A 144,179-nucleotide genomic window follows, 5' to 3' on the forward strand; every position below is an offset into this window, starting at 1 on the left:
GTTTTAAACATATACTTGGCTGATATGTGAAGTCTCCAAATCTGTATAATGCTTTATGTATGTATACATAAATATAGCGTTATCATAAAAAATTATCAGAGAAACACATTTCCTAAGTCCATGGTTCAATCCATTTGAATAAGACAGTTGGCTTAAGACAAAAAATTCACCAATAACAGATTTCTATGTTCCTAACAATGCATTATTTTCTGGGAGTACTTTAAATTTCAATTGGTAGAGCATTATCATTAATCCATTCAATCAGACAGCCATTATTATTTACCAAAAACAGCAAAAAATTGAATCTACAGAAATAAAATTGGTGGAAAATTTTAGTTACTTATAGTTATTAAGTGAAATGGATATTGCAAGCAGAACAACTATAACATGAAAGTGTTCTCCTGCAGAAAAATACCTAGTAATAGCTAATACAAATAAATCAACATATAAATACAGGAAATAAGTGAACATTTCATGAAAAATATTTCTCTTGAGCATATAACACCATGGAAATGAGGTATGAATAATAATACAAGCATGATAGATTTGAAGCGATGGGATTTGGCATTAAATACGTGCGATAAACTGAAAGTTAATGGCAAATATCACAAACAAAAGAAACCCTAAAAAATGTCTAATATGTTTATCTATACTCAGAAGATGCAATATTTGGTATTCCCTGGCCTATGCATTTCTACTGAGTGAATCAATGATCATAATTTCCTCCAATGCAACATAATTTCACTTTACTGAGTGGAACAATGCCTTGAGGGTATAAAATTATAATTTGGCTTCAAATGATATATTTTATCACATAACCTACATCACTGAGTGGATTTTCAGCTTAATTTTTTCAGCCTCCTTGATATTTATCATAAACACACATCTAAGCCATGATATGAGATATACTTTGCTCATAATGTTTTCCAAATATGGATCTAATACTTAAGTGCCTATTCATCAAAAAAGAAATGAAATTAGTTCTTCAAGGTGTATTACACATAGATTTTATATGACCTTTTGGTAATAAGGCACTACAACATGGCACCCTCACTGTGTCAGATACTAGACTCAAGCACACACTGGTGCAAGAAATACTCCTTGGGAACTCTTAATCTGTTGATGGGGTGTCGATTCACCCTTGAAACATGCTAAAATCTAGTACCTCAGGGTCTACATTTACAGTGGCATACAGTAGTCAAATACCTTTCACAGTGGCTACATATTCAATCATAAAAGACTTTATTTTGTACAGGGGCTGAAATAATTGATATTGTCACTTGAGTGAGAAGATAATCATGACACAAAGGAAAGCTGCAACATGGTGCACAAACATCACAAAATATTACCGATTAATAATAGAGAAATGAAGATTTTATCAAGAATAAAATGCTTATCAACTAGCAGAATTGTTTCTACTTGACCACTCAATGATGCAGGGACAATATACAGAAGTAGTAATGGATGCAAATTCTCTATTTACTGACAGCAGATAGTAACCAATAATTAGGATTCCATTGCCAATTGGGCAGACCCATAAATCAAAACAGAAGACAGAAATCAAAACTTGCAATGCCTTACGACACATTTATGTGAGGATCAACTGCATAATTTTCCAAGGCCAACATAAGCTACTGGGAAACTTCAATGGCTCAGAGTTATATATTGCCTACCCTTCACAGAAATGCAAATTTCACCCAATATATGCCTTAAGTTGAGGTGAAATCTACCCTAAATTATCAAATCCACTTTTTTTTATGGACATTTTGATTATATTTACTGGTCAATTTTTTCTTTTTAAGTAAATTATATATTTTTTAATGATTTATCAAAGTGAAAAATTGAGTAAAAAAGAATGGTTCAAATATCTGAAGCCCTAATTTTGCATAGCCATTTTCAGTGTCTACATAATTCTGCACATCAATTTTTTTCTGGAGTCGTCTTATAATTTTAGGCATGGAAAACGAATAATGGAAGAAAGGATACACTATGTATCTTCATTTTGATGGCAATAGCTCTCTCATGGTAGATTAAAAAGAAATATGGACTAGAAGAATTATGGAGAAAAACTCTGGATACATAAGATTAAAGGAGTTTGATAAGTAAAAGGTATTGGATGAGAGATTTAATTGTTTATTCTTAATGATTCTAGGGTTACCAACTGGGAAAAAATGAATGATAATTTGTTGTTCATATTTTTATTGCAATTTAAATTGATTTAATATTGAAGTATATTAATATGTACACTTGAAGTACAAAAGTAAGTCGTTTCACACCTCAAATTATAAATGTTCATTTTACTTCAAAATCACTGGCTAAAAATATCCAGTCTTGACAAATAAAAATGTGTTGTGGGTAATATAAATAATAAAATTACCACAGATTTTGGAAATTTTGAACATAATCAATATTCAAGTCCGCCAAACTCACGTTACTAGATGACATCCAAACAATACCAACTGGGATTAATTCCATTTGACTGAGGGCACTTTCTTACACTTACAATATTGAAGAACCAATTGGGCCATAATGGCTTACACATAGGTGATGTGAACTCATTAGACAATTCTGAATATTCAATCCAAATGAGTCACTCACCATAGGTTTGGTGCCAGATATGCAATGTTCAAAGCATTGCTTAATGCAAATTTCATTGCATACGCATATTGGAACTTTCACAAATTTATTGGTGAATTCATTCACCTAATTCAGCCCTAGCTTTTCCCATTTGTTTAGGCATCTTCTTATTTGTCGAGTCTTCAAGCTCCCTTGGTTTATAATAATGGGGAGCAACTTCCAACAGCCATTTGCTTTCTATTTCTGTAACCTGTAAGAAAATTATTAAATACATCTTAATACTTTCTTCTCTAAGAAATAAAATAACTTTCTCCTTTCCAATATTAAGTTCAAGTTTCTTTGCACCAGTCCTACAAAACATTACAGCTAGAATGTAAATTACTCAAACATTATTTAAAATTAAATTTACACCATAAGCGATTATGAGAACTTAAAGAGGGAAAAATTTAACTATCACAGAAAATTTCATATTCATGTTCAGCAAATTTTTTAATATGCAATAACCTTTGGTTTTAAAATGGATAAAATACTACCTCGAACTATAACATACTAATTACACCAATTTATTTTCACAAGATATCCTTTGGTTGAAAAAATAAACCAACAGTTGTAGTTGAAATTTGTGTTTCCTGAATATGTTATTATTCTTTAACTAACTGAAGGTAATTGCATAGCATTACCAATGAACAAACATACAAAATTACTATTAACGATGGTCTATGCAATTCTGATCTGAATGCCTATTTTAACACCCACCACTTTTCAGGGATCACAACTGTTAAAACCAATCAAAATTAAAAAGGGCATAAATTGTTGAACCCTTGTTAATAATCTTTACCCACCCTGAACAATGACTATGCATAAAAGAAAAATATCCCCCTATTTGAACCAAGAAGAGATTAGTAGCTAGGACTTGCACACACTGAATTTACATTGTCTGGCTAATAAATACACTAACTGGTGCAATCTGGTGGCAATGATGTGGACTGTAGCACCGCCCACCAGCGGTGCTAATTGTCTGAGACTCAATGAGCTGTCTGTGCCTGGTGGATCATCAAGCTGTGCGTATGATGCCAGTTATGTTAGTTTCCATTATCCGTGTTTTTACTGCTTGTCGAAAATGGAAATTGACGATATACCGTAGCAACAAATCAGCGTCAAGTTTTTTGGTGAAGTGCAGTAAAAGTTATCAAGAAATTACTGAAATGTTGGCAGCTGATTGGCAGCAGATTGGAAACAGATGTTTTCTTCAGGAATATTATCAGCTGACGCTGATAATATTCTGAAGAAAACATCTGTTTCCAATTGGATTAAGCATTTTAAAGATGACCGGCAAGACGCGGATGATGCAAGGCCGGGATGATCTTCAACCACCTGTGCTGACGACAACATTGATTGTGTGCGGTCCCATGTCGTTATCGATCATCGAAAAGCTGTCCGAATGATAGCTGATGAACTGAATTTAGGAAAATCAACAGTGAACACTATTTTAACCGAATATTTGGGATTAAAAAAGTGTGCAAAAATCGTGCCCAAGCTGAATTGATTGTTCGCCAGTTTATGGCTAAAAATTCAATCACCATTCTTGATCATCCTCCTTATTTGCCAGATCTCGCCCCCTGTGACTTTTTCCCATTCCCAAAATACAAATATGTGATGAGGGGACAGGACTGGGAAGATGTGGACACAATATAGCAAGTAACGACAAGACAACTAAAAAGCCTAACTGCCGAGGTCTTCCAAGGATGCTTTAAACAGTGGAAAAGAAGATGTAATAAGTGCATAGCAACGAATGGAGAGTACTTAGAAGAAGGGGACAAAATCGATGAAGACTAAATGCTGCCAAATGAAGTGTACATGGCCTCAGTTCGCGTATTTATTGGACAAACCTCATAGATGAAAATGTTAACTTGATATATGAACACTATTAGGAAAAATAGTTTCCTGGAAAGTGTCTTAAACTAATAATGTCCCACCCTCGTAGCCATGGACATATGCTATTATGTGCTACCTCAGGGCTGCAGATGGTGGGCTTCACTCTAAAAGGAGAGTCTACATGGGAAATAACTAAGCAGGAAGACGTAGGGGTTCAGTGTAGGTTCATATGACATAAAAATACCATGACATCCTATGAAGTATTGATGTGTTGGCTAGTGAAAGTAGGCAACCAATGGCTGAAAACCAAGAGAAGAAGGTTGAAGCCCTTCTCCATTTGATTGAAGGTCGTTATCACAATAGTTAGTGCAAAAAATTATTTTACTGTGAGCTTAATACATAGTGGTCTATTGGTCAAGGTAATTTTTTGATGATCTCAAGGACTAAACTTCCAAGCCCAGCATACCCTGACACTAAATGACCAAAAACCACAAAAAATAAACCATTTTTAACTAAATATATTTTTTATCTGTCTTCATAGCAGCTCACACGCATTATCTTTTTTCAATTACCTTGCTTACTTTCCTCCCTCAACTAGTCATGAAAATCTCCTTGCCACTCAATTTGCCTAACACCTACATGTACTGTCTTCAAATTCCTCCCAAAAGCTTCCTCTCTTCCCTTACCATGCCTAGCACTTTGTCTTCCTATCTACCCATTTCACTTTTTACATTTTTTCCATTTCCACATTCCAGAAGTATATAATCCATGTTTATTCTCTTGAATGGAGAAGTGATAAAAATTACATAAACTTGTAGCACTACAAAGTGGAAGGAAATTGGAAATCAACACAATATCATCCTTAGGAGCACAAACTCAAAAACTTTACTATTTAATTTATGAACAAGAGATTTTCTGTCACTCTAATATGAAAAACAATATAATGTAAATGAGTGGAGACCATAGGAGAGAGTAGACAAGTCACTTATTTTAAAACAATATTGCATTACACTGTGCAATAATAGATCATTTCAAATCAGTAAGATACTAAGAAAGCTGAATGTGAAAATGCAAAGAATGGTTTGCATGTAAGATGGACATAGCAGATCCCTATATTCTTATCACGTGATGAGCCACCACTTTTGATCTCACTTCACCTACTGATATCACCACAGACATTACCTACAGATTTATATTTACCTAATATTTCACATGTTTATAACATTAGTTGCCATTTAAAATGTATCCATTTTGCATAAAAGCATGTATAGATAGTTAACGATAACAATTTTCAGATAAAATACAAAGAATAATCACAGCAAACTTTTCACATGCTTCCCTTACCATTCCTATCCAGTTGAAGTTTTTTCCCAAAAAATGACAACTGAAAACCCAAACGGTCATACACTGGCACATTCTTAAATTGGGAAAATATAAGTAGCAAGATTTCAGAGGGTTCACTGTTAGTGTCAGAGTAATCTATTGATACAAGAAAATGTGTAGTATCCTCCATAGAGAGGAAGTGCCAACAAGAATGTTAACCACTTGAGTAAATTATCCCTAATCACAACAGAATATGTATTACCTGTCTCATAAATTCTTTTGTGGTGAACACGAGTTCATGATACAGAACCCATCGAGGAAGATCTTCAAAAAGTGAACTGTTTGGATGAATGGACACAGTTTGGCTGTGCTTGACTGTCTTGTACTGACCACCTTTTGATAGCCGTGCCACATGGTAAAAGTACCCTGCTGTAATAGCCTGAAAAAACGGTAAGTACATGAGATGAAATGAAAATCAATCATCAGCATTTCATACATACATTATTCACATGTATATATAACATGTGAATAGTTCGCACCTTGCGAATATTTGCTGTATCTTCAGGATTAGATACAAGATCAATTTCCACACGTTGCATTAGACCAGCTAGCTGCTCTCTAACATCACGAGCCCGCTTCATGGATCTAGTAAGGAAACATGAAAATGTGCTTTGAATAATGAAGAAAATTATAGCTAATACAGGATAGCCACAATACTTGAATAAAAAAACAATCTGACACCGATTTCACATCTAAAAGTGACATTCTATGTTATGAATGCACAAAAAATCTCACCTGTGCTGAATGAAGTTTTCATAGCACCATTGAGTTGAATAATCTGTATCAGCCCACTCTTTGTAGACTTTAAGAAGTGTTAGATGATCTCCACCAGGAACAAAAAAGTTTTTCCGAGCAGTGTCAGCATGTATTATCTTATCCTTAGGTCGGTAAAATATTGCTCCATTTACTGAAAGCATAGCAGCAATGCTGAGTATTTCTTCTGAGCATTTGTACCTATGAGAGTACAGTTTATTCCCATCAACTATCAACAATATTGTTTCCTTTTTTACTGTCCAAAAACAACATTCAAAATGTTTACTACCTTTGTAATAGCAAAAGAGCACATTGATTAATTGTGTTGACTTCACATCAATGCTTTATTGCTTAATTTAAATATTTAACAAAGATTTTGGAAAGTAATTCCTTCAATGATTTCACATGCTTCATCATATTTAAAACAGTAAACTGGATCTGATAAATAAATATCTTTATGATAAACCAATTCAACTGATTAGTTAAGATAAGTTTAGTCATAAGAGTAAGCAATTATAGCAACTAAAATACACACTTCATATCTATCCCAAAATTTAAACAATTCTGAAGCAATCCGATGATACTTACTTTTCGGAGGCTAAGATCATTTTTGCCATCATGGGGTCCACAGGGAATTCAGCCATACGCCGTCCAAGTTTAGTTAGTTCACCATGATGATTAAGAGCACCTAATGCATAAAGCTGCTCAAGAGCTAATACCTACAAAGTTGAATGAAATCATCATATTAAGTTGAAATAAAGATTTTAAGAATTTAAATTTGATTTCAGACATTTACACTAATGAACTTAAACATTTATTACATTTCACAATTAATACTGAAACATGAAATTAATGCACTTCCTTGTGCGCTCACATATTTACTTTTAAACAATATCGCCTATCCACTGAAATATAAGTTGGAAAGTGAGAGAAGATTTATTATCTAAAAGAGTCGAATTCTACATCCACTAGAGAATAAATATATTAAAGTAAAATCTCTGATTATCAATACGAACAATGCTGCACGTTTGTTCAAGGATTCCACCATGCTCCTACCAAAACTTGCAACGACAGCTTACTACTTACGACTACATAGGACCAGATTATCAACCCAAAGAAAGGTTTTGAGTAGCAAGGGTGGACCTTATCTCAAATTAAGCCCTATGATGTCTCAGGTGATGGTGTTCATTCCCACTCTTGAGCCATCCACAGATTACCATGAAGTTTAGAAGGTGGGTTTCAGACATGGCTGACCAAGTATATTTCCTGGGATATGGACCAAGAACCCTCCAATATGAAGCCAAGTTTATAGAGCATCTGACTTCTTTCTCATCAAGATATGGTCATTAATATTTCTTTAAAGTCTGGTCTTGTACGTCCAAAATCAACCATTATACAGGATTATCATAAATTATTCAGAATGAACATCAATTAATATTCGCTCCTTTTGGTTAACAAACCCTACTTATTCAATAAGTGTGAAAATATTGAATTTCAATAATAAATGATTGAAAAAATATGATTGAATACAAGTTGTAGCAAAGTATATTCTATTGTTTCAGGCTTCACTTCGTGGAAGTATTTAATATCCATTACTAAAAAGAAAGAAAGACTCGTACTTTTCCACAGATTTTATTATACGGTACAACGCGTTTCACCAACTTGCGGCATCATCAGGTACAAATTTGCAAAACAGACAGAGCAAGCATATATACCATCAGGACAGAGTGGGGGCGGGTAGGGTTGGAAGGATTTGAGAGGGGTGGGGGCTCGCAGGTGCGTTGATGGATTGTTTTGACCATTTCCAGGCTAGTTTTTCTGAGAGGAGTGGGGAGGGGTATGGGAATAATTGCTCATTACAAAGTGTCGTGTTGGGGTTTACCAAGTGCCTTCTAATCTCTAATTGCTCGAGAGCATCCATTTTTAATCCTTTTGGGAGTGTGTGTAATATCTCTGGGACAAAGTCACTGCTGTGGTTGAATTCCAGTAAATGCTTGGCGAAGAGAGAGTTGTTATTCTGATTTTTGTGACACCTAGCGTGTTCCTTGACTCGTAACTTGATATTCCTGCCGGTCTGACCGACATAAACGCTGTTGCAATCCTCGCATTTCAGTTTATAAATGCCTGATTTGAGAAGGCTATCCTGGGTGTCTTTTCCATTGGCTAGAAGTTTGGAGAGAGTTATGGGTGGGTAGAAGGCTGCTTTGAGTGAGGTGGGTAGGCAGTTGGAAATCCTGTATGAAAGATCTCCCAGAAACGGGATCGAGCACCACTTAAAATCTTTAGATACTGCGGGCTGTGATACGAAAATGCTTTTTATGGCCATTGCTTTTTGTTTTTTCCGTAGTAATGTGTCAACTAGTTTGGGGTTGAAACCATTGTTGGTAGCTATATTAGTGATATTCACGAGTTCAATTTTGAAGTTTTTGGGGGAAAGGGGGATGTGTAGGAGGCGGTGGATCATGGAGTGGAGGGCTGCGTGTTTGTGAGAAAAGTGGGATGGAAATCCTAGCTATGAAAAATATTATTTTTTATGCAGATCAACGCATGATATGTCTGTATCTTGGGAATGCATGTACATGTGATATTAAAGCCAGAAAATGAACATAGAAGTTTCATCATACGATATTTTTTTGGGCACAAAGAAGTGATGTTATTATGTATTTTCAAAAAGGTGCCACAGTTTCAACTTTTATTTGTCATAAATCATCTAGAAAATGATCATTTCATCTAATGATAAGTTCTCAAATTAAGAATTAAAGACTGCAACAAGCCCTGTTCAGTGAAGATATTTGGCAGTGAGTTTAGCTTCAGACACACGAATTTTCCGGATGAAGCAAACGAAGGAGATGCATTTATGGAAGCTCTTCAGGAAGACAGATGGAACTCTATGTTAAGAAGAATGAAACAGAAATATCTCTACAAAATGAATTGCTGAATTTTAGTTCCCAAGAATGACACTTATAATGGGATCAAGTCATAGTTGCATTAGAATTTATCTTTGTTGAAATCATACATAGTCCTAACACTGTACTAATCAACTATTTAGTAAAATCAAAGCTAAGCAAAACAATTTTTCTCACCAATGTCTCATGAGGCGGAGGATCGAGAAAATCAAAATGAACAAGGTCATTGATTCCAAGGGCTTTCAATGTCAAAACAGCATTCCCGAGATTGATTCTCTGGATTTCCGGCACTGTGTTATCTTCCAACTCATGTTTGTATGCCCATGCCGTGTAAAGGCGGAAACATTTGCCAGCTGCAACTCGCCCAGCTCGACCAGCTCTTTGATTTGCAGATGCCTGGAAAAAAATATTTTACAATTAACTTCATGAGACACAAAAGAGAACAAATTTAAATTAAGAAAATATTCAGTGATAGTTTGTCCGAGATGATGCACTATTAGGAGTCACCCACAAATAAAGGATTTGAGATCACGCTTTCACCTCTTCTGAGTCATCTCATAAAAAACCATTTGTTCCTGCACCCCTCCTATTAAAACTATGCTAAGAAGACTGCTCGATAAAAAGCTGCCCATAAATTTTACTTGCATAATTTACCATGAAATTATTTCTTTTGTTATAGTAATATCTTCTTGTGCAATGTCTATGCAGTAAAGGTTTCATGGCACTGACTCTCAGTTTGGCATTAGCAGCAGTTGTTGAAAGTTGAAAAATGTCCAGTTCACCTATAGCAACAATGAAGGTAACACACACAGTGAGCTTTTGCCTGAATAAATCATCAGACAAAGCCTATCCCATGCTTCAGGAAGCTCATTAAGAGTCTGTTCTTCACTACAGCACAGCTAGAAGATGGTTTAAAATTTTTAAAAAGGGAAAAAAATCAATCGCCAAAGAAAGGTGGACCCCTAAGCTCCAGTCACCTCTCTAATGGAAGTAAACATTCACACTGCTGTTGCCAATGTGAGGGAAGATTGTTGAATATCATAATGTGGACTGATAGAAATTTTGTAAACTTTCACTGGAGGACACCCTTACAATTTCAGCAGAAAAATTGCACTTGCTGAGACTTGCTCGAGCCCTGTGGGTTCTGAGACTACTCATACCAGAATAACAGAATGTTTGCATGCAGCTTTGTATACAGTAGATTTTACAGGAAGACTCATTTTGATCCGGAGAGAAAACAGTTGAGCTGTTTGTGTGGACATCTCCAGTAACACCAAATCCAAGAAAAGTCAAAAGCAAGGCTTCTGTTGGGAAAGTCATTGTCATATAACTTTTGGTATTCGGCAACTGATGCATCAGCAAGTCAGACCAGGGCAAACAACCGACATTAAATGGAGCATACTGAGGGATGTACTGAAAATTCTCCAAGGCATTATCAATCACCAATGACCACATTTCCATGCTGCACCACATCAATGCATGGCTACACACCACAAACGTTTTTGCTAAATACCTAACAAAAATCAATGATAAGTATTCTCTTCATCCTCCCCAAGTCCAGACTACGTGACTTTTTTCTCTTCCCCAGAGTATAGAAACAATCCCAAGAAGCTATGGGAGATGCCACAGCAGTAACTTTTAAAAATGTCATCCGCTATATGTGCATTACGGTGCAACAATTTCAGAATTGTTTCAGAAAGTTTAAAATCATTTGGCTTGGCCAGGATTCGAACCTGGATCCCTCAATGTCTGGTCCAGTGCTTTAGCCAGTTAAGCTATCGAGGCATCCTCTAGTATCTTAACTGGCTTAAGTGGTCGGCTGGATATTTGAGGGATCCAGGTTCGAATCCCAGTCAAGCCAAATGATTTTACACTCTGAAATTGCTGCATTGTGAAGAAACCCCTTCAGTAAAAGTATTTTTGATCACTAGAAACAGTGAGGAAGACCACTGAGGTGATTCTGAAGAACCTATCAAGAAATTTCTTCAGAGATTGGATAAAAGGTAGGATATTACATTCAATGGGTACTACTTTGAGAAGGGATAACAAAATTTGGAGGATAACTACAGGCATTTTTGTTAAGAAATTATGATTATTCTTTATCCTTAAAACTCTCGTGTATGAGAAAAAATTTGATAATTATGGAACGAGAGAGAAGGTAACAATATGTAAATAATAATATTTTTAAAAAATATATATATATATATAAATAAAAAAAATAATAACAAAGGGCTGAAAAAAAGGATAAAAAAATAACCAAGCAAAAGAGAAAAAAAATATATATATAGTTTAGACCAGAGTTAAAAAGTTAATTTTAAGGTTTTAGGATTAGTAAATGTTATTCCATCCTGTTGACGAGTTTTTGGGCAAAATGTTCCCGCCCTTAAAGTTAAGGTAATTTTAGTTCTTGCTTAAAGTTAAGGCCATTTGCTAACCCACTAGTGGTCTTTCTTTCAATTCCTCCTTCACTAACACCGGAAAGGTACACGTTCGTCATTTACACTTTCGTTCGCCATTGTTTTCCATGTGCTGATTGCACAAACACTGTCGCTGAAGGGGTGGACATTGTCGCACCGAAGCAGCAATTATAATGAAGGGCAAACGCCCAGACAATAGGGATTCTGATCTGGTTATAAGCAAGGGGTATATTAAGAAAGTCATTGGTAAATGAATTCAAAGAAACTCTGAAGTGCAAGAGCATGTTAAACATATAAGAGGCATAACAGATGTGAAAAAAGCTGGCAAGAATAGGGTTTATCAGAGAAAATAGCAGGATAGAGTTAATCCCTTAAAATATAATGTAAAATTATGTTTTCCCTGTAGGAACCTTGAAAACACACAACAAGAAGGGTTGTGCATGTTATGAATTCATGATTTCCTTGATTTGAGATATCAAATTTATATAAATGAGAATTAAAATATTATTCAAAAGATTACTAACTACCTTGGAAATGGGAACAACTATCAGTGATTCCATTCCAGTTCTGGAGTTGAAATTGTTTTGCTTGCAAAACCCTGGGTCAATCACATAAATGATGTTGTCAATGGTAAGTGATGTCTCAGCAATGTTAGTAGCAAGAACAACCTGAAATTTAAAATAAAAGTAACACATTACAGTGATAAGTAGTTCTGGTCACGTTCACAAGTAAAAATCTGAGGAATCACTCCAATGCATTAAGCCATCACTGGCATCAAAAAATGTATCTAAGCCATACATACCTTTCTAGCACCAGGTGGAGTGGGCTCAAATATTCTGGCTTGCATATCAGATGGAAGATTTGCATAAACAGGAAGAATTACCAGTTCTCTTAACTTTCCAGAAGTTCCTAATCGTCTTAACCTATGGATGATTGTATATATAAAATCAATGAGCCATAAATAAACAGAGCAGTCAGTGGATCAGTTTTAGAGACACACAGTTACTATTTAAGTATTTACTACCTTGAACAAAAAGTTCCCGGAATAACCACCGTGTGGCGCTCCCATCGTTCCGATTTGAGTTCTGTTTTTTTTGTTAAATTGGTACATCTGTTGTTGATATTCCCTTTAAATCTTAGTGTCATAACTTGACATTTGCAAAAGTTACGGTCGGTTTTCGGTATGTCCATCAGTGCTTCCTGCGATTTTTCCATTACTTCCTCTCGGCTGCTAAAACGCATTCCCCGTAATGGTTTTTTAACTCGATTGAACAGAAAGAAGTCACATGGAGCCAAATCAGGTGAATTCGGTGGCTGTTGGATGGTATTTGTTGCATTTTTCGTCAAAAAATTACGAATAATGATAGCACTGTGCGACGGTGCGTTATCATGGTGCAAAATCCACGAGTTTTCTGCCCACATTTCTGGTCTCTTTCGGCGAATTGCTTCACGCAAACGTCTCATAACGCCCAAATAATACTCTTTGTTTACTGTCTGGCCTCCTGGCAAAAATTCATGATGCACTACACCGTTGTAATCCATGAAAACCGTCAGCATTGCCTTCTTTTTTGACTGAAAACGACGTGGTTTTTTTGGTCTCGGCTCATTTGGTGAACGCCATTCACTTGCCTGATGTCTGGATTGCGTGTCGTACTCATAAACCCACGTCTCGTTTCCAGTAATGATCCTTTTGATGAATGTGGGATCGGATTCAGCCTCGCAAATCATGTCTTTTGCGACGTCAACACGGTCTCTTTTTTGCATGAAATTGAGGTCTTTTGGCACCAACTTTGCTGCTACACGACGGAAACCCAAATCATTAACCACAATGTCTTGGGCGGATCCATAGGCAATGTTCAAGTCCTCCGCTATTTCTCTGATGGTTAATTTGCGGTTATTGACCAACATTTCTTTTACTTTATCAATTTTTTCACCGACTTTCGATGTCGATGGTCTGCCACTGCGTTCATCATCTTCGATTGACTCACGACCACTTCTGAACCGCTCGTGCCACTGGTAAACGACCGTTTTTTTTAGAGAATCGTTGCCGAAACACTTTTCCAACATTTCCAACGTCCGTGCGCCACTAAATCCGTTTTTTACGCAAAATTTAATACAAGTTCGTTGTTGCAAATTTAAATCCATTTCTGCAATTGTAAAAAATCGCCAACACACACAGAGATAGATGTACTCTTGGCTACGTAACTTTTGCAAATGTCAAGTTATGACACTAAGATTTAAAGGGAATATCAACAACAGATGTACCAATTTAACAAAAAAAGAACTCAAATCGGAACGATGGGAGCGCCACACGGTGGTTATTCCGGGAACTTTTTGTTCAAGGTAGTATATATGTAAATATTATGAATCAACAACCTTGGTAAAGAATTTGTGTCCATATACTTTTTTGGATGCAGTTATCCAAATTACCTTTCAGTGAGCAATTCTTGGCATGCTTCAATCTCCTCCTGGCCAGTCAAGAAAACAAGAATGTCCCCAGGTGGTTGCGTGGCATGTATCTGCAGAATTGAAACAGTTGCTGCATCAACATAGTCTGCTTCAGGTGCTTTTGTGTAGTATATGTCCACTGGGAACCTGCGTCCTGAAATCATACCACATTATGTATGCATCACTGACTAATGCAAAGCAACAGAAAGTTAAAGTAACCAAGAGGCATGCCAAGTGTAAAAAAATAATCTGAAAAAGGTTTAAATATATTAAATTCTCGAAAAGCCAAAGGAGGGATAATGTTCTAGATCAGGGGTCTTCTTTCATTTGAAACCATTCTAGTTTATAACATTCTTCAAGAAACCCTGAATTTAGTTAACAATTAAATACATTTTCAAACTTTGGTCATTAAATCAATTACCACCAAAACATTCTTGTACTCATTACGAAAAACCAAGGTGGTACACCAATGCATGCAAAATTAGCCAAACAACATTCTTTGTCAAACACTGGTTAAGAAAGCAAAAAATATCTGAAATAAAACTTTACTTTATGTGAAACATAAATGGAATAAATTATTGAACACACACCCAAGGAAAAATTAACACAAATAGAAATTAATACAAAAAAATCATTAATGACTCTGCTGGGCATGTTATTTATTGCAAAGTATAATTTTATTATTCATATATAATAAAATATATATATATATATATATATATATATATATATATATATATATATATATATATATATAAAATATCTTCGAAATGGAACGCTCATCGGCGACACACAAATATATAAAAACACAGATGTAGATTTTTAGAATATAGAGACACAAAGAAAGGACACTCACAATTTGTTATTTTATGTTTCGACAGCACGGCTGTCGTCTGATATATATATATATATATATATATATATATATATATATATATATATATATATATATATATATATATATATATATATATATATATATATATATAAAATATACACAGCCCCTTCCCTCACATATATCCTCTTCACCCTTCCCTTGAGAATGGAAGGAACTGTTAAATTAATTAAAATATACAAAAAATATCAGCAAGATATGTTATTTCAAACGATAACTGCTTCATTTGGTCAGTAAGTAAATCCTGATGCATGTTCTTTTGAGAAGTTAATTCATCTTTCCATTCACAAAATCTTGAAATCTTGTCAACACTTTTCCATGAGATAATATCCAACGTCCATGCAAAGCATTAGCATCTTGCATTAACTACCCATATTTTCACATAATAAGGTGAAAATTCTTGAATCCAATGACTTAGATTTGATAAAATTGACAATTTTCATACCATTAATAAGAAGAGCTTTTAGTTTTTCTTGCCTTTTCTTTCCAGCAAGAGCCTGTCAATGAAGACAGCAATGGGTGTTCCTATTATGAGGATTTTTAGCCTATGCTTGAAGGTACAACCAATCGAATTACCAAGAATTGCCTTGGCTCCATCAGTGCAACATACTTGATGACATAAATCCCAAGATTTATCATACTTTCAAAGTATAAATCAATCAATTAAAAAATGTCTACACCTGTTGTTTTGTAGGCCAAGAGCTTTGCAAATAAGCAATCTTCTTTTTCAGCAATTCCATGAATCCATTGTACAATAACAAGTAAAATTACTAATCCAGCAACATCTAAAGATTAGTCCCGTTGAAGGGTAAATCCATGCTCTGAATTTTTCAAGTGTTTAATGAGATACAGTGCACAGTAAGTTAAAATTTCCTCATTACACCCCTGAGAAGGTCTTATCCAAAAAAGGGATACAATCAACCAATTGAACATGTTCCTCTGTAACCATGCACATAAAAATACCTTTAGCATATAGCTTCAGTAATTTTTCAGCAATGTTGTAAGCTTCACCCCATTGAGCAACACAATAACTTCCAAAGCATTTTGATAATCATCACGTATAACTTTCATAAAGCTTTGTTTTTTGCTTCAACGCCTTACAATTCCTCTTAAAATGCCCACAACTTTTGCCCATAAAAGAGGAATGACTTTTTCCAAACGTCTTTTTAATTTTGCAGGCTTTAAACAACTATTATGCATCTCTTTTTCATGCTCAACATACATGCCACAAGTCTCTCATGACCTTGCTAGGCTTCAGGCTGTTTGGCATGGCAAGGTCCACCATGGAATGCAGTATTCTATCAGCTTGACAGTGACAGCATTCAATGCAATTACGTTAAATAATTATACCAATATTACTAATTAACTTTTGCACCACAGCTGGGCATTGCTAGGAACATGGCTCTGTAATTGCAACAATTGCCAGCACCACTGCAGCACCACACTCCCAGCAGTCATGACTGCAAGTTTTGTTATTGCTGCTATGAATATTTGTTTAATTAATTAAATTGCTAAATTGAATCTCAGTAGTCTGTCCCTCAGTGGAACCCTTCAAAACTTATGTGGAACCCAGGATGAAGGACTGTCTTCTAGAGCATGAACATGAAAGTCACTTGAGTTGGCAAGGCCATCATGACAATTTAAACATTAATGAAACATGGTTAGTATGATTTAAATTTATGCTTATTTCAGCTTGTTCATTTGGCAGCCCATTAACCAATAGTTCAGCCAACCTAAAATAACATGAGAATGTGCTCTCAAATGATTTTTCCACTGCAGTGCTCTGCCTTCCATGCCGTATTTTTCTGCCCCCGTCAGAAAGAAGGAAAGAAAGAAGAGGAAAACATCCCCATGAAACCATTTATACCACCCAAAGGACAAAACACTGAACTCTTATCTTTCTATCAATGAAGTATTTTTTCCATGTATTGTGTTGTAACATTTCACTTTCACGTCCAGACGGTCATCCAAGATAACAACACCGGTCAGCTCATACAACTTTAATTCAACAATGAACAGTTATAAAACGTAAGAGCTCAAGGGCTGCATTTTATCCAAAAGTATTCAAAACACCTTATGCTCAAAAAGAAAATTTCATTATGAGTAAATATATGTTAGGACAGAATGGTTTGAGGCATCACTTTGTGGAAGCGATTGATTTCAGAAAAAATAAATACTTGGTTATTCCACGTATAATATATGTGGAATAAAAATATACGTGGAATAACCAAGTATTTATTTTTTCTATATGTTAGGACATAAGCATGCTACAAAATATTCAAAAACTCACCCGGAATCCTGAAAATAGGGGCATCATCAAAAAATTCAGAGAACTTTTGAGCATCTAGAGTAGCTGAAGATATGAGGAGTTTCAAGTCTGATCGAAAACGGACAATATCTTTTACAAGCCCAAAAAGTATATCAGTGTGCAGGGTGCGCTCATGAGCTTCGTCAATGATCATCACACTAGAAATAAAAACTTATTATCATATGAAATTCAATTTAAAAAGATTGAGGCAATACACAAAACAGTTAGGCCCAACATCCACCTCCAACGCATGTCATAAGAAAATATGCAACAAAATGTATGATGATGGCAAAATGGATAATAGATTATTCCTTCCACTTCATATAGTTTCTTTTAGAACTAGAAATGTCTTTTGTTCCATCTGGTGACCTAATACAGCAGAAAAAATTGAGCTGTATTTTATCAAAATAAGACATATATTTTCCTTAGTTTTATCCCATCATTTAGGACACAAGAATTTAAGGAAAGTGAAATAAAAGATTTAAATTATTTTATTTGGTAAAAAGAGTAGCCAAAGTTATTGCTGATGTACTGAAAAATTTACAAATCAGACCCATGTTCATAACAAATCATGGAACTGTAACTGTAAAATTGAAATTCTCACATGCATTTATTAATATAAAGTTTGTGATGCATTTTGAATCAGCCAAAGTGAGTTTCTTTGACAGCTATTTAGAGGAAATGGATGCTAGAAATTGCAAGATGGTAACTGTGCTTCAGTATATTAGCATTAAGTTAAAATGTATTTCAAATGAGAGTGAAATAGAGCACACCTGTGCATGGTACCTGTATGTTTTGAGGTCTGGTTCCGACAAGAATTCTCGGTGAAGGGTTCCATCAGTCATGTATTTAATCACAGTCCTATCCGATGTACAGTCCTCAAATCGAATGCTGTATCCCACCTGATTAAAATCATAGACATTCATTTCATTTGCAATTTACGAGACCACCAGAAATATATGAAAAACTGTTTTTAATAAATCAATGAATTGGATAAAGAAACGATTGTTAAAATCATTTTATGACTTAAAAATTTCCTCATTTTTTTATTACTCATAAATTTCAGTAAATTTTGTCATTTACCTCTGGCTGTATCATTTATATATAGTCCTCCACCATTTAAGTCATAAACTTATGATTTCATTTGCAAGAATCTAGTCTATAAAGGCCTTGTTCACAAAAATAAGCCTCTAAAAGTTCAGTGCCTGATTCATTCATTCATTATTATAAGTCGACCGATAAATTTTTGGCAAAATCCATTGGTCATAAAAACCATTCATCGTGATTGGGATACATACAATGGGAGATTTGTGAATGACTAAAGTAATACTTAAAACCTGTAATCACACAAATATAGTCACAATTATATTTTGCAAATGATACACATGGTTAAATTTTTGTTCAACTAACCCCAATTAAGAGATGAAGAGACTTGCTTTGTTTAAGTCTAGTGGCCACTCTGTATTTTCATGCATGTACAACAAAACTGAAAGAGTATTACTTTACATACTGCAGATAATTTGGTTCAGATATGCAAGTATAACCCAATTTAGGACAAAATAAATGAAATAGCAAGCCTCTCACAAATGTTTCAAACCTTAACTTTCAGGGTAAAAAAGCTTTGACTAAAAACCTTTAATGACGATCAAGTAGCAAAGTTTATTTTTACTCCTAAGGGCCACAGAGATAACCTTTATGAAAATGAAATGCTCAAGCAAGTAGAAGAATGCAATTTCCATGATCATCGGCAGTTCCATTAATCATAACAAAAACCAAATCCTCAGCAGAAGCAGAATATGGTCCTAGTATCATGGCATCTGAAGCCACCCAACTCCAGTGGCTTTTTTTTCATTAAGATCTCTTCAACCCTTCTGCTGCTGCAGCGAACGTACCTAGTATGTCCATACAGAGGGCTGCTGTGAATGTACCTTCTAATCCTCCCTGCGAAGCACTACCATACTTAGATATTTCATAAAAATTATGTTCGTCAAAATAAATTAATAATATTTTTCCATTAAACTGACATTGAATCTAGATTATTTTATTTATTTTATGTTTTTATTATTTTGGGAGTAATAAAGGTTACAGAGATACTATACCCTCCAATTTCACCACATTCGAGAAGTAGGATTCCGTGGGGTGAACCTCAGTGAAAGAGTTAAGTGTGATACTAACCTCACTGCCTAGTTTGACTCCCATCTCCTGGGAAACTCGAGCGGCCACACTCATGGCAGCCACCCTCCGAGGTTGTGTGCATCCAATGATGCGTTTGGCTCTCTTCCTCTTCGTGCCAAACACCAACTCTGCACCATCTTCTTCCTCTTCGTCCTCTGCATACTCACAAAAACCAGCCTCCAACAGATACTGAGGGATTTGTGTTGTCTTCCCTGAGCCAGTTTCACCTTCAACAATGAGAACCTTACGTTCAAAAATGAAATAGAAAATCAAAAGAAATTAAAAAATGAACATGGAAGCAATTAAGAAACATTTTCACTCTTCGCCATATAATTTATTAAGTGCATACAGGTAATTTATAAAATGTATACATTGATTTAATTAGAATTTTTATTCATTCATTTATTATTAAATTAATTCATTGAATGCATAGAAGTAGGCCGAAGCATTAGCATTTATAATAAAACAACTTGAATTACAATGCAACAATTTTAGAATGTAAAACTCATATCGCCTTGACTAGGATTTCCAAAATTAATTAAATTAAAGACCAAAATTTCAGAGTTGAAGAGGATGCCTCGATAGCTTAACTGGCTAAAGCACTCAGTCGGACACTATGGGATCCGGGTTGTTTATCCCGGTCAAGGTAAGTGACGTATACACTTTGAAATTGTTGCATTGAAATGCATATTAGCGGATGACTCCGTTAAAAATCACTGTTACGGCATCTTCCGCAGTTTATTGGAATTGGAATTACAATATTTTAAATCAATTTGATTTTAAATACCTCAACACTCTGATTAAACAATTTTTTATGAAAAAGAATACATTGGGTGTCATTTCTGACTAAATGGAATTTCAAAATGCGATTTTATTTTATAAGTAATAATATTCTTATTTTTATTCTTTCTAAGTCCATTTTATGCAATTAAAACATTACCAGGAATGAATATGTATACAAACATCCAACCATTATCTTCTGAAGAAAAACAGACATGTGCACCGTAATTTTTAAAATTTTTGGAATAAATATACATATTCTGTTTACTTGGAAATTAAGCTGATCAGATTTGGATGCCTGTCTCTTATTCGGCCAGATTAACTCTGTGGACTATTTAATTGCTAAAATAGTAAATAATTAATAATCAAATAATTTTAAACACAATGTCCAGCAGATTAAAAATCTCCAATAGTTTTTGTTAGTTTTTCCTAAAGTTTTGAAGCAAATATGTCCTATTATAGTATAACATCATGATCATTACCACAATTGAGTTTACAAAGAGAGTGAATTCACAAAGAACATTTATTGTGTTTACCTTTACATGAAAAATAATTGTCTAGCATGCATTGTCACATTAGGTTTCTGGCTCTACCTCCAAAATATTTTATATGAAGCACCTGATTGCAAATATTAGCAAATGGTTCCTTAAAATAAAAACAAACTGATGCCAAGATAATAAAGCCAACTGGTATTAAAAAGGCAAACATGCCCTTTACATACCTGATGATCTCTAATAGCTTGAAGGAGGTCTTCCCGGAAAGGAAATATCGGCAAGCTTACTCTGGTCTCCTCAATGCTCAGCTTCTTTTTCTCCACTTCGGATAATGTTGGCTCATCCTATAAAAATATGGGCTCGTTCAAATATGCATTGTCTTTCTACAAGAAAACCCTCAAGTATTTATATTTTAAGCAAAAAAATATACATGTGCATACGAGATCAGCCACGCTCCCACTTTGTGTCCGATTTTCAATGATTTCACTTTTTCATTTCTACTGTTATTTTTTATTTTTATTCTCTTTTGGTTTTCTTCTTAAGCTTTTTTCTTCATGGTCAATTTTAAAACTATGAACAAAATGTTATTGAACTTTTCACAAAAAATCACTAGTAATATTGAACACAAGTTTGGAAAAATGTGTGATCACTAGCGATGTTAAGATGCTGGTGGAACGAATGCCAGAGACAAACTGCAGCAGCAAGCATGCCATGGATCTGGGAATTCCCCTCTCCTTGTCACTTATGCGAAAAGTCGCTCGTTAAACTCGTTTTCAGGAACAATATTTTAGCTGGCTATGGAAATTACTTGCTGTGCAAGATACTTTAAGCTAGGTTCCAGTCTATAGTTCAAATCATCTATTACAAAATAAATTATTCTATCCTGGGTATCCACAGTTGATTTACCTTGACTGAAACCAAACTAATATCCATCAATAATAACATTAATTTGTTTAATGCATCATCATAATATTATTTGATTCCAAAAATAAGCATTATCGATTTGTCACAACAGATGCAATGATTAGTGCAAAAAATGAAAAAATGCATTTTTTTTGCAATTTCTATTGCTATTTCTATTGCCATTTTTATATATGGGAACAATTTAGTTAAGTCTAAGTTTAATAGGGAATGTACCCTGTTTGAGACATTATTTAATGCTCAAAACTATATACTCTGGAATGTAAATGATGATATATTTAATTAGGCTATTTGATACTTCGCACATGTCCATAATTGCAAATCATTTTATGTATCTGACTACTACAGAAATATCTCATGGCGTAATTTTCACCCATTTTGTAGGTAGCTTCACTTTTTATTGTAACTCAGCTGTAACATTTGATTATACGATGCTGCGAGCTACTTCTCCAACAAAGTTCCTGCAAAATTGGCTAATATCACAGGCTGTAAAAATTATGTTCATTGGTTACTAATCGATATGTCTGAGATACGTGCGGAACACATCACATTGATTGCAAATATTGCAGACAAACACAATTCATTAAATGATATTCCAAATACCATTTCACCTATCCATAAACATTTCTTGAAAATTTTCTTTAATAGATCACAAAAAACAGTGCTTCTAAATGTACAAGAATAAAGAGAGGAATTCATGAAAACTATCTTTTTTTGCTTAGGTGGATTAGGCAGTCTGACTAGGTAAAATGCCAAACAAATGAATACTCATTTAATTTCTCACCAGAAAAGGGCCTCAGTCTAATCCAACTCATTTTATCATCATCACAGATCATAGTCCAGGGTGAAAAACACCCTATATTGAACTGCGGCAATATTTTTGCAATATTATCCAGAAGTGCAGCCGAAGTCCGATGTGGGTTTAAAATTAATACAGGCATGCCCAAATTATTTCAATAAGTTCACTATATCATTCAATAGTTATTAACAATCATGGTAATATTAATCAATTCCAGCAGAAAATAATCTTATGCTTTAGGTTTTTGCAATAAGTATTTTGTCAAGTTCAATTAAGAACCAGTTAATGTCCCCATTGGGTGAAGAGTATAGCAATACCCATTCATGCTCACTCCCATTACCTCATGCTCAATCAGTTGTGCTCAAAATATATTGAAATGAAACATATACTATGATATAGCATGTATTTATTTCATGTATTTTATTCATTTAAGTAAACAATAAATCTTACCTCTTGAGTATTTTTCTTGGATCCAGGTAGGCACAATGCTTGAACAAATTCTATCTGATCATCCACAAGAAGTTCATAGTCATCCTGGCCTCCATCCTTTCCATCCTTCCCACCTCTTCGCCGTGCTCCAAAATGGAACTGTGCGGAAGACATCTGTTCCTCCTCCCATTTTCTTTGCTCTGACCCTGGACCCTTCTCTCGATCATCCACTTCCACATATTCACCATGACGCCCCTAAACATCAAACATTTAGAGAGAGGGAGATAAAATTTTAGATAAGTGTAAATGACATTCATGCATAATAATGAAATATTTCAAAACAAATGACAGGTTCAAAATAATTACTCTTCGAGCATCCTCTGGCATATGATATCGCTGCACTTTCTCTAATTCACGGGCTTGTTCATGCTCCTTGGCAAGCTGTAATAGCCTCCTTTTATGCTCCCTCTCCTTTTTTTCCCGGGAAGTAAGTCTTGAAGAAAAGACAAATATGGAACATACGGAGTAGCTTAGGTGTGGCAACAAATTGCATAATTATATTAATTATAGAATGAAATATATTTTAATCAACAAAATTAAATACATACATATTTAATGAAAGTTTTAAATGATTAAAGATTATAAATATTAAAACTAAAACAATTGGCAACTACACATGCATTCTGGAAATGATTGGTAGTATTCACTATATCTTTTAATGACACAGAAGATACTTGTCTCACTCAAGACATTACCAAGCTTCAGAGGCATTGTTGCACACAAAATAATTTTCATTTTGTAGTGCAGCAATAAAATAGAGTTATGCTGAAAAGGCCATAATTTAACCTACTTACATTTCATCCTCAAACAAGTACTCATCGTCGATTATATCTGCTTCCAACTCCGCAACTTTATCTTCTTTTCTTTTCTCCAAATACTTCCTTCTAGATTCCTCTCTTAATCGTGGAATGATTTTATCGCGGTCTTTGGATTCGCTCTCCAGGCGCCTGGCAGCTTCTTCGTGTATTCCTTTGGGTCTTTTAAAAGACAATTGTCTTTCTGCATCCTTTTTTTTCAAACGGTCAGCAAACTCGTCTCGTTCTTTGATATCTCTGATCCTTTCCTTCTCGCGTTCATCTTCTGAAGATCTATCTCCATCCGAATACTTAGATTCCTTGTAATCTTTCTTCCTTCTGTAACAGAGGTATATTAGCAATGAGTGCTGCCTTCTCAAATGACATATTGGCATCACAGGGCATACCTACGAACATAATTGCAATACGTCGCGAACAGTTAGGAAAAAAATTCCGTTGAAACTGAGAGGAGAGAGTAATTTGCTGTACAACAGCAAGCTAGACCAAATTTCGGAACGAATGCCAAATTTGGAGTACTGGGTTTCCTTAAGGATTGATCTTCTCCAAAGGGTTTCGTTTTGAGTTTACTTTAAATTAATCAAAATCCGGAAAAGAGGCATCTTCGCCAAATTAAAATGCCAAGTAACCGCTTGAAATATCTCAATAGGAATAATATAAGCCATGATATGAATTCGCTAAAAATGACTTACCTTTTGTGACGCTCTTTTTCCTCTCTTTTGCCGTGCTTCGAGTGACTAGACCGGCTAGATTCTCTTTCTGAATACTTATCTTTGTGTTTTCCCATTCCTGTAAATGAGTTAGTTACCTTACTAATGTCACAACTTAATACAAACGGGCCTCTCAACCTTTTTCGTTTACTTGTTTCGCCAACCACCGCCTGCTTTGTTTATCTGAACTGCTTTATTATTTCCAATTCTCCAGTGTGATAATAGGTGGCAGGAGCTTCAAAAGTAGTTCACTTTGCGCCAATTACAAGCACTTTGTATGGGACTTCGAGTCAAGACAATTTTATGATTTCAATGCAATGGGTTTGCGGAGAAGAAAACGTAAAAAAATTGAAACATAAAATAAGATTATCTGTAGTCATGATTTGAACAGAATAAGTGACTGTTTGAAAATATATGCTTGAATGGTTAATATGTCAAATTATTCTTGAATGGTTAATATGTCACTATTACGTTCAGAATGATGAAATAATTATGCAGACGGCACTAATTTAGTATTAAGTGACAAGAGCAACTCATTGCGGGAGAATAATGCTGATAATTCCCTACCACTCTTAGGAAACTGGTTTACAAAAGATGAGCTTACAATAAGTTTTGAAAAAACACTAGACAATTTAAGAAAAAAGGGAAACCCCTGAAATGGATCTTTAAACCAAAGATAATGTTCTGAATAAAGTTAGCGGAGCCAACTTTTTAAGTTTAATGGTTGATGAAAGCTTAAACTGGAATGAGCATATTAGGCATTGATGCAGTAAACTTCCCGGAATTTCCTATACCCAAAGAAACAGCGAAGTTTGCAGATCTGGTAGATTTATAAACAAACTACTTACTTCGGTGATTTCCAATCTCGAGTGTGTTATGGAATTATCTTTTGAGGCTCTGCTACGAGGAACGACGTATGCATCATGCAAAAAAGGATTATTAGGCACATGGCCAAAATTCCAAACAGAGAATCATGTAGACATCATTTTATAAATCTTGAAATCTTACCTGTAACATGTTTAAACATATATCATTTATATGCGCTTGCTCGAGAGAAATGTCTATTTTAAAAACGAGAGTATACATTGTTATGCTATAAGGCAAAGAAAGAAGATACACTTAATACAGAATTCTACTTCTTTGTTTCAAAAATTGACCCCTTTATGCAAGAATTAAATTTTATAATAATTTACCAGCAGGCATAAAAAATACCAACTTCTATCAGATGTTAATGTTCTTCATCCCCACCTTCGCCCCCCCCCCCTTCACTCCATCTAGGTAGCAAATAATGACATATATACAGGTCAACATCTTAATTAGAAAATGTCTTTCGAATACCTCCACTTCGACTGTTAAGAAGTGGCCCATCAGTACTTCATAATTCCAACTACCTACACACTTCTTTAACTCTTCAAGGAAAGTGTTGCCTGTCAATATATACCATAAATTCTAGAATAGTGATTACAGTTGGAGCCAGGATAATATATGCAGTTTCCATTGCCGAAGCATGGGGATTGCATATTATATTTCAGTACTTTAAAATGAAAGTGATACTGCACTTAACACATAGACTGCCTACTTTTTATGTTCATCCATAGTTCATTTTTATGTGATTCCCTAGAAATTGTGACAATGGAAGTTTTCATTTTTTTAAGCATCACTGCGATGTAAAATGCCATAATTGTGTACAAGTACAAGTCTTTCTTTCTATTTCGATAATGGATGCCATAATTGTATCTGTTGAATGATAGTTGCATAGCAGAATGGCACTCATTAAAAATAAGAATGCTAAATAGGGATGTGGCATTTATGCATTTACAGTTTACTCCAGTAGTAGTAGTTTTTAGGGGAGGCGACCAACAGCTAAGGTCATTTGCGCCATATTGTAATACCTAGGGAAATTTCCAGATTGAGCCTGCATATTCAGCATTTGCAGATCTGATTCAGCCTGAATTGAGGTATATTAATTTACCATTAGCCCTAGCGCAATGAGAGTGTATAATTGATCTTGAGGTGAATAATGTTCATCTCAACATACACCAAATTCATCAAATTAGGGAAAATATATAAACTATTTGCGGAAAATTGATGGAGCAAAAAACGATATGCAGTGTTGTCTAGATGATGAGCCAGTCATAATACAAATTGCCTTTTTTCAATCTATAGCACTTCAAACACATGTCCCTGTAATGAATGGCCATAGGTAAGTAGACTGTGAAAGAGACCAAAATATGCATATTTGCATTTCTCAAATATTCACCTTGAATCAACACATCAAGTTTCCTTAATGGGTGCACACATTGGTTAGATTCCAGCTAACTTCTGATACCTATATCATTACACATAACTGAAAATCAGAAATGGCCAAACCCAAGAGATCCTATGTTTCACAAATATGATGTTTGACTGCTCACCTATGACAATCAATCTCTGTCTGGTAGATATGACTTCATATACATACCTCAGTTCCAGCTCCTGAACCCCAAGGTGTTTCAGCTTTTTTTAAATAGGATGGGACTGAGATTTACAGTCACAAGCTCTTGTGCGAAAGGGTAAGAGATAAGCAGCCCCTATTCGAAAATTCATCAACTATTTTCTCGCAATTGATCCTATGGCCTGAGTGGTAGATTTCCCATTTTTATTTGCAAATTGAGATGGGGTTAGGTGCTTGTTGTCTTCCATTGGAATAATCGAAATGGTAACACCTTGATCCCCTATTTTAAAGTCAGGGATTACTTTAGATTATTGAAGCTCATGAGAGTACATATCACTTTGAAGACAGGTTTAATGACTATTCATGGCCATGATAGAAAAGAACTAAAATGTTTAATGTAAAAACCAAAGCATGTCTCTACTCTTTGGGTTAATGAACTTTTTCATAGCTAACATAAAATCTACTTTTGTAATCTAAATCTATTCTGACAACACTACTTTTGTAGAAAATGTCAACATTTAAAGATGAAAAGGCACAATCTAGTGATGCTCAAAGACAGGCTCAACTTTCTCATTTCAAATGGGTATCGTTTAGCACTTTACCATGCCTTCTTTCAATGTAATTTGAATTATGGGGTCATTCCCCACATGTTAAACAAATTGTGCTACTGCAAAAGAGGGCTATTTGATCTCTTGCTAATATACTACCACATGATTCGTGCAAACATATCCAATAAAATGATGAAATAAATCTGCAAGGTAAATGAAGAGCTCATAATATATCATGTCAACATTACCTTTGGCAGGGTACACATCTGGTTATACTTTTATGAGAAATAAAAATTTCAGGCTGCAATATATTTATTTTACGAATAGTTATGTACATAATGAATTCACAGAAATGCACGCCATATCACATGTGCATTGACTTAGAGTATTACTATCACATTTCATTTTATCAGCAGTGGAATGTCGGAGTGGGACGTATTTCTTCATTTTGAATGCAAGCAAACATCCACATTCTTGCAATATCAATTATAATGAATACTACAACTAATACAGTTGAAAAACAATGATAGATTTATTACCTTCTGTTTATTAAATAGGTAAAAAATAGTTTTACATATTTCTTTCATACACACTGAAAATTCATCTTAAATATACCCATTCATTGACATTGCTCATGCATTACCAGCACTTCTCTGTTCATTCCACACATCCAATAACTCTTGAGGGTTACTATATCCATGTGATGCCACTACATAACGATAACCAGAAACACTATAGTCTTTTGGATAAAAGTGAAAATCATCACAATGAAATGGCTCCACGCCAACTTTGGACGCAGCAAGACCAAGAAATATGTCATCATATTTGAAATGTTTCGTGTACAAAGAGGCGAAATAAAGAAGTCGAAAGGCATTTTGAGACAAAATATAAGAACCTGCAGTTACATATGGGGGCCATCGGTCATAGGGGTAGTCCGAGAGAGAAACATACCATTTGCTTGATTTGTGTCGATGTGGAGAAGAATAAAATACGTAGCCAGCCCATAATAGAGCATCATCGGGTAGATCAAAGTCAATTACTTGAAGGGTTTTTCTCTTTGTTGTATTAGCCGATGAATTAATTAGTCCTGGATAAGACTTATTTGCCATTACATCGCTGGAAAATAATCCATCTTGAATCCGCGGCTCTGTAATACTGACGATGTCCTTAACTTGTGATTCATTTTTATTTATTTCATTTGCAATGTTACCGTGAGTGGTTGTGAAGTTGACATTATCGTCATTGACACTGCGCTTTCTTCGGTTTTGGTCCAAGCTAATAATAGGGCTTTCCAAATAATGTGGATAATGAGTGGGGTTACGAATGAATCGAAGTACATTTTTTGTGGAAATATACATGTCATCGTCAGAAAAAAAGTACACTTTCGAATTGGGACAAAATTGCATCGCCCATTTAAAACCCATCATCGTTTTTATCGTATTATTGTAATAGTTATCCAAAAAGTTGGCTTGCACAATATCTCTGAACTTCAGATGCTCTTTGAGTATCCGTTTTTGAATGTCAGGATCATTTTTTGAAATTCCTAAAAGAAACACTCTTCGGATAGTGACATCCGAAAACCGGCCTTCAAAGCCCCACGTATTCCGAATGGCTCTTCTTCGGGCGAAATTATCTAATGCAGATTTCACCAAATAAACAAGTCGAGGGGCACTCGCCTCCGTCTTACACTTGTGATCACTATCCAATATAAATGTGTAATTGTAAATATTAATTGGGGCAACGTCCGGCTTTTCTCCTCGTTCCAACTGGTCTACATAACGATTTATGTCTCCCTCGTAAGGATACCGAAAAGATGAAGTGAATTCCTTTTCAAGAATATGTTTGAATGCGCCGAAGTAGTCCATCACAAAAATTATAAATATTGTTAATAGCACAGTCTTCCATGTTAAACGCTTAAATAATCGGAGGTACATTTTGCAGCATACAATGTCCTGCAATAAAAAGTCAACTCGTAAGTAAGAGGGCGCAAGTCATTTCGAAGAGGTATTACAATGGCAAAGTATCGGATGAAGAAACGCACCATTAATTTAAAATACACATTTCAATACATTTTTAGTAATAGTTCTAAGTTTTCGTTAGCCATAAACACGGCGGAGCCTTTCCACAGGGCGCGGCCATTTTCAAACTAAAGTCGAGCGAACAACCGCATTATTAAATATGGAAGTTAAAGATAAAACATTAATAATGTATCTATAAAAATGAAAAAACTGGACATAAATTGGTAAACATATTGGGTCTATGTGCTTCCTTTTCATCAATCAGAGTTCAACGACCTGGAAGTAGTTCACCGAGATCCGGCCATGTTTGGTGCACTTCAGCAACGGGGCCAATATTAGGGAATTTGTAAATCTTAACAGTTTTTTTTCAAGATCGGTTTCACATAATATGGATATTAAAAGTGCGGTGGATGGTCGGGAAAGAGGTAAGTTCCGCCGAAGTTACCTTTTGGCGTTTGTATTCTTTGGAAACAACTCGGGATCATTTTTATTCTTTGGTTCACTGACCGCTATATTAATATTTGTACTATTTTCGTGAATTGGAAAGATACTGTCAACAGTTTTCTGCATTATTAGCTCAGCAAAGCATTTTAATTCCTCAGTAATATGTTACCATTAACCAAAAACGGAGATAATTTATCTTGTTCACTTGTTGATATTTCACTTCTGGCCGCTCATGGAAACATTTGCTTATTTTATTACTCTGCGTAAATTCACGTGTATGGAAAAAGGAAAATGAAGGATTAGAGAGGTGTTCTGCGGCTCACTATTATGCTCTTAACTTAGCAGTTGAGAATGTTTATGATTTTCAATCGCTGAATAACTGAATCAAATGATCAACCCAAGGCTTGTTTTGAAGTGCCCAATTATTGATAACCTGTGGATAAAGGGTGAGTGTATTTCGTTGTAATTGAACGGCGGATATCATAGTTTTTTTTACACATGACCGCTTAGATATTACACCTGTTTGAACTGCCTGCGATAGTATTGCTCAATGTATGTGCCGAACATTCACAAAAGTATTAGGTATACCCCCAAGGTTTACCAGAAATTTGAATGATTGAGTTAGAATAGAGGGTTGTGGAACACGAAGAATTGAATATTTATATAGACTTACAGATGTACTTTTTATAAGTGCCAATTTAATGAGTTAACGTAACTTTACTATGAATGTATATATTTACCCAAAAAAGTCATGAAATGCTTAAATGTCAGTTTATAATATCTAATAACAGACATTCGTCATCTGGATTTTGTTAGAAGTCGCGTGTGCACTGGTGAATGGGATTTTTAATTGTTCATCTCTCAGTATTGTCATTTTTATGAAGCATAATTATTCTTTAGTTTTTGAATGCCAAAAAGTTAATAAGCAATGTACAGAACATGCACCCCCGGAGTGCATATGAAGGATTTTGAATAATGATAGCAGATGACATCTTGTTACTTTTGTGCCAAATTATTAGTGGATAATGATGCCGATCAGTCTATAGTGTTAGGTATTTGGAATAGGGTTAATTTAAATCCTCAAAAATAAAACTCAATTGCTTCTAATCTCAAAAATAGATCTTAGTGCATTAAGGAATGTGGGAACCGCCACCTGCATTTAATAGTGACTACCATAGTGAATCTACTTTAATTTTTCAAATATTTTGGCATAATATGATGACGAAACTTAATATAATTGGTAATCGAAGGAGTTTAGTTAGAGTGTTATTAAATACACTCCCCCACATAATAAACAATTATACAGCGAATACCCTTACATATTCACCACTGATATGGTGAATTTTGAAAGTTTGACTAGGTTCCTCTGTGCACTTACCCCATTATGTAGTCGTCACCGCTACCCTTTCATATTAAATATGCAATGGCGGAACATGGTACTCGATGGATCAGAGACATGGGACATTGTAAAAGTGGACCAGCTAATAGCAGAAGCCTTTGCAAAATAGTGCTGGAGGAAAATGCTGGAGATTACATGGTCAGACAAAGTGAGGAACAAGGTAGTACATATATGGAAGAGCAGAAGAGGAGATTACTTTATGGAGAACTTGATGGCAAAGAAGAATCAGATGGATTGGGCACACCTTGAGACACAATGGAATAGTGAGACATGTAATAGAAGAGAAAATCACGTGAAGATTCTGCTGGGAAGACCAAAAGACCAGTATATTGAACAAATTAAGAAGGTTCTAAAACAGGAAAGCTATCCAGGAGTGAGGGAATGAACACTAAACAAAGAAGAATGGAGGGCTGCAGTAAAACCAATCTAAGAGATGAAATACTAGTGATGATGATGTAAAGGTGTAGATAGACAATCAGTGCAATTAGCTGGGTGTATTTATCAGCTGTAATTGTTAAGATGGGATGTTATACGAGTCTAATTAAAAACATAAAAAGAGACCTCTACATTAATCAGGTTTAAGTTATGGCAAAAAAACTATTATGAACAATAGGCTTTGGGTAGGGTTTTGATATACCCTGAAGGTACCAACTAATTTTCTTGTAAACCTTAACTAGTATGGCAAAATATTCATACCCCCATACTACATTCATATTGCAATCCTTATTCTTTAGCTCACCATTTTTTCTGCTTCCTGAATTCAATGTAAATGTGTATTATTTTTCTCCCTAACCTCAATATCCCGGAATATCACATGTATTAATGCTTACACCATCCCACTGCCTCTCAGTATCCCCTTTGTTCACTTTTCCTGCCTTCTTCAAAAGTCTTCCAACAGCTGTCTCCACTTTGCTACCATGCCTGTAACTTCATCTTTTGTTTTCTTTTTTATCTAGATTTGCCAAAAGCCTCCAATTTACTTTCATCCTTTTGCCTCAGTTTCCGAATTTCAAAGCTATGCAAAACAACCCTCCATATTAGTCTTCACACTTGTCTTTTCTTTGCTTCTTTATTTAAGGTGCCTGCCATCAACTCCTTCCTCTTTATTAATTAAAAATTGGCGATTTTCCACAAAAAAAATTAAAAACGACCAGTTTCAATGTAACTACACCATCATCATGATGATATAGTTACATTGAAACAGGTTGTATTACATTTTATTTGGTGGAAAATTGCCAATTTTTAATCAATCGTGATATTCCACAACATCACGCCTGGAACGTCTCTTTTTATCCTTCAACTTTGTAAATTCTTTTAGCTAATGCGATTTTTCTTTTGGGGATGGGGATGGAACGGTGGCTAATGTACTGGCTTCCCACCAAGAGGGCCTGAGTTTGAATCCAGGAGACGACAGATATTTTTCAGTGGTTTCCCAATCCCTACTTGAGGTGCTTTGTGGAGAGCACTTTGAGTGAGTACGATGTCCGTGGGATTAGACATGAAATTGTGGACCCCTTGGTGCCTTCCGATAAGAGTAGACTAATGTTGACACCAGGTTTCCCTCCACCCTCCCTTTCCCCTTCATCCCAAATGGTGCAAAGACCTAAGCTGTCAGTCACCTCCCCCGAAAAAGTAAATAACCAATTCTTCTTGTTAGGACCATATAACACTGCCCACCCTTCTCCAAACACTTCCTAAACAAGTGAACTGTTCTACCTGTTCTTGCTAAAGAAAAATAATGTAGGAAATATTTCTAATTCTATACCGTTTAACAATTTCACTAAAATTCACAGAATATCATTATCAAACCATGATATTACTATTCAATACTTTGTTAAAAGTTATTGCAGTCTCCAAGTGGTTCTACCCAATGAATTTCTCTTGTTGTGAATGTGAACTTCTAAAAATTTAATGTAAGCTTTATTGATTTTCACAGCTATGCATATTCTATGAAAACGTAAGCAGGGCAATATAGAATAGATGAGTATTCATAATTTATATGTTTGCTCTGGGTATTTCAACAAGAATCTCGTGTAAACTTGATGCCACTTGTAAACTATGTAGTGCCTTCATCATATAAGTATTATATTCAGTTAAAATGACATTTAAAAGTTTTGCTGAAATTTAAGTGCAAGAGGTGGTTCATGTTAGTTAGTCCCATGATACTTATCTTTTGGGGTTCATTTTTTAATAGTTTTGTTTCATGCATAGAATAATTTTTATTGAAGTATGATTAAACCACTGCAGTAATCAACCCTAAGGTTCTTTTGATAGGTGAGGATAGAGCCACTTAGCCAAGGGGTGTATGAAATGCAGACACCAGAGTAGGGCGGGCATTTCTTTTCCATTTGCCGCCTACATTTTTCCTGGAAGATTTGAAATCAAAAAAGTCACTGTTTGGGTGAAGTTGAGGGTGCGCAGGGGCATCACCCAGAATTAAACACAGGCCCTCCAGTCATCGCTGCACCCACTTGACTACCATACTCTCCATGAAACCCCCACCTACCCTGGCGGAAGAGTTCACACATATCATACTCTTGAATGCAACAAATCCTTAGAAGCTCATTTACATCACAGGGTAAATATTGTCCTGAATCCACGGGATCAAAGGGATTTTGTTCGTTTGACATAGATAAGTAGGTACATCATATTAGTTCTTGTAATTGAATATGATAAATAGTAAAACTATAGTCATTAGTGGAGAGTCTATTACACAATGACACAAGATTTCATATGTATGATTTATATAAATATAGTAAGTTGAAAAATTCTTTCTATTTTGTTACCTGCATTAAAATGACTTAAGGTAATCATAAGCATATTTCACAGAAGCTCATTTTTTAAGCAGGTTGTTAAGACCTTTGGTTAGCCAAGTGGGAATAGCGTATGGTTTCTGACTGCAGTCTTGGGCTCAAATTTGATTGTTATATATTTGGGGTCTGGTATTAAATCAAAGAGGTTTTCTTCATAACATTGCTTCATAGAAAACTGCAGATGATGTAAGGAAAGGAATTGGTCATCTTTCCCTGAAATGGTTAATTTTACAAGCTGTTTTGCCTTAGTGCAAGGAGCACTCAAAACATTTTATGAGTCGTAACCTATTCATCACAGCTATTCATCAATCATGTAAAACTTGGTATGTGTGCCAACAATTATTGTATTCTTTGAAGGAACATGAGAATATTCGGTGCCTGTTAGATTTCCAGAAAAAATTTCTCCATTTATAGACTGTTATCTAAGTTACCCTGGAGTAAAACGTAAGAATTAGAATATATTTCGACAAATCAAGGAAACGACTAACTTTCAGGCTTAAAAGCACATTTGACACATTTGTAAGTACCATATTTTCCCATCAATAACCTGCACTTTATGTATAACGAGTACCCAAACTTTGTAGTTACCAAGAATTTGTATAGATACCGCGCACCTAGGACTTCATAGTTTCAGCAAATCAAATATAAAAAAATAAGAGAATTAATGAAATTGAATTTTCTTGTTTTGTTTGCTTTACTTCGCTTTGTTAGTATTGGCACTCAGCTGTTCTATACACCCCCAAGTTCTATGAAAGTGCCGCCTGCATAGTGATTGTTCAAACCTGAATTGAGTTAAGCTATTGTAATTTAGAATTTTCTCAAGAAAATCACCCATGGAGAAGAAAATCGTATACAGTGATGTTTAAGCTAGAAGTCATCAATTTTGCAAAAGAAAAAGGAAATCGTGAGGCTATCAGGATTTATCCATTGATAAATCTTTTAAATCAAAGTTGCGTCCTAGTTGGGAAAAGTGAATGATGCCTCTGGTATGAAAGACAACACAGAACCAGGAAGGATTAAAAGAGTGTCTTCTGAGGAAATACTTTCTAGTCTTTCCAGGATCCACTCAGAAGAGTGGATCCTGGAAAGTTGGCAGGGTGTCAAAGTGACTTGTAAAAAATGGATTTGAAAAAGCTTTGGGCAATATTTCAACGCCAGTGCTAGAAGATGAGGAAAAGTTAACTTCAGAGAGTGAACTCAGTGATGTGCCTGAAGAGATAACAAATGCACTTAATTCATTTAATTGGGATTCAGGTGACGAATTTCTTGGATTCGAGTGATCTACCTATCCAAACGTGTATTTATTTATACGTACATGTTCATAATATGACATACTCTACGTATAAGTGAATTACTGTGTATTAGAATAAATGAAGTATAGAAATTATGTTTCTTCTTTTTCCTATGGATTTATGAAATGAAATAACTTTAACAGTAGCAGATCTGTATAAGATAGAATGCAATTAGAAAGGCATGCTTTAAAAAAATTCCTCTACAAATTATTATGTACATAGGTCTGTAAATTTTTGGATTATTTCAATTTTCATTACATAACGTGCATCGTCATTTGTTCGATCATCTGAGCATTTTTGCATATATAATGCACCGGTTATCGATGGGAAAATATGGTATTTTTGATCTTGTCATTATGTAGTAAAGCATCTTATTAATCATCAAAATCGCAAGCACATGAATTTCTTCCCATTTCCTTTGCACAATTTAAAAAAGTATTGTTCTGTTACTTGAAAAAATGTAGTGGTTTTGGATGAAATGAAATTAATGTGTAGAGTTGAATAAAGAAATAGTGTTGAAGGAATCTATTTTCAATCCACTGAGCAATGCACTCTAAAAGAGTCTTGATAAGGTTAGGTAGACTTTTCAGTGACTGTGTTGAGGTATTATAGTTTTTTGTCTTCAGGAATTAATCTTGAAGATTAACACTACTAGGCAAATGTGAAAACTCATGCATTTAACTCTAAGACTTCATTGCAGCTTGTGTGTTCTTACTAGCTTGTAAAATTAATTGCTTGAAATATGAAATCATATTGCTCGTAAATGCCGGGAATTCGAGAAAAAGGAAAAGCTATCTTTAAAGCGTTTACTATTTGTGAAATATTTAATAACCATTACATATAAACATTCAGCAAACAGCATTAGTGCCAATATAAAGAAAACTGCGGATGATGTCGTGGCAGTAAATTTTAACGGGGTCACCTGCTAATTATGCATTACAATACAACAATGTTGGAGTGTGAAAATCATTCACCGTTAATGGAATTCAAACCTCGTGATGTTTGGCCGAGTGATTTAGCCAGTTTAAGCTACCTAGGCTTTTTCTTAAACTGCGAGATATAGGGGGCTTTTAAGGAACAAGATGTGGTGACGAAATACTGAACATACCCTGTCACAGGCATTTATAGTCGTACACAATGCGTCACAGTCCCTTAGGTTAAATCCAAGTATAAACTTTTGAAATGAACTTAACACACCACAGTCACTTATGGCTGACTGATTTCTTTGCTGTGAAGCCCTGATATTTATCTAGTTCCTCTAACTCACATAAGACGGAGCAACAACACTTGACTACAGTTTCATGGATAGGTGAGCATATTTTCACTCATCTTCGCATATCTCAAAAAGAAATCTTTCTTAAAAAAACTGGCTTTACTGCACTACTGTTAAAGGTCATGAATGGATCTGCATTTGAGTTTTTGTAGTTTTTCCACATGGATATTGATTAGGAATATTTCCAAATAAGATGTGCAATGACATCCAAATGATTTCTAACACTTATGAAAATTTGGGACTCAGAAATCATTGGTTCCTCCCCGGACTACAACCTTGACGTGGTGGAAGGGCTTGTGCGTTCCAATAACCCCTAGAGCTGTGCTGGTGGGAGTAATAATAATTGCTCCTGGTGGGGCCACCCATGCCAGATAGGTCGAAGGTTAGGAGCCAGACGAAAGGTAGTCCACGCAGCATCTGTTCCTCAGTGAGGCGGCTGCAATGGCATCTGACCCCAGTGGGGCGGCCAGTAAGTGATGGTGTGACGTTAAAAACACTATTGAGGAAGGCAACGGGAAACCACCTCAATTACCATTCCCAAGATTTAAATGATGGGCAATGTAGAGATTTTGACCTGATGTAGATGTTTTGCTAGGACCACAAAATATTTATTTAGGAGCTTTGTCCATCCAAAAACCTACCTTAACAGGTAGATTACCTAATAATAATATAATACATCATTGGTGCGGCATGTAGAGAGCTTATATAATCAAGATGGTGCCACTGTGAAATTCGCATATTGATTTGTGGACAGTTGATAAAACCCTGGTTTCAAAATAAATTCATTTCTTGTTCTTTCATTTCTATTACTGTGGAAAAAATTCATCATTCTGCTTTGTAGACTAAAACTGGGCACAAGCATGAAGTGGTTATGGATTTTAAATTTTGTAACTGGGTCATCACTAATGCATTACTTCACATGCTTCATAGTGTAACTTAATATTCAAGGCATTCCTTCTTAATTCAACAAGTGGTTATTGCCTTATTTGTTGCTGTGGTGGTTCTTCAACAGGAGTCCCCTTCAATTAGACCCCCTGACCAATTGTTCCAACCCACATTAGATGTGCCCGCCACATGCAGGTGAGACAAGAGCACCATGGTAGAGGTATGAAGATCACCCGTCCAACCTCCATCTCTGCAGAATGCCTCTTGGCCCTTGCCCAGTCACTGTCTAAATATATTTTATTTTAATAAAATTTAGAATGTGAATAGTGCCCACATTTCTTAGTCAAAAATTTTATTGTTAATTTGATGAAATATTTCTCTGAATGCATAAGAAATTATGCACCAAGCAGATGTTAACAAATCAACATTCCATTACATATATGCTGTAGCATCACTTAATGAATATAAAACATACTTAATATCTGAATTCAAACAAGAAATGCATCCTGAGATCCTGGTCAAAGCAAATGATTTTTTACACTCTGAAATTGTTGCATTGTAATGCACATTTAGTGGATGACTCCGTTAAAAGTTACTGTCGCGACATCTCCCTCAGTTTCTTGGAATCTGTCAAACCAGACAGTTTAATTAGGAGTATTGAGCAACTTTTAGGAATTTAGGATGACTCCCTTTTTTCTACAAAGTTCCCATTACAATGTAATCATTAGTCTAGCTCACCGTTTGTGATTTGCTAAAGAAAACATCAAAGAACATACAAATGTGGAAAATTTTGAAGCCAGCCTCGAAAAATCTTCATCCTCATTGACCCTCCCCCTCCCCCTACAGTCTCTGTTTCCTTCCTCCTTTGTCCTCACAACATTCATTCCCCCATCTTGGTGTTTGTAATACAACTGGGAGGGTGACCTCTTTTTTAATAAGTTGGCAGTATTCCAAGGAATTTTTCTACCATTTTCCATCATATGCCTTATTTTTCAATGAAATTATGCATTGGTTTATTAGCAAAATTCTAGCCTTGTATTTTGTTAAAATGAAAAGTATTTTAACGGCTAGTCCTTATTTTTCTTCATGTATTACGTAAGCATAGGCATTAAAGAAACAATAATTTGAATTCCTTCAGCGAGTCCTTGTGCTGTATTTTATGCTACTGTTAGACTCTTCCTGACAATGACAGATAGCAATTCTTCCATGCAAATTTGGAGAGTAGAAAAAGATTTAATTAAAATCCATATGAGGGTAAATAGATCACAAGTTCGTTATTTATTTGAGCTCTTGGGTGTTATCTTCCTGGCCACCATATGGTGCAAAACTATTCTGCTAGGGCCTGTAGAGGATCTAAAGTGATGGATTTTCAATGTCTGCTTATTTCATAATTGCCCAGCCCTTGGGGCAGTTGTTTTTTCCTTCGAAATATGGGCAAAGAAAACTTTATTGGGCTAACAAAGGTAGGCGTAAACCAACAGGGTAGTATTCATTAAACCAAATTTCATTAGAGTCAAAGATGGTTGGAAATTTAGTTTTTCTGCCTAAATGTAGGTATTTAGCATGGCATTCACGTATACCTATGATAACTCAATTGCTAAAGAGCTCATTGAAAGACACTGCAAGATAAAATTGTTAAAACCACATTTACCACTTGGATATGATGTCATTGCTTGCGCATTAAGGACCCATTGGTGTGGAGGTGAATGAGGGAAAATGATCCTCAGTAGTCTAAAGCTGTCAGTCTGCTCACTACTGAGGTGCAACACCTTGTTCATAGTGTGTTTGTGCAGAATATCTTTGTTGGCACCCTGAAAATAAAATGTTGGTTATTTTAATAATATAATTACAAGTGGAGATGCAAGAGTTAACTAATGATGATATTTGGCAGTTATGTACTATCAAAACATTAATAGTTCAATATTTGATGGCAAACCAAATAAGTTTGCTCAAGAAGAATTTCCAGATATGTACAATAAGCATTAATGTAATAAAAATATAAAGTCGAGTTAAAAGTTAGCCTCCATTGTTTAGAGACAGACATTTCCATTAATTCTCAATCCACAGCGGTTGCCCATGAATCCCTTTTTGAAGATAAATATGAGTATAAAAAATTAAAAGTTCCCATTGGTCACTTAGTCTGTTGATGCATAGCGTGCATACATTATTGAGTGGATTACAATCTATTTTCTCCATTAGCATATCCTCTGCAAATTGTTTATCTTGAAGGAACATATTTGTTGTAAGCACAAAGGAGGTGCTCCAGGAAGGAAGGCAGCCTGCTCATGCGTGCCAATTATTAAACCTGGATGGATGCCATCTGTTGTTTCTGGTCTAGTGCCTCAAAAAATTCTGAGAAATAAATAGCATACAGTAATATGATACTTGAACATACTTCACCATTTGGTGTTGGAATACATTGTGCATAATTATGGTTTTTGGTAATTTAGTAGAATCCATTACTTCTTTAAAGGTTACTCTTATTTGTCAAGTAAAATAAAATAACTTGGATAATGTGACAATGCGTGACAGCACTTGATAGATAGGATTAGTTTTACAACTGCCCTGTAGATACAATAAATTATAAATATATGATATGCAAAGGAGATAACTTTCTCCCTAAGATTTTAATTTTCATGACCTAAGATTTGACGGGAAAAATGCAATATGTAATATATTGCTTTCTCAGATCAATTATAAGCTTTTTTAAGTGGTTCTGCAAGTTGAAGTGAGTTATTAGTCTCACTATCATCTCCTCTTTCAGTTTTCCACCGTGACCATGGTCCAAAGAAATGTAAAGATGGTTTATACATTTTTGGAAGATATGACCGATGAAATTAGAAGAATCTGCCTTCATTAGTTACATGGTACATGCTCAATGCTAATAATTCAATTCTTTCATTTTTTATGAGAAAAATTAAGTGATGCTCATTTTGATTTTTTTTTAAATAATTTTTAAATTAAATGATTTCTTTAGCCATTATCACTTACAGTTTAAAATAAAAGGCCCAAGTTTTGACTTCCAGTCGGTTAATTGTGATCAAAATTTAATCAGTTCATGTACTCTTAATGGAGTACATGAACTGATTAAATGTCCAAAACCTGTCCACAGCTTTGATTAAACAAAAACTGATTAAATGCTCAAAACCCTATCCACAGCTTTCAATAAATGGAAACTAAAAATAATTGTGAAGGAAACAAAAGCTATGATAGTTTCAAGAAAGCGAACGGAACCCCTTGTAAATTTAATGATAGGGGAATCAATGATAAGGCAAAGAGAAGAGTTCTGCGACCATAGGAGAGTAATTACCGGAGATAACCGATGCACATGTGCATTGAAAAGAAGGATAGTCTTGGCAAAAAAGGAATATGGAAATAAAAAGAATCTTTTAAGAATCAAACATATGAAATGGGAAAGTAGAAAATCCTTTGCAAAAATGTTTATTCTGAGTGCATTATTATATGGATGCAAAACTTGGATATTGAGAAAGAGGGAGAAGGCTCAGTTGGTAGCAATGGAAATGTAGATTTGGAGAAGAATAACCAGAACAAGATGGACGAACAGGAAAAGATTGAGAGAATTTAAAGAGGGAAGGAATTTAATAAAAGAGATTGAGAAGAGGAATATTAAATTTGTTGGACATGTTCTTAGACATAACTTCCTGGAAAATATAATGGAGGGGAAAATAATTAGTAAATTAGGAAGAAGGAGGCCGAGAAAGAAATGTATAGATGATATAACAAGTACTATGAGAGTAACAACATGCAAGGAACTGAGAAGAACGGCATTGGAGGGAGGCAAATGACTGCAACGACAAGGCTCCTCCTTTAGAAGATGATAATGATGACTCTTAATAGAAAAAATGAAATAGTTTTAGGCATCGTTTTCTTTTAGTGATTTACATTCATTGTGATAAATTAAAATCACACAGTGGATTTTGACACTTTTATTTAAAACCATGGCCATGATAAATAAGTGGAAATTTACTAAGTGATTTTAATTTATCATAATGGACCTGATGGAAGTATCAAATAAAAAGGGGATCGAGATGGTGCAGGGGCTAACGTACTGGCTTCCCACACTGAGGGCGCGGGTTCAAATCCCGGCGGTGGTGAATATTTTTCAGAGGTATCTCGATCCCTACTTGAGGTGCTTTGTGGAGGGCACTTTGAGGGAGTACGCCGTCCGTCGGATGGGGCGTTAAACTGCGGACCCCTTGGTGCCTTTCGTCAAGAGTAGGCTAATGCCGACGCCGGGTTTCTCTCCACCCTTCATCCTTTCCTGTCCATCCCCTATGGCGCAAATGACCTTAGCTGTCAGTCGCCTCCCCTCAAAACTACTACTACTACTCAAATAAAAAATTATCTTATAAGTGTAAGCTGTAGGTTTTGAGTTAGTTTGCCCACAAAGAAACCATTACAGATAGTAGACACACACAGAAAGATGTCATTTCAAAAATGGTCAAAACATGTTCAAGTGACTTCAAAATATGTATTGCTTTTGAAATCCCAAAGTAGACTATTTAAATGGAAACAATTCTACACAAAGAGTTAAGTGTTAAAGGTTGGAGCCTCATCTTTCTTTTTTATTTTACTTAAAAAGCTTTTTCTAATCTCGCCTCAATTACTCTTCCTAATGTGTATTGGCGTTAGCTGTGTCTGCAATGAAAGGGTTGATGTAGGTTCGACTTGAGGAAGGTGCTGCTGTCAAAGTAGCAGTTGTAGTGAAGGATGTTCAATCACTGTTAAGAAAGACTCGAGGCTGAAGAGAGCCTGTGGAAAATTGTGACATCATAAGGTTGAGATGATTTTAGATTTTGATCACACATTTTGTTGTGCTCAATTAAATTTTCTATTGTTTCATTAATTTTGAATTTGGCTGCAGGTGAAATATGAATAGTTAATTTTATATCCATGAAGGAATCATCTTTTTTACTACTCGTGTATTAGTTTTTGGAAACCAATAATTCCTTCTGTAATTAATGTACATTCACAGTGTAGAACTATTTGTTCTGTATAAGATAATTTTGTAAAATTACTCTAAGGCTTCTTTTGGAAGTTAACATTTTGTCGCATTATTGCAAACTATAATTCATAATTTAACAGGAGAAAGTTATGATTTATAGATGGGCTTTCGATGGCCAATAATGTTGAAGTGGAGAGAGTCAAAGATAATGTTAGAATATGCATGAAACTAGGTAGGCAATCTGACCCAGGAAAACCAAATATTCCTCCCTAAACATTCCTTGTAAATTTTCATTTTTATATCCTAAAGTTTATCTTGTATTAATTCCATCATTAATCTTAGATTATGACACTATGAGATTCACCTATCACTACCTTTTGAGTGCAGGGTGCTTGCAAGAAGAGGGCAACTGATAATCAGATTACTAAATGGGGTGGTAATAAAGGGGTTAACGAAATATTGTCAATTGTGGGAGTCCATCATTGTGGCTTAGAAACATGGAATTTGTGTGTTCATCCCCATGTGCATGTACTGTTGCACAAAATAAAAATGCCAATTTTTTTCAAAGTACTGCAGTGATAGACATTGCAATGAGGGACGGTTGCTTCTCTTTGTATTTCTTGTGAAAAAATATATTGGCTTTATATTGGGCCTGTCTCTGAAGGTTTTTTATTACATGTACCTCTTAAAAAACACTAGGCATGTAAGATCTACCAAATGCTGGTCTCTGTTAATGTCACATATAGTATAGAGAATAGAATTTACCTAGACATAAGATAAATTGGAGACTAGGAACTTTCATTTATTAGCAAGGTAGAATATTAGCTATGTTTAAGTTGGCCAGTTAGTTAGCTTTATGCTCGATATGAAAAACAAAGTGCCTCAATCTTCTTAAAAGTTCTGAAGCAGTATACCATATGCTTTTTGACCATCAGAGTGTTTATATAATGCAATGAAATGCTACTAATGTGACCACATTTAAGCTCCATATTAAGAATTAGTGAAAATGTTCTGTCTCAATTTTTGCAATTTTTAAGTCACGTCTTGGTACAGTAGTGGTGCTACCTATGGGTATTTAATGCATAATGTTTATCAAAATAGTGAATTGTGATAACATATGCGAAAAAACATTTTGCTCTACATTAACCATATTTTGTCCATGCTGTGGGTTTAAGAAAGGTAGAATAGTGTAGGGACTGTCACTATCCCAAGTTTGCTCAAGCGAAATGAATAAATAAAAAATGCAATTCTAAGGTATTAAGGTGTGGTAAGAGATAGTTTGAATAAATTTAAAGAAAAGAAGAGGTGGGTTGTGGACTATTTTGGACATGATCGAAAGTATAATGTTAACAAGAGAGGATGGAAATAAAAATGTGGACTACCGCTGGCGATAGAAAATTTCCAGATTTGAATTCAGCACTGTAGGCATGTAATAATTCCTTGTTTGTATCGTTTTAAAAGTTCTATAAACATTGCAAAGACAGTCGACGATGTATATGGTAGAATACATTAAATGACTCCGTCTTCATTGCCCACTCCAACTACAATTTATTCGTCCTTCGTTCTCTGATTATAGCGGCCTTTCATTTCCGTCGTGTTTAATTCCTAATTTGTTTAGTTAACTGCTCGCTAATTTTATTCACCTTATCTGGGATATGGTAATTACTTTCAATTTTTCTCCCCGCAGAAACTACAGTTGGATTATCGACGAAAGGTCCTGCCAGTTTCAGCGATCAAGCCTGGAGGGAGGTTATGGATCCTTATCCATGTTTTGACATCATCGCTTTAACTTCTCGTAACGTGATTTTCCGAGGTAGATTACGATCACGGATCTTGTTGACCAGAATTTATTATATGTGGAAGCGCCAAGGATCTTGTTATTTTGGGTTTAAAACGTAACATTTGCAGGGTTATACCGCTTTCGCTATCCACCGTGATAGCAACAATAACGTGGATCTCCATAACCTATACTAGTTATGACGAATCGTGAGGGTGCTTCTGAACCCGAAGGGGAGAAAACTAGTCAACCCTAGCACTGCGAAAATTCCCCGTATAAGAGGCTGAATTCTCACAACCTAGTCTTAACTTCAGTTACGCTGTGATGCAGTCTCTTCTAAACATTTCAATTCAAGGTCAGAGAAGGGCGTTATCGAAAATAACATTAGTTTCGTTACTGGGGTCGGAACTTCCGTACCATGAAAGGAAATTCGTTAACTCGTTCGTAATTAATAAAATTTTGGCTTGTAGATCTTAGGCTGACCTAGGTTTCGTTTAGCAGGGCGAAGTGTAATTTATGGTTGAAATGTAATCTTATTGATATTTTTGACCATTCTCATTTAATCGGAGAGTCAGTAAGTTTGGTAATAACTTGTGTTGTAAATGGGGTTAGATTGTGGCTGAATATATATAAAGGAAGATGAAATTTCCGAAAAGGAAATTGAAATAGCCTAGCTTTAATGTAGCCTATTGGCCATATGTATCCAGAAAACTTTTTTCTCTATGTTTAATTTTCGGAATAATTCTTATCGCTAATGAATGAAAGTATTGTAATGCAAGATTCATTGAGTGACTGTGTATCCATTCAAAACTATCGATATGAGGGAGAGAATTTAAACGTTGAATACTAGGGTTGGCGTGAGAATCCACTTTTAACAATCCTTGAACCTGCCCTTGACCTGCAAATTCTGAAAGCGGGAAATCATAGCGGCGCTTCCGACTAATGGATTGGAAGTACGGCCCGCGCAACTGCACTCATTCCGATAGGCACGCTCACTCCTTTGGTCCTCTGCTCCTCTGTCGCAGAAATCTCATTCCGTCGTCGTAACCTTGACCTTCATGGGCGTCTAATTCTAGACCAAGACCATTCGAATCATTCTTTAGCGTGTACTCATACAGCCGTGGACTTTCCTTGGATGAGAAACTGCCGGTACAGCGGTTGAACTTTGTCATCGGAAAGCATTTCATTCCAAGACTTAAAAAAGCTCAAGCGTTTGATCAGAAGCCATCGTCAACCCTTCGTTTATCACCTACCTACCCCAATACCGAGGCAAAAATATGTTAGGAATGATTTTCTTGAAAAGGCAAATTTAAATTGTTTTATAGTCCTGTTGGTTTTTTTCATTTCCCACGTATTTATTTGGTCTTTGTTCTATGCATATTAACATGGCATATCACGTGTTCATAGTACGTGTACATCTTATTTAGCCTCTTTTCACTGTATATGAAATATTTAGACATGCGTAGAATTTCCGTAACGTGAGAAATGTGGTGTAACAATGAACCACGAATGCTTAAATGGTTCAACATAATTTAATGCTTTAATCGGTGTGTAATCTGCTGTAATAAGAGGCTTATTAGATTGCCGTGGGGTAGATTGATTATATTTCTCGTGGACCGTAATGTTTGCTGTGCTCGCCCGGAAAACATCTGTTATGTTACAATCCGTAATCATTTGCAGTGGTTATACAGTCAAGTTGGAATGCATCCACGTCACATCTGACTTAATTATCTTTCATTTAGTTCCCTTAGTTTTTTTTTACTAATGAGCGTTTTCTTAGTTTCCAAGGCGTGGGCGAAGTGTTTTTTCACTCGTTCGGCGCTAACAGTGAGTCAGAGGTGACTTTTAAACAATTTGGCGTGGGCCCCTATGGGCAGCGCGGGGGCCAGGGCAGTCTCGCTCCGAAGGCTACCTAACGGCGTCAATCACTTCATTCAACTTAAAGCGACGCTCACTTTCTACCTGGGCATTCACGTGTCTTCTTCCCCGGGCATTCTGAGGGCCCCTCTAGCTGTGTCCCGACGCCAAATTTTCGTTTTCGCAGAGCCTAAATTCCTTCTCTTAACACATCACCTCTGCCACATGGATTTTAATTGACGAAACCGGCAGTCCTAATCTGCGTTTTCAATCAAGGTTAATTTGATTGCTTTCAAGGTCGTTTCAGTTGCGCAAGAAGCTTGTCCGCCGAGAGCTTACCTTAGAGGTTTAAGCCGAGGGAATGGAAACAATCGATGATCACGGCAATGCTATGCGTAACTAGGGGTCTTCCTTTCTTTTTTTCTTATACATTTGAGTCGGTTTTGCCGTGACGTCACCAAAGAATTTCCCTGGTCGGAGATCTTTAATTACATTGATCTGGGTAAGTTTTTCCACGTAGGTGGCGCTCTGCCAACAACCTTACTTCCAGGTTGAATATCGTACTCGTCGGCAGTAAAGGAGAACATCTCAAGGAGGTCAAGTCCAAGTGTATTATTTTCCTCATTAGAGACCGCGAAGACGTATTTTTAGACGCCACGAGGGGATTAGGCCCCCTCACGGTAAAACTAGCGGTTCGTCATATGCTGCAAATTCAACCTGTGTCGTGATTTAACATGGGCGTTCTGTTTCGCTAGAAAATTGCCTGGCGTCGCGTTGTGCAAACACTTGGATTCATCATCGTTGTCACGCAAAAATAAATAGACATAAGCCAAGGGTGCGAAAAAATTTACAGATTGAGGATATTTGTGTCTCAAAAACTTATCACTGTAAATGGATGTAATATTGCTTTTAAAATAGACTGTAGTCGAGAGGATATTTTTACCTTTTACGAAGTGAATTTGCGTCAGTTGAGACCCTATGGAGATGCGAAATGGCGAAAAGCACGCTATGCAAAATGAATGACTATTGTCCCTTGAAAAGGAAATTCATGACAATGCCTGCAGTAAATAAAACGCTGTTGTTTCAGGTTCCATTTTATGTGTGACTTCTTTTCCTTCCGGCCGGAACGTTGTTAGAAGTTGGCTGAACACAAATTTAACAAAAGCATTTCCTGCGTCCCAATTGCTGACAATAAGCTGCCTTGTCTTAGAGTTTTATAATGCAATCATTCGAAGAAATTTTTTTCGGAAAATCACTTCGAATTACACTCATAGATTTGAATGTCCTAAGGCCACTTCGAGCGTTTTATTAATATGTATTATTGACCGAGCTCTACCAGTTTTCAGCCGATTGGGAGTTCATTTTCATTTGCCCTTCCTACGGCCACGGCAATCCATTAAGAGTCATAATGGCGGAAATCACGTGAAGTAAAACGTATGTTGACCAGTGTTTAATTTAAATAAATAGGTGAATGTATTGCGCTTCGAATTTTTCACTTTTCTTTCCCGGGAAAGCTCTTCTATCATTGATAATCTGGCCATTTCTCATCTCTCTGCGATCTACCCCTACGCAGCGCATTAATTATTTTCGTGATTTTCACAAGAATGTGTATAGTTCAACTTTTTAAGCACTCAAAAAACATGCAATCAATTTTTTTGAAGAAAATTAGTTTAATGGCGCGGAAACTCATTTACATCGTAAAATAACCTCTGTTCGCGTATGAAATGAATGTTTCATGATGGCATTCACGAACTGCGAATTAGTTTACCTTTATTAACTGAATGGACGCAAAGCTTAGTGCATTCGAAGGTGCCGAAAACAGGCCACAGTGTGTGGTTATCAGAATAGCTATTTTTGGAGGACAAAAGCATTTGATGGAAGTTTATTTACCGTGTTACATATTTTTTCCATTTCTTCTATTTATTTTTGCTTGTTAAGCATTTGTTATTTTAGCTCTGCACGTGCCGAATCCTTTTCGTGGCCTTGAGATTTTACCAATTGCCACTTTTTTCCGAACTCATTTCCAAAAGGGAGCGCACCGCCTCTTTTTAAGGTTTTCCAGTGATATCGTATTCTTAGAATAGGATACGGAAATCATATTTGAAGTCGCAGACACTGACATAAAACCTTGGCGTGTGATGGCTTTATTCTTTTTCACTGCAATGAAGAAATAAATGAGTACTCAAGAGTGAAAAAGGACACATCGGAATAAATAAAGTGAGGAATCTGGTGAATTAGGTTGATTGAGAAGTGAAAGAAGGTCTGGGGAATCGGGTGCCACATTACTGTTGCACCATCACCGTCGACATCGCCTTCCTATCATATTTACGTATATCCAACAGTCTCCTCGGGAAGTCCGCTGATCGCTCTCACTGACTGGAGCCCCGGCGACAAATGCGCAAGTTTCGCAGAGGCGATGCAAGTTCTTTCTTTGTTCAAAAGCGTCGATTGGAGAAGAGTGGGGGGTGGAGTGGGTAGTGTTCTTTTTATAGTGGCTTCTCTTCCGCCAACCCTATCGCCACCGGTTCGAGCCCCTGAAACGGAGCTTGGTTCCGTCGGCCGAGGCGCACAGATGAGAAAAAAGGCAGATGGCGGCGGCAGGGCTCGTAATTGCGGCTGATGAGAAGTGATTTTTGCTCGCTGCACTCGAGCGAGGAATTCGAACCTGCTTCGCCAATGACGGCCGATAGACGGTGGGAAAAAAAGCGTCGGGAAGTTCCTATTATGGTGTCGAGTGTTACATGGATTCCCTTCCGAGCGAGCGAGTGGGTGGGTGGGAGGAATGGGGGGGTTTAAGTATCTGGCTTCTCGTGTAGTATACTGCAAGAAGTTCAGCCCAGCGCCAATGCGTGCCAAAACTCGTCCCCTTTCAGCGTAAATGTGCAACACGCAGATTACGCGATGTGTCCTATGTGGGTTAATTACGTTACACCCCGGCCGGAGGGGTTTTTGTTTTTACCTGAAGAAGGGAACCATTTTACCTTCGTCCGAGGCGGAGTTTCCGGCGTCCATCGCCCGTCGACGTTTCATGCGCACACTCACTCAATTTCTCGTTCTCGCGACGGTGCAAGTTGACTGCCCCAGTAATTAATTGATAAAAATGTATCCAGCCCAAGACACTGTGCTACTCACTCTCACTCTATTGTGCAAAGGACGGTCGAAATATTTTCGCATTTTTACGAGCCAAGACTTACATTATTCCCTTAAATCTCGCTACGCTGCAGCATCGTCATGCATAACATGCACCTATGGACCTGCATTTATTTAATAAATGCAACAGAATAGCAATGTAATGATTTTGTTCTAAGGAGAAAAAAATAAGGGAAAGTGTAAAAATGTGCGTACTTTAAAAAAAACTTTATTGAGAGTTTGTTCTAAATAAAAAATATATGCTATGAAAGTGGGTCGCTGAGCACCTGCAGCTCCGCCCAAGCTGTGTGATTTTTCGGGTACCAGGTCTTCCTGGGAAACCATAACCGGCACAGGGAAAGGAACTGGCCCCCCTACCCTAATGTGTGAATTCCACACGCCGTATAGGGCTTAGTACTGGGTGAACTCTATCATCACCTACCAAACCGACCTTCGGGTTGATTACTGTGTTTATGGCTTTTTTAATACTATGAAAGCATTGCGAACGAACACTACCACTGCTCGAATTGCAGGCAGTGCACCAGACTCTTATTTAAATGGTAAGAGTTCCATTTGGAGCTGTATTTTGTGTGCGAGGCACATCCTCTTATGGCTCTATTTATATTACTCAATATTTAGGCCACGTTAGTTTTTTTATAATTCTAATTTTAGAAAGAATAAGATACGGTTGACTAGTTAATGACGTAAGTGCTGCATACTTCATAGGTTTCAAGTTAAAAATATTCGGGTGATGAGATGCATTGAAGTGTTTTAGTATTTTAAGTTTATCGTGAGATTTTTATTGGGTTCCTAATCAAATGGAAACATTTTCGCCCGTTTTTCCCATTTCGCTCAGTATAACAAACGCAGAACAGAATTAATAGTCAGATGCTCGAAAATAAAGGATATCTATCGCAATGTGACCGCATAGATCAGAGCGACGCTTTACCTTTCCGGTTTTCGGGAATTTCTTGACCCGCCACAAACGCCTGATTACATGGTTGCATTGGCCATCGTTCGCTCCCGTTGGAATTCCATCGCCGCTGCCGTAATCGAGTGCATGCCTAAGGTTTCATCTCCCTAACACACAGGGGGGGATGGGGGAGCGAGGGGTGGGGTAGAGCGAAAGGGGTAATGGATTGGCGGTAGAAAAGGGAGCATTTAGCGTGCCTCTTCCCTTCTGCGACCCATAGACTCTTCCCTCCCCTCAAGCACGCAATCCGATTCCCTTGTTTTTGGACCTCCCACACACACACGTGCAGTCCTCGAATTCACCCCAACACTTTGACGTGTGTGCACAGCACTTCTTAATTTAACCCTTACAATGAATTATAAACTTGAGTTATTTTAGATCGCCGAAAGTTATATATTTTTCCGGTTAAGGTCACCGCACTAGTATAAATAGTGTGTCCCTCCGTGCAAATAGAAGGAAGAAAAAAACGTGCGAATGCGCGCTCGGTAAGCAAGACTTGCGGAAAAGTAAACCCCGGAAAAGTGACTCCTCCCTTCCTCCTCTTGCTCTCGTGATACTACTTTCGGGAAGGACACCGTGGGAGAATGCGAGATAATAACCCAGCCGATCGTGGAGTTGGGAGTAAATTTGGAAACTGCATCATCGCGGGACGCAGGGAATTAGAATAAGTCGTCACAGTCGACTCTTGAAGCTGCGAAAAAGCCAATACTGACCTGGTCAATCCCGTTCCCAGGTGTCAGTTGATGATAAAAGGGGCGGCGGGAGGATGCGAAGTCGTCCTGTCTAGTCGCTTCGCCTTCGTCTTCATAATTCTCGTCTTATGGTCAATTCTCTCTCTTTCTCTCTCTCTCTCTCTCCTACCTCCTCCGTCTTCCTTCCCCTCCTGGCTCCCCCCCTCCCAATCCGCCTCACTTTCACCCTCTCCCGATCACTCTCTCCCTCTCCCGATTTCCTTTCAGCCTCCCTCCCGCCACACCCCTTTCACCCACTGCATCTCCTGTTTTGTTGTGCCTGCGCGCCTTCCACACCGCCGCCACGCCAACCGCCGCCGCCGCCTCCTCCACCCCCTTCCCACCTCCGGAGCGGCATTGGATACCCCAACACCACCACCACCCTCCTCCCCTCCGCGAGCCACCCTCTCTCCCGAACCCACCCCTCGCCTCCACTCCCTCTCCTCCATTTTCTCCTCTTCCTCCACCCTCCTCCCTCATGTTCTCCTCTTCCTCCACCCTCCTCCCTCATGTTCTCCTCTTCCTCCACCCTCCTCCCTCTCCCCTCATCACTCAAGTGCAAGGTGAAACTTTGCCAAGGCCGACGGGGTGGGTGGGCCGCGGCGGTACCGGGGGGGAAGGGAGGGGGACCGAGGAAGGGGTTCTGCGCGCTCGGGTGAGAGGCGGGGGGGATATGTGGATTGGTGGGTGGGACGGGAGAGGGGGGGTGGGCGGAAGAGGTACAGGGGGGGGACTGGAGGAGCCGGAGGGGGGCGGGTGGCCGGGAGGGAGGACAGGCAGCCCTTGTGCGCGCCAGTGTCCTTCGGGGACCGAAGGAAGGCGCGTCTCGATTTCTCGACGTTCTTCTCCGCGCAATATTTCCCGGTCCCGCTCAGGCACGGTTTTTCAAAGTCGGCAAAAATGCTGAAGAAGGAGAAACCCACCATGTCCGTGACGGCCATCATAATGGGAGCGCAGAGGCACTGGGATGCAGGTGAAGTGATATGATAATACCATTGTGGGGCGGCGGAATTGAGCTGGCGATTATGGGATGTGCTCCCCCACCTTTCTCCTCCCCCGCCCCTCCCTCGTGCACGGCGACACTCCAACCCTCGCCCTCCTCGTTGCAGCCCCTGCCCAAACCCCCCCACCCCACCCCTTAGTCCACCCCCCCAATCGAAAGTGGTCTCGGAGAGGAGGGGTCGTCGTGATTTTGCGAATACGGGAAGAAACGTCCCCAAATCGCATCCTTTTTCATTATTCTTCTTCGGCGTCGTCGACGTCGCCCTCTCCATGTCCTATCTCGGTTCCCATTTGTCTCCCGAGGCTTGATTTCTCTCCGGGAGGAGGCGTCTTGCCCCGTCTTTTGATCGCTATTGTCTCATCAAGTCGGGCTTGGTCCGGCCGATTGACGGGTTCGCCGGAAGTTTTGGATATTGCCTTCGAATCGGTGTCATCGAGCCGTCATTTGTAAACCATCGCCCCTACACCTCCCGCCGCAGGTGTTTCCTTCTCCGAGGGCGAGGTGGGGGGAGGAAGGGCACGAAGTTGGTGGTGGAGGTGGGGATACTGAAAAGGGGGGGGTTGAACGGGAGAGAAAGGGATTCGCGGAGTCACGTGGTGTTGTGGCAAAATTTGGAGGGGGGAGGGCATCGAGATGCAACCGGCGGCGGCGATCGGGGGTGTCTCTTTGGGAGAGGAGAGGGGGCCGACCCTTATTCCCCACCCCTGCCCCCACTCCCCCCCAATGCCTGCTCCAACTCGTTCGAGGGAGGCGTGCGACGGCGGAGGCCTCCGTGATTAATGCCGCGTAAATATTCCCAGAGAACGCTCATTAAATTCCATGGGAAAAAAGTACCTCCTACGTTAGCTGCGTTTCCGTTGTGGTGACGGAGTGTGTGTCCAAACTGCGATTTAATGCCCCGTGGTCATCATCTTGAAATGCCGTAGTGATTGTTTAAGTGCGTGTCAGTGGATAATTGTTGGCTAGATGTGTGCTTTCTCCACTTAAATCATACGTGTATTAGTGTCACCTCAAAAACTTATATCGTATATCCAGAGGTTACTCACTCGTTTTTAGGATTTTAGATTCTTGTATATATAATAATAGTGCTATTGAGGTACATTGTTTATATTTTCGATGCAAATTGTCTTCTCTCCGAGTTGATGTTTTATTAATTTTCATCACAGTCGAGTATTATATAATGAATGCCATAGTGGGCGGTTTAAGTATTTGAATGCTCTCAGAGCTTGTAGAGGGAGTGTGGAGCTCTCGTGAGATGCAAGGAATAAATGCATAAGGTTTTAATATTGGACGATGGATTACTCTCTATGTAGTTGCAACAGTTACTAGTGCATGATATTCAAGGCACCAATTGATTAAATCAATGTTTAAATTCAAAACTGGGTAAGCATAAAAGAGGTTGGTTGTAATATTTAGGGTTCATCCTTTGTCGAGTAGGTGGGTTCAGCCTATGTCAGGTGCCATGAAATACGAATGTTATTGAATTGAAATGCTCTGAGTAGGCAATACATTCTTAAAATCAATGTTATGAAGTCTATTAATCACCAAAACTAAATTTACTCACATCAGTCATCAAATTCTGCTAGATGTAATATGCCACCCAAGTAATGCTGTAGAGTTGGGAGCATCTAATGCTATTCCATCAGTATAATATATGTCAGCATTATTTTTTTTTGTTTGAATGAATTACTTTGAATCGAGTGCATCAGAACATATCAGTTGTTAGGACCTAAAATTGTGCATGCTCAATGGGTATTCTATAAGATATTCGCATCAAATTAAAAAATGCATACAATCCACCAATTTTCCAATTGTGCTAATTGCAATATAACAAAAAGATTTTAGGAACAATGGCATACACGTAGACCACATTATTGTCCTTCATCATTAAACTTAAGGAAATAGGGGATTTATCAATGCCATGTTTAAAGATATTTTATCTTTTCATAGCAAAATTTTGTTGCATATGTGTAAATAATTTTGATTTTTTAAGGCTATATTTAAAAAATAGCTGCAGTATCTAATGTATGCAAAAATGTAATTTCTGAAAGACTTTCTTTAATCAAAAACTGGATACAAACTTAATATGATGTAAGAAAAGTATTTTCAATCTTTTGCTTTATTAAACATCAAACTCAATATTGGTTAGAAATGAACAAGTTTGTAAAATCAATTATTTTCAATCGCAAATTTCTTTGTTTCCAATTCTGGGATTTTTCTTTGAGAAAAATGACCATTTCTCAAATATGTGAAGTTTGTTAACTAAAACTGACAGTTCCAATAGAAACCCAATGCTAGTCTCAATATTGAATAGCTAACTGTTACAATTCTCTGGTATATTAGTTTCTAAGGTTTATGTCTGGATGTGGTTTACTCTGTGTGACAAGGTAATATTAGGAAAGGTTTATTCATCAAACACCGAACTTAATAAAAATCAGATGTATGCATGCTTTGTGTGCATTTGTAGGGGCAGCAATATTGCAAGGCAGGTCCTGGTAATATGGTAATTCAATCACTGCATTTGAATAAATGGTTCCATTTTCAAAAAAGGCTAAGAAGGGAATTTATATATTTTGGGAAAAATACTTCTAAAAATAAATAAGTAAATAATTATCATGTTTGGTCTTCTTGAAAATCTTGAAATTCTTATATATATTTTCCAGCGCAAATGTTTGAGGTCTGATTTGAATTTGCAACATACTGTTGTTTGAGTGCAGTGATGGAGTTCCTTAGCACCACTCTCTCGTGTAATGTTGTGCAATAGTTAGTATGCATTAAACCTCAAAATTTGGAACCCCTGAGGGATAATTATAAAGAAATGTTGATTTTTGGTTGCCTTAAATATTTTAAACAGCTAGTGTCAAATGCTTATTTAAGGAGTGTTTTATTTGACAGTTTTCCAATCCCTTTGCTTTGATATACTTTGGAAAATTGCCTGGGGTAAATAAATTTTATTTTGCTGTCTCATTGTGCTCACACTATATTATCATGAACTATGTTAAGTTTTCTCACAGCAGGGTTCTACTTGGTTTAAAATGATGAGGTTGTAGTACATGCAGTGAAGCTCCTCCATGTATCAGGTGTTAGAGTGCATTTGGTTTTTGTTGCAGTTGCCTGTCATTAGACTTACCGAGGGCATAGTTCTCAATTTAGGATTCACAGAAAGTTAATCCATGTAAAATTGGGAGACCAATTAAGAGTATAGGTAGCTGCAATTTATTACAAGGTAATTTTTTTTCTGGCTTTGGTTTCTTCTTGATTGGTTAGGTTAATATAAAAGTAGTTTTTAATGTAGAAAAGCATAAACATGTTACAGTAAATGTTATAGTATCAACTAAGCATCATCAAATTATTAGTTAAGTTTTACTTTGGGTCTGAAAAATCTCCCCCCCCCCCTCCCAAACCCACCAGGCAGGTTCAAAAATGTTAGTCTTTGATGTTTTACAGATGAAAATTGACAACATTGCCATGTTTTTTGTGTAAATTCTATTGCATCAGCTATTTAATGCCTTTCCAATTTACTCCAAATTTATCAATTGACAATTAAAAATGTATGAAATAGAGAGTTATAATGTACCTGAGAGATTTGGTAGTTGTCATAAGAGCATATTTTATTAAATCGTATTCCATTATAGTGCATAAGAGCATATTTTATTAGGAGTTTCTGGTGAATTTTTCGTTGGCTGGAAATTAAACCACAGAACACCTCTTTTTCAATTAGTATTGTAGAAGATTTGTCTATGGAGTTTTTGATGCCTCTTAATCACTACAGTAATTCTACTGTAATTCTGTCATTTTTATAGCTCCACAAATGATCGAATACTTTCTATTATTATTTTCGTTTTTCCTTCTATGTTTATTTTTGTATATTTGCATTGCAGTAAGAACGTATGTAGCTTGGGAGTAATTGAAATCTCTGAGAATATGTTTGAACCGAGATTTTTCTTCTCTACTTAACAGGGTCTGGCTTGGACAGTGGAGGACATTCACCATCAGGTCCAGGGTCACCCCCCGAGATGAAGCCTGAACCTGCTGGACCAGCCAGTCCTGGATTTAATAGAGGACCCAATGGACCAACGTAAGTTTGTATGACACCTCAGTATTATAAGGATAAATGCATTGATGTGGAAATCACTTCAATTATTATTATTTTATGCGCTCATCAAAAACTGTGCTTACCTTGTATACATTTCATTTTATTTCTTCAACTGATCCTGCTGGGGAAAGGAGGTTGTTGAAATAGAGATTTAGAATATAAGTGGTGGAAATTTCATTTCTGACCAAATATAATTCAAAACGATCCGGTCTGTGACCTCACACTTATAAAGGATAATCGGGGGATATTCAACTAGCCATTGTATTTGAGTGTGTGTGGTTTTAGGTTTTTTGTCTAGTAACAGAGCTGTCCCATTGTTTCCCCATTTTATACTAACAGCATGGGAGGTAATGTTACACCTTAATTGACCAATGCCAGGGTTTAAGTGGAGGGAGAAAGTAGTTAATTTCTAGTCTGCACGTCAGAGCAGATTTGAGTATTTGTCAAATTCTTAATCTTTCTCTGAACATGAATCCTGTCAGAGATATTGTTTGGCCAGTGCTAGTTAGGAATGGAAATATTTCATGTGAACTGCAGACAAAATCCAAAGAAACTGTGGGAGATGTTGCAACAGGAACTTTTAACGGAGTCATCTGCTAATGTCCATTTCAATGCAACAATTTCAGAGTCTAAAAAACATTCGCCTTGACCAGAATTCGTTTTTTGTCACAACATCTTGTTCCTTTAAAGCCCCCAAAATTTCAGGGTTTAAGAGGACACCTTGATAGCTTAACTGGCTAAAGCACTCGACCAGACATTAAGGGATCCGGGTTCGAATCCCGGTCAAGGCAAATGATTTTTACGCTCTGAAATTCTTGCATTGAAATGCAGGCAAATTGTAAACGCATACATTACAGTTAACATTTTGGTGTTTTAAACAATTGAGGGGTGCAAATGCAATTGTTCTTCCCAAAACCATTACAAACATTTTCCAGATAGTAATCTCAGTTTCTGGATGTTTTATGAGTCTGTGGTGGTTTGCTACTGTATAGTTATTGAGCACAAATCAAATATGATTGTGCGAAAATGGTTTTGGGTATATATTGGGGGGGTAGTTTGTTGAATGCTTGAAATTATTTTATAAAAATCACTTTTGATAAACATTTACGTTAATTTTCTGGAGCAATTCTTTGTTCACCGACAGATGGCCAGTTCTCAAACATCATGGACATTTGTTCATTCACTCTTAAACGAATGGCACCATGGACATACAGCCCTATTACTCATCACTTAGTCGGTGCACAGGACAAATTCCCTGATGAATATCAGCAGCTTTAAAGTTTATTTACCCTGAAATCTTATCAATAAATGGATTTTATATTTGACAGGATTTCCCATTGTATTGCTCATTTTGACTCACTGCTGTAAGCAACGACAAGTGGCATGGTCTTCCAACACTGCAGCTCAAGGCATATTGCCCTAGTGTGTGTGTCATTACAGCAAACATTCGGCTCCCTCTGCTACTTTGCTTTCACTAGGTGTTTACTTTCTGGACAGCCCTCGTGTCATGAGTGCAGGTTTTTTGGAAATAATTGATAGTACATTAGGGATGAATGGCTGAGTACAAAGAACAGTCTTAGTCAGTCAACTTGAAAGGCAGTATCGCCCACATTGTATGAGGCAAAGAAACTTCCAAGACAGGGAAATTGTTTGTATGGTATTCGGCGGGAAAGCTGGAGGTCGTGTCTATAGATCCGGAATTGCTTGTGGCAAGTGTGAAAAAGGCCTGCACAAAATAACATATGTCATTGTATATATGAATAATTTGATAGTGATTTGATTTGAAAAAAAGTGAATGCTAAAAAATTGTAATGCAATAGAGGGTCATAGTAGTCCAGGGGTAGAGCGTTGGATGGCTGACTGGAGGGCCTAGGTTCGATTCCTGGGCAAGCCTCTTTGGGCACCTGCAGCTCTACCCAAGCCGTGTGATTTTTTGGGGACCAGATCTTAATGGGAAACCATAACCGGCACAGGGAAAGGAACTGGCCCCCCTACCCTAATGTGTGAATTTCACATGCCATCAGGCTTAGTACTGGGTGAACTCGGCCATCACCAACCAAACCAACCTTCGGGTTGATTACTGTGTTTATGATGCCATTGTTATTTTTTCAGAGCAATAATAGCTTAGATTCTTGTTAAAATTCATGATATACCATGTTTCACAACATCTCATGTATTGTTCTCTTTTGTGAGTATATTTTCACCTATTACATTACCAATCATTTTGATAATCTCTCCTGATTTTAATGCCATTTGCATTGTAAAAATTGAGAGTGAATGAAAATTTTATGCTATTTTCTAGGACCTAGAAAGTAGTTAACCAGCAAAATAATGATATTTGGTATCTAATGCAGCAAACGAATATGGGAACTTGAAAACAAAAACTTAATCTTGAGTCTTTAAGTGTTAGCCTTGTCTTCCTTTGCCTAAACTCCATACCTCTTGTCTTATCTTCAGGCCTGTCCAAAATGTAGGGGGAAGCTCATCAGGAGGTGGTCCACCTTCTCCTTATCCCCCCAACCACCCACTGGGTGGCTCCAAACACCTGTGTTCAATTTGTGGTGACCGTGCCAGTGGGAAGCATTATGGTGTATACAGGTAATATACTCTTTTATAAATATTGTGTGTTTTGTATATGGTGAATCTGCCTGAGTGTAAACCAGTTTTTGTTGTAATTTGTGATGGAAATATAGCTGTGTCAAATTTGCATCTCTGAAAAAATTCCTTTGTTTCTGAAGGCTCTGTGGTGTAATACAAAGAATAGCTATTTGCACTGTCTTTTCTTGCTGTTAAAAGAGGTTACAAGTTTCGATTGGATACCTACTCTTGAAATACTATACCCAATTCACAGGCTGTATTCAAGTAGCAGTAGACATAGGGAAGGTGACGGACTGCGGAGGTCATTTATGCCATTAGGAATGAATGGGAATGGAGTAAGGGTGGAGAAAAACCCAGTGACAGTATTAGCCTACTCATAACAAAAAGTGTCTTGGGGTCCACAGTTTAATGTCCCATCCAACTGACCATTTACTCATAATGCTCTCCACAAAGCATCTCAAGTAGTGATCGGTACACCATTGAAAAAAATCTGGTGTCTCCAGGATTCAAACCTGGGCCCTCTGGGTGGGAAGCCAGTTTGCTAGCCACTGCACTATTCCGAATCCCTGGCTATATTCAAATTGTGTATGTTAGCTAAATATCTTTACTAGTCATTCAATGGCATTTCAATGCTGAACTGCATTCCAGTAATGTAAATAAAGAGAGTTCATTCCAATGATTTGTACATTGGTACAAACTGCAACTCATCTGTTAAGGAACAGCAGAACAAAAACTTCATGAAATGTTTATGGTTGATTATAAGGGGGCAATTGAAAGGTGATAACTGAACTACTGCTGAGAAAGTAGAGTACTCACAACATGATATTTTTCACGTATGACTCAGGGAGCCATCGTGTAGATATGGGATTGGAGTGATATGGGTGGAGAGAATGACAAGAAGCAATAGTATCAACTAACTTATTTGTTTAAAAGTGTCATGAGACTTGGTCTAGTATGTGGAATAGTTTTGCTGGCTTACATTCAAGATGGCAAGGGGAAGCTGTGAAGCATCTTCTGTGTTTCCTATGAATGAGACCCCTTGCCTTCACTTGCTCTCAAAAAGAAATTACCTCTCGAAGAACAGTGGTTTGTGCTGGCTGGAGTGTTGTGCACCATTTTTAGTGATAATAGATCAGTTTACTAATAGATCAGCTTACTGTATCTGCATACCTAAGAGTGGGCAATAACAATGCATGGATGAAAAGATAAACTTATATAAAAAAAACGAGGTATATATGTCACATATTTTCAGTAATGCTGACTCAATCCTCATGCAAGTCTGATACATACCATATTTATAGTAGGTTGTTCATGTATGCCTGCTATACTACAGCATAAAATCTAAAATACTTTCTTTTATTCTGTAAATGTTGGGCATAGTTAGTTGGTTGGTTTTATTGTCTACTGATTCAATTATCCTAACATAATTAGAATGAGAAAAAAATTGAATGTTAAATTTTGTTTGGCTTTAAAACTCTATGCTGTTGCCAGCTGTCATTTTGTATTAATTTTGGGTCTTGATCTACAGCTGTGAGGGTTGCAAAGGATTCTTCAAAAGGACAGTGAGGAAAGACCTGTCTTATGCCTGTCGAGAAGAGAGAAACTGTATAGTGGACAAAAGACAACGTAACCGATGCCAGTACTGTCGTTACCAGAAGTGCCTCGCCATGGGCATGAAGCGAGAGGCAGTGCAGGTGAGCGCTTCACACGACTGGAATGAGCTTGAGAGAGAAGTAATTTACTATTACAGAATTAACTTAATGGGTTAAACTTTCTTGAAAGCAGATTTTGGTAAAAGTGTGTGATTTGGCCTTGTCCTTACAAAATCTAGTTAGCTCAATTACGTGCCTGGTTAGATAAATGTATGAGGCACTTCTTATTTTTTCCTTTCAATTTTTTTATTTTGTCATTTCTGCAATTTTTAATGTTCTGCTTTCATATTAACTGTCAGTTTTTTCACATAAGATTTGTATTCTCTCATTCCCATTTTGCAAATTAGGCACCAAGTAATTTTACTTTGAAAATACCTAATTGGAGAATCAGGTGCCCTAATAAATTTTTTAAATCTCCATTTCATGAAGTGGATGTCAAGAAATGCTGCCTTAAAATCTAAAACCTATGGAAATTTCCTTAAAATTATATTTGTAAAATGTAAGAAAAAGGTTTAAAGTTACTTTAATAGTTTCCAAACATCTAAGAAATATCTTGCATATTAGTAAATGGCATTAACGGCTGGGAGTTATCAAGCTTTCATGAAAATTTGGCTGAAAAAGCTATAACAATGCTGTGCTATCATCAGCTCTGGTTGTTTATCTCAACTGTAAACTTCCCAAAGCTCCTATGTGTGAATATTTTTGTGGTTAGTCTCAAGAATTAATGAATAGTATAATTATTCTTAGCAGAAACCTTTTGCTGTAGTATCTGGAATGTATGCATCTTGATTCCCTGTCAAAAAAAGTATGACTCTGGGGACATAGCGTTGTATGTCACCAAATTTGTGAATATTCTTAGTATTTGCAAGAATGAAGAAAAATCTGACTGGATTAAATTTTCTTGATACATATATTTGCAGAGAAATTGGCTTTCCAGGAAATAAAAAAATGCTTGGTGGATTTAGCTTTAAGAGGGTCAGGTGCACGGGGCATATGCAGTTTATTTATTTAACATGCACTGTTGCGCCAAATAACTGGTGTAAATATTAATACTATTATTTATGGTTCATATTTTCAATAGTCGTTCCTTGTAAAATTGTACATTTTTGACCAAATTTGAGGCATGCCATTCTTTAATTGCTAATAGGTTTGATTATAGGCAACAACGCGAGTGGCTGTAGGCAACAAACCCTGGCTACTCTGGGCTGACTAGATGGGGCCAGAGGTCTGGGTTAAGCAAAATTTGGTTTAACCAGAAATTTGACACATGTAACCCCACAGAGTATTTTATACCAGTATTCTTCTATATGCTTATTCACAGATGACTTAAAATAACTTTTTACATTAAATAGGAGGCCTCAAGTGTAAAAACAATTTATGTAAAGTTAACTAAATCTTATTTCAATCAAGTAAATTACAGAATGTCCTCAGAAATTAGATCGGTTAATCATCGATGATAATGTGTTATTAGCTACTAAATTATATTATCTTATTTAGTTGGCCTAGTTACATTTAGTGAATTGATCAGGTTGCTATTTAGTAGATGCAAGTTTAACTTGAGAAAAGGGTGCTATTTTTCTTTGTAAATTTTATTAGCGTTGATACAAAGCTTGGTCAACTCTTTTCTCAGGCATACTTAAATTAAACCATCAAAAAAAGAATCATTCATGTTGGTAACCTACTCATCTTGCTGAAGTACTTAAGGATATTATTGCTGATGGTTTACTTTATGACTAAATGATATGCTTAATATATTAGAGTGTTATCAAAATTTTCCTACAACAACACACTTCAGCTTGTGGCTACCATCTATATTAGCCCACTGAAATATAGACGCCCTTTCCTTACTTCTTATTCTTCCAGGAGCCAATGATTCACTTCGTAAATCTTGAGTGTTCTCTGGCAAAACTCTCGAGCACAGGCCCGTTTCATCTACATTATTTGTTTTACATAGTTGTTAATCATACCTGTATTCAGCTATCAGTGCTGGCAGTTTTTTCTCAATAGTGCAACTACATCATTTTCAGCACTCATGACTTCACCAGATGCTCTTTTATTACCAAAATTATGTTTTCTCCTAAACTGCTCTAACCAACCACTACTTGCTTTGAAGTTCTCTACTTGTGTTTGGGAAGTTTTTGTGTCGTATGTTGAATTTCAGTGCCACGAATCCCTAAGCTACTGGATCGTTATGTGCAAATCACCAAAGGATTGCTTCTCCAGCTTTTCATTAATCAGTAACCTTAGTGTTTTCCTAGGCTTCTTCTTGATATTCTGAGCTTTAAGATCAAACTAAAGAGCTCATGCCTTGATTTTTATCCTTCTCTTTTTCGGATCAGACTCAGTGTATTTGGCTATACGAAACTAAAGAACCAACTAAAGACATGGACCAGAGCTTCCAAAATTCTAAAGAGCACCAGTCTACATTGATAAGTGTGGTGTGTTCTCTATTAATGCTGCAATTAATTAATGCCATTTTTGTTACAGTTTTACTGCCAGAAGAACTCCAAATAATTATGTTTGTGCTTCAGGAGTTACAAAAGCACATGGAAAGAACAGGCCACTAATGTAAAAGAAATCTGTTGTGGCTATGTCGCTTGTGGCATATTGATGAACTAGTGAATTATTTGCTTCACGTAGCCCTGATGATTCATTATTTGCAGTTTTAATAAAGAAATGAACTATTTAAATATGGCTTTCATTCATGTCCAGAGGCACTTGCAATCAAAGTATAGGTTTTGGCAAAGTACTGCAGTATAGCCATTTTGTGCCCATAAGAAATCACCTGCACTACATGACTGAACTCAGTCTGATTTAAGTGGGTTTGGATTAGTGAGGGTTTACTGTAATTACACCCATTTCAATTTTTTGGAAAAGTGTTCCTCATCCAAAAATCTATGGGAGCTATTTTTTTATTGTTTCGATGCACATATGATAACTCGTTTGCCAGTCGCGGGGAATTATAGTTTTCCCTCAGTTCAAGATGTTGCTATCTCCGCAAGTGAAAGACCTTGTAAATGTGTAGGTGTTTGCGTTAGGGGAGGTGTAGTAAGAGGTAGAGGATTTTATTATTGATTTTATTTTATTTTGTGCGCAGGAGGAGAGGCAGCGAACAAAGGAGAAGGGGGGAGATGGAGAGGTGGAGTCAACGAGTGGTGGCGGGGGTGGTGGTGGAGGCGGAGGCAGCATATCGGGCAACTCTGGTTTTGCATGTGACATGCCGCTCGAGAGAATTCTGGAGGCAGAGAAGAGGGTGGAGTGTAAGATAGAGAACCAGACAGAATTTGAGGTGAGTGCAGTGAATGTGAGTAGATTTCTTTTTTGCTTCTGAAGATTCTTGCTTTGTTTCTTCTCCTTGACCTTCTTATTGAACTTCCTTCTCACTTGTGTGCAATCAAAAGAAAAAGAAAAAAAAAAGATTTCCAAATAAAGAAAGAGATTACTGCTAGGTGCATCTTTAATTATGTTGATGCAAGTACATTTTTATGTTATACAGCAAAACCCTGTAACAAACATTTGTCAGGCAACCAACAAACAGCTGTTTCAACTTGTGGAGTGGGCCAAGCACATTCCTCACTTTACCTCACTGCCGCTGGAGGACCAAGTGCTGTTACTCAGGGCAGGTAAGAAAAATAATGCAAAATTTTTTATGTGCTTAATTTGCCTTGCCATATTCTTGCGCCTCTGCCCAGTTTTGCCTTAATGAATGTCATAGGATTGCTTTTCTTTTTCTTCTGTATTATGCGGAAGAAAGCAGTTTCAGGACATAAAGGAACATGTGTTACATTTCCAGAAATCCAGCTTTCAAAATGACATTTGTAAATTGGAAATTCAGTTATGCTTTTACCATGGCCATATCTTTCCTTAGGCACATACCAATTGAGCATACATGTCATAGCTTTAATCGTACGTTTTAGAAGGTAGCTTAGAATTCCTGGATATAGTACGAGGGTGGTCCCAGAAGTACCTGACCCAATAAAAATAAAAATTTGTTTTGGAAATAATGTATTTATTTTTCAGCATGATCTCCTTTCAGCTCTATACACTTCCCAGCGATGTTCAATAAGTTAGATATCTTTTTTATAATGAGAAGTCTTGCTCTTCAAAATAGCCATTAACTGCTGACATCACTTCTTCACGGTTGGAAAATCTTTGACCATCGAGCCATTTTTTCAAGTTTGCAAACAGGAAATAATCCGAGGGGGCTAAATCTGGAGAATAGTATGTGAGATAGCAATTCAAACTTTAATTCATGAATTTTGGCCATTGCAATAATGGATATGCGAGCTGGTGCATTGTCTTCATGAAACAACACTTTCTCCTTTGCAAAATGCGGCCATTTTTATTTGATTTCTTCGTTCAAACATTGCAATAAGTTAATAATAATACTTGCCATTGATAGTTTTTCCTTTTTTGAGATAGTCAGTGAAAATTATCCCGCGCACATACCAAAAAGCTGACTCCATGACCTTGCCTGCAGATGAAATGGTCTCCGCCTTCTTTGGAGTCTGTTCTCCCTTTCGAATCCATTGTTTTGATTTTTCTCTTGTTTCGGGTGTGCAGTAATGGACCCATGTTTTATCCATGGTTATGAAACAGCACAAAAATTCTGCTTTGGTGCTGTGAAACTTCGCTGAACCCTCAATTGAAACATCTTCACGGCACTGGTTTTGCTCAAGTGTGAGCAAACGTGACACCCATCTTGCACGCAGCTTTCTCATGTCCAAATTTTCAGTTAATATCTGATGTACTGCACTTTTTGAAATGCCTACTATGTCAGCTATCTCGTGCACTTTCAGTCGGCGATCTACCAGTATTACTTCGTGGATTTCGTCACTGTTTCTGGAGGTGTACCTCATTTGGTCGACCAATGCGATGCTCGCCTTGACAGTTCGTACGACCTCGTTTAAACTCTACTGCACAATATTTTACTGTTGTAAACAAAGGAGCAGACTCACCCAGAGTAGAATCCAGTTCAGCTTTTATATTGGTTAGGCCAAGGCCTTTCAATTAAAAGTATTGTATCACATAACGATGATCAATTTTCTCTAATTTCACAAATTCACTGAAAACGTTCACTATTGATGGCTGCCAAACAAATACTAAACTACTTAGCGTCCTCAATCTTGAAACATATGCTTTATAGATTGCGTACTTTCTAATACAGTGATATTTTTCGAACAACTACTACCAACTCTAGCTAAGACTGGGTACTTATGGGACCTCCCTCGATCCTAATTACATGTATTGTTATTTGAATGAGATCCCCATTTTTACAACAAAAGCTTTTCAAATGCACAGAGGGAGATGCGATTTTCAAGTGCTAAGTTAAATATCTTATTTGGATATGTTATTCTTAAAAATGTGAAAAAAACACCACAAAATATGAGATAATTGATGTTTGTAACAATGAAGGGTTACTGATGAATGGCAATCACATGAAATAATAAAACTATTTCATAATATTATGCATAGATTTTAATTCAGTCAAGTTACACTATAGCTTAGACAAAACTAATTAATCCAGAGAGAGAGAAAATGTTGGAAAATATAGAAGGAGAACTGGATTCCCTTTAATTTACCTGATGTTGGAGGTTTAACTCTGCTTTGAGTTAGGTTAGAGGGAGATTCAATATTTAATTCAATATTATATTGTGTGTGGATATGAAAGTTCATTGTTAATATGGAAAAGTTGGAAATATCTAACTATATCATTTACATGTTTTGCCTTTCAAACACGATTCTGTTTTCTCAGTAGCTGATTCAGGTTTCTTCCTTCTGATGTCAACGTTTTGCATAACTCAAAAAGAATGATGCTAGTGATAAATATGTTTTTCCAAAAGTAAGGGGTTGAGATAGGGGGAGGTTGCTGTGCTTGCGGCATTTGGGACAGTATGAGGACTTGATTTGCATTTCATGTAAACTAATGTTGCTTTTCCTAAGTAATTTATGATTGCTGGTTGAGTAAAGCTTGATGCAATCAGGAAATATTAATTTAATTCCAAATTTGCTAATACCATTTATGATATTGACTTATGGTTTGATGCCATTGCAACATTTGTTCACAATGTCGGCGTTAAAAATTTTTTAATATCTCATTCATGGTCTCGTATCCAATGTTTTTGGTCTCTGAAGACTTATTTAATTTTCAAGTAACCCTACAAAGACTACCAATGCTTCTATATGATTTTTCCATGATTTCTCTTGTTTTAATTCAAAGTTAAAGACTAAATATAGAATACTTACCTTTGGTATTGTTTTTTTATTTGTCTTAAATATCTTAAGAATATTCTTAGGTGATTCCACGCTGGACAAAGAATTTTCTGCACAATTGCTAATTATTTGGCCCAGTAAATTCCATTCTCCCTGGTTAATAATACAGATGGAATATTTAAATTCAATTAGGAGAAAATAGTTTTTAATCTTTTAAATTCATTCTCCGAACAAAATCATATGAGCGTTGAACAAAACTTGATTGCTGGATTTTTGTGATAGTACTGACTACAAAATGTAAAGAAAATGAAGTGACCATTAAGAAATTTGTGTTGTAGATGTGTAAGGATATGGTATTGATTAATGGTGGCCATTTGATTAGACTTATGATTCTGTTAGCTGCAGCATACTAGTGACTTTCATATGTATGGAAAATATAGTAAATAATGCATTATTGTGCTAAAATTACCATAAATAATCAATTGCAAGTGGGCATAGATTGTAAGCTGACCCCGTATTTTTCTATAGTCCCTCAAAATACAACAGAATAATTGATAGAACTGTCCCTGTGGCCAGTGATAGTGGCAGTTGCAACCTCTTGAACTTATCAAAGTAAGGACCCTTTATTATCTAATATTTGTTCTTCTGTTATTTTTTATAAATGATTAAAGTTTTTGAATAGATAATTTCTTATTAATGCATATAGTGTTGAACCCTAACTTACGAATAACGTGTGTTCATGAAAATGTCTTCAGGTCATATTTGTAAGTCAGATCCATAAATGGCATCACACAAAATGTACAATTGTGATGTGCATCACTGGAAAAAGTGGTAAAAACATCAACAACAAACAAAATTGACTGAAAAAATCTGATAAAATAGATTCTGCGCATGAGTAACTTATGAGCGAATAGTGTGAGACTGGTACCAGATAAAAGATTCTGCACTAATGGCCGGTGTGCACGATTCAGATGTTTTTGTAGTCATGAAAGACTAGTTCCAGAACCATTTAATTACAAAATACTGTTAAGTGTGCCAACTATTCAATGCCAGGTTATTTGATGGGTAGGTTACTCATTGGTCCCAGCAAAAGACGTTGCCACTTCTCCCATATGCTATGGTTCCTTCTCGTTGACAAGGTGGGCAGTAAATGATGTTTAATCTACCTCTAAAAGTTTTTTATTCCTCTCAAATACTTTTCTCTTGCAAAATGTGGGCTTAAATTTTAATGAGGAGTCATCTAAAGCATTGCTATGCATGAGTGCAACCCACCCAAGCAACTGCCTTCATCTGCTGCTTTCAATGATATTTGAGCCATCTTATTGAAGTTTCCTTCAAAATGGATGAAGTTCTCTTGGGTTTCCAGCAAGGTCAGATAATCAGCAACCAACGTTTCATTGGCTAACTCTGCCATTGGCCGGGGGCCACTGATTACCTGACCCGGCTGGAAACCAGAGAGAACTTGATCTGTTCTCTTTGCCAGGAGAACACCAGGTCTTTCATCTTCCTTCAAAATGCTTGAAAAAGAAAAGGTGCCCAATTGGATTGTGAGAGTTATTTATATGACCTTGATTGAATGCTCATTGCATAAGCATTATGCAGTGCCTGAAGGCATAGGTGGGGCTATCTGTGTCAAGTGTTTGGAAGTAAGGGAGGATGGTGAGCTTGGTTGCTCTGTGGAAGGCTTGAGGGATGTCTAGAATTTCTGAAAGGCCATCTCATAATGGACCATATGCCACTGCCCATCAAAGCCAGAGGGCACTCTCCGCATTCTTGTTCTGCTTGACTTGTTTGGATTTTGGCTGGGAGGAGGTAGATGGTGTCATATGTGTTTGTGTTACAAATACAGCTTGTAACTAATGTTGAGGAGGTATATCATATAATTCCTGTAAATTTTGCACATAGCAATGTGTTAATACAGATGTTGCAAAGTAATTTTTTTCTATTAAAAGCATATAATTATTTTCAATGGCTTTTATACCAATCTAAAAATTCTCCTATTAGTGTATAATCATGTCTCTGAAAATTTAGTTCATCTGTTTGCTGTAACATTGCCGAAGGTTTATACTTGAATTATTTTTATAGATATTGAGTCTAAGCATAGTGCTGAAATGAAAAAAGTATTTAAAAAGAAATAAGGTCAGCTTGCAATTGATTTTTATGGTAATATTTTAATTCGGAATATTCTGGAATGCTTGTCATGACAGTGTTTTTAAAACTTCTGTGTCCTTGGTGTGGGATCTAAAATTTTAGATGACATTGGCATTAAAAATTTTTAATCATTTTATAGTTTATCAGTATGCTCCAATATTGAAACAATCAATTTTTGTTTATTTTAAATAGTCAAGTTTTCTAAACTTAAAGTCAGTTAAGTGCTTGTGACTTGAGTCAGTCACACAGTTAAAAATTAAGAATTCTCATTCTGATTCAGATTTTATTTGAGATGAGTGTGCAGCCTTAAAATGAAACTGCATTTTTATTTTAAAACATGTCTGGACCATGCTTCATTTGGTTGTTCCCTCTTCCAGGCTGGAATGAGTTGCTGATAGCTGCATTCTCACATCGGTCTGTTGAGGTTAAAGATGGAATTGTGCTGGCCACGGGACTCACTGTGCACAGAAATTCGGCGCACCAAGCAGGAGTTGGCTCCATTTTCGATCGTGTTCTGACTGAGCTGGTGGCAAAAATGAGAGAAATGCACATGGACAAGACTGAACTGGGCTGCTTGAGAGCGGTCATCCTTTTCAACCCAGGTAAGGCAGAGTGACTGGAGAGTGCCCTTCCTTTCCCATTCTAGCAATTTCTATCTGCAATGTTTGTCTCAATCACCCTGAACATTTCCTAAAACAAACTCAGAATTAGTAGAATAGATATAGCAAGAATAGCAAAAAAAATCTCTTATAGTGATGGTAATTGTATTCGATGGTATGTATTTAGATAAACCTATGATTAATGTTTCTTGTAGCAGTGTTTATTCACAATTTCATATGTACTGCTGGGATATTGATTGCAATATTATAATTATTTTCAACCACATTAGTAGGAACTCAACAGACAAACATATTTTGGCCTAGATTAAAGTAATGCTGCATCTTATGACCCCATAGTAAGCCACCCACAAGCCAGACATGTGTCCTGATTATGTGGGAGTAAAGGTAAATCTATATCCGATGGTGAAAGCAGATTAATGTGTATGAACATTGCAATAAATCACGGTGTCGATCACCCTTTGGTAGCAGATTGTCCTCTTGACTAATGAGTCAGTAAGAATGATGAAGAAACCCTGTTTGATTATATTTAAATAAAACACATGGGTGTTATTTCTTCAGATATCTTTTTCTGGTCAGGATCTAGACTTGGGCAGTCTATCCATTTATGCACTTTCTCTTGATCCTTGGCCATTAGAATATTTGAGTATTTTTCCATTTATTTTAATCTAGACATCTATAATTTAATTTTGCATTAGTCAGAAGGTCACGTATGCTCATCATCAAAATAAGTTAATCAAATATAAAATTTTGAAGCAATTGAAAACTCTAAATCAATGTTGTCTCAATGAAAAAGAGAGATTCATGAATAACTATATACCAAGATATTAGTGGTCACTTAGATTAAATAAAACTTTTCATCATGTATTCATTGCGATCATCCAGTTTAGGCATTTTTGACCTAATTATGAGAATTTACCACCACATGAAATTAATTCAACACATTAGACTCCATCTATTCCAAGTCATTATTTCAAGGTAACATACACATATCTGTCTCTGTTCCTAAAGTTATTAAATGTGTTTGAAAGTTTGACTCTATTTATTAACATACATATACTGCATCACTATCATTTTATGTAGTTGCTCTCATTTGAGGATGAGAATAATCATGTGTAATTTACAGTTATGATACTAATTTGTTTGAGTAAGTTCAATTTCTCGGGAGTACTATATTTTTATATTGACATCACACAACTTACTAAGCACCTGGCTCTCTAAAATAATGTTTTTCTGCTGTAGATATAGTTGAATGAGAGATTAGAGGTTACTTATCATCCTATGATACATAATTAGTTTGATAGCAACAAAGTGGAGACTTTTAGCTCAAACGTTGCACTAATATGTTCTACCTTTTGTATTGTATAACTGCTCATTCACTACTTATTGTATCAATTCCTTTGATAACTATCCGTTCTTTACTCTTATTGCACGCATTCTCAAAAGCAGCAAATTCAGGTTAAGCTCTTGCACTTGAATGCCATTTTTTCATGCCATCCTCTCTTTCTATATCACTGGAATTCCACATCTGCATATCCTACGCTAGGGATTGGTTGTCTAAATGTAGTATAAAAACTTGCATAATAGTGCTCTGCTCATTCAAAAGCAGTGTGCACTCTTTAATCACTCCTCCTCATATAATTAACTACAAGCATTGGATGTAGTGTCTTTCTGTTCTTTTTCTGATGGGTTAGAATTATGAGTGGAATATGGAGTTAAATCTTTGGAAAGCAAGGCTATATTTATATTTACAGCATTTCAACTGCCGAACATCGAAAATATGAGATGATTAAGAGAAATCTGTTTACTTCAAAAAGTAAAATTTAAATATAACCTGGGAAATATGTAAAAGAAATTGGCGAAAATCAGTTACATAAATTAAATCAGTTGAAACTTCTTACAATGTAATGAAAAATAATACAGACCTCTATATTCTTTAAAATTTTATTGAATTGGAAAAATATTTTCTATGGCACAAATGTAAGCCGATGTAATTTTTTTAAACTTATAATTGCAATAAATATAAACCTGCATATATTCAGGCAATGGTATGTTCTAAAGTTTTTGTTTTAAATGTTGAAATGGAGCATTATGATTTTGGCTGCCAATTTCATCTAGCTGGTTGATACCACAGGTAGTAGAAGGCAAGGATCTAGTTTCCCTACCGATTTTTGTGAATTTTAAAATATTCTATAGGGCTTAATACAAGGTGAGCTCTACCTTTACTTATCAAGGCAACACCTTGGGTTTGAGTTCTGTGGTTTGGTTTCCCTGATACAGGAACATCTCCATGTAATAAAGTTGTTGGGACCAAAAATTGGGGTATTTGGTGTATGAAGGCCCATTGCATAGGAGTTAAAGGATGTTGTGTAATCCCAGGGTCAACATCCAATCACAAGCAAATTGACCATACTTGGGTAACAAGTGGCATAACCAATTAATTGAATAAGTATGCCATTGTCTGTGAAAACATATTTTCATGGGGCATTCTTAATGATGAGTCTCTTCAGTTTTCATTTCCCCTGGTTCTCAACACTGGTCCCTAATTCTTCATTTGGAGGGTTATTCATAGTTTCCTACCCTTGCTCTTCATTTCCAGTATTGCATATTTTTGGAGCATTATACTGCTCCAAGCTGATGGAGCTAAACTGAGGCAGTTTGCCATCCCTATTCTTTTCACATTCATCTAAACATCAAATTTATGAATAATACTATGTCTTTTCACTTAAAAGTGAGCTTACTCCTTTTGGCACCCATAACTCTCAAATACACGTGAATAAAACTTCTGCAATTGAAATGTAGATACCAGTTGAGTGGTCCTCACAGTGCAATAACTCATATGTGAGTAAGTATTGAAGTAGATTATGCATTTGAAGGAAGTCTGATAAAACGGATTCGATGATGGAAGTAAAGTGCCCCCTGTGATCCTGTGTAAAATATTTTAAGGTTAATAGTTGATTCGTAGCCGTATTTTGTAGTTAATTGAAAATGAAATTATTGACTAAGTAATTCCTCACACTTTGAGAGTATGAAATTACAGTCAATAATTCCATTTCATTTCAGTATGATTTGTAAATTCCATGAAGTTACGCCGGAGACAACAAACTATTTTGTAGTGTATAATGTCTAAATTCAAACATAGCCTCTAGAATGCTGGCAAAGTATGTTACATTATTGTGAGCATCTATGCTGTCATATAACCATTCCAGTAGTATAAATAATTGGCATTCAATGCCAGCAAAAGGTTTCTTGTCTAAGTAGAATGTTCTAGCCTTAATATCAATTCCAATTGATCCTAGGTGTAATATTTACAATGAACATAAATCTAATTATAATTCCAATGGAAGATGTGCTCCCATCTATTGAGGATGTGGGATTTTCAATGGTTTTGAAAAAAGTCTCAAAATTTCAAAGATATACTGGAGATTTTTCATCCATTAATTTAACTATGGTAACATTAATTTATATATTCATAACATTGTTGTGGTTTATGTAAAATGTATGAGTACTTGCATTATATATGCCATGTATATATTCTGATTAACTTATATCTCATTTCAAAAGTGTCTTAGGGAGCAGAATTTGTTCCCTGCATTGTGGGTAATATGCAAAATTGAGAAGCATTAAATAGAGTAACTCAGTGCATTTTGTATATTTTTTGTTTGGGTTCACGAGAAATCACATTAAATAAAAGTAAATGTTGAATAGGAGAACATAAAATTAGGTTTTCTCTGTAAATGCATGGTACTGACACCCGGAGACACAGTATAAAATATGCCTATAATACTGAAGGTTCAAATGGTTGAGTATTTTCATTTAGCCACTTCAACATTCAAGGGCATATCAGATAATTTACACAATGATTGAACAAACACAACACTCCCGTCAGCATTTGAATGTGTAGCCTTGGGGTTGTAAGGCAGACAGGCTACCATACTACCTTGATCAAAAATTTCCCGGAATTTATTCAGAAAATTAAAAATACAAGTTTATTCATCTAAATCTATATTGTCCCCTTCAAAGTAATCCCCATCGACTGCAACACACTTATGCCAGCGCTTGATCCAATCCTCGAAACATTTTTTATATTCGGTTTTCGGTATGTCCATCAGTGCTTCCTGCGATTTTTCCATTACTTCCTCTCGGCTGCTAAAACGCGTTCCCCGTAATGATTTTTTAACTCGATTGAACAGAAAGAAGTCACAGGGAGCCAAATCAGGTGAATTCGGTGGCTGTTGGATGGTATTTGTTGCATTTTTCGTCAAAAAATTACGAATAATGATAGCACTGTGCGACGGTGCGTTATCATGGTGCAAAATCCACGAGTTTTCTGCCCACATTTCTGGTCTCTTTCGGCGAATTGCTTCACGCAAACGTCTCATAACGCCCAAATAATACTCTTTGTTTACTGTCTGGCCTTCTGGCAAAAATTCATGATGCACTACACCGTTGTAATCCATGAAAACCGTCAGCATTGCCTTCTTTTTTGACTGAAAACGACGTGGTTTTTTTGGTCTCGGCTCATTTGGTGAAGGCCATTCACTTGCCTGATGTCTGGATTGCGTGTCGTACTCATAAACCCACGTCTCGTCTCCAGTAATGATCCTTTTGATGAATGTGGGATCGGATTCAGCCTCGCAAATCATGTCTTTTGCGACGTCAACACGGTCTCTTTTTTGCATGAAATTGAGGTCTTTTGGCACCAACTTTGCTGCTACACGACGGAAACCCAAATCATTAATCACAATGTCTTGGGCGGATCCATAGGCAATGTTCAAGTCCTCCGCTATTTCTCTGATGGTTAATTTGCGGTTATTGACCAACATTTCTTTTACTTTATCAATTTTTTCACCGACTTTCGATGTCGATGGTCTGCCACTGCGTTCATCATCTTCGATTGACTCACGACCACTTCTGAACCGCTCGTGCCACTGGTAAACGACCGTTTTTTTTAGAGAATCGTTGCCGAAACACTTTTCCAACATTTCCAACGTCCGTGCGCCACTAAATCCGTTTTTTACGCAAAATTTAATACAAGTTCGTTGTTGCAAATTTAAATCCATTTCTGAAATTGTAAAAAATCGCCAACACACACAGAGATAGATGTACTCTTGGCTACGTAACTTTTGCAAATGTCAAGTTATGACACTAAGATTTAAAGGGAATATCAACAGCAGATGTACCAATTTAACAAAAAAAACAGAACTCAAATCGGAACGATGGGAGCGCCACACGGTGGTTATTCCGGGAACTTTTTGATCAAGGTAGTATGTTGTGATTGGAAGATTCCAAAGATGCCAATTTTGGGCAGAGGAAACTTTCACTTAGTTGTATTTTCTTGTGGACAATTCGGCAGAAGGGACCCCGACTCATGTTACAACTATCCTGTACTCAGTACAGTAATGATTGCCACTGTATTTTAATCTGGGACATGACATTATCATCCTCATAAAGAGCAAATAATGGAAAATCCGAGTACTCAAAAGAGTATAAAAGTGTTTCTCCCTCTTTTGGTTATTTAGTATGCAAGTGTTGTATATTTACAGCAGAAATATTTGAAGGAAAAATGTATGAAAATTATATCAATTACAGTTTTTTTCACAAACAAATTTTATTCTGTAAACCATGTATTAAGTCAGCTTCTCTTTATCCAGACAGCTGATGTACATGTCACCAGTTCCGTGGAAGTCTGTTTCCTTGTGCGTTGTAAAATCCTTAGAGATGCAATATTGTGGCATATAAACAAATACCATGGTTCAGTTCTAATGGTAGATCCATCTAACAGAAATCAATTTCGTAAGTTCTGGTTTGAAGAGAACAATATGTTTTGCTTTAAAAATATTCGACTTACTCAGTTCTGAAACTTGCTCATCAATTCATTCAGCTTAGTTTTTTTCACCATTGGTCAGAAACCACGTGCACACATTGTGCCAGCACATTCAACACCATTGGAAACATTTTCCTTGCTGTATTTTTTGTGATAGATACCTACCTATCCAAGGAATGCCTTACCCTATATTACAAAATTTAGTGTAACAATTTAAAAACCTTTTTCTAAGATTCTTTGACACACTGCAGAATAAATAAACAAATAGGCCTGTAAAATTGAATTATGCACTGGTAACTTTCAGCAACAAATTTCTTGGTATTGTTTCAAGTCTCCAAAAGTTTCAGGAATATGATAGTGGAAGTGTCTGTGCCTCTACACAAAGGCATTGCATGGTAGGAAAATGAGAACACAAGCAGATAAAAAAAAAAGATATTTATCCATTTTGGGTAACGTTAGGCAAGTCTAGTAAATAACAGCTTTCCAGTTTTTCCTCAAGAAGTCAACAAGTTATTGTCTGAACTAGATCAACGCAAAGAAATATGTTCTAGGAAAAACTAAGAGTGTACATGGTTTGTGTAAAAAGTATTGGGAAAATTTTTGGAAAAATAATTTATGTCATATATTGCTACAATGCCTCAAACTCCTTTAAAGGACATCACTTGAGTGTTGACACACTTTTGCCAGCAGCTTCTCTGCGACTCAAAGGTTCCGTGGTAGGTGGATTCCGGTTGGTCCTTAAGGGTACCCGTGCAAGCTTTTTTAACGGCACTGGAGGCCCTATGGTGGTGTCCTTTGAGGGAGTATTTCACTTTTGGGAATAGGAAATAGTCTGCTGGTGCCAAGTGAAGACTGTAAGGGGGTTGGAGAATTGTCCCAATACTTTTCAAGAAGGTCATCACAAGCAGAAACTCGACTCTGCTCTTGCTCATCTGTCAAGACCTCAGGGATGAGTTTAGTGCAGATCTTTAGTATCGCCAAATTTTCAGTGATAATGGTGTTTGTTGTCATCTTATCAATTCCAATATGAACTGAGATCATGCGCACACTTAACTGACAGTCTGAATTCACCACTTCATGCATACGTGAAGAAGAAATTGTTACCGATACTTTTTATAAGTACTAACCTTTTAAAAGTAGTTTATAAATAAGCCAAGCATTAACTAGCTAAAAATTCAGTGGTTAATGCAGTGAAAATTGAAAACTATCAATTTATGTTGCTAAGGGAAGAGAATATATGTAGCATACAATACAGTTTTATGCTCAGTGGATTCAGATTATCTAGGGCATGTCAGGATGAGTGAAATTTGGCACTATTATTTGGCTTAACCATTAATTGCAAGCATAAAATTTTTGTTATGAATTTCTTTGTTTTCTCTGGTCATTAATTATGCCCTTCTGGTATCGTAAGTTGGACACAAATGGGAAAAGGTATTCAATGCACTATGATATCTTATTTTTATTAAGTTTTCATGAAAAACCAGCACAATCATCATCTCTGTAAATTGTTGACTTCATTCAGGTGTGTCTCTTTCATACTCAAATGAACAAGTCTTAAATTATTTAGTGGCGTGTTCTTAGGATTGCTCTGTAGTGTATGCCCTGGTTGATGATTTGTTAACATGCCCAAAGAAAAGAGTTTTGCCCTGAAATGCGATTATAGTTCTTTTATATTCATTCTAGAATTTTGTGTGTTTATAAAAATTTATATAAATAAATTCATTCATTTATTAATATAAATATTGAGTGTTTTATATACTCCCATCTACTCTGGAATGAAATCAGAATTGGATTTCCTTGGAAAATGTCATACTTTTTTATTTCCTTTTGCTCTCATGCTTTGCTGAGTACTCAGTACAAATTGCAATATTTATGGGAGAGGTAGCTAAATGTTGATTGTAGTTACAAAAGGGAGAAAGTTATGTGAATGTAGAAGAGATAATAGACTGTATTAATCAAGGTTATGATGGAATGAAATGCCGGCCCCGGTGGGGGTGGGGTAACGTCCTCGTCTGCCAACCCAGAGGTCACAGGTTCGAGTCCTGTCTAGGTGGATTTTCCTCCACCTAGGGTTTGTGTAATTGTCAAATTGTTATATCAATGTTCTAAGTCCAAAAGGTCGGAGTGCTGTTTTTGGACCAATGCAAAATAAATAAATTAATGAAAAATAGGAGAAATTCAGGGGTTTCATAACACACACATGTAGATGTCCAAGGTCATTCAAAAGTTTACCTTGTGTAGGTTGACTTTGACTATGATGATGCAATGAAGGGTTCAAAAAAAATATTTAATTGTAATTGAATCATGTTAACTAACATGTTATATTAATTACAAAAGAACTATTCTTTGAATTAAGTAGCAAACCTTTTTCCTATTGGCCAGGTTAATGAATCATTAATTGTTACACACATCTAATCTAGAATAGCAGTATTTATTAGATTTCAATGGAAGCTTTTATTTGTGGATTTTATTTGCATTTGAATTCATCTTAAGTGTTTATCATGAAAAATAGTTAAAATGTGAATACATTAAATAGCATTAAATCATTCACAAATACAGATAGGTGCATTTTCATCATGCGTCATGTTTTTTTCTGAATTATTTGGATGTTAATCCATGAATGGTATATAGGGAAAAATTCCCATCAAGCTAATAGTAATTAAATCACCACATTAGAGTCAATGAATAAAGAGAGCACATTAATGCTTTCGTTCATGGAAATAAATTTACAGAGTGCAATAGATTGCACATAAGCTGTTTTTAAATATTAGCATACCAATGGTAAATGGTTTTCAAATATTAGCATACCAACCTCCTCAGATCATGAGCATAATGAGAACTTTATTGCTTACATTCTTATAAATCTCATTTCACCTTCCTGAAGGATAGGATTATTAAAATATGTAGCTGACAAAATGTTGAGCTATGACATAATTATACCCAAATGATTAGAATATATTAATCAGTCATCATAATGTCAGATCAGATATTTTATTCATAATACATGTTTAATTTATTAAATTGAAAGTTCCATTATTGATGAATATTTATATACGTATGAAATATTGGTAAAGGAGCTTTTGTAATAGGTGGGGGTTAATGACAGGCACCTTAAGTAAAGTTGTAAAAAAATTAATTGTGAAAGCTTTAATTTTGAGTGTAGTTTTGTGTAGTTTTGATATTTGGTTGCTGATACCAAAGGGTAAGCCTAGATTTGAAGCTTTTGAAATGTGAATTTGCAGAAAAATTGATAAAATAAGAAAACCATGCAATGAATTTTTTGGCATGGCTGATTAAGAGAGACAACGGTTGTTGGAAATTCGTATAAGGCAGGACAAGTGGATAATGATAATATTTTTGCCCAGAGGTAACCTCGTATGGAGTAGTCAAAAGGGAAACAAAAACATAAAAAGTACACACTTAAGTAATAATTTTGTAGCCATGTACAGCAAATCAATGGTAAAGACAAATATCAAATTTATAACATGATTTCATTCTCCATTTATTCATTAATATTCTTAAACAGGTACTTTGTAAAAATATTTTAATTGTAAGTTAACTATTTCATTTTCCAGCCATTTCATTATTGATGGTACGCATAGTTTATTGTAGAAGAACCCTGGGTATGTAATGCCATAGTTGCATTTTGAGGGTTTGTGGCTGCTTTTGATGAATAAATTTATTTGATTTTGTGTTATAACTGTGATAGTTTGAATTTTTTTCAAAATCATTTCTGTTTCTGTGTAGGAAAATTAAGTTCTTCATTGTGTTTACTCATTGTGTTTTCATTGGTTTATTCAGCACTGGCTAAGTGCTGAATTCTGTGTATATTGGTTGAGCGAGGTCTTAGTAGGGCCTGCTTCATTATTTTTATAATTACATTTTGGAACCTGAGAGTTTCTTGTTCGATAGTTCTATTTCTAATATTTTTGTTCCATTTTTTTAAGTAGGTGTTTAATCTCGGCTGTTTTATGAATTATATGGGATTTGTCCTTTGGCTAAGATTGGTAGCTAATATCCAAGGGTGCATTCTGAATTGCATTTAAAGTGCTGTGAAGCAGTTCAAGCATCAGTTTTCTGAAATTCTTCGTTGCTTTGAAGCAGTTAATGTGTGTTTTGTGTATCTGCACAAATTGATGTGATATTTTGTCATATTTGAAAGGTTGTGTTGGTTCTCACATTTCATTCATGAAATTTAGGTACAATTAAGGCATTATTTAAAAAAGGCAATGAGATCATTATTTTGGTTTACAGCCTTGTGGAAAGAAAAGTTAACAGACAATATGAAGTATGCTTACTATGAATTATCTGATATTGTGAGGGAAGTCCCGTAAAACCATGTTATTTTAGAGCCAACTGCCTGATGCCAATTAAGATAGGGACACAATTTGAAATACTGTAATAACTTAATTGCACTCTCATCTCTATTCCATATGGTGTATCACTTTTGGTTACAAAATAAGTAACACTGAAAAACTTTTGTGATAATGTTAATTATATATTTTGGCTGATAATTGCTTGGGATAGTTGAAGAAAAATGCAATTCTAACACCTTTGTGTTTTCTTAGAACAGTATCTGTATGTTTACTTTAATTCAAAAATCTTCAAATTGGTGGTTGACACCTTGATACTGCCACTGCAGCTACATGGCGTGTTTCCAACCTCTCCGGGTTTGAATTCCGGTGGTGGCTGGAATTTTCAGTGGTATCTCAAACCGTACATGGGAGTGCTTTGTGGAGAGCACTTCAATTGAGTACATCATCCGTAGGATGGCATTTTAAACTGTGGACCCTTTGGTACCTTTCATTGAGACTAGGCTAATGCTGACACTGGATTTCTTTCCATCGTACATTCATTCCCTAATTATCCTGCCCATACCAAATCACCCAGCTATCCCCACTGGCATAATGCATTTGCTGTCGGTCACCTCCCCTAGTAATTACTGCCACTGCAGCTACTGTGTTTCTGAAGCTTTGGGACCCTTAAACATAATACCTATGCCCAGAAATCTGTTGCTAATGGTTTCCTAGGAAGTATGCTCATTTCATTTTACATTACTTTTTGTATGTCTGTTAAATTCCTATAACTATTACTGTGGTGCCAATGTACTTTTATAAGATATGCACTGACAAATACTATTCCCATGGTGATAGATCTGCGAGCGAATTGTTATTATTAATAGGATAAAGTCTATACTGCAACTGATTAAAACCTAACTAAGGCCTATGACTGGTTGAACAAATTTTGAGATTAATTTTGATTAACAGTTTACTGCTGAATGCATTGAAACTGATGAGGTTATTGAAACTACATATGTAAAAAGGAATACAAGGTCTGTTCAAAAAGTATCGCAACTTTTGTGTTTTATCAAAAATTATTTATTTATTCATGAATATCTATTTTGTCCCCTTCAAAGTAATCCCATTTAGATATTACACACTTGTGCCAACGTTTTTTTCCAATTTTGAAGCACTTGAAAAAATCATTTTTTGTGATCTTGTTCAGCTATTCCTTCGATGCAGTCTTTATCTCGTCAATTGTAGGGTAGTCCTTTCATGGGCCTCTTCAGTTTCAGGAACAAGAAAAAGTCACTGGGGGCTGGATCTAGGAAATGCGGTGGCTGTGGCATCATTAGTGTGTTGTTTTTGGCCAAAAATTCATTCACAAGTAACGATGTGTGAGCAGGGGCTATGTCATGGTGCAAAAGCCAATTTTTGTTCTTCCACAAATCCAAGCATTTGTGGCGGATTGCTTTGTGCAAATTGCGCATAACTTGCAGGTAATATCCCTTATTTACCGTTCTATCCTGTGGCAAGAACTCTTGATGCATCACGCCCCTGCAATTGAAGGAAACTGTAAGCAAAACTTTCACATTCAACCGAACTTGGTGCCCTTTTTTTGGTCTTGGCTCGTGTTGCAGCTTCCATTGGGATGATTGAGCTTTTGTTTCACATCTACCCATGATTCGTCACCAATTATGACCCTCTGGAGCAAATTTGGGTTGTCGCTGATAGAGCCCAACACCTCATTAGCAATGTTAATGCGTTGCTGTTTTTGGTCGAAATTAAGCAATTTTGGTACGAATTTCGTGGCGACCCGTGTCATGTCCAAATCATCGGTAAAAGTCGAATGGCACGAGCCAATCAATATGTTAAGGTCCTCGGCAACTTCTCTAACGGTGATTCGACGATTGGCCAATGCGATTTTCTTCAATTCATCAATGTTTTCACCTGTTGTTGAAGTGCTCGAGTGTCCGGTATACTCTTCCTTGTTCACATCTTCTCGGCCTTCTGAGAATATTTTGTACCACCGATAAATGTTGCTTTGGTCCAATCTAGCTTCTCCATATGCCACAGTCAACATTCAGAATGCGTCCATGCACTTAATTTCATTTTTCACACAAAATTTGACACAGATTCTTTGATCCATTTTCTGGAACGGGCAAAAATCGAAGACCAGCCACAACATGCTCAAGCAAAACAGCTGTCAACAATTAATGGAACATTCAAAATGGCCGAACTTTTCGGCATAAGTGAGAGACATAAGTGCCAAAATTACGCCACAAAAAAATCAAAAATCAAGTAACCTGTGGAAATTCAAAATTCCAGTTCCTTTTTGAACAGACCTGGTATTTAGGGCAAAGGGCTGCTGATGGTTTTTATATGTTTGAATCAAACTGTTACCGTGGAATACTATGTCCAATTATAAATGGCAATAATTACTCTACTACTTTTCAACTTGCGAATAAGCTGGAAAACCAAGGTTTTATGGTCTATTGGAACTACACAAAAAAACTTAGGGATTTAATTATTGACAGTGGTATACTGCCATTTATGGTAGGTTTTGGTTGGGCACTGACTATACATTGATACATTTCTTTGCCTCTCATAATGAAACGCAACCTGACACCTTGCTCTACAATAAAATCTTAAATTTTGCATACTTCCTTTCTCCTTTCATTCTGTCCAAAATTTGCCTATCCTTTTTGTGCCCATTCCTCACGTTCCTTATGCTTTCTCCTCTATCACTATCTTTAACTTCCCATCGCCAATTGAAATGCTTTGCATCCACACATCCTCCCTCCTTTGTTTGAGCCTTTTCCATCCTTAATACGACATTAAAAAGCCTTCAATCTGCACTTTTTATCTTGTTTCAACAACCACGCTCCATACAATTTTAAAGAGCCTTTTCTTAACATCTTAACTCGACATCCCTGTCATCAATCCATATTACTTTTACCATTTTAGTCAAAAACATTTCGGAGATATGTTAACTGTTCCACATGCTCGAGTTTATTAACTCCTATTTTGATGTTTTACTTAGCTTTTATCCCTCTCTCAGAATTTGCTTAACCTTTGCTTTGTCTACATTCAGTCTCATCCCATACCTATCACACTGACTTTCTGATGCACTCAGCAATGCTTCCAACCCCTTGCTGGCGAGCTAATTAAAGCTTGGCCATAAAAAGCATTTTCGTATCTCAGCCCGCAGTATCTAAAGATTTTAAGTGGTGCTCGATCCCGTTTCTGGGAGATCTTTCATACAGGATTTCCAACTGCCTACCCACCTCACTCAAAGCAGCCTTCTACTCACCCATAACCCTCTCCAAACTTCTAGCCAATGGAAAAGACACCCAGGATAGCCTTCTCAAATCAGGCATTTATAAACTGAAATGCGAGGATTGCAACAGCGTTTATGTCGGTCAGACCGGCAGGAATATCAAGTTACGAGTCAAGGAACACGCTAGGTGTCACAAAAATCAGAATAACAACTCTCTCTTCGCCAAGCATTTACTAGAATTCAACCACAGCAGTGACTTTGTCCCAGAGATATTACACACACTCCCAAAAGGATTAAAAATGGATGCTCTCGAGCAATTAGAGATTAGAAGGCACTTGGTAAACCCCAACACGACACTTTGTAATGGGCAATTGTTCCCATACCCCTCCCCACTCCTCTCCGAGAAATTAGCCTGGAAATGGTCAAAACAATCCATCAACGCACCTGCGAGCCCCCACCCCCCTCAAATCCTTCCAACCCTCCCCGCCCCCACTCTGTCCTGAGGGTATATATGCTTGCTCTGTCTGTTTTGCAAATTTGTACCTGATGATGCCGCAAGTCGGTGAAACGCGTCGTGCCGTATAATAAAATCTGTGGAAAAGTACGAGTCTTTCTTTCTATTTCAATAATGGATATCAATTACTTCCACGAAGTGAAGCCTGAAACAATAGAATATAATTAAAGCTTAATCATCTGCCAACCCAACTGACACTATGAATTCCTCACCAACTTCTTTCCTATCTTCAGTTTTCTCTTGCCTCTTTTACCATCTCATACACACGTGTTGAAAAGCAAAGGTGATAATGGACATCCCTTTCTTAACCCTGACACTGGCTCTCCCAACTCTCTAACTGCCTCTGGTGCCTGAACGCTCTGAGATCTGTACAAATTGTGGATAAGTCACCTATCCCTCTAACCTACTCCTATTTTCTGCAACACAAACATTAACTCCACCCAATTTTCTCTTATAAAATACCCTCTCAAAATCTATGTAACAAACAAATACATCCTGATTGATTTCTCTGTTCCTTTCCATTAGTGACCTCATTCCTGCTGTGGCATCATGCTAACTCTCCTCTTACTAAGCCCAAACTAATCATCCCCTTGGTAATCATTTGTCCAACTTTCCATTCTCATGTTGATAAACCTAAACCACTCTAGCATGATTCTATAGCCCTCACATAAATCTTACCTTTCCCCTTTTTTGAAATAGGAACTAATATTGTCCTTCTTTAATCATTCAGTAAATCTCTTTCATGAATGCTCTAAGTTAGCTCATAAAAACTCTTCCGTCCAGGTTTTCCTTAACCCTTAGTTTGTAGTTCCACTGGAATGTAATACTCTTAAGGCCTTATTTGATTTCAATTCCCTTTTTCTCTTGCATATAAATATGCCAGGACCTAAAATATCCTAATCTCCATCATATTCTCTTGCTATCAAAACTTGTGGGCCTAATATCATTGCCATGTAGGTCATCTATGTATAATTTCCATCTCTCTTCGATCTTTTCTGATTCAAATACTAATGGTCCTGGCATATCTTTGATATGTTGCATGGATTATCCAGTTTTTCTTTTTGACAATGCTTTCGAGTTCCTGTGCAGGGCACGAGTTTTACCTTTCCTTTTAAAGCTTTCCATATCCTCACTGTCTTCACCATGCTTCTTTTGTCTAGTTAGAGTCCTGCTACTGTTTATTATTATTATCTCTGTGTACTTTCCTTTTCCTAGTGTATGATTATGTTCTTTAATGTCTTTCTCTTGTCTTTCTAGTCATCTCATCTGTAATCTATGGTTTCCTTCTCCTTTTTCTATTAATTGTTCCTATAATTCTTTTATGGCTTTTGATACCCCTTTAAAATGTCTCCCATCTGAATTACCCATCCTCTCTCTGACCTCACTTTTATCCTACTTTCACGTGGTACTACTTCCTTTTTGTTCTAGTTAAAGCTTCTTTAAGTTCCATTTCCTCAACCTTCTTCCCTATTTTCATCCTCTTGGATCATACCAAGTCCCTATTCTAACTGCATTCAGTCATCTTTTGTGCTTCTCACATCAATTTTACGTTGCAACAATATTTTAACATTGTTCTTACCTTCAATTACAGCAGTCCTTGCCAAGCCATGCTCGAATGGCATCTAAGAATTCTTGATGTGATTCTAGATGGTGCACGCTTAAAGCCAGACTATATTTTCACAAACCCACTTTGAAGTCTGGTATGTGATTTAAAGCACAGCTCAAAAGTAATATTACGATTGGTTAGCCACTGTGGATCCAGGAGATACTTTATAGAGGCAATTTGATGCTGAAGGTGATGATACAAAGAATGGGAGGATACTGGGAAAGTGAGGTAGAAGGTGGGAAATAATAGGCATTTTGAATGGAATTAAGACAGATAGAAAGTATGCAGAGCTAAAGAATGTTTTAATGCAAGGATTTGTTTGTATAGGGTTTACTAATATTTTGTTTCATGCTAGTTCGAACGTAAGAGCACTGTAGTATGTAGTCCTAGGTTGTTCCAAAATTTACCCTAACCCAATAGGCTACTATCAATAATAATAAGAAAGAAATAAAGTTTTGATAGTGAGTTTTTAGTTTTGTGTACATGTAGTAATCTTGTCTAAATTTTTCACAGGATCATATTTTGAAATATGTGTTGAAATTAATAATTTTGAAGTAGTTAATCTATTATTTGTGTATTTATAGCAACAATATATGCGGTGACCAAATGAAATGCTTAGCTTTTTTATGTAAAAACAAGTGTAGTGTGATTGACGATTTTAAATTCGTTTAAGAAAACAAATTCAAATACTATTGATCACGAAAATAGGACATTGAACAATTGGAATAATCGCCTAATGTGTGCCTGTTGTTCATACTGTGGCGTTGAAATGTTTCTAGATGTTCGGGGGTTGAAGAGCAAGAGGCAAGTTGAATCTCTGCGGGAGAAGGTGTACTCGGCACTGGAGGAGCATGCAAGGAGCACACATCCTGATGAGCCGGGGCGCTTTGCCAAGCTGCTCCTGCGCTTGCCCTCCCTCCGCTCCATTGGACTCAAGTGCTTGGAGCACCTCTTCTTCTTTCGGCTCATTGGTGATGTGCCCATTGACACTTTCCTTGTCGAGATGCTTGAATCATCTCCGCCGGACCCCTAATAACTGTCTAGTTTTAATTCTGCCCCTCATGTGGGGCTGCCGTGGCGATTCCTGACGACAGTTGAGAGACCCGTGCCCTCGTCTCGGCACCCACAGCCCTCCCCTGGCGTGTGTGTTTGCATGTGTACATGTGGGAGTGGATTGCAGCTCAACAACCTTTCCGTCCCCTCCTGTCTGGACTTGGAGGATTTTGCTCCAAAGGGGTCCCACGCTGTCCGTGTCCTGCAGTATTGACCATGGTCCTTGACACCCATGAGCGTTGATTTTCCATTTCTTTTGGATCTCTTTGGTAAGGTCGGTGATGTATGCCGCTGAAAGGTGCCACAGTATTTGTAAGGCAGAGGGGGATAGGGATCAATATCCCTTGGTGTGCTGCTTTATGTTCTCACTCTCTTGTCATCGATTGTGTTGTTTTTGTTTCCGTGTAGCCAAGCACCAGGAAGCTGGTGACCGTCAAGAGGTGGAACGTGCTGCATATTGTTTTAATTTTTGCCAAGGTATTATCATTTGTAACTTCATTGTCTCTCTTCTTGACAGTGGAGTTATTCAAATCCATTCCATGTTTTGATATCAATCCCATGTGAATTCCTTTTCTCACTTTAAGACTTAGGGGATGTGCATCTCCGTATGACGCTTGGACACTCCCCATCTCAAGGGCTGCAAATTGCTCAAACCATTCCAGTGGTTTTGCGAAGCATCGCAGCAATCAAAATTTTTGGGTTGTACATTGATGAAGAAATTCAAAGCCTATGGCGTAGATGATTATGAAGGAATAAGAATAGCGTGAAGAATTCTTAGTATAATATATACATATTTACAGGTAGAAGTGCATTCTGTTGCTCGAGAAATGCACTCACATGTATTGCGTATATTGTTACGTGCGAGAGTATACTCCTTTTTTTACCCATCTAGTAAGGCCTAATGGTAAGGTGAAAGTAATGACTTAGAAGGATACAGTCTTTTATTTTGATTTTATATGAATTGCAAATGTTTTACCATCCCTGTGTGCACATATAGTACATTGTAGGAAGAAGGTTGAAATTCTTTAATGTCAAGTCAAAATGTTGGGCATCATCATATGATCTTACCTTTGTTTTAATATCCCTACTTACATTTTGATTAAAGGAAATCATTAATGCATTTTCTGTTTACAATGAATATAGGTAGGTGAAGTTATTCATTTTTTTATGGTGGGCTATCGAGTGATCATGAATGCATTAACTTAAATTTGATCAACAGTCATTTTCAAATTTTTATATCAACTTCCAAACTGCACGTTTCATTTCCTTGAAAGAAGTTGAAATGCTGTTATGTCTATCTTCAAAGACATCATTTTTCCATTGGTTTTCAATTGCTCGCAAATTTTTTTAAATCTCAGTCTTCATAGTTCTGAAAATGTCATTTTTCCAAAATTATTTCTATTTACCAGCACACATTTATCATTAAGTTTTTCTGCACTGTTAAGGCATCTTAAAAAAATTGTCAATTTTATAAGTGCAAGATAAATAACAAACATTTGACTCATTTGCATTTGGAAATTTAAAAAAAAAATATCTTTCAACTGCTGTTTCAGCACTGTGTCCGTAAATTTTTCAAATTTTGCTGTGGTTATGTAAATTCAAGTATACCTGACTCCTATTGTTTTAATGTTAGCTGAATATTTTAAGAATAAAATCTGGAGGGTAGTGTTGTTCGGATTGTCCAGTGAGTGATTCAATTCTCTGATGTTGCCTGGTTAAAGCTTAAATTTTGCATGTCATGAGTTCATTGCAGTTGATTATTTTGGAATTGTTATTTATTCATTTTACATTTTTATGAAGTTATTTTGAATGCTGTTTTTCTAAATGCTCTTGGCAATACCGTTTTTGATTGCATCAATTAAAATAAATTTTACTTGAATAAATCATGAAATTCATTACCTGAGAATTTGATAATTTATATAGACAGTCCAGCAAATCAAATAATTATTAATTGTTCAATTTTGAGCTGTCCAGCTTCTATTTTGCATTGCTGCCACAAGTAAACAGAACATTAGTTGCATTAATCGAATTGAGAGTTTTAATTAAAAAGAAGATTTTTAATGGTAATTGGAGTGCTCATGATATTCTGGTAAAAGTTCATCAGTACCTTAACCAGTAATTTAGACATCGAATTCCAGGTGCTAAAAATAAAGTTATCATAATATTGCCGTGTTTTTTCTTCTTAAAAAGTTTTGCTCCAGTACACAGTGGTCTATTGTCAGCTGCATTGTCTCTTTATTGTTCACTGCCTGAGAATTTAGACAATTATACTCCTTATGTCTACATTATGCTTTGTCTCATAGCTGTGTGTTTTCATGGTGCTAGTATGTTGTACAATCCTCTTTTGCTTGTTCAGGGTGTTGCTCGATTTATATTTCTGCTTAATTTATGTCACAGTAGGAATTCCATAATCTGTTAGGACTTCTCAATACATGAAGTATTAATTAGTAGCTGTGGTTGGCAGTTTTTAAATCTTCTGAATCCTCCAATGTGTGACATGTAATTGTGCATCATCTCAGTCAAGAGGTTTTAGCCGTGTAACCTTGAGTCCCTCCTCAGTGTTATAACTGCTTTGGGCAAATAATGGATTAGTTTTCATTTGTCACCAATATCATTAGTGATGTTTTTGTACCTGCATGTTGATATACCACAGGTTTTCCTACTATGATATGTGGTAAAGCAGTGAATATATATTGAGAGAAAATTCTTGACTGTTAAAGTTTTTAAAAGTTTATCTTCCTAACTGTTTATTCAGTCCTATAGATGTGTTGTGATAAATGGACCAGTTATTTGTGGCAATGCCCTCTTCTGAAGCACACCAGTGGCATGTTTGTGGATGGCTGTACTTAATGGGGAAGGAGGGTAAAGTGGGATAGGGCGTATTGGAAACCCTATCAAACTTGTCATTTATGTTCAGAAAGTTCCTTGTAAAACAATGAAAATATCTGGGTTTGGTTGTGTATGATATCATGTAAATTTTTCAAAAGATTTTTAATTATTATTTTTTCTGATTTTTAAAGAATCATTGCTCCTCTCTGGTTGTGAAGAGTAGAGAGGTATGAAGTTGTTTACATTTACATACAAGTTCATGGTTGATGCCAAGTTTTGTATTGAACTGGGAAATAATGCAATTCCCTTATTACTGTTACCAGTTGATGTATAAAAAGAAAGTGAGGCAATTGCACCTAATCTTCTTTCTTTAGGAGAAGGGGGGGGGGCATTGCCTCTTAACTATTCTAAGTAAGAATTGTGAGAGATTTAAAAAAATGTATAGTGTATATTGCTGTTTATTTTGTCCTTAATTCTCTCTGTGTCTTCCGTAAGAAATTTTATTGTAATGACTGAAGATTTCATTTGTCATAATGTTATAAATAAAACCTCTAATTATACCAATGATAAGTTGTGTTATTCATTTATATATTTTTCTAATGTCCTTCAGTGTGTGAAATTGCATTGAAACGTAGAAAATGAAAAAGTCAAATCATCCAATAACTATATCCTCACATTTTAAGTTTTTTTCTAAGGTAATGCTTAAGAAATGGCATGATGAATAATGCCCTTCTATGGTTCACACATTCATGCAGTGGGAAAAACGCATCTCACATAGGGTTACACCCTTGAATGTCATCAAAAAACACTTTAATTGAAAGTACATATGTATTACCATTCATTCCATCTGTTCTTTCTTTGAAATCTAGATAGACGTCCTTATAAGCCTTTGGTACAGGCATAGGGCTATCTGTACGAGGGCGGTTCAATAAGTACCCGTGTTTGACGACTAAGGGCGTTTCTGAGGAAAGTTCATGTTATCGTCGTGTGCTGCCATCTATCAAACTACGGTGGAACAAATTTCAGACTGATTTAAACGTTAGTTTGCATTTGGCAGCCATTCGAGTAAGACGCGTTTCATGATTTTCGCTAAGATGGAAAAAGAGCAGTATCGTTCCGTAATTCGCATTTTGTTTTTGGATGGGAAGAAATGCGAGGAGATAAAAGCAAAGTTGGATGCTGTCTATGGGCACAATTCGCCATCTATGACCACAGTTAGATCTTGGTTCAACGAATTTAAACGTGGGCGAACATCTGTTTTTGATGAGGAGCGACCAGGACGCCCGGCAGACGTGGTTACCGAGGAAATCATTCAAAAAGTCCACGCCATGATTCTCGCTGATCGACGAACGAAAGTGCGCGAAGTAGCAGAGGCCGTGGGTGTGTCGACCGGAACGGCAATTAATATTTTACATGATAAGTTGGCGATGAAAAAATTGTCGGCCCGATGGGTGCGGTGGTTACTCACGGTGGACAACACATTCATCCGGAGTTGTCGCCGCCAAACCGCATGAACTACGTTAAGAATTGCTGCCGCACCCCCCGTATTCACCCGATCTGGCTCCCTGTGACTTTTTCTTATTCCCTTAAATGAAGAAATGGCTCGTGGGAAAAATTTAGCTCAAACGAGGAAGTTATCGCCGAGACGGAGGCGTATTTTGGAGAGTTCGACAAATCCTATTTTTTGGAGGGTTGAAAAAATTGCCGGAACCTTGGGAGAAGTGTATCTTTCTATAAGGGGACTATGTTGAAAAAAAAATATTTTTGAAAAAATGGTTTCCTCATTTCTAACACGGGTACGTATTGAACCGCCCTCGTATATATGCTGTGGCTCATGAGCTGGCAAGTGGCTGGGCCCAATCTCCCTCTAGAAGAATTAGTGATTGTTATGAAATCATGTCACAGAATTATTCAATGTTGATACTTTCCTTAAGATGATATGTCCAGTATTAATATTCTTTTTTCTTAAATCCATGTTTCCTAGTCAAACTAAATTACATATATAATAAGTTCCAATTAATTTAATTGTAGCAGACTAATATAATACCAGGTATGCAAATATTTTCCGCATCAATTGAACACACAGTAGGGTTAATGTAATGCACAAAAAGAGAAAAACGCAAAGAAAATAATATTCAATCAAAGTGATTTTTACCTTTACATAATCATTTAAATTTATATTCCTTTGTCATAAACAACAAAGAAGAAATGGCTCCTTAAGAAAGATAAACAATATCTTGAGTTGAAATGAATGGGCTAGAAAAGAGTAACCCTGCTGCAGTGTGTCCATAGGTACTTCAGAAATATTATATAGTATTCTGTGATAATGATGTCTTAAACCGCTGGCCTGAATCTTAAATTAGAAGTTAATTACTTTGGAGAAATATGTACCTGTTGCAGGTGCCCAGCATTTCCCTTTTAAGTGGTGCCAGCCCTTTTAGCTTCCCTTTTAATCCTATCCTGGTTACTCATGGTTTTATGGAAATATGTCGTCCCTAAGGGTGACTACATATATAAGTCCACATGAAGGAGCAAAAAAATCCCACCCTCTTGACTGTTGAGGTGACGGGAGACATTTGTGAAATGCTCGATCCCTGTTGTCTTTCTATTGTGAACAGGTTTAAATTAATTAACTTCCCCATTCGCCTAGAATATTTTCATTTAAACAGCTGTTCATTGAGTGCTAGGTGTGGACAAACCTAAAATTTGCCGATGTAGTATTTGTCTGGTGTTTCGGGCTAGTAATGTTCACTTGTCAACCCTTCCCTCCTCCTGCAACATTGCAAATAATCTGTGATGGCCCAGTATACGTCGGAACTTATTTCAATTAGTCGTTTTTTATGTACTTTTCCTCGCTTTTGTCATTTCTTCTCCATTCTCTCATTTCCCGTCCTATACACTTGAATAAGATCTATTTTGATATGGAAGGATACGGAATCGAGAATGAATACAGTTGAGGTTAGTCCCTTGTTAATTACCTGAGGGTGTCAGGGTAGTCAGGTGTGTAGAGAATACAACAATTGAATTCAATGTCCCTGGTCATGCCTTCGAGCTAAACCCAACCTGTTTAAACGTATTGTAGCCGGGATTTTCGTTTGCTTGGATAGTCGAATATCATTTTTAGCATATTATTATATTTATTTTTCATTTTTTTGCTCGAATTTGGCTCAATATTTGGGCAGGAATACATTTAAAACATACTTAATATAATATAGTTTGATTCTCCCTCTAGCGCAACAGCGTCCTTTTTAGTTTCAACGCTTCTCGTTGGTGTCTCTGGCGCTCACATTGAGGTAAGGCCTGTGTCCGGTCCGTCCTACATTCAGGAATGCATTGTGCGACCGGCGAAGTCGGGTTAGATGTGTGGTTAGGTGAGAAGCAAGATGCTAAGGTGACAGGGGTTAATTGAGCGATACGGCTGCGTCTTTATAGATAATATTGTGAAATTTGTGTTGCCAGAGGTGATCGTGTTTGTGCGTCCGGATAACTGACGATTTATATTTTTGTTGGAACGAACTACTCCGTGATGGCGTGAGTACAATAGCTTACGTGTCCGCCTTCATTTCGCGGACGCCATCACCCTGGGCGACAGCGGGGCTGTTGCCGCAAAGGAAGGAGAGACAATGAGGCTCATAGAATGAACCCTGATATTGAGAACTTGGTATGTAAATCCGGCTGGTTAAAAATATAAATTTATTTATGATGGCATTTCCGCAATTGTTGATATTTGGAAGGGATTCAATTGTATTAGTAAACAGCTGATGGACGCTATGGTTGGAACCAAAGGCCTTGAAACTTTTTTTGACATTTAATCACGTACGATCTCCAAATGTTGTGTTGAATGTGTAGAGGTGGTTGTTGGTCTTTAAGAGGGTCGTCTTAATGCGATATCATTGTAAGGTGCGCGTGGGAAGAGGGATGTAGCTCGTCTCGCGTCCCACTTTCCTTGCTTGTCCGGAAGTGCGGGCGTGTTCTGTCAGTGTTCAACATTAGCACGATTTCCATAGGCCCTGATTACGGGAACTGCCACTGTGATTGTTTTCGGAATAATAAAAGAAAATGACATTTCGCGGGCACATTCACCAACTTGATAAACGCTCTTGTGTTGATATTTTGATGATTTCGTTGGGTGACTTTTTAATTCTTTATGGAATGGATTTGTAATTCTCTGAAAGGATATTGGCTTTCTCTTTTGAATTTTTACATTGCGCTATTTTTTTCTTTTTTGCTTTCATCGATGCAATTTTTCCCAGCCACTTAAGTATATACATACCTTTATGTATTTTTTGCAAATAACTCAGGTTCCTTGTGCATTCAAATTATTGTTGCTTTACTTTTGTTTGATTTGTATTGCCTATATATGTATATGGTGGCCATCAGTCAGCCTACGGCGCTGAGAGTTATTGTGCATGAAATTATTATGAATGAAAACCGAGCGTGCCTTTCCGTGGACATAATTTATTAATTCGAGTAACTGGAAAATTACACCTGATGAGATTTTGGTTATCTGGGACTCCTTTTTCGATATTTCGCGAGTACTTTCTACGTATTCGAATGTTCACGCTGGTCTGTCTTCTGAGCTCGCTATGGTTAACCGCGAAATTGCCTACGTCGTCTGGCTTCATGATGCATATTATTTTTAGAATCAAGTTTTTTATAATTTAACCAATTCAGTGGCATAATGTTTTCTTTATAGTTAAATTCTAGTGGGAATTGTATTTTTACCTTGTTTAATTTTTTTGCAACACGAAATATTTCAATAATCGCGATCCCTCTGTGGCGGCCCCAGGTAGGGGGCGACGGCTCCTCCCTCTCTCTTGGAGTTGGGGAGGGGGCGGCTTCCGATTTTCCGAAACAATGGAGCTAAGGGTGGCATTTCGGTTGCAAATATAAAAAAAATATTTAAAGTGGGCGACAAGGACAATCCCCTTACCAATCGTCTCCCACCCCTTTACACACCAACTAAAAATCAATATTTCGACAAGTGGCCTTTCTCAACACCATCGACCGGGAGGTCGTGCAAATCAAAGTAGCGCTCACCCCTTTCCAGCAATCAGAGCCTCCCGCTGGGACCTTTAAATTCTTCTGTCGTGTTGCGGCCCACGATTTCTTACAAAAAATGCGGAACGTTAGTTTAAACCCCTTATGAATTCTGACCGCACGTAGTTGGTCTTAAAGTGATTTGTAAATTCCCCATAAAATTAATTTAGGGCGCTATTATACGGGTTTAAAGTAGCGGGTTTTTGCATTGGGCAAAAGTTATTAGAACATTTTTTATTGCTTCGTAATGAATGAAGCCTACCGTGTGAGTACACTTGTTGCTATTTGCCGGAGTATCCATGCTTTTAAAATGACTTATTTAGATACCTATGGGTCCATTACACTGTGAGCATCACTTGTGGATCATTGGGCATTGGAGGCAATCTTTGTTGTTAATATATATTTAATTATTCTTGTAATGACGTTTCTTTCTGTCGTCTCCTTTAAAGCAAAACTTATTATGTTTTTACCAGAGGCCAACCTGGAGACTCTGGGGTGAGGAGCGAGTTGACGGCGCCATATACACTGTCTATCTAAAGAAGGTCCGATATCATCGACCCACTAGAAGTCTGTGCAGTGTGAGTGTTCTTTCTGATCAATATTCTTCATATTAATTAGTTAAAATTTTGCATGCAATACAATTGACCTAGATTTGTGAGTTTTTAACGTGTGTATGCATGATTTTTTATTTATATTTTAATTTGATTTATAGTTAATTCCTTAGCGAATGAACTAATTGTAGTGAAACTATGCTTTCTTGTGGTTTTGATTTTCCGACCAAAAGTTAAAGGTTCAAACTGACAAATGGAAATTAAATCCAGAAGAATTGGTGTTGATATCATGTAGTTTGTATAAACTGCTTGCTTTTTTCTCTGTTTTCAAAATATATTAGGTAAGGTGACAGTGTGGTGAGTAATGCAGTTATTTGGTGATTGGAAGATGTTGCGATCAAATTCGGGTGGTTTTTCTGAAGAATTTATGGCTCATATCCAAACAGTGTATTTTGAATGCTTGATATTCCTGTTAGTTACAGTTTTCACAGTTAAAAATACTGACACTTCTACCCTGAATATGGGCGTTTCACATGCTGTTTGACTTAATTTGAGATGAGCTCTGCTCCAACCAATCAGAACAGCATTTAGATTGTATACTGTGGTTGGGTCAAACTGTTTTTTGTTCCTTTTAAATTATTAACTAGGTGCCATCCTACTTTCTGTTCACTTTAACTTCTTGAAAGACTATTAACAGCTCTTTGTTATAATTCAGGAGGAGAAAGAAGAGGATAAGGTTGGAGAGTGTGGAAATGGGATATCGCACCTGGAGTGGGAAACTGTACGTGTCCGCTTAGTTAGGGCTGCTACTTTAGAAAGACTGGTGGAAGCTTTAACTTCTGAGGCTGATGGTCACTTGGAGTCAACCCATGCCAATGTATTTTTGGCCACATTCCGAACATTTGCCACAGTACCCCAGGTTCTAGGGCTCGTGGTGGATAGGTAAGATGTTATTTAATGAACCATTCTGTGTGCTATACCTCTTAGTAATCTTACTGACCATACCCTTGTTTACCATTAGATATGAACGACTGTTGCAAGAGGATGGCATTGAAGGGGTCCCAGCCTCAGTGGGGGAGTGCCATCGCAAGTAAGTAGATGGTTAAATAGTAGTTTGATTAATTTCATATGAGAGTAAAGTTGAAAAATTGATTTTCACAAAAACAGTAATTTTTGTATAATAATTTAATACCAACAATGGGAAACAGGTGGTTTATGACTTTGCAAAAACTTAGAAAAGAAAATTTTTCTACTTAATTTCGAGTAAATATTTTAAGTAGGGTGATAAGGGTTGATATTTAAATTAGGTAAAAGTCTTTTTTTTTAAAGGTTATTGGAGTTTTGTCTTATGCCTAACTTAGTAATTAAATGATATGATTAAGCCACATTAAATGTACAAGTGCAATGCATTCATGTAGACTGTATGCCAGTTCTTCAGAGAAGTAGAAATATATCTGATAGTTTGTATTCCAATTATATTAATGAAAGAAATGAATGACCTTCTTTGAAAATGAGGGCTATCTGTGCGCATGAAGAGTCTTTAATAAGACCATGTCGTATCAAGGTACCACACAAACTTTCCCTGAATATTTTGAGTGTTATAACTATTTAGAGTCAAACATTGTGTGAATGTTTGAAGTTCCTGCCCAGCAAACATTCAGGGAACATTTCCAGAAATCTTAAGGAATATTCATCTGAAACATTTGTGGAATGCTCTCAGAATCCTGGATATCACTGTACCATGGCATTCCTAATCTACTCTATGCATTTATTTGTAATCTTGTCGGAGGATAGGTATCTATTGGCTTATGTACACATATTCAGTGGTGTGTATCCTCTGGATGAATCCATCTCAGTGATCATTTTTATCCCTATTTAGTGAGTAAATAGACTCATATAATCATTATTTTAATTTATTTAATTATCTTCGCAATGAGTGAAGATATGCAAAATTTTTGCGGGCTAAATAAGTAATAAGGAGATAAGATTTCAAGTCAGGCTTTAATCATCAGCAGTGAGCATCCACAGAAGTAATTTCAAGATACAAATAGCATATAGAGAAAATGTGTCCATCTCTAGTTTGTTCTTATTTCAATGGAATGTGTTCCATCTATGCAAATGGTAACTGGATAGCATTTGTGGAAGTTCCTTGGCACACATAGCAATGAATTTCCGAGGCTGATTGAATTTCATATATGATAATAATAATACTTTATTCATTTTGAAACATGGTACACCCATATTAAATGTCGTCAATATAAATATTACGTAATATATAAACATAAGTTTTTAAATGTGATGAAGATTGTCACAAAAGAATTCATCAAATGAGTGAAGTGGGTGAGCAAGTAAACAGGTACATACCCTTCTTTTGAAACTCTGGAAACAGTCCAATTTCAATTGAGTAGGCAGATAGTTACAAGTCGTATGCTCACATTATGAAATGTGTTGTACGTTGATGGCAATTTACAGTAAGTAGTATTTAGATTCGCTTTGCCTCTTGTGGTGTAGTTATGGATGTGAGATCTTAATTGGTGAGTTTCTAGATTAACTTTCACATGACTCAGGGCCTTAAAGATATTTAAACTAAATATAGTCATGATTCCATACCTAATAAAAAAAGGTTTACAGGGATCATGTGGTGGTATGTTAGCAGGATATCAAATAGCTTTCCTTTGTAGTAGCAAAATTTGTTTAACATGAGGGGAATTACCATATAACTTAACACTGTAATTCAAATGGCATTGAAAGAAGGCATGGTAAAGTGTTAAACGATACTCATTTGAAATGAGAAAGTTGAATTTCTTAGTATATAAACAGCTTTACCCAGAGTATTACATATTTGACTGACGTTGGTCTCCCAGTTGAGTTTTGTATCTATATAAGTTCCTAGTATTTTAGCAGTTTCAATATCAGTTATTTTTGATTTAAGACTGTATACAATATTCTAAGTTTTGTTAGTATTTAAATGTAAATGATTAATATCAAACCATTCCTTAGCCTGTCTTTGGGTAGTGCTAAATCGTTCCTTTGCATCTTCTAGATGTTGACATTTTTGCACTAAAGTGGTGTCATCAGCATAAAAAACAGATGTACGAGATTTCTCTCGTAGATTTCATATTACAGGGCAAATCATTATTCATGATGATGAAAAGTACTGGGCCAAGCATAGAGCCCTGTGGGACACCACATAGATATCAAAATGCTTTAGGTTTCTTTACAATTAAACAAATATTTCCATTCTATTTTCCCCTAAGGTAAAATTCAGTCGACACCCACAAAAAATAAATACCCAAAATCCACTCTTGGAAGCCGGGCAGCATTCCAGCATTGCTTGGTATCGGTACAATTTCAGAAAATAATGGTTTGGATATCAGTCCATTAATGGGCCAACTACACGTTGCATCAGTTGTCATTATTTAACTTATGCCCATTGACCAATATTTGCCAATTGCTGGACCAGCACCAGAGTAGATTGGCTTGACATCTCATTGCCATTTTTTAGCCAATATTTATTGTTTTTATATTAATACATATTAAAAAAATAGTCTATATAGCACATTATGACCTAGTGACTGGTGTTGAACTTTTAGTACTCAATAGTAAATTTCAGTTGCCCAGAAAAATTAACCAAGCTATTGAATATTTTGATATTTTAATTTGATATGTTCGCTGAGTGTTCTTTGAACCTTCTCTCTTGACTTGCCCATTGCCAGGTTTAGGGACTATGAGTATTTGGATTGGAACAATGCACACACAAGCGAGCATTGCCTGATATTGGCATGATATTTAGATATATTCTTAAATAATAATGCATAACTTAATCTTATTTCAGCATTGTTATCAATACCCAGGATTTATTTCTTCATAGTCATGCTAGCTAAATAAATGGATGCTAAAGATATTTTCATTTGTGACCCACCATAGCTATCAAATTGAGGTTGGTTTGATTGGTTAAGTTAGCGCTCACCTAATACCAGGCAAGGGAAGCTGAGGGTGCCCCGGAATTCTCTGGTCAGTAGCCCAGTGCTCTACCCAATGGACTAACAGATCACATCTTTTGTGGCTGTTAATAGTGTAATACTTAGTTCATATGGCTCTTATCCATTCTTCTGGAATATGATTGATTTTGGGTAATTAGATGAGAGAAGGTGCTATTTTGATCACAGTCTCACTGCTAAGAGGGCTATTAATCGTTATTTCTCATAAACACATTTCAGGACCCTTGTTGTCGTGCTGCATGTGTGGCTGGACTCCTACCCAGATGATTTCAAGGAGCCACCCCCTTACCCAAGTCTCTCTTCTCTCCTGCGATTCTGTCGCTCCCACCTTCCAGGCTCAGAGCTGGAGTCGAAAGTGTTGCACCGCCTGGAGCGGCTCACAAGAGATGCTACTGAAGGTAAGGCTGAGGCCCAAGGTCACGTGTGTATCTGCCAGAACATTTGCCAATGGTGTGGTGTGGAGTATGCATTTATTGTAGTGGAAATGGGATTGTGTAATTAGGGGAACTCCTGCCTGATTTGCAGCATCCCCTTATCATCAATCAAGATTGTAAGATCTACAATATATTTTGTTTAGTTGTACAGTGATATAATCCTTTTCAATGTTGCCGAGATTTCATTAAATATTACCCAGCACTGTTCATTTTAAAATGATGCTTTTTGCATTCACAGTTTGGAATCTCTGTAACTCAGTAATCAAACACATGTTGAGAGAATGGCTTACTCGTATGGTTTATTCTCTATTCTGTATATTTGGCAGTTTTGAATCTATCTGCTTGTGTTACATGTTTTGCATATCTTAAATCGTAAAAAAAATGGTAATTTCTTTCTCTGTAATGAGTGGACACCCTGTGTTAGTCTTACATCTGTTTTGTGTTTCTATTGATAGGATGAGTTGAAGAGTTGGGCAAATTATCATCTCAGTAAATCTACAAAATCACCGTAAATTGATTTTGAGGGTAAGGGAAGGGATTGTAGAAAAATATGAGGATATGGGTCAAATGGGTTAATTCCTGCTGAACTAAAAAATTCTCTTGTACAAAATTTATGGTTGAGCCATCATCAATTCTTCAAAACAAACTCCCATTGTTTAATACGTATAGTTATAATGAGATCTTACATAATGGGAAGAGTCCACCTAAGCCGTACACTTATATAAGAGTACGGCTGGGGTTGACTCTCCCCATTATATTCATACGGCCGTAGTTACCGTTCGCTTTATACATGAGATCTTACAGTTATAGAGATCACTGAATAGATCCAGTCTTGCATTGCACAGCAAATCAACCCTAATCATCCATTGTGTACAGTTATTTTTCCTTTTGAACAAACCATCAAATAAATATAAGGTGGACTGCCACTGAATTTTCATTTATAGCATTAAGGCTCATCATAATGGAGGATTTTCATTGCTTGAGTTGGTTCATTGTATGAAGTTCTGGAATGATACAAGTTGGAAATCTTTCTTTGGGGGAATGATTGAGTTTTATGAAAATGAAGTCTTTTTCTCTGTGAAATGTATATGTTATGTTATTTGTTTCAATGGGTGGTATAGTAAGACTTGCCATATTCATACCCATAGACCAGTATTCTATTGCCATTACAGCCTTGATGAATACATTTTTTGGGGACAAAACTGGATTTAGAGGCTGTGGTGACTCAACCACAAATTGTCAAATTTAAACAAAGATTAGCCCTTGTTGAATATACCCTTAAATGCCAGTTAATACTTCAGTTGGCCTGCATTTGATTGAAATCTTATTTTTGTTTTTCCAGGAACAGAAGAGTCACCACGGCCACACCACCTTAGTGGTAGAGGACCATCCATTGCCTCACCAGATGGCAGTTCAACCAACAAAGTGTATTATTTCCCTGATGTGCCAGTCCGCCACTTTGCAGAGCAGCTGACAAGAGTGGATGCGGTGAGTGATGAAAAAATTAACTTTGTTATTTTAAATCAATTTATAATTGTCTTCAAGGATGACATTTTACATCCAATGATATTTATTAATGCAAAATGAAACAAGTGTTTTAAAAATTTAAATTTTTGTTAAAAATATAAATTTATTCCAGTATTATAAAATTTTTGCAAAATTTATATTTCAAGGTAGGTATACGAGTTTATATGTGTGTGTATATATATATATATACATTATATTACATATTATATGGATATATATATATATATATATATATATATATATATATATATATATATATATATTTATATATACATATAATATGTAATATAATGTATATATATACAGGGTTCGTCCGGAAAATAAGTGTACTGAGCTCAGGAAAAAAAATTTATTACACTTTTACGTATCTTAAGCTAATATTCCTCAAAATAGGACCCTTGTGAGTCGATACACTTGTTCCAGCGGCGTTCCCATTCCTGGAACGCTCCCGCGAAGGCATCATCAGGAACCTCTCGAAGACTCGTCGTCGACCTCTTCTCTGTCCTCCACGAACATCTTGTGCCACCGAAAGATCATGTTTCTGGACATGGCTGACTCCCCGTAAGCCTGGTTAATCATACCGACAGTTTTGGTAGACGATTTCCCAAGCTTTACCGCAAATTTGATGGAATAACGCTGCTTCGGCATCGCGTTCCGTGACGTGGGTCGAGCGTGGAGGTTCGCGTTAACAGAGCTCCCCACTACACCACAGCTCAGAGCCGACTGCCTTTTTCAGCGTCACTTGCCAACATACCCCCCTCCAATCGCAGCCCGTCAGAGCGGTGCTGGGCGTGCCTGGAGCGGTGCGCCCAGCCCAGGAGTCAGTACACTTATTTTCCGGACGAACCCTGTACACACATATATACTATTTTATATATATAAGTATATATATATTTTATATATATATATATATATATATATATATATATATATATATATATATATATGTATTTAGATATATAGATATACAAAGGTCGGTTTGGTAGGTGATGGGAGAGTTCACCCAGTTCTAAGACCTATATGCTATGTGAAATTTACACATCAGGGTAGGGGGGCCATTTCCTTTACCTTTGCCAATTATGGTTTCCCAGGAAGGTCTGGAACCTGAAAAATTACAAAGCTTGGGTCGAGCTGAACCAGAGAATCGAACAAATTCAAATATGAGAGCATGTAAGAAGAAAAACTTATTGATTAATATTTGGTTGGTCCCAGCTGCCTTCATCAGAGTATGAGTTACTGGTTGGAAGATAAGTGGGAAAGAGAAGAGGAGATAATAGGGCGAGGGGTAAGGAAAACTAGAAGGCGTGCTTAATAGATGAATGATTGTTTTGATACCAGGAGATGAAATGTTAGCTAAAAGAAAAGCGTTCTTATTTAAATTAAAGTAGGTACTGAAGGGAACTTGAAATGTTTGGCAAGCGCTGCGTGCGTGTTCATTGGCGACTTTTATTTAATTAACTATTTAATTAACTATTAATATCAATTTCAACCTTGCTTCATTGCTTCGAAAATATTTTCCTGAAAACGTGTTTAAGGTATGGTTAGTCACTAGGGACGTCCTGATGCTTCTGAAGTGGCTCCGGAATGTTGTAATTTATGAATGAAAAGCGCTTGCTCGAATCGAAGAAGAATATGTGTGGCAATAAGTAATGTTGAGGTTACCTTGCAAGGGAAATGTACAAAATCCTTTAATTCTTGGTTTTCATAGCCTGTACTGATTAAAGAAGGAAAGTGAAATCCTCCTATCGATGTACAAACATCACAGGGTTTAAAGAGTGATCACATAAACTGCTTTTTGTTGTCAAGGTAATGGTGCATTCCCATGACATTAGCGCACTGCGCGGATGGCCAAAAAAGGCATTAGCCCCGCACCGCGATGCTTCAACAGCTCAGCACAACCATCAATGACTCGTGTAGTGTGTTGTAATGGGCATGTTTGATTCACTGACTATGAAATATTAAGGCCACGGGAGAGTAAGCGCTCATTGAAAAATTGCCGTGGAAGAATATGAGCAATCTTTCATGTTGGGGGTTTGCATTGTTCTTCAAATCATTTTTCTGAGGAACAATTAAGGACACAGAGGTGGGTTGAGTGCCATGCAGATGCGGCATAAGAATCTCCCTTTAAAATTATTATTGATGGCAGAATCATTTGAAAAGGTCTGTGATTTGAATAAGCTTTTATTGTTATTAGAATAACAAAACAGGTAACATTTTGTGAATGATTGGTAGAAGCAAAAAGCAGCCTCATGGATTGCAACACAGCTCACAAATCGTTGCTCAACCTTCCAACCCATTCTGCACTTTCTTGAAGTGAGGCCTGACCCTGTAAGGTTTGCTCCTTATTATACTCTCGACAATATGGAAGAAATGTTGAATCACATAATTCTCTACTTACAGCTTGAATTAAAAATTTACCTCAGCTTCTCCTTTTAAATGGTTATAAATAGTGACTACTTCGGTGTTCATTTTGTAGAGTGAATCACTGGGTAAAATATTAAATAGCACATTCATCAGCCTAATTATTATCACAGCAGATGGAGGAAAGCAGTCTGTCACATAATAATGTGTATTGCAAAATTTTATGGTTTGCTGTAGAGCAGCATGAAAAAGATAAGTATTGCGAAGCTTATTATTTTTCAGTGACTAAATATGCCATCATACTCCCATGGGAGCAAGACCAGAATTAGATGTTAAGTTTTTGAAGACCAAAGATATATATTACATCCTATCTGTTAAAGATCTCAAGACATTCTATTTTTTTCCACTTGTTCCTTTATATAAGGTCAAGTCATTCCATAAAATTGAGTAATTATGTGAAGTCTGTAAGATTAGAATGAAATGCATAAGATGGTTTTTCTTCATTCATCTTTTACAATCTGTATAGGAGTGGTAAAAAGGTGAATTAATGAAAACCTAATGGATACTTAATGCAGTAGTGTACTCTTGAAGTCTTGACTTGTAAAATATGGGGTAGTGTTGTATCTGCAAAAGCCATGGCACCATCAATTTCTGTTGTACTACAAATGAGAATTTATTTCCTTATGATGACCATCCTCTATACAATACACCGCAGGCCATGGAAAGAATGTGTAGCGGGGGGTGTTTGTACAGCAGCCATGAAAAATGAGAGGAAGAAGCCTGTCATGGGTAGATATGTTTAAATTGCTAGTGTCTCCCTCTTTTTTTTATATGATCATGACTTGTGTGAAGAATGTACAAATCTCTGATTCTATCTGTTAAACAGCCTATCCCTGTAATGTCTTCAATATTTTTCTGACCTGCTAGTATGTATAGCACAGAGCTTGGATATTCTCAATGATGAAATAAATTTGCATGATTGTTATCTTTGATTTAGGCTTAATCCTGTGTCAAGCCTTTTGGATCTCAAGGGGCTTAATACCAAATTTCTTTGTAACTGTATGATGGTTTATGCTCTTTGTTATGTTGTTTGTGACTCAGATTTTCTCTGTATTTTGTCCAGTTTTTTGATGAGTGTGTTCTGACATGGATCCTAATTGCTTGCGGCATATTCAGTGTTTGTGGTTTCTCTAATTAAGAATAGCATATTTTCTTCAGTTTTTTATTGCTATATTGCCCAGATGTGTATTTATTAAATTGTGTATTAAGACTTCATCAGAAGATATACTTCGTATGTGTTGTCCACATGCTAAGTTTAATATAATGTTGTAGTTGAGTGCTTTAAATGACTAGTAGCACTCATTTAACACTCTGATGAATGTAAAAGTTAGTCTGGCTGTCTGCTCCTTTTCAAAAGTACAGTATTATATACTAGATGGCATCAATGTACTATTCATGAATATGTCTACATTATTGGAATGAATTTTATCAAAGTTATGGCTTATATTTTCTATGTGATTGATGTATTTATCAGCAAGAGGTTTTCTACCTGTATACATAATTTCTTTTGCAAAGAGCTAATTAATATTCATTGAATTGTAAAGTCCCTGTTGTTCTTCCCTGAGAGATGATAAAAATAACTTTCATGCTATTGGAACTGCAGCCATTCAATAAGCATATTTGATGACTTTAATTTTCAATCAAAATTAATCTACTTATAACCATGGTAAATTTAGAAGAATATGCTTAATTAAATGAAGAATACAATGTATCTTTCCACTGTCCTTTATTCACGTACAACTGGTTTCAATGCTCATGCGTCATCATCGGGTACAAATTAATCAGGTCACAGTCCATTTATATACCATTCATGAGGGAGCAGAGGGGTGGGTGAGAGAGGGAGAAGAAGGAGGCGAAAGAAAATGGGGTTGCGATCGGCGTTGATGGGGAGGGGGGAGAGGGGTGTTAAGCGTCAGGAAAGGTGATTGGTTGTTTTACAGTGGGGTGGGGGGTTTTGTCGGGTCTCTCTGTGAAGGAAAGGGGTACTTCCAGGATTGGGGAGAGGTATTCAAACAATAAATCGTTAACCAAATGACCCGTTTTTAAATGATTCCTGATTTCAAGCTCTTTCCACTTGTCCATCCTCATTCCTTTTTCCATCTGGTGTAAGAGTTCTGGGTTGAAATCACGCCCATGATTTTCTTCCCATAGATGCTTGGCAAAGTGTGATTGCTTGAGTTCACAGTTCCTGGAAAAGCATCTGTGTCCCTCCGCCTTTGTTTTTAATGATCTCCCCGTTTGACCTATATATATAGCACTACAGTCCCCACAAGTTAGCTTATAAACGCCGCTTTTATTTTGTGTACATATTTTGTCTTTTGTAGTATTCAAGAATGATTTTAAGTTATTAGTCCCTCATGAATGGTATATAAATGGACTGCGACTTGATTAATTTGTACCTGATGATGATGCTTGAGCGTTGAAACCGGTTGTACGTGAATAAAGGACAGTGGAAAGATACATTGTATTCTTCATTTTATTAACATGCATTTCCACAAAGTTGAGCCGGGTAAAATTGAAGAATATGCTTGTTGTTGTATCCGGTGTGATGTGGAGAACTGCCCCATTGTGACAAGAAACATGTAGACATGTAGTTTTCAACTTCATAATTCTTTTATTGTGACTCCAGAAGTTTCAAATTTCGTTGGTGGAGCAGGGGGATTGAAATTGAGGATTGACAAGCACAGAAAAATGTTGGTAGATAATGTTTGCAAAAACCTTTTTTAAGAGTGAGGATTAGCAAGGGTTTACTTTACAGAATGTGAAGTCATGAAATTTGACATGTCTTTGAATTCTCCGGCCACTGTAAGAGCTCTGTAGTTGGCAGTAGCTGTAATTGGTGTCTGACTTGTGTGTTGACACTGGGGGGAATGGGAAGGCTGGATGCTTGGGAGGATAGGGTTCATATGGGATTAATTTATGAGTAAGTCCGTGAGTGTACCCTCGTACACTTAAAACCCAGTATAAATTCCATTACCCACACACCTACTTGAGTGCATTTATGAGATATATATATAGAATAAAGAAATTGAGCCCTCAATGAAAAAATATGTAAAATCATTGAAAATAATAATAATAAAAGCAAGAGTAAATGAAAACTGCAGTTATGTTTCTTGTCAATATGGAGCACTTCACAATACCCCTTATTGAGATTTGCAAAGTGTATTATTACAGTTGTAAATATAAACCAGGATACTAAGCTGTGACATGGAATGAAGTTCAAATTCTATTTAATTTTCAAATACTTCAAGTAATGACGGACAAGATCTCTGCTATTGTAAATGAGATAAATATTATGTAGAACTTATATCAGAAATGAGATTAATGGTGAATTGAGCATTAGCAGTCATTATAATTTAATTTTTATGACTCTCTTCAGTTAATACTGAACAATATCTAAGACTTTTGAATTCTTTTTCTATTTCAAAATCATTCAGCATGTGTACTAGAAGGAATACAAAAGAGGTATCTTAAATAAAGCCTTTTATTATTGTAGCATACTAGAAAATCCTAGTTGTGTCACTTGTATTTTAAAATACTCATTAGTGAATGAATGCTTTCATGATGCTTTTCAATGATGATTAATATAAAGCAAATTGTGTACACTCTTTAAAGCTTTTCCCTAATGATGTGAGTTTGTATCATTGCTTGTGATGCAGGAGCTGTTCCGAAAGGTCGTTCCGCACCAGTGCCTTGGAGGGGAGTGGTCTCGGAGAAAAGGAGTCGGGAATGGTGGGAAGGGGGTGGCATCAGTGCTTGCCACCGTTGGACAGTTTAATGCTGTGTCTTTCCGTGTGATATCCACTTTGTTGGTGGTTGATTCCACCATAGAACGTGCAAAAGTGCTCAGTGCGTGGATAGAAATAGCGCAAGAGTTGCGTGTGCTCAAAAACTTTTCCTCACTAAAGGCCATCATATCAGGACTGCAATCAAATCCAATTTTTCGTTTGCAGCGGACATGGCGTGCTTTGCCTGGAGACAAGGTAATTAAATTGCTGAAGTTTTTTTTTGCATTTTATATATTTTGTAGCACATTAAATAGCTGGCAAATTAAGCATCTTTTTAATATCTCTTTATTAATTTTTTTCTTAAATGCATAAGTAATAGCAATGGTTGGCTTATGGAGATTTTTGTGATTTTACAACCATAGAGATTGTTGCATTGAATAGTTATTTCGTTATTTCTATTTAAAATTTATGTGTTGACTTATAGAATTTTCATATGGTGAACAAGGCAAATGTTTCAGCTGGATGCATGTGTAAACTGCAGATTTGCATAATATACCAAAAGAACAAATATTAAGCATCTATATAAGATTAAGATGGGTGTTCATGGGGGATGTAATAGTGCAAACTGCATCATTAAAATTTTATAAAAGAAGAGGGCTAAAGAAAGGATATAATTAATGACATTTATGTGAATTGGTTGAAAGGACATACTTATCATTGGTCATATTTTACACTAGTACAACAATAATCTATATTGCTATTATCATGAAGCTTCAAATGTGAAAATACTGCTTCTATAATACTGATGAACTACATTTTAAATTCAGTTTTAAAATTAGGGAGCAGGATGGGTAGAAAATGGCCTTAGCTGTCAGTTGCCTCCACCAATAACTCATCCTTGCCTACCAACCCGGAGGTCGCGGGTTCGATTCCCACCTAGGTGGATTTTCCTCCATCTAGGGCTTGGTTTAATGTAATTGTCTTCAATGTAATGTCTGTAATGTAAGGGTTAGGTGGACCAAAGTCTCAAACTTGCCCAATTAAGTCGATAAATAAATAAATAGCTAATTTGATTTGGGGATTTGTAAAAAGATGGTTGGGAGGTATATAATGGAAAATGTTCAATTACAAGCACTGGTAGGAGCAGCAGCATTGAAAAAAACAATTTCAGCTTTTTTCCAAATCTCTATTGGGGCTACATTAGATTTAAGTAGATTTTCTCAGTTATTTTCAGTAGATAATAAGCCAAGATCCAATTATGCATTGTGACTGTCGGCAGTTTTTGTTAATTTTGTCAATTTGGTAAATGATGTGCTCCATCCTCCTACTTTTCGTTAAAAGAATCAGAAGTTCCTGTTTTTTACACATGTAATTTTTGTTTTCTGAAGTTTTGATTTGTAAGTACTTTCTTATTTTGTTGAAATAGCAAGCTTCTTAACCACCTGTGATTTATGTGAAGTTTTAAAATTCAACCGTGAAAAATATAGTTTTAATGAAATAGGTCAATCTTGCCTTTAGTTCCATTTCAAATTTTCCCAAAAAATTCAAACTTATGTGTGTAACATTTATTTTAAATTTGAAACTGTAATGTGGGAGATATATCATCCATATATAGGTTTCCAATACTCCTGAGCCAGTAGAATCTGCAGTGGTGGATGTTCTTTGTAAAGTTAAATGGGTGCCCAAGTTGTAAATAGCAGTTATATGTGATTAAATAAGTCGCATTTTCCAGTTATGGAATATGTTCTATTTTTCATAGGAAACCACATATAACAAGAAAAAAATCATATTGATTAAATTAATGTTAGCAGGTGAAGAAAATGATTGTCTTAGTGTAGATGCGAGTTAATGATATATTGTTAGACAAACTTTTGTTAAATATGTAAGGTTAGAATGAATGATAGATTATTGATTTCTCATCTAAAATTTAATTTTGTTAAGGAAGATTTTTCATTGCAGTTTGGGAAGTTTGCACTTCCTGCTTGTCATTTTTTTTATCTTCCTTTAGGTTTTTAAAATGCTTCATTTTCATTAGGTGATAAGACTTGGTTAATTATTCTTGTCTCCCAATAAAGCTTGAGCTGTTTGAAGAACTTGCAAGAATATTCAGCGAAGACAACAATGCCTGGACTCAGAGGGAACTCTTGATGCGAGAAGGGACTGCTAAGTTTGCCGTAACATTTGGGGAGAATGACAAACAACTGCAAAAGATTCTTCAGAAGCAGTTGCCCTGTGCAGGGGTGAGCATATAGAGAATTATGTTGCCACTAAGATGTCTGCTATGATGATTAGCTGGGTTGCACTTTCTTGAAACCCTGTATTTTGATTATCTTAAAGTTTTGGTTATGCGTTTCAATTTAATTTCAATGAAGGAGGTACAATGAATAAACACGTCAGGATATGTCCCCTTAACCTCTTATGGGATTTGGTTTATGTGTTTGCTTAGAAAGTTGTGGGGTGTAATGTGTGGAACAATTGCCAAATGGATACAAATGCAAACTGTTTAGTATTGAGTATGTCATTGAAATCTTATATTTAAATCTAGTTGTGAGTAGAACAGTGGAGATGACTTGAAAGTTTAGTTGTGGAATTTTTTTAATTGGTAAAGTCTCATTTGTACTTTGGAAAGGTGTGAAATTGTGTGAATATTTTTGAAAGTTTGGAAGCATCTGATGAATGTTTACCCATTTTGATATTCAACAAATAAATATGTCATTGTGTTTAAAATTGGTAATTTCCATCTTCTCTCCCAAGTGTCGACTATTATATTTATCATGTTTAAATATATTTATTAAAGTATGAAGCTGTTGCAGATATGTAGTAAAAAATAATTGCCTTCTTTCCGGGCCTATAAGACTTACTTTTTTACTCCAAAATGTTGTAAAAAATCAGCCTGCATCTTGTGGGTCAGGAGTACAGATATGGGTATAACTTTGATCTATTAAGGGAAGCCAATTCGTGGGAAAATGCATAATATTAAGCATTTTTTCCTGCATCAGGCATAGAAAATGATTGCGTTGATTACAAATTTTGATGATATCACTGTTTTGTGTCAGTAGTGAGTAACAGAGTTAATATTTCGTTGAAAGTCATTCCTCAAAAATTTTCTGAATAAATTTTAAATATATGTATAACTGTAGCAAGTTTACTTTCATCTCGTATGTGGTGCTGCGGCAAAACTTAATGTGTGTTGGGCTAATGGGGATGTTGCCCCTCTAGCCATATAGTAAAATCAATTATTTATTATTCTTTAAAACTTTAGATCATTACTATAAGTAAGTTTAATTTTGCATTCTTTATCATTGCAGCTCCGAAACAACTTAAACTACACTATTTGTCCAGTTTTGTAATGTTAATTTGTTTTATAAAAATTTAGAATCGGCAGGAAATACTTTTTCATTCCAGATAATGATTAGGAATCTGTGTACTTCTTTTCAGACTATCAGCCATGGGACGATCCCATATCTTGGAACATTCCTTACTGATCTCACAATGATTGATACAGCCATACCAGATACTGTTGCGGATGGTTTAATAAATTTTGACAAGCGAAGAAAAGAATTTGAAGTTTTGGCTCAGGTATGGAGGCACAAATGTGTTATTTTTCTTTCTCATTAATGTAATACTAATTGAGAAAAAATATGTGACCTAGTCTTGGTAATTTCAACATTTGATGCTAACATATATGATATTATATACATAATTTTACGGCTGAAAGTTGTTTATAAGAGTACAGCTGAAAGTTGTATACAAAAGTAAAATCACAGCAGTACACTGTCTACAAGTTGCCCACTATTTTAGGTTATTTTGGATACTTGGAAGTTTGGGTCATTGACAGTTAAATCATTAAGATATGGTTTCATTTTAGTTTAAGTAATCATGATGAAATCAGGTTTTGTCAGGCATCATTTCTTCTATTTTCCTGTATCCTATTTCCTAATATAATGCCCAATTGAACATTAAATAGTGACTCCTATAGCATGTTCATACCAGGTAATCTACCTATTTTAAAGTAGGTTTTGGATGGCCCCTCATGACAACCAATGAAAGAACATCTCCCTCTGCTATTTTGTGCCAATGCAAGTGGTGATTTGAAAATTAAACCACTGCTTGTTTACCATTCAAAAACTCCACGAGCCCTCAGGAAAGGTAAATTCGAGAAGAGCAGGCTAAATGTGATGTTGAGTTCATGGGAAAGCATTGGAAACTGTTGCATCGTACATTAAGAAGCATCACCCTAATTAGGTGGTGGCTATGTGCACTAGTAATTTTTTCCTGATAATGCTGTGTCATGTTTTCACATAATTTGGAAGCATTGGCAAAGACAAATGTGTTTAGATAGTTTCCTAGTGAAAAAGAATGAGGAATGAATCATAAATAATAAATTGATAAATAATAAACTAATTATTTCAATTAGTTTTTGTTTTCTGTGAATCAAATTCACATTCCAAGTTGGTTAATTCCATGATGGAAGAAAAGATGGAGATGATTCATGATCCTAAACAATGTGTATACAATTTTTGTTCTTGGGTTCTCCACCCGACCCAGTGGGAAACCCAGGAAACCTTTGCCCAGATGTTATCTTGAATATGATGTATTACTTTTGCCCCCAGTTTTAAAGTGGCATTCTAGAAGATTCTGTGAGTAACCCAGAAGGAGTTAGAAGAGATATACCTGGCAAGGGTATTACTTTCTCTGAACAATTTGATTTCTCTTTACAGATTAAGCTCCTACAAGGAGCAGCAGGTGCATATAGGATAGCCCCTGACCCTGCCTTTGATCGCTGGTTTGATTCTGTTTTGGTGCTGGATGATGCAGAAGCTTATAGAATATCATGCAGGATAGAACCTCCAACTTCTGGTGGTATACATGGGCTGCAAAACAGTGGAGGGACCACAGCATCCTCAACAGGACATGGGACTAGGAGAAGGGTTGGGTATGTATCATGTGTTGTTGGATTGCTTTGGTTGTTTACCTAAATTTTTCGGTAACTCAAGGGTGCTGTTTTAGAACTTTTTTATGACCTTTTTGAGATATGAATGAATGTTTTCTAAAATGGACTAGTGGGAATGGAGTGGTGGTTACCTGCTCTCAGAATAAAACACTAAAATTATTATTCTGGTATGATATGGGCAATATTTAGTTAGTGAACAGAACAGGTGTTGTCCATATACAAGGAAGAATTACATATGAATAGTTAGTTCCTTACTTTAAGAAAAGTACTCTGATGATAGTGAATATATATAATATATTATGAACAAAAAAGTAACTTCTTTCACCAGTGAAATGCACATTTAATGCACATTGTTCTTTATAAATTTCAATTAAACAAAATAAGTGATATCTCCTCTTGGAGTTTGATTAGTATCCATGTTACCTGTCAAACTTGATGTCAAACTCAAAATTGAAAGTCTGATTTCAATTTCATGGAATTTAGAATATTAAAAATGCACTTCACTATATCATAAACAAGTTCCAAAGAACTTTGTCATCTTATTTTTCAAGTAGCTATGCCAAAATATATTTCAAAGCATTTTCTAAAAATGTTTACCAGGTTTTATGAATAGATATCCACTGTTACCTTAGCTCTAAACCTGATTTTTATAGGCTAGGATAGAACTCCCCATGATCTAAGCATTCCCTTAGCATGTGGAATCCATAGATTCAGAGATCTGGGGGGTCACCCAGTGGTTTTTGTCTGCCATTGTAGCTTCTTGCGGGAAATTGCTCTGCAGTTTGAGGTATGGCTCTTGATAGGTATGAACTGGTATTTGAACCAACAGCATTTTGGTCAGTAAATTCACTCTACTCATCGAACTGATATGTTTCTCTCTTTTGGTTATTTTATATTTATGAGTGAAGTTCTGGAGATAGGAAATAGAAGAAAGTTATATAAAAGAGTTTCAGACAAGTGCCTCTGTTCTCATATCCCACCCAGGCTAAGGATAGTTTATGGAACTGGGTTTTGCTTGTATATTTCATCTTAAATGGTTTTTGGTTTATAAATTATTAATGACTTATTTCATTTAAAATTTTTCTATTTTGAAATGTTCTTAATTTGCTATCCATTTGTTATCTGTGGCTACATGAGATTCAGGGAAAAGCACATACCTTTAATTTTGAATGAATGAAGTAAATTACTTGTACCTTAAAACGAAGCATTATTACTTACAACAACTTAATTATGGTTTATTCTCATTAGCCAGAGTTGAATTTGATGTTACAATGTATATTTTATCACCATAGTATATTCTTAATTTTTGGTACTTGATGCATAATTTTTAAATGTTTGATTCCTATGGCTTAAATGTTTAAATATTATATGACCTATCTAACTTATCCAAACTTATAGAAGGATTTTTGATTACCACTACTATTTCAAGTTGGAAGACATTTGATATGAGATGCTACATTCACATGCTCTATTTGAATTCAAAAAGGAATATTGTTATTTAAAATTATCTCATATATTCATGTGCTGGTTATGAATGTAATCATATGGTTTACAGATTGGAAAATTTTCCTAATGTGCTCAAATCTAATGTTCTTAAGCTAATTTTAGGTCTGACAGACTTCATAAATTGCATTGTATTATGGATTACATGTGTGAACCTAATTTTTTGTGCATTTTTTGTATTCATTAGTTTGGGGCATCAAAAGAATGATTCGATTGCAAGCACATCTAGCAGCTCAAGCAGTCAGTTCTACTGTGATTTAGATAGTCTCCCTTCCACATCACCACGCAATTCTTTGGACAGAAAGGTAAGCATATTATTTTTCCGATTTAATTCCAATGATTGCTTGAGTTAATAATTAGTGAATGAATTTGTTGTAAAGTTATCTGTGAATATTACAAAAAGGTGAATTTTCTATGTTCTTCTAATGAAATGGTGGTATTAATTGCAAGGAATCCATATTATGGTGCATCCCTTTTGATTTATTTTATGAAGAGTAACTACAGTGTGTTGAAACAGAATGATTAATATGACTTTCAGAAACATACTTTTACTGGATTTGTGATTATTGAAAGCAAAAATAAATGGCAAAAGGGAAAAAATACAACCCGGGTATGAGAAAGCCAGCTTAATAGATTGTCTCCTTCACTATGTGTTCACAAGTGAATTTGAACTAATCTGAACTAATGATTTAAAAAATATGATGAAATGAATTCGAACAAAATATGAGAGCAATAAATTTTCTCATTTGTATGTAGCTTTTGCTCAATATTGTTCTTTTCTCCAAAAAGATATTGCACATTATTTCAAAATATCAGTTTTATTAGATATCTCAGTCCAAAGTGAATTAATAAATTATAAGGAAATTGCTAAATTAGATGGCTATACTCATTTAGGGAGTACTACAACAGCAAATAATGTTTAATTAACTGTTCATGCAAATGCAATGACTAAAATAAATGCAAAGACTATATATTAATGAGATTGATAATGGTACTTCAAAAAATGATGCTAGATGCTGAATTTAATAATTTTTATTACATTTGTCAGTGCATTATGTACTGGGGAATGTGAAATGCAGCAAGTGAGAGTGTAAATTAATCAGTAAAACCTTTCATTAAAATTTTGTTGTTGGTAAAATGTGTTTACCCTAGTTTTATGGAGAAATAGCAAATTTTGTGATACCCATGAAATGAAAACTAAGGAAGTTAAAATGGTGAAATATTGTGTAACTATGGTCCTTTGATTGCATGAGAAAAATTGGTGGCATTGGCTCAAATGCCTACTGTTCGAATTCCAAAATGGCTAAAAGATTAAAAAATTGTTCAGCAAAAGATTAGGCATCCGAATGGAGGAATTCCTCTATGATGAATGAGAAACTTCAGGCACCATTGAAATGATTTATTCACTAAGATGATTGCATTTCAGTCCAATATTCAAATCAAATATCTTTATTTTTATACTCTACCAAAAGTTGAGGACATTTGTTCAAAATTGTTTCCTTTCCATCTCACTTATCCCATAAGGTGAAATATTCAGTGAGAATACTGTCTGTTGCACAGATTCCTTATCAAAGTTGAGATGCTTAATCATATCACATTATATCAGTAATCACTCAGCATGCCATCACCATGCTTGCCAGCGATTGTTCTGAATGAAATTAAATCCTTCTCCCATTTGCTTGCAGGCATCTCCGTCCCAAATGTCCTTTGCATCAAGTGAGTCCTCGCCATCACCCCCTTCCCCTGATGTGTCTGGCAGTGTGCTGAACAACTCACATGGCTTGAAGCACACACGACCCATGACCCCTGGGCAACTGAGGTCTCCAGATTTCTATGTTATTCGAGTGACTGTTGAATCCAACTCAAAAGAAACTGAAGGTATGTAATGGAATTAAGCAAGTTAATATGAAAACTGAACAAATTAGGTCTCTTCTGATAGCATACGAGGTCTGTTCAAGAAGTATCACGACTTCTGTGTTTTCTCAAAAATTATTCATTTATTCATGAATATCTATTTTGCCCCCTATAAATTAATGCCCATTATAAATTTTACACTTGTGCCAATGTTTTTTCCAATCCATGAAGAACTTCAAAAAATCATTTTTTGTGATCTTGTTCAGCAATCGTAGCGTAGCGTCATCCTTTCATGGGCCTCTTCAGTTTCGGGAACAAGAAAAAGTCACTTGGGTCTGGGGAATACGGTGGCTGAGGCATCATTGGTGTGTTGTTTTTGGCCAAATATTTGCGAACAAGTAATGATGTGTGAGCAGGGGCATTGTCATGGTGCAAAAGCCAATTTTTGTTTTACCACAAATCCAGGCGTTTGTGGTGGATTGCTTCGCACAAATTGTGCATAACTTGCAGGTAATATCCCTTATTTACCATTCTATCCTGCAGCAAGAACTCATAATGCATCACGCCCCTGCAATCGAAGAAAACTGTAAGCAAAACTTTCACATTCAACCGAACTTGGCATGCTTTTTTTGGTCTTGGCTCGTGCTATAGCTTCCATTGGGATGATTGAGCTTTAGTTTCGCTGTCATAACCATAAACCCATGATTTGTCACCAGTTATGACCCTCTGGAGCAAATTGGGGTTGTCACAGACTGAGTCCAACACCTCCTTAGCAATGTTAATGCGAAGCTGTTTTTAGTCGAAATTGAGCAATTTTGGTACAAATTTTGCTGTGACTCGTGTCATGCCCAAATCATTGGTCAAATCGAATGGTACGAGCCAATTGATATGCTTATGCCCTCAGCAACTTCTCTAATAGTGATTTGACAATTGGCCAATGCTATTTTCTTCAATTCATCTATGTTTTCGTCTGTTGTTAATGTGCTTGGGTGTCCGGCATGCTCTTCATCATTCACATCTTCTCGGCCTTCTGAGAAAGTTTTGTATCACCGATAAACGTTGCTTCAGTCCAAGGTAGCTTCTCCATATGCCACAGTCAACATTCAGAATGCATCCACGCACTTAATTTCGTTTTTCACACAAAATTTGATATAGATTCTTGGATCCATTTATTGGAACAGGATAAAATCGAAGACAAGCGAAAACATGTCTTAGTAAAGCAGCTGTCAAAAAATAATGGAACATTCAAAATGGCCAAACTTTTCCGCATAAGGGAAAGACATAAGTACCATACATAACGCCACAAAAAAATCAAAAATACGTAACCCCTAGAAATTCAAAATTTGCAATACTTTTTGGACAGATCTCTAATGAATGCATATATCTTTAAGTATTCACATTTAGGATAAATTTTTGTATTTCCAGGTGTTGTGCTCTACAAGAGTATAATGTTAAGCAATAATGAGCGGACCCCCCAGGTGGTGAGGAATGCCATGATGAAGCTTTGCTTGGAGGGACATCCAGATGAGTACACACTGGCTCAGGTTCTTCCTGATAGAGGTGAGCATTTTTTCATTGTAATACTATTGGAGGCATACTTGTTATATGTACATGGCTGTGCATCTGGGGAACAGAGCATTGTAAGTTTAAAGTGAAAAATGTTAAAGTATTTCTTCATTATGTATTTGGGTGCTCCACTCATGACAAGAGTAAAGTATGGGGTGAGAAGGGTGCATATACATATGGTATGAAGTGAGGGAAATCTAAAATCACAAACTTTTTAAGATGGAGGTTACCTGGTACTTCTGATTCCTGAGAATGATAAAATTGTGCTAAATAATTCTGTATATGTGAGCTATATGTTCTGTGATGCTCTCTTGTATTCAGTGTTAGTTCTTTGAATATTACCTTATTTAGGAGAAATTGGATTTGTTGAGAAATGGTTTTTCTTGTTATTTTGAATCAATTACTAATGGGAAAAATGGAAAGTGAGGTAAGGTCTTTCCAACCTCAGAGAAGTATCACAGTTTGAATTGTCTTAGTGTGAGAGGAAAATAATGTGGCAGCAGTCTTAATTTTGCTTAACCTCCCCTACCTATCTAAGATGGCACCTTGTAAACTTTTGTGTTTGTGTGTTTTAGATCTTCTATCTTCATTGTAAGATTGAAACAATTCTGAACATGAAGCTTGATGGGAATTTAATAGTGAGCCGGTTTTTACTTATATTTCATGTGCTCCTGGAATGGGGTCTAGGCATGATTTATAACTTGGAGATTCTCATTCCAGGGTTATATGTAAAGTGGAGTGAATAACGATACATGTTTTATGTTGTTTTTCTTGCTACTCATGTATCCATAATGTAAAAAATGTGTGTACCTGTTTTTACCAATCATTCTGGCTGCTGAGAAATTAATATTTTGCTCTTTTGATGTATTCCATAAATGTATTTAAATCATGACCTATTGACCATCACACAAGTGTGTGGGGGATGCCCGGCCATCAGCCTTTAATATGCAATTTTTGCAGAGTTCTAAATTTTTTGAATGAAATATGTACATGTAATTTGAGAGGTAAATGAGAACAGGCCCCCTTTATCACAATTGTTGGGGTATCAGATTTAGTGTGATTTTTATTGATTGACCTGAAAAAAAATTGCTTTACTTCAGCTATTTTTATCTGCATGGGCAAATGTAGTAATGTTGGGAAGTTCCTAAAATTTATATGGAAGATAATTCATATTTCTGTTATCAATAATGCGATATATTTCAGTCGAACAAAGAAGCACACCCAAGTAATCCTCAGCATTGCTGGTCATATGGCATGCACTTCACTGTAAAATAATTTTTTATGTGTTTCCATTTTCAGCTTCTTGTCTTACCAGCACAACATTTTAATATTTTCCCCTTGAGCACTAAATGCTAACGAATGAATATATAGTTTATACTCTTTAATTTCACATTTCCTTGTGCCATTTTATAAATCATAGTTGAAATGTTTCAATAATAATCTTCTCCGCTTACTTCATATTTCAGAAATGGTTCTTCCTAATGATGCCAATGTATATTATGCTGTCAACACAGCTCACGATCTTGATTTCATTCTTCGGCGAAAAATGAACAAGGGAGACACACCAACTCGGCAGGGCATCAGGACAATGTTGCGGTGAAACAAAAGAAGAATGTGGCAAAGCTCAAATGTTCAAAATCCAGGGTGTTGTGATATCTTTAAAGTGAAACAACAATTTTAGTACATCTGGCTAAATATTAAAAATATCTCCTTTGTCTAACAACGGGGATTTGTTTTATAAATTTGTATTTATTGCCCGAATTTTTCGGGATTCACATTCCAAAATCTACTTTATTATTTATGTTTTTTGTTTTTAAGAAAAATATTTGTGGATATAATATATAATTTTTGTACGTTTTTATTAATATATTTTATTGTAAATAAATGACATTATTTGCAAGTATTAAGGCTTTCAATAATTTCAGTAAACCTCTGAAAATAAGAGAAATATTTTGGTTACTGTTTTGGGCATCATGCTGAAATTAAAAAAAAAATCTTTTTAAATTGAGGATAGAATCTTGGATCTTTTCTGGCATTTGGTAAGTTGGTTTTTCAAGAGATGCATGAAGATGTGAGATTGGCCCTGTGGGGAAATGTAAAGAAATGATTGCTAGAAAAAAAAGGTTTATAACTACGCAATGATTTACATTAAATTTTGACTTAATGCTGATAATTTTTTGTAATTTAGACATTTTTAGCATGCAAGAAATCTGTAATGCTTGTACATAAGATGGTTGATGCTACCTGACATGCATGTGCTCATGCATTATGGTGATGGCTTGGTGGAATCATGCCCTATTTGTAAGTCCTAGAACTTTTGGGGATATTATGAACCAGTTAGGTTTCTGCTGATATATCATACTTATTCCATAACAACCTGGAGAGTCATTTGAGGGTGACAGCTGGCCAGGAATGTCTTGACTAACTCTAATTCTTCTTTAAAAGGAAATCATAGGCATTGGTTGGCCAGTATAGACTTTGGCAGCAATAGTTTCATATAAGAATTAGTGGAAGGAAGAAGTATTCTTTCATTCTTAATGCCACAATATCAAAGTTTAAGACATCATTCACCTTGACTAAAAGTCTAAAGCCAATTTTTAAACACTTAGGTGTTTGCCTTATTTTGACAGATTCGAAGAAATCACGTGAGATGCCACAACAGTAACTTTTAACAGAGTCAACCAATGATGCACTTCACAATGAAACAATTTTGAAGTGCAAAGATAATTTGAACCTGGATCCTTCAATGCATAGCTGAGTGTTTTAGCCAGTTCAGCTACCGAGGGGTCTTCTTACATTCAATATCACTCTGTGTATGGCTCTAAAGATTTTTATAATTATACAAATTTAAAAAGCCAAAGTGAGTATATTGATAATTAGTACTCAATAAAAATGTGCCAAGTATAAGAATATGCCCATAATTTTTTCTTGATGGTTTCAAATGATGAGTGGGAAACAAGTTCTATAATTCAAATGCTGTTATCATACTCCTTTCATCAAACTACATTCATACGTATATGGGTGCTTATTTTTGTTGTTGTCATTATTAGTCCCTCAAGGGAGACGGACGTGTTTTCAAGCTGCGCATTAGCGACCGCTCGAGAGGTTTAGTGACCGCTAGAAGGCACAGTGCCTTGGGCGAAATGGGAAAGGGCATGGCGGTGGATGTAAAGTGTGTTATTTGCCGTAGAAAATTTAGAAATGGAGTCCAGTGTAGTGGGTGTTGCTCTTGGTACCACTTTAATTGCTCTGAGAGTAAACTGGAGGATTGCGTGAGTGATAATTGGCAGTGCAGTAAGTGTGAAAGTCAGAAAAATCGAAGAGGTTTAGAAGAAAAGGAGGAGGTAATTGAAAAGCTGCAAGCGGATTTAAACATCTACATCTACATCTACTTAATACCCCACAAGCCGCCGCAAGGGCGTGTGGCGGGGGGATCTATATCTTCAGTCATTTTCCCACATAGATTAAAAGGTAGCTTAAGTATTCCCAGTCTTCAAAGGAAATGACTAACAACACATGAATAATTATAGACCTATTTCAATTCTATATGTTTCCTCCAAGATTCTGGAACAAGTAATGTACAATAGATTGTTATACTTCTCAAATACACTCAATATTATTTCTGATTCTCAATTTGGATTCATGAAAAAAATAAATCAACTGAAACTGCAACATACGAGGGTCATCCGGAAAGTAGTACCCGTTCGTGAAATAAAGACACAAAAGTAAATATTAACAAACATAAAAAATTTTATTTGAAAGAGGATACTTTAAACTACTTCTCAACATAATCTCCAAGCAAATTAAGGCATTTGTCATAACGTGTGACAAGTTTCTGTATTCCTGCTGCATAGTCCTTCGCCGCCAGCTCATTGAGATACGCGAGGGACCCATCTTGCACAAATTTTTGCATAATGCAGATGGTGTTTAACAATTTCACGAACAATTGTTCGAGAAACATTGGGAAAATGCTCACAGATGTCATCAATTGTGACGCGCCGATCGTTCCTCACGAATTCGTCAACTGAGCTCACCAGTTGGTCTGTAATGACAGACGGTCTCCCCGAACGCTCATCGTCGTGTGTGTTCCCCCTCCCCATGTTGAAGTTGCGACACCACCGCCGAACAGACGACTCGTCCATTACATTGTCTCCATACACCTCCTTTAATTGGCGATGAATATCACATGGGCGAACGTTTCTTGCATTGAGGAATTTAATCACTGCCCTCACTTCACAACTGGCGGCGTTCTCAATTTTTTTAAACATTGTAAACAATCACAGAAACAACACAGGCAATGCTAGCGTCACGCAACTTGGCTCAGAGAAGGCAGACAAGCCACTGAAGCTATCTGACCTCGTCCAGCGGCTACTCGCGTCGTCAGCACTTCATGCGGCACGAACGGGTACTACTTTCCGGATGACCCTCGTATAAATTCATCCATGATATCCTACTTGAACTTGACCAAAGGAATATTGTAATTGGTATTTCCTATGACTTTAAAAAGGCTTTCCACTAAGTACATCATGCACTACTATTGATGCAACTTGTGGAAAATGGAATACATGGGATAGACAACCAATAGATAAAATCTTTTCCAACAGGAAGATTACAAACAGTTAAATTGTACTCAGCTGAATCAAAATCATTTGCAATCTTTAATCCCTTGGGATAAACATCGCTCGGAAGACAATTTTCAGTCTTTCCGCTGAAAATGAGGAACTGAAAGCATCATTAACAGAGATGAGGCGGCGGGTGAAACAGCAAATCGAAGATGATCTCCACTTTGTCCGGAGGTGTGATAAGAGGAAACCGGAAGATTTAAGGCCGACCAGAAGTGGAACAAGCTCATGTGACGCGGATGCCGATCGGGCTGGAGGAATACGGGAAAGCATCCTACGGAGAGAGCAGCCAAAGAAGCGAGGAGATGGAAGGAAGGATAGGATAAATGTGAGACCGAAGAGGGAAGTGCTTCCGATGAGGGAGGTCATAGTGTCAAGGGAGGGGACGTCTCTTGGTGATCCAGGGCCACCCAAAGTGAAAATATTTGGTGATTCCATAATACGTTTCGTCGGAGATTGTGGCGAAAGTATCAATGAAGGCGTTCAGTGTTTTCCGGGGATAAGAGTGGAACAATTGGATAATAAAATAGCTAATATGGCTAGTGATGGTGATGAAAGTGTTTTCATAATTCACGTAGGGACAAATGACGTAAAAAGTGCTAAGTCAGAAGACCATCTAATCGGTTTTATTTGGGATTTGGCGACCTCGGCCAAAAATAAGTTCAAAAGTGCTCAAATTGTTATTAGTGGAATTCTTCGTAGAAGGGACATACATTGGAAGAGAATTGACGCCATCAACGAAGGAATAGAGTGGGTTTGCGTGCAACAAAGTCTGACATTTGTGGACCCAAACTGTTGGGTCGGTGATAGACACTTGGGCCGCGATGGAGTGCATTTAAACAGTAAGGGATCCCTAGTTTTGTCAAATCTGTTTAAAAATGTCGCACTAAAGCTCAGTGAGCAGGGAAACCTGTAATGGGCACAAGAGGTGGACCTCGCAATACCGAAGGAAAGAAAGGTAAGGGCTTAGTAGTTTTGCAGGTAAACTGCCGAAGTATTCTAAATAAAGTATGCCATTTCGAGACGTTAGTTGATGCATGTAATCCGGATATTGTGATAGGTACGGAGTCGTGGCTAAGTGATCATATTATGTCAAACGAGATTTTTCCTCAAAATTTGGCAGTTTACAGAAGGGATAGGGATGGTCGTGGAGGGGGGATATTCATATGTGTAGATAAAAACCTAATAAGTACATTGGAATGGGTAAGAAATGATTGTGAGATGATGTGTGTTCATGTTAAAGGTAGGAATGGAGGGAACATTTTAAAAATAGTTGCTATGTACAGAAGCCCCAACGAAGGGATGTACGCAGTCGAGGTATTAGCAGACATATGCTCGGCTAACCCTGAGGATCACACCCCTCATAGCGGGGGACTTGAACCTTCCAGGTATTCAATGGTCGGCAGACGAGGTCACGGTGGGGGGTGGGAAGGCCCAAGAAATCGTTAGTCGTCTTATAAACGAGGAGGGTTTTGTACAGGCATTAACAGAGATTATCGAGATTAGGCATAATTATTATTAGGCATAAACCAGAGACTATCGAGATTTTGCTCGGACATAGGAGCCTCCTTCGTCGACCTCAGACCAACCCTCCGATCTTGCAGGACTCCCCTTAACCGATCTGGGGTCCATTACACGGCGGAAGCGGCGAGTAAGGTAGCGGATAGGATACTCGACCACTGTAGGCCTTTTTTAGGATAGAGGGCAGGTCACTTAGTGGGTCAATAACATCTGGGGATAGCGCGTATAATATTATTAATAAAAATATAAAAGTCATTGACAACACTGGTAATGATTTAGAAAGACATGTGACACGCACTTCCCCACAAAGGCGTCCTAAATTACAGTCAGGCACTAATAAGGACGTTATTCAACATCAAAATAATTTAACTATACTTGTTATAAATTGCAGAAGCCTCAAGAACAAATCAGCGGATCTAGAACACATAATCCAAACTCATTCCGCTGATATAGTATTAGGCACAGAGAGTTGGCTGTGCAATGATATTAATGACCAAGAAATTTTCCCAATAGATTTCAAAGTTTACCGACACGATAGAGATACAAGACCCGGAGGAGGGGTTTTCGTGGCAGTTAAAAGTCATTTTGAAAGCAGGCAAGTTTCATTTGAAAATAATAACATAGAAAGTGTTTGGTGCACCTTACTACGGACCAATCAACCCAACATAAATTTATGCTCTTTCTACAGACCTCCAGACTCAGATTTGAAAACACTTCACACCCTCAACGATCAAATTCACAAGTTTACACGTAAATATAATAACAGCATAAACATAATTGGTGGCGACTTTAACCTCCCTGGTATAGATTGGGACAGCAATATCGTTAAATCTGGGACCCGCGATCGCGAATCTTGCAATTCCATGATAAAATTGGTTCAAAGAAACTCCCTCCATCAAGCAGTACGCATGCCCACCCGTGGAAAGAGCATATTGGATCTATTTCTTACAAACACGCCGGAACGTATTATTAGTGTATCAACTGATGAGGGCTTGAGTGACCATAAAGCAATTAATATCCATTTGGACATAGCAATAAAAAAGATTGTTAAACCAAAAAGAAAAATTTATAATTACCATAAAGCAGACTTTGAATCTTTTGCCAATCAATTAAACTCTTCACTACCCGAGTTCAAAACCCGCTTAAGTCATGTCAACGTGGAAGAAACTTGGACAGAATTTGTCAATATCATGCAAAAAGGAATCGTAGATTTCATACCTATAAAATACGTTAAAGCAAATCGCGACCCCAGGTGGTACAATAAAGACGTTAGAAAAGCCCTTCGAAAGCAGAGAATGCTACACTCTAGGGTAAAGAGGGCAGGCGTGAACACATCATCTCCTGAGAATACACAATTATGGGACACATATAGATCCTCTAAAATTGAAACCAAAAAACAATTACGTAGCGCCTTACTGGAATTTAAACGCAAAGTACTTTGCGAGCACTTGGACACTGACCCCAAAGCTTTCTGGTCATATGTTAGGGAAGTAAATGGGAGTAAACAAACCGTGGCTTGCTTAAGGGATTGTAGCAATGTAATTCATACAGACAGCGAGGTTAAAGCTAACATCTTAAATTCATTCTTCCAAAGCGTTTTCTCGAATGATGTTGCCACCGCATATCTCCAAGAAACAATACACACTCCACCCATGGAAAAAATAACAGTGTACCAACAAGGAATTCTAAAATTACTTAATGAGATTAAACCCAACAAATCCCCGGGTCCCGAAAATATACCAGCTAGGGTGATAAAACATTTAGCTCCAAACATTGCCCCGTACCTTGAATTTATATTTAACAAATCCCTCACAGAGTGCAAAGTACCTAAGATTTGGAAAGCCGCGCAAATAACGCCTATTTTTAAAAGTGGTGACAGGGAGGATCCCAGTAATTACAGACCTATATCTCTCACTTCTATCTGTTGTAAAATCTTAGAGCACATAATTGTCAGTTCAATAATGAGACACCTTGACAATATTAACTTTTTAAGTGACAATCAACACGGATTCAGGAAAACCCGCTCCTGCGAGACCCAATTAGGATTATTTACACATGATTTACTTGTAGCTGGTGAGAGAGGTAGGCAAGTGGATGCCATCTTCTTAGATTTTCAAAAGGCATTTGATAAGGTCCCACATGGTAAACTCATTCATAAATTAAAGGTCGCGGGTATAAACAAGGGCGCTATAAGTTGGGTTAAAGATTTTCTTTCAGAGCGGGAACAGAGGGTAGTCCTTGATGGCGCTAGTTCCGACAGCGTTCGAGTCACGTCGGGGGTACCTCAGGGAAGTGTGATCGGGCCGTTACTTTTCTTGATTTTTGTTAACGATTTGAACCGCGAAGTGAAAAGTAACATTAGGATGTTTGCGGATGACACGGTGATCTATCGGGAGATATCTGGGGATGAGGATCGTTTTATTCTAGCGCAGGATTTAGATTGCATTACTAAATGGTGTTCTAACTGGGGATTGACTCTAAATTATAATAAATGTTCAGTGGTAAATTTCTTTAAAAGATCAACGGTATTTGCTTACAAATTAGCTGGAGGTGACCTAGCAGTAGTTGATACGGTAAAATACCTAGGTGTCACATTCACTAAAGACTTAACTTGGGGGACTCACATACGTAAAGTCTGCGGTCAAGCAAATAAAAAATTGGGATTCATTAGACGCATTGTCGGCAAAAGTGACTCAAAGGTCAAGGAACGTTGTTACCACGCTCTTGTAAGGCCTCATTTAGAATACGCATGCAGCGTGTGGGACCCGAGTGAAAAAGGTCTCATTCGGGAAATTGAGAAGGTTCAACGCCGGGCAGCCCGTTTTGTAAAAAATTCCTACGATAAAACGCAAAGCGTTACCGAAATGCTCATGGATTTGGGGTGGGAATCATTAGAAGAGAGACGATTCAATGCAAGACTGAAATTATTAAATAAATTCAGATCCGCATGTTTCAGCACCGAGGTCTCGCAGATTATTCGTACTCCTACATACATTGGTCGCTTGGATCATGCATATAAAATTCGGGAAATAGATGCCAGGACTAGCCGACTCAAGGACTCCTTCTTCCCACGGACAATACGGGATAGCAACTGTAGGATTATAGATAGTAAAAATTCCACTTGCCACCCTCAGTGTCTAAAAAATAATTAGTTCTACTTAAATGCATGCTCCTCCACTAACCTTATGTGTTTTGTTATAATAACCCATTCTTTCCGCATGACATCATTCGTGTTCTGTTCATCTGTTTTTAAGTTTCCCTTTCAGTCCCTCTTCCCTCCCGGCGGGGGGAAATTCCTGCTACCTGCAACGTTGGGTCGAATTCCCTTCCTTTTACTGTCTCTTTGGGGGGTTGAGTGTTTTGTGGTGCATTTTCATGTGGTAGTGATGTTTCACATTCTTGCTTGTTGTGTCCTGGCTTGCGTGTTGTAGGATGGCTTTGGTGCTGTATCCTGGGGTGCAGTTTTTTGTTGTTTTGCGGTGTATGTGTTTGCATGAGTATTGGATGTAGGGAGTTTTGCATGAGTGTGTGCGCTGCTGGGGTGTAATTTTCCGTGTTGTTTTTTGCATGTGGTATTTTTCGTTTTTACGGTTGGTGACCTAACACCCCCCGCCACACGCCCTTGCGGCGGCTTGCGGGGTATTATGTAGATGTAGATGTAGATGTACAGATGGTGGAAAAACCCACGCGCGGGGGAAACATCCTCGACGTCATACTTGTGAGACCGAAAAAGTGGGTAGGGGAAGTCGATGTCCTTCCGGGAATAAGTGACCATTCAGCTGTGCGTATGTATCTAAACTGGGAGAGGGCTCAGTATAAGGGGCTAGTAAACAAAAAGATAGTTTGGCAATATAAACGGGGTGATAGGGAAGGGTTCCAGACCTTTTTAAGGGAAAAGTATTCGCAATGGGTAAGTGGTGGGCAGAATGTAGAAGAAATCTGGAAAACATTTAAGGGGATAATGGAGGAGGGATTAAATAAATTTGTCCCGAAAAAAATTCTTAAAGAAAATACTGATCCAGAGTTCTACAACCGCAAAATTAGATCCTTAAAGAAAAAACTGAGAGTGATTCACAAAAAACGGAACGAGAGCTCGGAATGGCTCATAATTTACAAAAAATTAGTTCGTGAATTAAATAGAGAAAAGAAAATACCCAAAGATAGTTTTCTACAGAAAATAATCGGGATAGATAATGGAAATAAATTTTACAAGTACCTCCGGAGGAGGAAAGACAACAGGGAAAACATAACAGCTTTAAAAAAAGAGGATGGGACACTAATCGTTGATGATAAGGAAAAGGCTAATACGTTTAACAATTGGTATGCAAGTGTATTTAAGGTTATGGTAAATAAAAAGGATCCTGTAGATTCATCTCTGAGTCAACAAGGAGGCGAAAAAATATTAAATACCAAAAGTATTAAAACGACCAGCGCAGAAATTTATAAAAAAATTATGAAAATGAGGGCAAATAAATCAAAAGGGCCAGATGGTATCTCAATTGACTTGCTTAAATTGGGCGGTAGTGTAGTTTCAAATTATATAAATCATTTATTCAATGTTACCTTAAACAATAATGCCCTGCCAAATGATTGGAAGGAGGCATATGTTACGCCAATTTTCAAAGGAGGAGATAAGGCACTAGTTGATAATTATAGACCGGTAAGCTTGACATCAGTTGTATGCAAGCTATTAGAAAAGATAATGGCTGATTATCTCTGGGACTTGTGGGAGAGTGAGAATTGGTTGTATAGTCGCCAATACGGTTTTAGAAAAGGGCACTCTTGCGAAACTCAGCTATTAGGGTTCTGCCAAGAAATGTTCGACTCTATGGATGCGGGAATAGAGGTGGATGCTATAATAGTCGACCTGTCAAAAGCCTTTGACAAAGTTGACCACGATCTCTTAATGCTTAAGATGGGCCAATTGCCACTACACACAGATGGAAGAGTAATCTCTTGGATCAGAAATTTCATGGAAGGTCGAACACAAAGGGTCAAATTAGGAGAAGTGTATTCTGAAAAAGCAAGGGTAACATCGGGAGTCCCACAAGGAAGCGTACTTTGCCCGCTCTTGTTTTTAATATAGTATATATAAATGATCTCCCAATAAATATTAATTCTCAGATAAGACTTTTTGCAGACGACTGTATTATCTACAGGAAAGTCGAAAATGACAGAGACCGTGACAAACTTCAAAGGGACAGTAATAAAATGGCAGATTGGGTGACAAAAAATGGGATGGATATTAATGTTAACAAATGCAAATCAATCACTTTTAGCAATAAGGTAATTGGAAACAATAGGGAATATAAATTCTCAGAAAATGTCATTCCTAGAAGTGATACTGTCAAATACTTAGGTGTATATTTAACTAAGGACTTAGGGTGGGGGCTAAATGTGGAGTGCATCTATAAGAAAGCTTTCAAAACTCTTCATTGGGTAATGAGAAACCTCAAAGGGAGCGTTAGAGCAACCAAGGAGAAGGCTTATCAGACCCTAGTAAGGCCAATTTTAGAGTACGCTTCTCTTGTATGGGACCCTCATGAAGAAGGTCATATTAAAAAACTGGAAAAGGTGCAAAGAAAGGCTGTCCGATATGTACTGGGGAAGCATGGGAGGATGGAGAGTGTGTCTGACATGCTAGAAACGCTGGGCTGGGAACCTCTAGAATCTAGAAGAAAAGTAAGCAGACTTTGTGGAATGTTCCGAATTTTGAAGGGGGAGAAAGCTTGGGCAGATCTTAGGAAAGAGGCGGGGAACCCAAATTTTATAGGCAGAAATGATCACAAATTTAAGATAAAATGCCGGGCACAGAGAACAAATAAAAAAAAATTTTCTTTTCTAAATAGAACAATTGTTGAGTGGAACACTTTACCTGCAAAAATATTCGAGCCCTTTCCTAACAGAGTGTATACTTTTAAGAATAGATGTAAGGCATATATGTAATAATTTGATTGATGTGTGGTGTATGGTATTATATGTAATAGCTTAATTTTTTTTTTATTTATCTTTTTTTTTCTTGCTGATAAATGGTTGTAAATGGGATGGGGATTCACTTGTTTTGTTAAAGAGATTTGTGTTTTGAAGTCTAGTTTTATGTATTATCTTTTGCAATTATTTGGGACTTGTGTGCCACCTGACAATGTCTATCAGCACATGTGTATTTTTAATAATAATAATAATAATAATATTACTCTAGAAATAGGACTGGCTCATTTTTTAAAATAAGGTTTTTTTCAGAATGATGGTGAATATATAGGAATATATTTTAGGCTTGTAAGGGAATGGAGGTTATAGCAGGCTAAGCAGGAGTTGGCATTAGTCAACCATGTCAAACATGGGACCAAAGTTTAGCATCCTCTTCCACAAATAGTGCCCCCACACATTTAATTGGGACCTTGTGTACAACTGAAATCGCAGATATAATAGCGTGATACCTGTTTAATTCCGGTGAATTTACCCTCAACATCGTAGTGGAAAGATTTCACACAAAGGGGATGAACAAAAAGAGTGTGAAAAACTCGTTACGTTGGTTTACAAAATGACCACGGAGCAATGGGGGGCATTGGACACGTTCTCGAGATTGGATGGGTACAGCTGTGCCAAAAATGGATTGGTAGTATTAGGTCACCGCTGCGCATTTGTCCTTGTCCTAGTTATCAGCATCCCACTCGGCAGGCTCAAATCCCTAACTAACACCAACCCCCTCTCTCCTCCCCCCCCGGTCCCCCTGGTGGGGAGTCCCATGCACCTGAGCTGTGCCACGGGGATTCAACAAACATTTGTTTGGGCGATCCACCTTCAACTCCTCCCGCGAGTGCCCAACCGGCGGGCGTACTTATATGCACGATCCATCACTGTCTCTTCCCAAACACAACTTGGGCGCAGGCGTTTGCTTCTTTCCGTGCCATTCATTACCTCAAGCGCTGTGAGCCGGTGAGTATGTGTGTAAGTGGAGTTAATTAATTCAGGCGTGGGTGGGATTTATGCATTCCCCGGAAGGAGCTCGGCGTCTGTTTTCGAGATAAGGTTTTTAAAGGTGGGGTGGGGAGGTATTGGAATTCAAAAACGACGAGCGACACTCATGAACAATCCTTCCTTCCATTCTCCTCTCCCTCGCTCAGTCCGATACGGCATTTAAACCTGCACAACTCTGCTTTAGCCTATCACGGACGGATGCTGAGATAAGGGAATTGATACTTCCAGCATTAACTCCGATGAAAGGGATGAGATTGATAACTCAAACTACTTAATTTCTTTTACGATAGCACGATCGCATTTACCCTTACTGGCGCCAATATCGACTCGTGTGACTGCAATAACGACAGAAATAATAGTACATAGATGTATATACGTACTTGATGGACCTAGAAAGGCCAATTGAATGATCGGTAAAATTCATTTCGTCCATAGAGGAGATCCAATCAATAGTGACGAAGACCTTGCGAGGGGTCCTCAAAGACGCCTTCCAGGGCGCGTTCCGATCATGGCAGAGTCGCTGGAAAAATATATTTAGGCCTAAGGATCGTACTTTGAAGAATTTTAAGTGTTTGCGCTAATCTGTTCAATAAAAAAATAATGGTTTACTTTTGGAACGTACCCTGTATATAGTTGATGGACCTTCGAAGAAAAATTTAATGATCGGTAAAATTCTTACTTCGTCCGAGATTTATGCCGAAATCTTTATACATAAGGAAAAAAAATGCCTCTTCCGATTTTAGGTATATGGTTTTTTAAAATTAACTTCTACATTTACATCAACGCAATACCCTACAGTCCACCGTGTGGCGAGACATATTGACGCCATCCGTAAAAATGCAAAGAAGGAAACGTCTATGAAACTCTCTATTCATTTATTTGCGTTTCTCTTACTCCGTACTGTGGTCCCGAATCGTGTCAGGGAAAATACAAATCCTTGAATCTCTCCCTACGACATTAAATCTATTTTTTGTTTTCTTAATTCCGACCCGTCGATATTGGTGGTGAGTGATTTTTTCTGTTCATTTTAAGATCGCGCGATTGATATCCTTAGTAAATAACTGGAAGCTTATTAGCATATAGTATAGCTAGCTATAGCTATATAGCATATAGAAGGGATTGTAGCAATATAATTCATACAGACAGTGAGGGTAAAGCTAACATCCTAAATTCATTCTTCCAAAGCGTTTTCTCGAATGATGTTGCCACCGCATATCTCCAAGAAACAATACATACTCCACCCATGGAAAAAATAACAGTGGACCAACAAGGAATTCTAAAATTGCTTAACGAGATTAAACCCAACAAATCCCCGGGTCCCGAAAATATACCAGCTAGGGTGATAAAACATTTAGCTCCAAACATTGCCCCGTACCTTGAGTTTATATTTAAAAAATCCCTCAAGGAGTGCAAAGTACCTAAGATTTGGAAAACCGCGCAAATAACGCCTATTTTTAAAGGTGGTGACAGGGAGGATCCCAGTAATTACAGACCAATATCTCTCACTTCTATCTGTTGCAAAATCTTAGAGCACATAATTGTCAGTTCAATAATGAGACACCTTGACAATATTAACTTTTTAAGTGACAATCAACACGGATTCAGGAAAACCCGGTCCTGCGAAACCCAATTAGGATTATTTACACATGATTTACTTTTATCGGGTGAGAGAGGTAGGCAAGTGGATGCCATCTTCTTAGATTTTCAAAAGGCATTTGATAAGGTCCCACATGGTAAACTCATTCATAAATTAAAGGTCGCGGGTATAAACAAGGGCGCCATAAGTTGGGTTAAAGATTTTCTTTCAGAGCGGGAACAGAGGGTAGTCCTTGATGGCGCTAGTTCCGACAGCGTTCGAGTCACGTCGGGGGTACCTCAGGGAAGTGTGATCGGGCCGTTGCTTTTCTTGATTTTTGTTAACGATTTGAACCGCGAAGTGAAAAGTAAAATTAGGATGTTCGCGGATGACACGGTGATCTATCGGGAGATATCTGGGGATGAGGATCGTTTTATTCTAGAGCAGGATTTAGGTTGCATTACTAAATGGTGTTCTAACTGGGGATTGACTCTAAATTATAATAAATGTTCAGTGGTAAATTTCTTTAAAAGATCAACGGGATTTGCTTACAAATTAGCTGGAGGTGACCTGGCAGTAGTTGATACGGTAAAATACCTAGGTGTCACATTCACAAAAGACTTAACTTGGGGGACTCACATACGTAAAGTCTGCGGTCAAGCATATAAAAGATTGGGATTCATTAGACGCATTGTCGGCAAAAGTGACTCGAAGGTCAAGGAACGTTGTTACCACGCTCTTGTAAGGCCTCATTTAGAATACGCATGCAGCGTGTGGGATCCGAGTGAAAAAGGCCTCATTCGGGAAATTGAGAAGGTTCAACGCCGGGCAGCCCGTTTTGTAAAAAATTCCTACGATAAAACGCAAAGCGTCACCGAAATGCTCATGGATTTGGGGTGGGAATCATTGGCTGAGAGACGATTCAATGCAAGATTGAAATTATTAAATAAATTTAGATCCGCATGTTTCACCACCGAGGTCTCGCAAATTATTCGTACTCCTACATACATTGGTCGCTTGGATCATGCATATAAAATTCGGGAAATAGATGCCAGAACTAGCCGACTCAAGGACTCCTTCCCACGGACAATACGGGATAGCAACTGCAGGGTTATAGATAGCAAAATTCCACTTGCCACCCTCAGCGTCTAAAAAATAATTAGTTGTATTTAAATGCATGCTCTTCCACTAACCTTATGTGTTTTGTTATATTAACACATTCTTCCCGAATGACCTCATTCGTGTTCTGTTCATCTGTTTTTAAGTTTCCCTTTCAATCCCTCGTCCCTCTCCGCGGGGGGAAATTCCTGCTACCTGCAACGTTGGGTCGCATTTCCTGCCTTTTACAGACTCTTGGGGATAGAGTGTTTCGTGGTGCATTTTCATGTGGTGTTTCAATTTCTTGCTTGTTTTGTCCTGGCTTGCGTGTTGTTGGATGGCTTTCGTGCTGCATCATGAGGTGCAGTTTTTTAGTTGTTTTGCGGTATATGTGTTTGCATGAGTATTGGATGGAGGGAGTTTTGCATGAGTGTGTGCGCTGCTGTGGGTGTAATTTTCCGTGTTGTTTTTTTGCATGTGGTATTTTTCTTTTTTACGGTTGGTGACCTAACACCCCCCGCCACACGCCCTTGTGGCGGCTTGCGGGGTATTATGTAGATGTAGATTATGTAGATAAGCTTTTAAATCTCCAGGGGCTCCCAACTCAGGTTACTCTGTGAGCAATTACGTGAGGGAGGCTTTGTGACCTTCCGCTGCTGCTTCTCACTAACTGAGCATTTTTTTCCTGTATTCTGCTTAATTCTTGAAAAAATGTTTTCTGAGATATGTCTTAAATTATTTCCGCATATTGTAGACGATTGGAAATTGTTACGTATTTTTCAAATCTTAAAAAAAAAGATTTAAACCAAAGATATGGCAAATGTAATGAGCAGCTGACTGTAAAGTAATATCGCTGAGTTTTACAAACGTTTGACAATACGATCTTGTCTTGTCAACGTCCGCATGTCGTGATCAGGTATGGTTGCCTTATACCTCTGGCCGAAACCTTGCGATAGGATTAATCTTGAAATTCGAGACTTTTTTCAATTAGATTTTGAAAAGCACTCTGCACTAATGGCCGACTGATCGCAAGAAACTTAAATTTTATCTTCATAGTTTTATCTCTTTACGAGATGTTACATTGTTCAATTCATTAAATATTGATGTGGCCTTGAATTTACAGGGTATTTCCGTTTGAGATGCTGGGAACTGCGGAAAGATAAATGCTGAGGAATAGTTAAACTGCTCATCCGAAACAATGTCTTGTTCAAATTTCCGTTCGTATATTTCCCAATTTTGTTTAATTTATAATTTGCAGAGTTGCAATTTGCTCGCACAGTTGTGATGCCACCTCTTCCATTCAGCGCCTTTCGTCCTTATTTTCTTCTCTGAACGTCTATGATTTGCGGTTTTTAGAGTTTCCTAGAACACTATCTAGGAGGCTGCTAGTCCAGCAAAACAGAAGAAGACTTATCGCTTGTGACGGTTGTGACCTCAGCAGGAATATCCACCCGCTGCAGGCCCCGGGATGAGAGGACGTTGTGACAGGCGAACCTTTCCTTTAAACACTGAAACGAACACGCACTTGCCACCGATTTCGCCCTCGCTCAGGGCCGCCCACGATCCTTCGTGTTCATTCGTCGTGGACAATATCGATCCAGAATAGAATTATTAACAACCGTCATCACCCCCACACTAGTGCATGCGTAAAAGATAACACGATTCAGAGCAATATAATTCAGAAATCCTTTCCAGGACCCCTTTCAACGCCTCCCCTTCGTGTGTGAAGTGTACCAAACTCGGTCTTGGTTGCTTCACGCCTTTCTTCGGTTAACCGCTGGCCGCTGCTTGCGTAACTCGGTGAGGAATAGGGGAGAGCTTTATGTAGACCGATCGACTGACTGCCCTCCCTCCACAAGCCCGCACTTCCTCGCGCCCACATCTCTCTCTCCAACTGTCCTCCTCCCATCGCACACGATATGTATGGCTTCCTTGCGGTCGTCGCCGCGGAGTCTCGTGCCGGACAAGGAGGAGCGAATAGCCAGGCACGCCGGACCCGCCGGTGTTGTTGACCCAGAGAGAGCGAACGATGTGGTCACCTAGGCGGACGGTCTTCTTGGTTATTAAGTGCCCCCCCCACGGGAACCCCTCCCTCGCCCTTTGGGCGGGGGGATGTGGCGGGTCGGGGGAGAATCGGCGAAGCGGGGGCAGGGGTCATTCCCCATAAAGTTAGGCGAGGCGTATAATTGAAGTCAGGGGCAGACGATAAATTGTAATGATACTGGGTCAGTAAGCGCATTGTTAGGTGTAGAGGCAGTGTGCCGTGGAAGATAATAGTTCGGGTTCCGTTTACATTTAGCGCCGCAAAACACTAAGAACTGAACATGAAGGGAAAGAAGACAATTGATGTTTTACCCAATGTACGAAGTCAAGGGTGTAAGGTCAATTGGAAAGTTTCTAAGCTCAGCTGCATCAATTTTGGGAAATAAGTTTGGGGAAAGATTAATTAATTACAGGATAACCTTATGCGTAAAAGTAGCATATTAAGGATCCATGGAAGATTCCACAGGGTTGCAGGGTTTAACAGTGCACACGAATAAGATTGCAGTAACAATAAGAATGTTCGATAGAAGGGGAATTGAAAACATATCCTAAAAATCAGTTTGAGTTTGAAAGGGGAACGTAGAAGAAGTGATATAGGTCTTATTACTCTAGGTCTATATTACTATTAAGAAATATAGACCTAGAATGTTCCTTAATTTTCGTCGTAAGTTTCTAGTATTTAGAAGAAGTGCCTTGGGAAACGTTTTTGGAAGAATTGCAAAATATAGGAGTAAATGGGGGAGGGAGAGGTGACTGATTCGAAACCTCTACATGAATAAAAAATGTACAAGTCAGATTATCGAATTATTGAGCTCTACTTAGCCAGTCAAACCAGAGGTTCTAGTTATTACTGAACGAATTAAGGAATGAATGTGAAGATTATGTATTGGAAATAAAGTAAATTCTAGAGACGAAAATGTAATGAGATTCTAAAGAATCGATTTGGATTGATTGCCGAATTGAATCGCGTGCAGCGTAGAGGAACTAGATTTGTAAAACGTTGTTATGATAAACTTAGTAGCGTATCCAAAATATTAGAGGAGCTAGGCTGGGAATCACTCACGGAGCGAATGTTAATTTACAGATTAAATCTCTTGCTTTAATTGGAAGAATGTCTCTTTAGCAGTGATGCTGGAAATGTATTATTACCCCCATTGTACTACGGTAGGAGAGATCATGTCTATAAAATTAGAGAGATTAAGCGTAGAACAGATAGATTTAAGATGTCATTCTTTCCACGAACAATAAGGAATCTGAATAAAGTCAAAATGAGTCTGGTATATATTCACCCCCTGCCACAAACCCTAGCGTTGGATTGCAGGGTACTAAAATATCTAGAAGTAAGTTATGCATTAAAAAGTTAGAGCAGCTTTCTCATAGGACATATCATTGTGCCAATGAATTCCCTCTTCTCTTTCGTAGAGTTCTACATTTTTTAATTTCCAATATTATTTGCAAGCAACAAAATTATTGCTGGATATGATGAAAAAAAACTTTTTGCGGGGAAGTGTACAAACAATTGATATCACAGAGGAGACTGTGCGATGAGAATTTGGATCACGAAAATAGAAGTGCACCTCGTTGATCCGCAGTGGACCCCACAACAAAAAAACAATGCTACAAGGTGCACATCATCTCCCGACAGCATTTCGTAATTAATGGATGACACATCTGGCAGGAACCTGATGTGGACAGGCGGTGGAAGGAGGAAACTCAACTCTCGCATTAGCTGCTACATTGGCGAGAGACAGCCGCAGCTCAGCGATTCAATGTCTAATCCGATGGGAGGTGAGCTAAACATGCTCTCGTCTTTAATTCAATTTAAATCGATACTCGATTAGGGACAGAAATAGAGTTGAGAAAGGGCCGATATATCAGCTAAATGTGCATTTGTACGCATTGGTGGCTACGTTTTTGTGGAGGCAGCTGTCACCATTAAGACAACTTTCGCCTTAATCTCGCAGAAGTTATGATGCGGAGAATTGGGGTGAAGGATGTAGTAGGGGAGAATCCCTGGATCGTCATTCCTCATTCCACTAGGCTAAGAAGAGTGTTGTCTAAACCATTTCAGGGAGGGAGTCAGTTCCAGACCCTTTTCTTTCGATCCGTAGAATAAAATTTACGAGACGTAGTTCTCCCTTACTAAGATTTTCGTAGGTGTACGTAATATTTAGGACTTAAATTAGTGAAAATACATATGTTTTTTGTTCTTGAACGCTCAATTTTGTCTTTTAACATCGTCGTCATTACGTTTCACAGCAGTTTGTAGCTAATATTTTAAATTTAATAAAATCGTTAAATAAATAAAATTAAAAAATGAAAAAAAAAGTGAAATGAACTACAATTGATTATTTCGGTGAATGAGAATGGGCAAAGAGTGAATAGTCAAAGAAGGAAATGCTAAACATTCATCAAAATATGCATATTTTGAGAAGGAGCTGAGCACCAAATGCATATGCTGTGCATCTCTATTTCTCAAACTGAGAATGAGAGGAGAGGATGTGATACGGGGGAGGAAATGAAGAAGGTATACAGGATATGAGCACATAACGTTTGTATTAATCAGTAAGGTCTCATACCAGGCACACCAAAGATAATCACTCTTTTTGAGACACTGACAATAACTTCTATATGGTAGTAGGCTTATCAAAATTATAATTATTTCAATATCCAAAGGAATCTTAATGATTGAAATAATTCATTTAGTTAATGGAGAACCGCGTGGAGGTTTATTTCAATAAATTTAAATGCATAATTTAAGCGAGATTAGTGGGCGTAATAGTAGACTTCAACACCTAAATCTAAAAAAAAAGAAAAAACACCCTGTCTCCCCTGGGCCATATGCTGGACAAATCTGCGCCTGCGTCTTTTGCTTTCAGCACGCGGAATTTACGGAGGCACTCATATCCCCTCTGGCCATCGGCCAATATTTTGGGACTGGCGTGCGGGTGGATGCTCTTTACTCAGCACACCCGTCCTTCAGTGTACTGGAATCGCAAATGTGCAAATATTTTTCACACGCCATTCAGAATTCAAACTTGAGCCATCTTTGTGGTAAGAGTTGTATCACTGAAAGTTACATTCTATAAAATTATTCCATTCCCGCAGTTAATATTATTTAGTTGACTCATACTTTGCGGAATTCACCCCGAATAACATGCCAGCTCTGTTGCACCGGTGGGCGAAATAATAAGTAGACGATTTGCATTTAGAGACAGAAGCGATTTTTTTTCTCTATCTTAAATTGTTGGTTACCATGAAATTTGCGGATTATCCTATATGTCGGTGCCAATAAAATAATTGCCACCACAAATTATTGTATTTTGACGCAACAATTAATGGTGTTTAAGATTACTTGAAACTGCAATTGTTCCCGGCTCCCGGCTGGTTGTACGTGGATAAAAGATAGTGGAAAGATACATTGTATTCTTCATTAAATTTACTTGAAACTGTTTAAGGCCTGATTTCTCAGCAATAGGGAGAGATTCCTTATGTCTCTTATAGATATTTTAGTACCCTGCAAGCCACCTCTAGGTGTGTGGCAGGGGGTGAATACACACCAGACTAATTTTGACCCGAATATTTTTACCCCTACCGCAGTCGGACAATGTTATTTTGATCCCTTATCGTTCGTGGAAAATATGACTTTAATGAATGAAATTTTAATGAATTTTATTGACATGATCTTTCCTACCATAGTGCGATGGTGTAATAATACATTTTCAACATCACTGCTAAAGAGACTTTATCCCAATATATACAAGAGCTTCAATCTATAATTCAACCTCCTCCGTGAGTGATTCCCTGCCTAGCTCCTCTAATATTTTAGATACGCTACTAAGTTTATCATAACAACGTTTTACAAATCTAGCTCCTCTACGCTGCACGCGATCCATTCGGCAATCAATCCAAATTCGTGGGGATCCAATACACTCGCAGCATATTTCAAATGGGGTCTAACCAGCGAAAGATAACATTTCTCTTTGACCTTTTCGTCACTAATAAAACGTAATTTTTTGTTAGCTTGTCCACATATTCCCCGTATGTGTTTCACCAAGGATAGGTTGTGAGTGATGGTAATACCTAATAAATTTTGGTGCTTCCGATTAAGTAGGCGTTTGGGAGGGCATTGCTCTTTTTCCAAAAATTCATCAACACTCACTTTTTTAAGTTTAATTATAAATGCCAAGTGTCGCACCAGCGTTGTATAGCAATAAGGTCATCTGATTAAGCCGCCGTGTCCTCAGGATTGCGGATAACACGGTAAACCACTGCATCGACGGCAAACAAACGTATTCTACAAGTGACAAAAAATTCAATGTCGCTAACGTAAAGTAGGAATAGGTTAATATAAGAGGTCCGATAACACTTCCCTAGGGAACACCTGAAGTAACTTCTCCTGCATTTGAGCCAACTCCATCTATCACCACTCTTTGTACCCGACCATTCAAAAAGTCTTTAATCCAACCCAGGATAGTTTTATCTACTATATGCCTTATGCTTCAAGCTTTGTGAGTAATTTACTATCAAGTACTTTGTCGAAGGCTTTCTTAAAATCTAGAAAAACCGCGTCCACTGAAACATTGATCTCTCCCGAAATAAGAATATCATGAACAAGAAGCGCGGTTCTTTATAGATTCCTGCATGTAATGAATAACATAAAGGTAAAATTCTTGCCTAAACAAATGGGAAATAGACCTTATTTCCAATTTTATCTTTTATCGATTTCATTTTTTAACATTTGAATGTTCAGGGGTGCAAGTCCGCGACCGCAGTTTCGATATTCTGAAAAGCCGTTAAGGATATCTGGCTTGACACGTGAATTTATGGGATTGAATTGATTTTTGAGTTAGAATATGATGAAAGTTTAGGAAAGTGTTTGAAAATATTTAACCGCCCGTATCAAGGCCAACCTGAATGTTTTGATATTCGTGAAAAATTTCATCAACGTGTTGTATTATTTAATGTGAAGAATATCTCAAAATAGACGATATATTTCCGATCAATTCTATGTTTTCCTTCAACTCCAAGGTTAATATTGTACCATCGGAGATTTTTCATGTAAAGAGGACACTTGCAAAATTTTTCCCAGTCAAGAAGAGCTAACTGTAATGGATTTATATTTCTTACTCTATTATCAAAATAATGGCCAAGGCATGTACCTTGAGGGCGACAAGTTCAATTAAGCTGTTATCCATCGAAATAAATAAGTTATAATATCAATCCTGTCTTTTTTTGATCACACCTTGTACAATAGCTTCCCTTTATGCCTGAATGCATTTAGTAAGGAAATCGACTAAGCTAAACTATAAGGGAAAAGTCAAGGCAGAATATCTGATAAATACAATCCAATTTATGAATGAGATCGCTGTGACATGTTCGAAAAGAGATCCAACTCTCACCCAACGCCGAAGGACCAGTGTTTTATATCTAAAATATAAGTTTATAGTGTCCGAAAGATGTCTGGTACACGGAAAATCATTGGTCCCAGATAGAAAAATACGGGACAACTCTCTAATTAAAAACCGGATAGTTGCGAAACAGTATTCCCATGAAAGTGACATGATTAATGTCAGTTTTATGTTATTACTTCTATTTTCACCACAAAATCACTCATCCCGTAAAATAAAGCTTATTCTTGGATTAAAACTTCTACGATAAGAGAAATAATTAACTGTTTTGTGAGAAAGAACCGTAAAAAAGTATCAATTAGGACCTACTCATTAGAATTAGGGCAGATTTACCTGTAATGATATAATTTTTAGTAGCAAAAAATCAACGACTATTGGTTGCGCTTGGCATTCGTAGCTGAAATACGAGCTCGTACGATGGAAGTGCGAACATTGAAATATGGGCGTTAAGTACTTATATTTTGGATAAATACCTGCTGTCGCATCTGTATGAGTACATGAGCTCATCAGTACATCAGTCGCACTGTAAATCATAGAAAACGAAAGTTAAAAGTGGAAATTCTTGTGGAAATATCGATTGTCACAGGGATTAAGCATTGTGTGATCCTCAAATCTGGTTGTATATGACTCCGAATAACACAAAAACGAAACATAAAATCCCCATTCAAGAGATTAAAAGTGATAAAGTACACATTCAAAATGAAAACAACACGTTTAAAAAATTAACTTTACCAAAAGTTTCGAATAAATTCCTGTTAATTCTGAAGAAAAATGTGTTGTACATAAATGGGTATCTGAATCTTAAAATGTAAAAATTACACCAGAGAAAAGTTCGTCCATATTTTTCACCACTGTACATGAAAATGTTTTTTTTTATTTCCCTAAAGGTCGTTTCCGGCCTTTCTGATGCAGTTCAGGGCACTCCTATCGTCAGAATAAAATATTGAGTAGAAGCGAAAAAAAATAATCGAGATAAGGTATTTTTTAGGCCTGTCCGATGGACCTATTTTTATTTAAAATATAAACAATTCTTATTCCCTACTTTAGAATGCGGCCAGTGATAAATTAGATTTTATTTTAACTCCAATTCTGCTTCTGAGGTCGATCCACTTAGATTTGACTCATATGTTCGCTCACGTCCATGTTGCATGGCGGGAAATTCAGTAAAATTGTTTTCTCTCCGTATTCATACTTAACGGTTAAGTTCCTTCGGGTCGAGAGAGAGAGAAAGGGGGTGGTGGCGGAGTGAGAGGCGGCTTCGCAAACAGGGTGGAAAAGCAGTCCGATGGCACGTGCTGCTTTGGACCACCTTCCCAATGCCATCGCCTCCCCTCTTGACCTCCCCGTGCCCTTGACCCTCCAGCCCTCGAAACTGAGCACGAGCCAACAAGGCCTCCCTCCCGCGATACGGCGTAATCCCGGGCCATTACGCATTTGAACCCCTACCGTGTTTCCTCACTCCGAGACACTCGACGCCCAACCCATAATTTTCCTTGTCCGCGCCGTAAATTCACTGCCGCAAACCGCGTGTCCTCCCCCAACCCCTCCCTGCCCCCGGGCGCCTCCGTGTGTGTGTGTGTGTGCGTGTGGGCCCTTTGGGAGGCGCCACCGATGGGATGTGATGCGGTGGTCCAGGAACACCTTCATCTCGGCGTTCCAAGTGCCGGTGGTGTCCTTGACGTCGAACCCCGAGGTTACCTATTCCTCCTCATTTTCACGATCGACCATAGAGCTAGCCCGATCATGGTGAATCACGCCTCAAATGTCATAATTTCACGGAAAGAGACACCCAAGTCATGAAATAACATTAAATACCCTTTCCGCCGTTCCCTGTACAGGGAAGGGCGAAATCTAAAAGTCTCGAGTTATTCATGATACTCACTTATTTTCTACAAATTTTTGCCCTTTTGCCCTGTTCTCTGCACTCTTTGCACTTCTTCTCTTTCACCCCTCTCACACTTGCATATGATTTTATGTCTCCAATATTTTTTGCCTCGAGAATATTTGTTTTTTATTTTTCGATCACTTTCGCCCTAGCTACCCCGGACCACCACCAAGAAACGTTGACGAAGGTGTGTCGTGGGGATCGAGATGGTGCGGGGGCTAACGTACTGGCTTCCCACCCTGAGGGCGCGGGTTCAAATCCCGGCGGTGTTGAATATTTTTCAGAGGTATCTCGATCCCTACTTGAGGTGCTTTGTGGAGGGCACTTTGAGTGAGTACGCCGTCCGTCGGATGGGACGTTAAGCCGCGGACCCCTTGGCGCCTTTCGTAAAGAGTAGGCTAATGCCGACGCCGGGTTTCTCTCCACCCTTCATCCTTTCCTGTCCTTCCCCTATGGCGCAAATGACCTTAGCTGTCGGTCGCCTCCCCTCAAAACTACTACTACTACTACTCGTGTCCACATCTTCCCAGTGATGTCCCCTCATCACATTTTTGCATTGTGGGAATAGGAAAAAGCCGCAGGGGGCAAGATCTGGCGAATAAGGAGGATAATCAAGGATGGCGATTGAATTTTTTGCCAAAAACTGGTGGAGAATCAATGCTGAATGTGCAGATTCATTGTCATGGCGAAGAATCCAGCCATCATGTTCGGTTAAAATAGTGTGAACTGTTGATTTTCCTAAATTCAGTTCATCAGCTATCATTCGAACAGTTTTCCGATGATCGGAAAGGAAAAGGGATCGCACACGATCAACGTTGTCGTCAATACAGGTGGTTGAAGGTCGTCCCGGCCTTACAACATCCGTTGCGTCTTGTCGGCCATATTTAAAACGCTTGATCCGCTTGAAAATGGACGTTACCTTCAAAGCATTATCACCGTAAACAGCTGTAAACACGTCAGTAATTTTTTGATGACTTATACCGCACTTCACCAAAAAAGTTGATGTTGATTCGTTGCTCCGTGATTTCGTCAATTTCCATTTTCGACGAACAGTAAAAACAAGGTCAACATAACTGGCACCATACGCACAGCTCGACGATCCGCCAAGCACAGTTATTTATTGTACAGACTACGCACCCGCATCCAATCGGTGAATCAACTCTTATGTACCTATCCTCTCAACGTGACCAAACCAACGAAGCGCACTCATTTCACGCTTGGCTATGACAGATGCATCCAGACCATATCCTTTCGCGAACCATTCGTTCTTCACCTTGCTTCGCCTGTTCTCACCACAAACACTCTCTATGTCCCCCCATTTCCATCATATTCAACCGAAATTTATGTCCATTACTAAAAAGAAAGAAAGACTCGTACTTTTCCACAGATTTTATTATACGGTACAACGCGTTTCGCCGACTTGCGGCATCATCAGGTACAAATTTGCAAAACAGACAGAGCAAGCATATATACCCTCAGGACAGAGCGGGGGCGGGGAAGGATTTGAGGGGGGTGGGGGCTCGCAGGTGCGTTGATGGATTGTTTTGACCATTTCCAGGCTAGTTTTTCTGAGAGGAGTGGGGAGGGGTATGGGAATAATTGCTCGTTACAAAGTGTCGTGTTGGGGTTCACCAAGTGCCTTCTAATCTCTAATTGCTCGAGAGCGTCCATTTTTAATCCTTTTGGGAGTGTGTGTAATATCTCTGGGACAAAGTCACTGCTGTGGTTGAATTCTAGTAAATGCTTGGCGAAGAGAGAGTTGTTATTCTGATTTTTGTGACACCTAGCGTGTTCCTTGACTCGTAACTTGACTGTCTGTTTTGCAAATTTGTACCTGATGATGCCGCAAGTCGGTGAAACGCGTTGCACCGTATAATAAAATCTGTGGAAGAGTACGAGTCTTTCTTTCTTTTTAGTAATGGATATTAAATACTTCCACGAAGTGAAGCCTGAAACAATAGAAATTTATGTTACTTGGAATTCGAAAGTTTCGCTTTAATTCAATAATATAAGCCGGATTACAAATTTAAGGATTGCCCTCTTTGGTGTCGTGAACAAACATCAATTTTTATGTTACACACCAAACCGTGTCTACTGCTCTTTCTTTCTTCAAGTCTTCAAACTTTACTTCAAGTTTCCAGGTGGCATTTTAATCTCTTCATGTCTCCTGCCATTTTTTTTTTTCGAAAAATTCTGCCCAAGATAAACATAACATCTACTTATTTCAATTATTTGAATTTGTAAATATTCTTCCTATTTTCTTATCAACGCGCACCTGATTTGCATATTCAGGATTTACTCAAATAATTGCATATGATTCAACAGGTGATCATCGACGGTGATGAACTTGTCGTACGAATGAAAGATAAATTAAGTTCCATTCGAATCCGAGGCTACTCGAAGATCGTCAGTTAACTTCAATTAAATGGCAGATGTAGAATTTCCTCAGTGGCGATGGTCACCGGC

General features: G+C 37.1%; 4 protein-coding genes across 10 annotated transcripts; 2 read left to right on the forward strand and 2 right to left on the reverse strand.

Annotated features, from left to right (window-relative positions):
• Positions 1 to 2,188: 2,188 nt before the first annotated feature.
• Positions 2,189 to 24,898, reverse strand: l(2)37Cb (lethal (2) 37Cb). The gene is made up of 17 exons (XM_071584803.1): positions 24,725 to 24,898; positions 24,015 to 24,353; positions 23,527 to 23,653; positions 23,182 to 23,415; positions 21,239 to 21,355; positions 19,738 to 19,980; positions 18,349 to 18,464; positions 17,545 to 17,720; positions 14,342 to 14,513; positions 12,714 to 12,834; positions 12,439 to 12,579; positions 9,672 to 9,890; positions 7,177 to 7,307; positions 6,571 to 6,789; positions 6,315 to 6,420; positions 6,038 to 6,214; positions 2,189 to 2,827 (listed from the first exon to the last, which is right to left on the reverse strand). Exons 1-17 carry the CDS (start codon positions 24,817 to 24,819, stop codon positions 2,696 to 2,698), a joined length of 2,865 nt encoding a protein of 954 aa, XP_071440904.1. The 5' UTR covers positions 24,820 to 24,898; the 3' UTR covers positions 2,189 to 2,695.
• Positions 24,899 to 28,018: 3,120 nt separating this feature from the next.
• Positions 28,019 to 51,420, reverse strand: brn (beta-1,3-galactosyltransferase brn). 3 transcript variants are annotated; one of them, XM_071584867.1, is made up of 3 exons: positions 51,264 to 51,419; positions 39,500 to 39,659; positions 28,019 to 29,676 (listed from the first exon to the last, which is right to left on the reverse strand). In XM_071584867.1, exon 3 carries the CDS (start codon positions 29,656 to 29,658, stop codon positions 28,357 to 28,359), a length of 1,302 nt encoding a protein of 433 aa, XP_071440968.1. In that variant the 5' UTR covers positions 29,659 to 29,676; positions 39,500 to 39,659; positions 51,264 to 51,419; the 3' UTR covers positions 28,019 to 28,356. The 3 variants fall into 3 exon arrangements, with proteins under 3 accessions (XP_071440968.1, XP_071440975.1, XP_071440959.1); XM_071584874.1 differs by lacking the exon at positions 39,500 to 39,659 and having other exon boundaries at positions 51,264 to 51,420; XM_071584858.1 differs by lacking the exons at positions 39,500 to 39,659; positions 51,264 to 51,419 and adding an exon at positions 29,766 to 29,923.
• A 667-nt stretch (positions 51,421 to 52,087) lies between these two features.
• usp (retinoid X receptor ultraspiracle) lies at positions 52,088 to 89,555 on the forward strand. 5 transcript variants are annotated; one of them, XM_071584815.1, is made up of 8 exons: positions 52,088 to 52,254; positions 56,245 to 56,362; positions 58,838 to 58,978; positions 60,507 to 60,711; positions 63,728 to 63,934; positions 64,127 to 64,253; positions 69,372 to 69,596; positions 85,898 to 89,555. In XM_071584815.1, exons 1-8 carry the CDS (start codon positions 52,182 to 52,184, stop codon positions 86,149 to 86,151), a joined length of 1,350 nt encoding a protein of 449 aa, XP_071440916.1. In that variant the 5' UTR covers positions 52,088 to 52,181; the 3' UTR covers positions 86,152 to 89,555. The 5 variants fall into 5 exon arrangements, with proteins under 5 accessions (XP_071440916.1, XP_071440922.1, XP_071440937.1 ...); XM_071584821.1 differs by having other exon boundaries at positions 63,728 to 63,919; XM_071584836.1 differs by having other exon boundaries at positions 63,728 to 63,919; positions 64,154 to 64,253.
• Positions 89,556 to 92,355: 2,800 nt separating this feature from the next.
• Positions 92,356 to 118,401, forward strand: Rgl (Ral guanine nucleotide dissociation stimulator-like). The gene is made up of 14 exons (XM_071597601.1): positions 92,356 to 92,661; positions 94,514 to 94,618; positions 95,307 to 95,533; positions 95,613 to 95,681; positions 98,812 to 98,990; positions 100,369 to 100,514; positions 106,634 to 106,957; positions 108,778 to 108,942; positions 110,141 to 110,281; positions 111,424 to 111,638; positions 113,347 to 113,464; positions 114,845 to 115,037; positions 116,439 to 116,573; positions 118,046 to 118,401. Exons 1-14 carry the CDS (start codon positions 92,638 to 92,640, stop codon positions 118,177 to 118,179), a joined length of 2,175 nt encoding a protein of 724 aa, XP_071453702.1. The 5' UTR covers positions 92,356 to 92,637; the 3' UTR covers positions 118,180 to 118,401.
• The last annotated feature ends 25,778 nt before the right edge of the window (positions 118,402 to 144,179 follow it).

Source organism: Hetaerina americana, unplaced genomic scaffold (genome assembly GCF_022747635.1).
Source record: "Hetaerina americana unplaced genomic scaffold, ioHetAmer1.1.p SCAF_1, whole genome shotgun sequence".
Classification (NCBI taxonomy): Eukaryota; Metazoa; Arthropoda; class Insecta; order Odonata; family Calopterygidae; genus Hetaerina; species Hetaerina americana.

Coding starts and splice junctions, on each gene's coding strand:
- usp (XM_071584815.1), top strand. CDS start 52,182: ATGCTGAAGAAGGAGAAACCCACCATGTCCGTGACGGCCATCATAATG. Junction 56,363..58,837: donor AGAGGACCCAATGGACCAAC/GTAAGTTTGTAT, acceptor TCTTATCTTCAG/GCCTGTCCAAAATGTAGGGG. Junction 69,597..85,897: donor GGTCATCCTTTTCAACCCAG/GTAAGGCAGAGT, acceptor AAATGTTTCTAG/ATGTTCGGGGGTTGAAGAGC.
- Rgl (XM_071597601.1), top strand. CDS start 92,638: ATGAACCCTGATATTGAGAACTTG. Junction 106,958..108,777: donor GTGCTTTGCCTGGAGACAAG/GTAATTAAATTG, acceptor CTCCCAATAAAG/CTTGAGCTGTTTGAAGAACT. Junction 115,038..116,438: donor CAACTCAAAAGAAACTGAAG/GTATGTAATGGA, acceptor TTGTATTTCCAG/GTGTTGTGCTCTACAAGAGT.